At 41.8% G+C, this 103,486-nt stretch overlaps 2 protein-coding genes across 2 annotated transcripts; both read right to left on the minus strand.

Moving 5' to 3' along the window:
• Nucleotides 1–49,769: 49,769 nt before the first annotated feature.
• Nucleotides 49,770–55,843, minus strand: LOC140482760 (endonuclease domain-containing 1 protein-like). The gene is made up of 2 exons (XM_072580349.1): nucleotides 52,724–55,843; nucleotides 49,770–51,622 (listed from the first exon to the last, which is right to left on the minus strand). Exons 1-2 carry the CDS (start codon nucleotides 53,024–53,026, stop codon nucleotides 51,170–51,172), a joined length of 756 nt encoding a protein of 251 aa, XP_072436450.1. The 5' UTR covers nucleotides 53,027–55,843; the 3' UTR covers nucleotides 49,770–51,169.
• A 2,711-nt stretch (nucleotides 55,844–58,554) lies between these two features.
• ppm1g (protein phosphatase, Mg2+/Mn2+ dependent, 1G) lies at nucleotides 58,555–102,899 on the minus strand. The gene is made up of 10 exons (XM_072580350.1): nucleotides 102,385–102,899; nucleotides 88,270–88,339; nucleotides 86,909–86,994; nucleotides 80,935–81,061; nucleotides 76,856–77,364; nucleotides 67,872–68,009; nucleotides 66,779–67,013; nucleotides 65,724–65,853; nucleotides 61,705–61,807; nucleotides 58,555–59,632 (listed from the first exon to the last, which is right to left on the minus strand). Exons 1-10 carry the CDS (start codon nucleotides 102,493–102,495, stop codon nucleotides 59,450–59,452), a joined length of 1,692 nt encoding a protein of 563 aa, XP_072436451.1. The 5' UTR covers nucleotides 102,496–102,899; the 3' UTR covers nucleotides 58,555–59,449.
• Between the last annotated feature and the right edge of the window lie 587 nt (nucleotides 102,900–103,486).

Below are 103,486 nucleotides of genomic sequence, written 5' to 3' on the forward strand. Positions count from 1 at the left end.
CTTTTTTCATTGTAATTACTTGCAGTGACTGAATTCCTGCCAGATATTACATGTGTGTGGTGATGAAGGCTGTTCGGTGGATGTTGTGTATATGGATTGTCAGAAGTCATTCTGTCAGAAGCCATGTCACAACTCATTACAATTGTACATAGCACTGGTGAGACTACACCTGAGATGCTTTGTGCAGTTTTGTCCTCCATATTTAAGAAGAGATGCACTTACATACTGTGGTCCTGCAAAGGTCCACTAGAATGGTCTCAGAGATGAGGGGGTTGAGCTATGGTTGATTTTCCCCGGACTTTAGAAGATTGAGAGGTGATCTCATTGAAATGTACAAGATTCTGAAGGTGCTTGACAGGATAACCAGTGAGAGATTGTTTCTGCTGGTCGAGGGTTCGATTAAACAGGGGCACAGTCTCAGGGGGAGGAGTCCATCGTTTGGGACCACGATGGTGAGTAACCTGACCACACAGATGATTCTGGTGTCTGCATCATTTGATGCATTTAAAGCTGAGGCAGAAAGAGTTTTGGCTTCTCATGTAATCAGGAGATGTTGAAAGCAGACAGGAACATAGAGTGGAGGCCCTAGCTCAGTCGAGATGATATCGAATGATGGGACAGACCTGATGGGCCAAATGGTCCACTTCAGCTCCAACTTCCTGCTTTAATGAATTGCTGTGTAAATGTTTGATTACAGCAATACCTACGCCTCAACAGACATAACTCAAACAAAATAATTTGTTCATTTGTGATAAGGAACACATTACACCAGCTCGCGTTTAATGGGTTATTTCCTTGCCTTAAATAAGTAACTTCAAATTATCCTGAATCAAACTGCCTTCAGTTTAGCAAAACCGACTTTGCCATAGTTCAGTGGGAAGGTTCTGGTTTTATATCCCAGCCCAGATCTTGAGCCCAAAATTCCAGATTGATGTTCCAATAGTAGTACAGAGGGGCTGCTGCATTGCTGGAGGTGGTGCCTTACAGAAAGGATTTTAAACAAGACACTGTTTACCTGGTTGGATAGATATAAAAGATTTCGTCGCATTTTTTATTGGGGAAATAAGGAGCAGAGGTACCCGTTGTTCTGGCCAGTGCTTATCAGCATCACAAAAGAAAAGGTGATCTGGTCAAGTGTACCCGAGAACTCTGTGGGAAGCTAGAGAAGTGATTGCTGGGCCCCTTACAGAGATATTTGTCTCATTGATAGTCACAGATGAGGTGCCAGAAGACTGGAGGTTGGCAAACGTGGTGCCACTATTTAAGAAAGGTAGTAAGGAAAAGCCAGGGAACTATTGACTGGTGAGCCTGACATCAGTGTTGAGCAATTTGTTGGAGGGAATCCTGAGGGACAGGATTTACAAGTATTTCGAAAGGCAAAGACTGATTAGGGATAGTCAACATGCCTTTGTGCGTGGGAAATCATGTCTCAGGAACTTGTTTGAGTTTTATAAAGGTTTAGGGTGAGACGGGAAAGATATAAAAGGGACCTGGGGGTGGTGGGTGTATGAAATGAGTTGCCAGAGGAAATGGTGGAGGCTAGTACAATTGCAACATTTAAAAGGTATCTGGATGGGTATATGCATAGGAAGGGTTTAGAGGGATATGGGCCAAATGCTGGCAAATGGGACTAGATTAGGTTAGGATGAGTTGGACACGAAGGGTTTCCGTGCTGTACATCTCTATGACTCTAAGACACTATGACATTGGTGTTTGTGAGATTCACAATTGTCCCTTATGTTTCCAACATGACAACGGTAACTCGACTTCAGAGTCAAAAATCAATGACACTGGATCATAGTCCAACAGGTCTGCTATGTATGCATTAATCTTCAGCCTTACTGTAGTACTGTCTGCTAGTGCCTCTCCCTCGGTTTTTCTTACCATGTTTGGTTCGATCTAAAGGGATGAGAAATTTAGCAGCTTAAGACAGGCTCAATAATTCCACGAATACGTTCATGGGGTATTCTCCTTTCACTTGGGTGCATATCCTAACTCCAAAGTCACACAAGTGAACCTTGCTTTAGAACATTTTGAACAAATTATTTAGGGGGAGAAATGGTGAAAAAAGAGAAATAATCTGAATGTTGCTGACATTGAAAGGAATTAGCAGTATGAGTAAAAAGCTGATTAAAGGATTGAAAACTGAGGCATTGTATTTCATTTTGAAATAGTCTGATATTCCCAGTGTCTGGCCTATTATAAGTGAATAAAATCACCATAATCCCAGGTGAGAGAGGGAGGGCGTTAGTGGTTTAGCCTGAGGGTTACCACACCACGCACATGGTTACCTGCAACTCACCTCAGCCAGTGCAGGAAATGAATCCACACTGGCAGTATCCACTCTGCATTGGAAACCAGACATTTAGTCAACTGAACTAAGCAATCTTGTTTGCTGCATTTGACACAAAAATAAAAATGCTGTCAAGGAGGCTAATGAGTTGACAGATGGATATTAAATTAAACTTAATGCAGATAAATGTGAGGTGTTACCTTAGAGAGAGAGCGAAATAACTAGTCAAAGTTTAAAAGGAATGCAGTAGTGAATGGCCTTCATTCCAACAGATCTGCAAATTGGTAGCTGTGGCAACCTTCCATCTCGTAAGACAATGACTTGCAAGATGATGGCCAATTCTGTGTTAAACCTCACCTGGTGTGGATCAGGAGCCACGTTCTGTTCTGGCAGTCTCTGTCACTTTAGCTGCGGAGGAAGACTGGGCTTGCTCAGTCTCTGTCTTCTCCTGGCCCTTCTCTTGGCCTTTTCGTTGCAGCTTTTCCAGTGCCTTTACAAACAGTCGCCCCGCACCGCCCCCCCCCCCCCCCCCTCTCCCAGGGATCACACCCATCAGTAACTGTCTCTAGGATCACTGTCAACGTCCGCAGTTTTCACGCCTCTCTTGGAGTCATCCTTGTGGTGAAGGCGTGTGACCACTTGGATTTTGTGACCTAGAGGCCAGTCCACCACAGAGAGTTTCTCCAACCAAATTGCATCCAATGAACGATGCTAAGCCAGTTCATTAAAAATTGTAAACAACAAAAACACCCAATATTTACATAGCACGTTTAGCAGAATAGAACATCCCAGGGCACTTCACAAGAGCAAAATAAAACAAATAGGACACCAATAGGTGCTATTATGATAGATGACCAAATACTTCAAGCAGGCCAGTTTTGTTGAATCTCTTAAAGATGAAGAGCCTGATAGACAGAGAAGGTTCAATAGAAAGGCTATTCCATAACATCAGGTCAATTAGCGAAGGTTTGATTATGATGTTGGAATAATTAAGATTGGGACGCTCAGGAGAGCAGAGTTAGAGAAGCACAGACATGGTGGCATGTAATGATGGAAGAGATTACAGAGTTAGGGAATTTCAAAACATATTTATAACGAAATTGCTAAGACAAAGGGATTCTCAGTGTTATAACTGGGAACACAGAAAGCACAAAGCAAAGTATTGATGGCCCAGTGATATTATCACTCGACTATTAACCCAGAGACTCATGTAATGTTCTGAGACCCTGGCAGATGTGGAATTTGAAATCAAGTTCTTAATATTGAATAAAACTGTAGAACTATGAGTTTAATGATGACAATGAAACCATTATCGATTGTCAGGAGAAACCCATTTGGTTTACTGATGCTCTTGAGAAAAGGAAATCTGCCATCCTTACCTGGTCTGGCCAACATATGACTCCAAGCCCACAGCAATGTCATTGACTCTTTATTAGGAATGGGCAATAAATGCTGGTTGAGCCAGCAATGGCCACATCCTGTGAATGTTTTTTTTTAAAAGTCCACCAAACAGCTTTGGTGCCATGCATCCAGAAGCATGTTAGACTTCTGAAGAGGGTAACAGAGAGGCTGGAGATGAGCAGCTGCTATTATATAGAATGTTAAGGGAAACTGGAGTTTTTATTAGGATAAAGTGGGGCAACAGAGCATCTGAGAGATAAAATAAAGGAATAGTTTTCTATATACAGGAGCCTGTTCGTCAAGCAGTTCTCATCAGAGTCAATGGTTGAAGCAGAATCCAAAATATCTCTTGAAAGAAAGTAATCATAAAAATAAAGGGTACTGGGGAAAGACATGAAATGGGACTAAGTGGATAGACCTTTTTACCAAAAGGTGTCACAAGTGCATTGTCCTCAATGTCCTCCTTCTGTGTCAAAACACTCTATGATCCCACAAATAATGAGACTAAGACAGGTTTACCTCAAGAACGTTTTAATTTTCAATGATTCTTAATTGGTGGACAAATAGACTGAAGATGTTGTGGAGGAATTGATAGCAATTAAGGCAAGTCTTTAAGTGAAAGTACAGATATTAGAATGATGTAGGATCTTTGTTAAACATTCAAGTGTTCCAGAAAAGATAGACAGTTGCCTAACAGCTAATATAGAGGGAAAATATTATCGTAATAAAAGCAAATTACTGCAAGTTCTTAAAATCTGAAATAAAATGGAAAATTATGGAGAAACTCAACATTTCTGGCAGCATCTGTGGAGAGAGTACCAAGAGTTAATGTTTTGAGTATGATGTGATTATTCTTTGGAGCAATATTTATTGTGCTTGGTGTAAAGAGAGTCAACGGAACTTTATGAATAAGTTGTACATCTCGAATAAAGTTTTAATTCTGAAATGATTGTTAAATTTGTGGCAATTGTATTGACAACTCTATCCTCCTGATATATTGCAGATGTAGTTAAATAAACAGGTTCTTAATAGTACAAAATGTGTTGTGTTAAGTCCTTGATGTTTGAACAGACTGAATGACAACTGTCACCACACAGTGATATCTGTTGACTGTGATTATTTTGCAGCACGTTGGGTCATTTGTATCTCAAACATTCATCATGGGAGACAGAACCTTGAAACCAATATTTGCTGTTGCATGTTAAAAGTAAGCCAAAGCCTCTCTACATTTCCTTTTTACTAAAGCTAACCTCAGTAATTGTACCTTCAGTTCACTGGCCAGTTGATGGAGGGATGGTGGATGTTCTAGCTGTCTACATCTTCTTCATGGTCTTGGCCATGTCAAAGTGTCACTGGAGAGGATTCAAGATAAGCCAAATGATTCACTCAAGGCCTTCTGCAAGTAATGAACACTACTGGACTGGAACGTTTAGCAGGAATTGCACTATGATTTGGTCTTGTTCAGCAAAATTCAAGAATGAAAAATACAGTAACCTCCCCCTCTTACCTCCTGCTTGGCTTTTTCGAGATGAAAGCTGTGATTTATCTAATGTGAGTGTGAGAAATCTCTGATCTGTAGTTATCATCTTTTGGGACTATGAAACTGAGCTCCAGGAACTTACAAATGCTGCAACAGTCACAATCACTGCTGCAAAGCACAATACCCAGTTTTAATAACCTGAGACAGAACACAACAGAACTTTACTGAGGCAGGAAATTCAATGACAGTTTAAGACTTGTTAGTCATTGTGTTCAATTCTGTTTTCTCAGCCAGTAATGCCAAAGGTGATTGACAAAGTAGTCCATGATTTGGAGGTGCTGGTGTTGGACTGGGGTGCACAAAGTTAAAAACCACACAACACCAGGTTATAGTCCAACAGGTTTAGTAACTATAGGCCAGTGAGTCTAGTAACTATAGGCCAGTGAGTCTCACTTCTGTTGTGGGCAAAGTCTTAGAGAGAATTTATGCACATCTGGATAAGAATAATGTGATCAAGGATAGTCAGCATGGTTTTGTGAAGGGCAGGTCATGCCTCACAAACCTTATTGAATTCTTTGAGAAGGTGACTAAGGAGGTAGATGAGGGGAAAGCAGTAGATGTGGTGCATATGGATTTTAGTAAGGTGTTTGATAAGGTCCCCCATGGTAGGCTACTGCAGAAAATACAGAGATATGGCATTGAGGGTGAGTTGGAGGTTTGGATTAGGAATTGGCTGGCTGGAAGAAGACAGAGGGTAGTAGTTGATGGCAAAGGTTCATCTTGGAGTGCCGTCACTAGCGGTGTTCCGCAAGGATCTGTTTTGGGACCATTGCTGTTTGTCATTTTTATAAATGACCTGGAGGAAGGGTTAGAAGGTTGGGTGAGCAAGTTTGCGGATGATACGAAAGTCGGAGGAGTTGTAGACAGTGAGGAAGGATGTGGCAGGTTACAGCGGGATATAGAGAAGCTGCAGAGCTGGGCAGAAAGGTGGCAAATGGAGTTCAATGTAGCTAAGTGTGAGGTGATTCACTTTGGTAAGAGTAACAAAAAGATGGGGTACTGGGCTAATGGTTGGATACTTGGTAGTGTGGAAGAGCAGAGGGATCTTGGTGTCCATGTACACAGATCTCTGAAAGTTGCCACCCAGGTAAATAGTGCAGTGAAGAAGGCATATGGCGTACTGGCTTTTATTGGTAGAGGAATTGAGTTCCGGAGTCCTGAGGTCATGCTGCAGTTGTATAAGACTCTGGTGCGGCCGCATCTGGAATATTATGTGCAGTTTTGGTCGCCATACTATAGGAAGGATGTGGAGGCACTGGAACGGGTGCAGAGGAAGTTTACCAGGATGTTGCCTGGTATGGTAGGAAGATCCTATGAGGAAAGGCTGAGGCACTTGGGGTTGATTTCATTGGAGAAAAGAAGGTTTAGGGGTGACTTGATAGAGGTGTACAAGATGATTAGGGGGTTAGATAGGGTTGACAGTGAGAACCTTTTTCCACGTATGGAGTCAGCTATTACAAGGGGGCATAGCTTTAAATTAAGGGTGGGTAGATATAGGACTGATGTTAGGGGTAGGTTCTTCACTCAGCGAGTCGTAGGTTCATGGAATGCCCTGCCAGTAGCAGTGGTGGACTCTCCCTCTTTATGGGTATTTAAGCGGGCATTGGATAGGTATATGGAGGATAGTGGGTTAGTGTAGGTTAGGTGGGCTTTGATCGGCGCAACATCGAGGGCCGAAGGGCCTGTACTGCGCTGTATTCTTCTATGTTCTATGTTCTATGTTCTAGGTTTATTTGGAAGCACTAGGTTTCAGAGTGCTGCTCCTTCATTCGGTGGTTGTGGAGTTGTGGAGTACTGCACAACCACCTGATGAAGAAGCAGCGCTCCAAAAGCTGGTGCTTCCAAACAAACCTGTTGGACTATAACCTGGGGTTGTGTGATATTTAACATTGACAAAGTAAACATCGAAAGGATATTTCCTCATGTGGCATAATCTAGAATGAGAGGTCATAGTTTAAAGATAAAAGGTCACAGATTTGAAACAGAGATGAGGAGAAAATACTTCTTTCATGAATCTGTGGAGTCAATTACTCCAGAGTGTGTTGGATGCCAGGACAGTGAATTAATTTAAGGAGGATATAAACAGATTTTTAATTAGTAATGGGTTGCAGGTTTTTGGAGAATGGGCAAAAACTGGAGTAAAGGCTGAGATGAGATCAGTCATGATTGTATTGAATGGGGGAGCAGGCTGGAGGGGCTGAATTTCCTGCTCCTGCTCCAGCTCTTATGTTCCAATGTGAAAGAAGAATAATCATTTGGTAGAATTACTGATAATGTTGAAGCTCTTCATCTTTGCATGCAACAGGACAATTCATAAGAATCTCAAAGTAAAGAGAAAACAACATTTTTACTGTATGGTTGACAAGTATATGTGGTTAAAAATTGACACTTGCAGGACGTAGGATGCCAAGGATTACCCAAACTTTGTGGTTGAGAATGTGAATGACTTAAAGATGGTGTGGTGAGTTTATTTTGAAGCAAGGTTTCAAATGGTGTATAATCTTTACAGGTAGAGAGGACATAGAAACCGAAACAGGTGAAAATGGTTAACGAGAACCAAAGCCATATTTTTGTGGGGAGATGGTGGTACAACGCTAATGTCATAGGACTCATAATCCAGAGTCCCAGAATAAAACCGTGAAATATATGGCAGCACCTAAATTCAACATTTGAAGCATAATGCAAGTCCCAGTGATTGGTAACCATGAAATTATCATTGTTTGTTATAAAAACCCACCTGGTTCACAAATGTCCTTTAGGGAAGCAAATTGATATCCTTATCTGGCCTGGCCTACACGTGACTCCAGACCCACAGCGGTATCATTAACCTTTAGCTGCCCTCTGAAATGGCTAAGCCAGCCATTGAGTTCCAGGGGCAGGCAACAAATGCTGGCCTGACCAACCCCTGCTGTAAGAATAAATTTTAGAGAAATGGATGGGGATCTCCAAAGCTGACAGTGGCAGTGTCCTCTGAATGGATTATTGATCCGAGGCAAGATAAATCCATTAGGGGAAAGCGAGGACTACAGATGCTGGAGATTAGAGTCGAGGAGTGTGGTGCTGGAAAAGCACAGCAGGTCAGGCAGCATCCAAGGAGCAGGAAAATCAACGGTTCGGGCAGGGCCAATCTCCACGGCAAAAGTGACAGCTCCTCATGTTTCCTTCAGTCTTGTTGAGTAACCAAAGGTGTTGGGTCGGATGGAACATAGATCCACTTCAAGAATCTCTGTTCCTTCCAAAGTGTTGCTTTCTTTCTCTCTCTCTCTCTTGTCGATTTATTTGCCTTATTTCTGGGCAGCTTTGCGAATCACTTATTCAATTGCCCACTAACAAAAGACATATTCCAAGTAATCTCTCCTATTTCTGTTGAAAGCTTATGTAATTATCTTATGGCCCATTGCTTGCTCCCACATTCTGTTCAACCTTTAGACAGCTGCTTCACATATGACTCATGGTATAAACTTCTCGCACTTCCCTCCCCCCACAATAAAATGAGCAGTGTCCTGTTTCAGTCTGTTTGTGCTCGAGACCTGTCTTTGACCTTCACTGTTTGTCTGCCCAGGGCTTCACTTTCGATGGCTGAAAAAAGAACCTAGTTTTATAATACTCAATACATTTCTTGGTAATTTATAAAGTTACATGATTTAAAGAACCCTGGTAAGCTCTACGATCAGGGGGATCTTGGTGTACATGGGACAAGTCGATAAATTGATTAAGAAAGTATATAGGATACTTGCCTTTATCAGCTGAGACATGACATTTAAGAGCAGGGAGGTTATATTGGTACACAAGGTTGGTCAGGTCACAGCTAGAGTAGTGTGTATAATTCTGGAATCCACATTATAGGAGGAATATGATAGCACTGGAGAGGGTCCAGAGGAGCTTTAGCAAGATGTTGGCTGGCCTGGAGGGTTTCAGTCATGAAATGAGATTGGACAGACTAGGGTTGTTTCCTTGGGGACAAAGCAGACTAAGGGGGACCATGATTGGGAGGTATAAAATTGTGAGCGGTGTAGACATGATAGCTTGGTGGAGCGATCAGTGAAAAAGGGCGTACATTCAAGGCAAGAGACGGGAGGTTTCAAGGGTATGTGAGGAAAATCTATTTCACCTAGGGAGTGGTGGGAATCTGGAACTCACTGCCTGTAAGGGTGGGAGAAACAGAAACCCTCAGAAATGTTTAAGATGCATTTAGATATCCACTTATGGTGCCAAGGCTATAGGCTGGAAAATGTGATTAGAATAGTTAGGTGGTTGCTCTTGACCAACATAGACTAGATGGGCTAAAGGGACTTTTCCTGTGAGTTAGACCTTTATGATTCTATTGCTCAGTAACCTCGTTATTTCCAAATTACAAGCTGGGTTCCTCAGTTTTTTGATGACATATTGCAGGTAAAGCTGCTGGAATTATCAGCATTATCTATACAAGTGGCAAGAATAATTGTAAAAACCTTTCCAGTAAAATGTGATCATTTATCCTCTCCATCTAAAGATCATCCCACAAAATTCTACATTACTGGCATGTTGTCAACACATATAGTTCAAAGAAAAGCTTATGCATGGGCTTTAATGCATCAACTTACAGTATGCAAACTCTATATCTCTCTTTACTCTTATTGCATCCGATATTTCAGTTTATCTATGGAGTTGGCATCCGTGCCTTGATGATCTTAAAATGTGGTCTCATTCTAGTGGCCAAATTAATCAGTTTCCTTCAAACTGTCCTTTAAATATTTGCGCTGTCTGAGACCTGCTTTTCTGCGCATTAAACAATGCGTTTCTATATGTTCATGTGACACAGCTCACATATACAAACTTATATTGGTGGCTCAACAACATACCATACGTTCTTGAATTCTTTTTTCTTCTTGTTCACCATCGTTATTACTACTGTCAATTAGTTCTGAAGAAGTGTCACTGGACGTGAAACATTACCTCTGCTTTGTCTCTATGGATGTTGCCAGACCTGCTGAGTTTCTCCAGAAATTCCTGATTGTGTTTCAGATTTCCAGTAGCCACAGTTCTTTGTTTCATTATCAAGTTTCATTTGTTTTGATCTTCATTTCAGGTGACACGTTATTTTCTCAAAATTAGCCTCATAATTTGTGGCTGACCTTTTATAAAATTGTCTCCAAAACATTGAAAGTTCAACTTGAATGCTAATGAGTCAATTCTGTTTGTTAATGTTTTTATTCCATTTTCTTTTTGAGAATTAAAATCTGTTTACCCCTTTTTCTTTGAATGCTTGAGATTGCAACACATCCATTTTTATATAAATTCCAATACTGCAAACAGTATTGTGGGTGGCACGGTGGCACAGTAGTTAGCACTGCTGCCTCACAGCGCCGGAGACCCGGGTTCAATTCCCGACTCAGGCGACTGACTACGTGGAGTTTGCACATTCTCCCCGTGTCTGCATGGGTTTCCTCCGGGTGCTCCGGTTTCCTCCCACAGTCCAAAGATGTGCAGGGTCAGGTGAATTGGCCATTGCTAAATTGCCCGTAGTGTTAGGTAAGGGGTAGATGTAGATGTAGATGTAGATGTAGGTGTAGGTGTATGGGTGGGTTACGCTTCGGCGGGGCGGTGTGGACTTGTTGGGCCGAAGGGCCTGTTTCCACACTGTAAGCAATCTAATCTCATCTAAGTAATCTAATAATGACAAGTGTTCATGGTTTAAATTGTGCTTTCATATTAGAAACAGAAGTGACAGCAATCAGGTGAAAGATGACTTCTATATCTCATGTTCTGAAGCACTTTGCTGCAGAATATAACAAATGACCTGCTCTATTCCAGAAGAAGGGCTTTTGCCTGAAACATTGATTTTCCTGCTCCTTGGATACTGCCTGACCTGCTGTGCTTTTCCAGCACAATCTATATGGACTTCAGTAAGGCGTTCGACAAGGTTCCCCATGGGAGACTGATTAGCAAGGTTAAATCTCATGGAATACAGGAAGAACTAGGCATTTGGATACAGAACTGGCACAAACGTAAAAGACGTTTGTGGTGGTGCAGGATTGTTTTTCAGACTGGAGGCCTGTGACCAGTGGAGTACCATAAGGATCGGTGCTGGGCCCTCTACTTTTTGTCATTTACATAAATGATTTGAATGCGAGCATAAGAGGTACAGTTAGTAAGTTTGCAGATGACACCAAAATTGGAGGTGTAGTGGACAGCGAAGAGGGTTACCTCAGATTACAACAGGATCTGGACTAGATGGGCCAATGGGCTGAGAAGTGGCAGATGGAGTTTAATCCAGATAAATGCGAGGTGCTTCATTTTGGGAAAGCAAATCTTAGCAGGACTTATACACTTAATGGTAAGGTCCTAGGGAGTGTTACTAAACAAAGAGACCTTGGAGTGCAGGTTCATAGCTCCTTGAAAGTGGAGTCGCAGGTAGATAGGATAGTGAAGAAGGTGTTTGGTATGCTTTCCTAATTGGTCAGAGTATTGAGAACAGGAGTTGGGAAGTCATGTTGCGGCTGTTGGTTAGACCACTGTTAGAATATTGCATGCAATTCTGGTCTCCTTTCTATCAGAAAGATGTTGTGAAACTTGAAAGGGTTCAGAAAAGATTTACAAGGATGTTGCCAGGGTTGGAGGATCTGAGCTACAGGGAGAGGCTGAACAGGCTGGGGCTGTTTTCCCTGGAGCGTCGGAGGCTGAGTGGTGACCTTATAGAGGTTTGCAAAATTATGAGGGGCATGGATAGGATAAATAGACAAAGTCTTTTCCCTGGGGTCGGGGAGTCCAGAACTAGAGGGAATAGGTTTCGGGTGAGAGGGGAAAGATATAAAAGAGACCAAAGGGGCAACCTTTTCACGCAGAGTGTGGTACGTGTATGGAATGAGCTGCCAGAGGATGTGGTGGAGGCTGGTACAATTGCAACATTTAAGAGGCATTTGGATGGGTATATGAATAGGAGGGGTTTGGAGGGATATGGGCCGGGTGCTGGCAGGTGGGACTAGATTGGGTTGGGATATCTGGTCGGCATGGACAGGTTGGACCGAAGGTTGGACCATGCTGTACATCTCTATGACTCTATGACTCTATGACTCTCGACTCTGATCTCCAGCATCTGCAATCTTCACTTTCTTCTGATATTGTGAGGTTAACATATCCCAATATAGATGTAACTTTGATAACTTAACAATTTAATAGTGCCCTGAATACTTTAATGTTATGAATACGGTTGTGATTTTATAAAACAATCAAACTGTCGGAAGAAAGGGTTAACACTGCTGCTTGTTTGCAGGGAATGGAAAATGTTGCACATGCAACAGCATCATGTTTCTGTTATAAATTTTTAAATTAACATTCCTATGTAATCATATTTATTCTTTCTTACTCCCTCAAATCAATTTTCAACTTTTAAAGTTTGCTACTTAAAAGAAACAGTCAGGGGAGTATTCTTTAACATGAGTTTTAGCTGCTTTTTTTTAAACCCTTGTACTAATGTTTTGGAAAACTCACATTGGATTTCTGCCAATCTTGAAGACACCAGGCTTCCCTTATTATTAGGGAAACAAATTCATTTCAATCCTACGTGTGAGAAAGTGTATAAGTTATGAGCAGTTAGGGAAAGAGTTAAGTTTTGGGTTGCGTGATAAAGGCTGAGTTCACACGACTTTGACAAGATAAGAACTTAAAGTAAACAATGAAGTGCTGGAGGCAGGGCAGTGAGTTAACTAGGTAAAGAACATCCATTGTATAATGCCAGTTAATGAGCTGAGGAACATTCACTGTGAAATGCCTGATGGCCTAATCTTTACTGAAAATGTGTTGCTGGAAAAGCGCAGCAGGTCAGGCAGCATCCAAGGAGCAGGAGAATCGACGTTTCGGGCATAAGCCCTTCTTCAGGAATGAGGAAAGTGTGTCCAGCAGGCTAAGATAAAAGGTAGGGAGGAGGGACTTGGGGGAGGGGCGTTGGAAATGCGATAGGTGGAAGGAGGTCAAGGTGAGGGGGATAGGCCGGAGTGGGGTGGGGGCGGAGAGGTCAGGAAGAAGATTGCAGGTTAGGAAGGCAGTGCTGAGTTCGAGGGATTTGACTGAGACAAGGTGGGGGGAGGGGAAATGAGGAAACTGGAGAAATCTGAGTTCATCCCTTGTGGTTGGAGGGTTCCTAGGCGGAAGATGAGGCACTCTTCCTCCAACCGTCGTGTTGCTATGATCTGGCGATGGAGGAGTCCAAGGACCTGCATGTCCTTGGTGGAGTGGGAGGGGGAGTTGAAGTGTTGAGCCACGGGGTGGTTGGGTTGGTTGGTCCGGGTGTCCCAGAGGTGTTCTCTGAAACGTTCCGCAAGTAGGCGGCCTGTCTCCCCAATATCGAGGAGGCCACATATAGAGGATGCAGTAAATGATGTGTGTGGAGGTGCAGGTGAATTTCTGACGGATATGGAAATATCCCTTGGGGCCTTGGAGGGAAGTAAGGAGGGAGGTGTGAGCACAAGTTTTGCATTTCTTGCGGTTGCAGGGGAAGGTGCCGGGAATGGAGGTTGGGTTAGTGGGGGGTGTGGACCTGACAAGGGAGTCACGGAGGGAGTGGTCTTTTTGGAATGCTGATAGGGGAGGGAAGGGAAATATGCCCCTGGTGGTGGGATCCGTTTGGAGGTGGCGGAAATGATGGTGGATGATACACTGTATATGGAGGTTGGTGGGGTGGTAGGTGAGGACCAGTGGGGTTCTGTGCTGGTGGTGATTGGAGGGGCGGGGCTCAAGGGCGGAGGAGCGGGAAGTGGAAGAGGTGTGGTGGAGGGCATCGTCGATCACATCTGGGGGGAAATTGCGGTCCTTGAAGAAGGAGGCCATCTGGGTTGTACGGTTTTGGAACTGGTCCTCCTGGGAGCAGATGCGGTGGAGACGAAGGAATTGGGAATATAGGATGGCGTTTTTACAGGGGGCAGGGTGGGAGGAGGTGTAGTCTAGGTAGCTGTGGGAGTCGGTTGGTTTATAGTAAATGTCTGTGTTGTTTCGGTTGCCAGAGATAGAAATGGAAAGGTCTAGGAAGGGGAGGGAGGAGTCTGAGACAGTCCAGGTGAATTTGAGGTCGGGGTGGAAGGTGTTGGTAAAGTGGATGAACTGTTCAACCTCCTCGAGGGAGAACGAGGCAGCGCCAATACAGTCATCGATGTAGCGGAGGAAAAGGTGGGGATGGTGCCAGTGTAACTGCGGAAGATGGACTATTCCACATATCTGGCTAAGAGGCAGGCATAGCTGGGGCCCATGCGGGTGCCCATGGCTACTCCTTTGGTTTGGAGGAAGTGGGAGGATTGGAAAGAGAAGTTGTTCAGAGTGAGGACCAGTTCAGTCACTCAAAGGAGGGTGTCAGTGGAAGGGTACTTCTTGGTACAGCGGGAAAGGAAGAAGTGGAGGGCTTTGAGTCCTTCGTGATGGGGGATGGAGGTGTACAGGGACTGGATGTCCATGGTGAAGATGAGGCGTTGGGGACTGGGGAAGCGAAAATCATGGAGGAGGTGGAGGGCGTGGGTGGTGTCCCGAACGTAGGTGGGGAGTTCTTGGACTAAGGGGGATAGGACCGTGTCTTTACTGTTGATACTCACTGATTCTAACAGTCACCCAATCTATATACTTGTTGCTTTATTTGGATGCTGCTCCCTATGAGTGACAATATAACTCCCTAAGAATCTGCTGTTCAAGAGAAGACCAAGAACTCATGTCTTTAGTGTTCATGGACAATCGCTCTCTTTCTAGGGCTCAGAATAAAGGTAATGAAGGTAGAGCCATACTGTGTCTCTGAGTGTTTGCTTCGACTGAAACAGGGATAGGGAAACTGAGACGAGTATATGGCGAGCCAGGTAGGAGTTCAAATGAATAGTTATGATTGGATGGTGTCAGCGATCACCTGGAATACTGGTACCTCAAGACGGATGGGCCCACAAAATAGGATTTTAAACCTTGGTGCCTCTAGATATTTCTGTGTATCGAAACGGTCCCCTCGTTCAAGTACTTTCTATTCTCTGAACCCTTTGAACGGTAATTAGTTCAGTCGAGAGACACAGTTTTGTGAACGTGCTGGCAAACAGGGGCTCAAGTCCCCTGGGCTTAATTAGGGTTTTAATTGAAGTTCAAGCCCCCTGGGTCTTAACTGGGAAGAAGGTGGAGCCGGTCTGCTCGGATCCTGACAGTGAAATACATTGACTGCCGGGGCCAGCTTTATCTGGGGTTTTGTTGTGGGAGTCTCGGTTTCTGGGCAGTGGACTCCACTGGCAAGTCTTTCTTCTGGAGGAAGAATGGCTTGGACTGCGGCGCCTTGTGTTTCACTGCAAGGGTTTTATCTTTTGATAAGTGTAATTTCGTCGAGAGGATGCAAAAAAAAGCAAGAAACGCTGAAATTAAAGTTGTACTAATACTTGGGCCGAGAAAGGAAGTTTCAATGTAAATTGTGCCATGCTGAGGCTGTTTGATATTTAAATATGTTGGCTTGTTAAAATACTGGTTCAGAAAATCCTTTTCAGTAACTGTTTTGCCTTATTTGAATCAGGATCTCAACTCAGTCTGGTTTGTGGGCAATGTAATAGGGCGGGTTTTGCTTTTACATTAATATTGAACATTAGGTCCTTTTTAAAATTATCAAACATGTAACCATGAAACAAATTGATTGAGGGCCTTGAACTCCTGATTTCTTTGAAATTCTACGATGCCTGTTTCAAAAAACAATTGAGTCAGTGGTCATGCTTTAGCCAGATGAGTGTATTGTATTTTAATATTTTTGCTGCTGCTGTGTGTTTTTAATGCAGAGTGTTCACAAAGAGTGCATTTTAAGTTTGATATTTTGTTAAGATTTTAGAGAATATTAGAACTTGAGGCTGAGCTGTTTGAGATCTTTCAGTTGTTGTTAAGACTTCATTGGCCCTTCATATTGCAAATTCAAAGCATGTTGATCTCTACCAAAGTTGCCACTGTAATTCCAACTGTTTTATTTTGGAAGTTTCATTTGGAGAACATACTTTAATATATTCTGCATTTGTTTCCCATATTTAAATCTGAACTGAAACTGCATCTTAAATGGCTTAAGAACAGGAAACATTTTGTTGTTTTCTTGCTGTTCCAGATTTTAAAAATACTTTTCCTGACAGTTTTCACATTAGCCAAATATCAATTTGTTAAAAGAAAACATTTTTGAATAACCTGAATGGGGTACCTGAGGGTTTGATTTTAGGACCACTGATTGTTGTTTGTAATTGACTGAACTGTTTAGGCAGTACAATTTAGAAGTTTATGGATTGTATAAAACTTAATAATGTCATAAATAGTGAACAGACTTCAAGACGACTGAGAATGTTGAAATAGGCAGACACAATTTAGTGTCGTGAAATGTGTGACTGTCTTCATACTGATACCCATCTTGGCAAGGAAGGAATGAGAGAGGAAATGCAAAGATACTTTCAGCAGCTAACATCTTCTCTAGAGTTTCTCCATTCACAGGTAAAGCACACCTTCGGACCACTGCCCACCCCTCCACAACCTGATCCAATCATCTCTCCAGTCAGAGCATGAAAAGTGAAGAAGCTAACAACGGTGAAGAGAACATGCTTTTTGTCAGTGGGCTTCCTATGGATATTAAACCATGTGAGCTTTACCCTGTCTTTTGACCATTTAAGAGATATGATAATTCACTGATCAAGCTAACATCAAAACAGCCAGCTGACTTTGTTAAATTTGACGCAGAGAGGGAGCAGAAGTAGCAAAGAATGCTGCGTTCACTGCGCCTGCTGCTGCCGCTGCTGCACTGCACACTCAGATGCGCTGGTATCCTCCATCTGAAGCATCTCCACAACGATGGAAGTCTCATCAGTTTTATTAAGTATTTAACTGTCCTTATCCAAGAATTCAGATTTCTCCATGGAGTGGTGCAGAAAGACTGACTGGATTTTGTTTTCAGGTTGGATTTTACTGAAGGAGATTTTGGATAACTGGTTCATTTCCATTTGATTTGGAGGGGGTGGAGTGGTCACTAAGGACTGTGTATTTAAGAACTTACTGGTGAACTTTTTTCCACATGGGAGGATCCTGGGGATTCTGTCTCCTGCATGAATTAGTAATGTTGATGTTATAATTATTGTATGCTATGTGTCAATAACTTGCTTAAATACTGGCTGTCACAGTCTTATGAAAGCTGTAGTGCCTCCCAGTGGTTATCATGAAATGATAAAAGGAGGGAATGAGAAGGTATAAGTAGATAGGGAAAGAATTAAGTTTAGGGTTGCTTGACAAAGGCTCAGCTAGCATGACTTTGACCAGATAAGAACTTGCAGTAAACAATCAGGTGCTGGAAGGCAAGGGTTAATGAAGAAAAAAACATCCATTGTGTAATGCCAGTTAATGAGGTGAGGAGCATCCATCGTGTAATACCAGTTAATGAGGTGAGGAGCATCCATTGTGAAATGCCAGATGGCTTAATCTTTACTGTTGATGCTCGCTACTGTAACAGTCACCCAATCAAGATAGACATTGCCTTATTTGGATGCTGCTCCCTGTAAGTCCTTAAGACTCTGCTGTTTGAGAGAAGATCGAGAACTCATGTCTTTGCGTGCATGGGCAATCGCTCTCTCTCCATGGCCCGGAATAAAGGTAGAGCCACACTGTGTCTCTTGAGTGTTTGCTTTGACTGATACAAGGATAAGGAAATGGGACAACACCTGCACTCAGTGAGTCTAACATTTATTATTTGCTCAGCTCAGAAGGTCACAGAAGTTTAGATGAACTGCCAATTGTTTTTTAAAGTTTTTGGGTTTCTCATTGAGTGATCTTTTGAACATTTAATGTTCATGAATAGGTACCAACAATATAGGTAGAAAGGGACTCTGCTGAGAAAATGGGGGCTAAATTAAAAGGCAGACCTGGTATTGCATTTTGGTAAAACAAACAAGGACAGGACTTATACCGTTAATAGTAGGGCCCTGAGTAGTGTTGTCAAACAGAGAGACTTAGGGGCGCAGGTAGTTAATTCTTTGAAAGTTGTGTTACAGGTAGACAGAGTGATTAAGAAGGCATTTAGTGTTCTTGCCTTCATTGCTCAGACCATTGAGTATAGGAGTTGGGATGCCATGTTGCAATTGTACAGGACATTGGTGAGGCCTCTTCTAAAATATTGTGTACAATTCTGGTTGCCCTGCTATAGGAAAGATATTATTAAATTACAAGGCGTTCAGAAAAGATTTACAAGGATGTTGGGTCTGGAGGGTTTGAATTAAAACAATGGGCTGGATAGGCTGGGACTATTTTCACTGGAGCATAGCAGATTGAGGGCTGACCTTATAGAGATTTATAAAATCATGAGGGGCATGGACAAGGTGAATAGCAAAGGTCTTCTCTCCAGGGTAGGGGAATTCAAAGCTAGAGGCATATTTTTTAAGGTGAGAGGAGAAAGATTTATAAGGGACCTGAGGGGCAACCTTTTCACACAGGGGGTGGTTTGTATGTGGAATGAGCTGCTAGAGGAAGTGGTAGATGCAGATATAGTTACAACGTTTTAAAGGCATTTGGACAGGTACATGAAGAGGAAAGGTTTGGAGGGATATGAGCCAAACTCAGGCAAGTGGGACTAGTTGGGAAACTTGGTTGGTATGGATGACTTGGACCAAAGTGTATGTTTCCAAGCTGTATTACTGTATGACTTTAAGATTCTGTATCCAGAGTACTGCCTGAGGCATGAACTGATTTGTGGAGGGTTTTTCTTTATTCATTGATGGGAATGAGTGCATCGCTGGCTGGGTTAGCTTTTATTGCCCATCCCTAGTTGACCCTTGAGAAAGTGGTGGTGAGCTGCCTTCTTGAACTGCTGCAGTCCACCTGCTGAGGGTTGCCCCCAATGCCCTTAGGGAGGGAATTCCAGGATTTTGACCCAGTGACAGTGAAGGAATGATGATATATTTCCAAGTCAGGATGGTGAGTGGCTTGGAAGGGGACTTGCAAGTGGTAGTGTTCCCATATATCTGCTGCTCTTGTCCTTCTAGATGGAAGTGGATGTGAGTTTGGAAGGAGCTGCCTGAGGAGTTTTGATGAATTTCTACTATGTATCTTGCAGATAGTGCACATTGCTGACACTGAGCATCAGTCAGATGAGAAAGCTGCTAGCCATACACATCTGCTAAGGAGATGCTGGAAAGCGTTTGACCCCAGGAGAGGGGCCCATTTGTTCAGAAGAGTTAAGGACATCCGTTCTTAGTGTCAATGAATTGACGTAAATAAGGTGATAACATTTGTTCACTTGTGGAATGTGTGGCAGTACTTCCTTCTCACCCCAGGGGTTGGAGGCTCACGTATTTCACAGTGGAATGTTGGATAACTATATTTCAGGTTTATATTGAAGACTCTTCACAAAACTCATACTCAATAGGAAAAGAACTTGTAATTTAATAAACTGATTGGAATATGCACGTAATAGAACAATTCTGATACATTTTCATGTATACCATCCTGAGCAGATTTTAATTTATAAGGCTCAGCTCCCTCATCTTGACTGTTCTGGAAGGTGAATGTCTCATTACCCTACAGGTGAGGAAAACACAAAGGCTAAAGCTGACATATAAAGAACAAAGAACATAGAAAATTTACAGCCCAGGAACAGGCCCTTCAGCCCTCCAAGCCTGAGCCGATCCAAATGTACTGACTAAATCTGTCGGTCAATTCCTAAGCATCTGTGTCCCTCTACTCCCCACCGACTCATGCATTTATCCAGATGCATCTTAAATGAATCTACCATGGCTGCCTCAACCACCTCTGCTGGCAAAACGTGTTCCAAACGCCCACCACCCTCTGTGTGAAGTACTTGCCGCGTGTATTCCCCTTAAACTTTCCACCTCTCACCTTGAAAGCATGACTCCTCGTTATTGAATCCTTCACCCTGGGGAAAAAAACTTGTCCCTATCCACCCTGTCTATATCCTTCATGATTTGATAAACCACAATCAGGTCCCCCCTCAATCTTCTTTTTTCTAATGGAAATAAATCTAACCTACTCAACCTTTCTTCATTGCTAGCTAGACATTGTAAGAAAGTTGGAAGATGTTCTTGTGTGTGAGAGAGAGAGAGAGAGAGAGAAAACCTTCTTCTGTAAATTACATTCACGGACCTAAGGGTTCAAGGGACACTGAGAGACAGTAAGGGTGAGAGAGAGAGAGAAAGAGAAAGAGAGAGAGAAGACAGAAGCTGGTGGGAAAGGTTTACTCTTTGTGGTCTGATTTGAACGCACACTTGTTGATCATGGATTGAATGTTTGTGTGTTGCACCCTCGAGCTCGAGATCTGGGAATGTCATGAATTTAATTTGCATTTTGGGAATCCAAGATCATTTTAAAAGAAAAAGGCCTTTTGTAGGATAATGATACTCTGCATGTTAGCTGAGTGACGTTACCTCATGACCTTTTCTGCATAGTTTAGATTAGTCCCTCATTATGATGTACTGTTAAAAGGGAAGGTTATCTAGCCAATGAAATTTGCCATTTGGCCTGGCTTGATCAAGGTTCCCACTTTGATGTGTATGTAACTTAATTAGTCAAGAGTACTCAGACCTGTCAATGAGTTTCTCTTCCTCTCCAAACTTTTGCCATTTTATTGCTGCTTATCTGATTAAGGACATGTGGTGTTTTTGTAATTTTAATACCAATTTCTGTATAAAGACAGCTGGTTTGCAGCAATAAGGAGAGTAGCCTGAGGTAGCTCTTGTGGGTAAGAGCTGGTGTTGCTACTCTGCTAATGGCTTTAGAACCTTAGCTCAAGCCTGGCTTATCAGTATCTATGTTACAGTGTAACATTAATGCCTTCGGTAAATAAAGATAATAATTTAAACTAAACTGTCTGCAAGAGTTTTATATTCCAGACTACCACAGAGTATGATCTCCGGGACAAACCAAGAGAGGCTTACAGGTCGAGTCCATTAGGGTTTCCCTAATAGGTACTTTAACAATTTGGCACAGTGAGCAGCGGTCCAACAAGGGGTATGTGTGAGTGAAACTGGAAAAGAGGAGCTTCATCTAAAGGTCAGACTCAAGACCAACAGGCCGACAAGGTAAGGTTATACCTCGGTTGCTCTCTGTCTACATATTTGTGTGCCTTTTCCCCCATTTGATTCTCATGTACCCTGACGGAACCCCGAATGAGATTGTTTAAGTAGGCAATAAAAATAGACACCTTGCGAAGGCAATAGACAATGGTAAGAATTTTATAAAGGTATACAATAAATCGGATATCTGTGGGTGCGGCGCTAGATAAGATAGAGGGCAAAAGTCCCTTAATAGAGATAGTGAGTATGTATCCTAATTATGAGAAACAAATAAGGGGAATACCATGTGCAGCTACCCAACAGAATAAGGTCTAGTCTCTGGGAGGCACACATGATCTAAATCTACTTATGAAAGTTGAACAAGAGATATAGAAAAAAGGTTGTGGGGGCAAAGAGAAAGGAGCCATATCAGTGTGGAAAAATGTAGCTAAAGGAAAATGGGAAAAAAGCCATGCAGTCATCATGGAGACAAACCTGTACTAAAAATGGTATCAGTCCATTAACCGAGGAAGGATTTGAATTAGATTGAACAGAACTAAAATGTAAATGTGAAGCACATGATTTAGAAACAGAATTGGATTTGGTTAGAGGAAAAAATAGTAAAAAATAAAGAAGGCAGAGAACCACAACCGAATCTGAAATTTCAGGAGTCCCAAAGACATGGTAAACAAAAATCAGCCTGCAGCTGCAGCCGCGCAGGACCAGACCACAAGGATAACTCCATACACCCCTCCTATCCCAAAGACCCATTATTGGAGGACAATGATTCTCCTGCAAGTGAGGAATTTGAATCAGATTCAGAGGAGAGATCTTTTATTAGGCCCCCCCACCTCCTGCTAACCGACCCGTTCCATTTCCCGAACAGGGACTTCCTTGAAACCCACCTGTAGTATGATCAAAGCGAACACGTGCTATGAACTCCCCCCCCCCCCTTCCTATTGTGACGACGAATGTGCAAAGGCCAATGCCCTTTTCTCCTTATTTGCCTCTCCTGTCCAGCATAATGAGAATTCGGATGATCGAGGTTACCATAACCCTATTGCCACCTGCATTAGGAATCAACTAAGAGCAAGACATGAAGGGAACCAGCTGAGAGGGCACCTTTGAGTGCCACTGCCCCACCACAAATGAGTCCTGAAGACATTGATGAATCACAATCAAAGTTTAGGGACCTTAATGTTAGTCCTCGCACTCACCCTGATATGAAATGGCCAAGGGGAAATTTCCTGAATAGAAGAGTCCCTAACCCACTTGCCCGGAATCAGGGACAAAATCCATTTGTTAATCTTTAGGAACCTTGGAAGCCTCATGAACTTTCTCGCACCATCATACAGCTCCAGACTATGGAAAGAATCCCAAAGGATCCGTTAATTATATTAATAAGACTAGGACAATTCGGCTTCCCAAGTCTTACTTAACCTCCTAGAATGCGCTCTTTCCCCTGTAAAATGGACTAAGTTCTCGGAATTTTTACAATGTAATAATCATGCCCAACTCGTGCCTATGCCTCCAGGTGAACCTAATAGGTCAGATTGGATTATCACTTCCGTCAAGCAGTGTGCCGAGCAATCGATATGAGTAAGGTCCTCACATGTAAACCTCACTCAGGAGAAGGAGCTGAGGATTTCCTTGTCCACTTTAAAGTCTGTAATGGTGCTTATTCTGGTGATGCTCAGTACCTACAAGGACAATCACCCCCATTTAATGCCTTCTTTATGACCGTCCTTCCTGACCAGGTACAGAAAGCTATTAAAACCTATAATATGCACTGGCAAGATGCCGACGTTGAACAATTCAGCCAAAAAGTATGTTACTTCTGGGAACTAAAGGACCTCAACAGTAAGACCTCAACAGTTAAGGTCAAGACCGAATTTGCCCAAACTGCAGGAGCTAGCCCTAAAACCAGAACTCCAAATAGACCTTCCTGTCTGCAAGGCTGGCTAGGCTATCGAATGGAACCCTCATACTGTCATCCAGTATAGCAAGACAATAGGACTGGTACTGTATATCAACAACATCCCTCCTATGTACCCTCCCCAACAGTCCATGATGCCCCTTACTCCCTATACATTCTCTTGCTATTTATCTCTGGCTCTCCCAACCCCCTAGAGCCCCAAACGACCAGACATTTGCTTCAACTGTAATCAACCAGGACATTGGTCCAAGAATTTTCTTTTCCCAATGCAGCGCCCCTGTTGATTATTGGAATGGAAAAAGCCAACCACCTGCTGATCCCTCTCCCCACAGACCCCAGCAGGTTGCCCCTTTTAATGCACAAAACCCTTTCCGAACCTGACTCCCTGTTGCAGGTCATCATCCTCCCTTGAACTTCCTGGGGTTACAGATAGCCCTGAGGATGAACCTATGCTGATCCTTAACGTTAATGGTCATGATATTGAATTCATGGTCAACAAAGTAGCCACTGTGTTATCGTTTCCCACTAATCTTGTAAATGCCTTTAACTTTCAAATCTCAGACAATGTTGAAGCCCTACAAGGTTTTGATGGTTCCTCTAATTGTTACGCATACACTGTCCCTCTCACAGTGGTGTGGAAAAATTGTATCTGGCTTTCTTTTCACTTTGTTGTTACTGATAGGTTACATATCCATCTACTGTCTAGAGATCTCCTCTTTCCTCTGCATATTATTATTGAGTGCCATGGTGAAGATATCCTAATTCAGGATCCACTACATTTTGTTCAATGCTTAAAAATGTGTTGCTGGAAAAGCGCATCAGGTCAGGCAGCATCAAAGGAGAAGGAGAATCGACATTTCGGGCATAAGCCCTTCTTCAGGAATGAGGAGGGTGTGCCAAGCAGGCTAAGATAAAAGGTAGGGAGGAGGGATTTGGGGGAGGGGCATAGGGAATGCGATAGGTGGAAGGAGGTTAAGGTGAGGGTGATAGGCCAGAGAGGGGGTGGGGGCGGAGAGGGCAGGAAGAAAATTGCAGGTCAAGAAGGCGGTGCTGACTCTGAGGGTTGGGACTGAGACAAGGTGGGGGGAGGGGAAATGAGGAAGCTGGAGAAATCTGAGTTCCTCCCTTGTGGTTGGAGGGTTCCTAGGCAGAAGATGAGTCGCTCTTCCTCCAGGCGTTGTGTTGCCATGGTCTGGCGATGGAGGAGGCCAAGGACCTGCATGTCCTTGGCGGAGTGGGAGGGGGAGTTAAAGTGTTCAGCCACGGGGCGGTTGGTTGGTGCGGGTGTCCCAGAGGTATTCTCTGAAATGTTCACCCGATGTGGCCTCCTATACATTGGGGAGACAGGCTGCCTACTTGTGGAACGTTTCACCTATCGTATTCCCAACGCCCCTCCCCCAAGTCCCTCCTCCCTAACGTTTATCTTAGCCTGCTTGGCACACCCTCCTCATTCCTGAAGAAGGGCTTATGCCTGAAACATCGATTCTCCTTCTCCTTTGATGCTGCCTGACCTGCTGCGCTTTTCCAGCAACACATTTTTAAGCTCTGATCCCCAGCATCTGCAGTCCTCACTTTCTCCATTTTGTTCAATGCGTCAACACCAAATCAAAGCCCCCCTCAATGGTGGTCTCTTGATTTGGATCCTCACTCTTTTAATCCCACTTTACATAATGTCCCTCACCCCACGTTATTTTGGCTTATGACCCCTCTGGGACTGACCACAGCCACGAACAATACTTTGATCCCTTGCTGGGCACCACCCAATGTGCTTGGGTGATTGGTGAGATGATTTCACCTGCTGGCGTTGCCCTCCTTGTGTCAGTTCCTCCTCAGAGTTAGAAAGCTGGCCCTCTCATTTTCCCTCATGGCATTACTCATGTGAATCCAGAACACCAGGCCAAAGAACTAGGCTTTGTCACTAAGATTCTTTTGGAACAGGCTGATCAAACCTCCCATAATATTCAGATGCTTGCTCAGGGTTCGATCTTACTTTATGCTCAGCCTTATTCAATTCACGGCAACCTTCATCATCATCACGCCCACTGCCACCCGTAGGACATAGTATACCCTGAAGCCTCTAAAACTGAGTGGGCCTTGCTAGAATCCCATCCATCTCTATTCCTGTTAAACCTAATTCCACTCTCCCCTCTATACCCCAATACCCCGTGAAGCCAGAAGCTGAAGCTGGAATTCAACCTGTTATTGACTCTTTCTTACAGCAGGGCATCCTAGTCCTATGCCATTCTCCCATCAATACACCCATTTTTCCAATTCCTAAACCTGGACATCCTGAATGGCGATTTGTTCAAGATCTTCATGAAGTAAATAAAATCGTTGAGCCCCTTCACCATCTCGTTGCCAATCCTGCTACTAACCTCAGCCAAGTCCCAGCTAATGCTAAGACTTTTACTATTGTTGACCATCAAAATGCATTTTTTTGCATTCAGATCGCCAGTATCTTTTTCCCTTCACTTTTAAGGGCTATCAATATACCTGCCTACCTCAAGGGTTTGTTCACTCACCCACACCTTTTTCAGAGACGCTTCACACCCAACCTGAATCACTTACATTTTCTGGAGGCTCTACTCTAGTTCAAGACATCGATGACTTCCTCGTTAGCCTTGATGAATCACACTGACTCCACTCCCTTACTGAACCATCTCCATCAATGTGGCTATGTTGTACCCTCCAGTAAGGTTAAGACAAATCAGAAATAACTCAAATTCCTTGGTATTCTCATCTCTGAATCTGATCGACGTTTGACACCTGAACTTATTGATACTATTCTTTGTATTGCTCCTCCAACCACTTCTAAACACATTAAGTCTTGTCATTTCTAAGTCTTGTCAATTACTGCCGACAATGGATTCCCAATTGTGCCCATCGAACTCGGAAATTATCTCCCTTGTCCTCATCTAATGCCCCTCAACAGTCTGACCTCACTCCTGAACAAATACAAGCCTTTACGGAACTTAAAACTACCCTCTCTTCAGCTCCTGTGTCAGTACGACCTTTGTGCGATCACCACTTCTGTCTCTATGTTGCCATCCTTGAAAACTGTGCTACAGCTGTTCTCGCCCAGCAACGTGGCTCCTCATGGAATAACAAGTTCCAGTTGTCTATTTTTCCAGTAAACCTGACCCGATTGCTGAAGGTATGCCTTTATGCACCCACATTCTCCCAGCCATCCATACCATGGTATTGGCAGCCTCCAACATAACTTTACATCAAACCGTGGAAGTCTGTACCTCCCATTCTGCAGTGTCTTTGCTTACTTCTAAAAGTACTCAACACCTCTGTGTGGCCTGTCTTAGTCACTATGTGACCTAATTGCTTCAGAATCTGCTTCTCTCTTTTAAATACTATTCTAATGTTAACCCTGCCTCATTCTTGTAGGAGGACCCTATTGAATTACCCAATCCTCCCCTTGACTGTGTTGTTTTAATTGACCTTGTTAGTAAGCCATGTCCTGAACTTGCAGATCAGGCTCTTGTTAACCCAGATTTTATGCTTTTTGTTGATGGCTCTTCTTCTATCTCTCCAGAGGGCAAACGCATGTCAGGATATATGATTGTCACTTTGTCTCAAATGATCAAAGCTTATTTTATTGATCCACCCTGTTCTGCCCAACAAGCTGAGCTCCTTGCTCTCACCTGTGCCTGCAACTTGCTGAAGGGAAGTCAGCTAATATCTACACTGACTCTCGCTATGCCTTTGGATGTGCCCATGATCTTGGTCAACTCTGGAAACAGCGCAGCTTTCTTACCTCATCAGGAACCCCTATCCCCAATGCTGCCTATGTTGCTAACCTCCTCCACGCTAATCAACTTCCCTCTCAATTGGCAATCATCAAATGCTTCATTCATTCCTCCGATGCTTCTGATGCCACTGACATAGCTGCTAAAAAAGCAGCTTTTGAACAAAGAGATACAGTCACTCAGTTGTTTACAATATACATTAATGATATAGATGAAGGTATTAAAAGTAATATTAGCAAATTTGCTGATGACACAAAGCAGGGTGGCAGGGTGAAATGTGAGGAGGATGTTAGGAGATTACAAGGTGACTTGGACAGGTTAGGTGAGTGGACGGATGCATGGCAGATGCAATTTAATGTGGATAAATGTGTGGTTATCCACTTTGGTGGCAAGAACAGGAAGGCAGATTACTATCTAAATGGAGTCAAGTTAGGTAAAGGGGCAGTACAACGAGATCTAGGTGTTCTTGTACATCAGTCATTGAAAGCAGGCATGCGGGCAGTGAAGAAAGCTAATGGCATGCTGCCCTTCATAACAAGAGGAATTGAGGATAGAAGCAAAGAGGTCCTTCTGCAGCTGCACAGGGCCCTGGTGAGACCGCACCTAGAATATTGTATGCAGTTTTGGTCTCCAAATTTGAGGAAGGACATTCTGGCTATTGAGGGAGTGCGGCATAGGTTCACGAGGTCAATTCCCAGAATGGCGGGACTATCTTATGCTGAAAGATTGAAGCGACTGGGCTTGTATACACTTGAGTTAAGAAGGATGTCAGGGGATCGGATTGAGACGTATAAGATTATTAAAGGATTGGACACTCTGGAGGCAGGAAGCATGTTTCCGCTGATGGGTGAGTCCAGACCAGAGGACACTCTTTAAAAATAAGGGGTAGGCCATTTAGAACAGAGTTGAGGAGAAACTTCTTCACCCAGAGAGGTTGGTGGATGTGTGGAATGCTCTGCCCCAGAAGGCAGTGGAGGTCAAGTCTCTGGATACTTTCAAGAAAGAGATGGAGAGAGCTCTTAAAGATAGTGAAATCAAGGGTTATGGGGATAAGGCAGGAACAGAATACTGATTGTGGATGATCAGCCATGATCATAATGAATGGTGGTGTTGGCTTGAAGGGCTAAATGACCTACTCCTGCACCAATTGTCTATTGTCTTCTGTCTGAATGACTAACAGGAAACCAAAGGAAGACCCTCCTTTTTCCTCTTCTGAAACCCCAACCATGCCTGACCTAGCGCAAATACGGACCCATCAGGGGGATGCCTCCGATGAGGAAAAACAAAGATGGTTGAACCATGGTTGTTATGTAACTAGTTATATTGAACTTTGGTTACGCCAGTAGGACAGACATGTCAGCCTGAGTCACTTTTGCCTATATTAGTTGATTATGTTCATACGTGTACACGTGTAGGTAAGGAGGGACAGAATTCTCCAGACTTGGTGGAATCCCCACCTGCAAGAAAAAGCTAAACAAGCAGCTGCAAATTGCTTAATTTGTCAAAAGCATAACCCAGGAAAGAAGTAAAGTGTCCACCAGGTGAAACTCCTTTGCCAAGTGCACCTTTTGATACTATCCCGTTAGATTTTATAGAGTTATCTAAATGCCATTGTTATAAGTATTGCTTAGTGAAAATCAATGTATTTAGTAGATGGATTGAAGCGTATTCCTGTATCGACTGCACAGCAACAACTACTTGTAAAATTCCACTAAGGGAAATCATACCCAGATTTGGAATACCAGTAACATTCTCTTCCAATAATGGCCCCCACTTCTGTGTGGAACTAAACAAGTAGCTATGTAAGAGTCTGAATATGAATCAGAGATTCCATTGTGCCAACCATCCCCAAGCAGCAGGAATTGTAGGAAGAGTCAATGGTACTTTAAAAGGCCAACTGAGCAAGTTGATCGAGGAAAAGGGCCTAAATTGGCTGCAAGTGCTCCCAATTGCCCTTTTTAATATGAGAACTATGACCCAGAAAAAGACAGGATTCTCAGCAATTGAACTAGTCCCTGAGCACTCCCTGGTTTGCACCATTGATGGCCCAACATTCTGTTGGTGTGCATGTCTTGGCAGAAGAGATGCACAGGTACCTGATTAAGCTAACCAAAGCATTGCAGTCTTATCATCAACAGGTCAAAGAAGGCTATCGGGTACCCGGGAAGGAAGAAGAAAAAGCTCCAAGGTTTAAAGACATCAACTCCAGTGACTACGTACTATTGAAAGACTTTAGCGAGTTTTGAGACGATTTGTAGCTAAAAAAAAACAGCAGCTAATGAATTTGAAGGCCCCAATACAGACAACGAGCAAAATTAATGTCATTTACAAAATACCGTGCAAGGACTGTAACAAACACTGCATTGGACAAACAGGCAGAAAACTAGCCACCAGGATACATAAATGCCAACCAGCCACAAAAAGACATGAGCGTCTCTCACTAGTATCATTACATACAAATAAGGAAGGACACCACTTTGACTGGGACAATACACCCATCCTAGGACAAGCCAAACAAAGACAAGCACAAAAATTCTTAGAAGCATGGCATTCCAACCGGAACTCTATCAACAAACACATCGAGTAAGATCCCATCTACCACCCCCTGAGAAAAGGAACAGGAAGTGATTTCATCACAGGAAATAACATCGCCAATCCAAAAAAACCCAAATATATAAATGGAAAGCAGGAATTTTCAGCATTGCTTCGCCTGAGGCCCACTGAAGATGTTACTTAGTAGGGTAACAAAATGTCTGGAAATGAACCTTCCAGCTCAACGAGCAAACCTACATCCATTAAAAGACTTTAATCAGGAAAAATTGGGTCCTCACTAGAAAGGTCCTTATCAAGTTCTTCTGACAATTGAAAATGCAGTAAAAGTAGAAGGATGTTCGACATGGGTCTACGAAGGAAATTGTAAGTTTATATCACCGTCACAATCCTAGTATTAGTATGACTGCAATCATCTGATGAAATCCCAACCTAAGTACCTGCTCCTGGATGTAATCTGCCCATCTGTAATATCTCCGACTGGCTAAACCTCCACTGTGACTGAATGATTGCAATTTGTGTCAATACTAATGAATCAAATAGAGAAGAGACTAAGGTGGTATGTATATTTGTTGGTATGAACAACGTCACAGGAATTAATTTTATCAATCTAAACAATCCTTCTGAGAGTACCACAGACCAAAACAATGAGACTGTTAGATGCCCATTGGTGACTCTTCCCCCTTCACCGACGACCATATCATTACCTCCCACCATCACTATCACTGATGTTGTTACTACCATTCATAAGACAATCCTGATGACCATGAAACAGCAGAATTAACAACACTCACTCCGCTAGCCACTACCCATTTTGCTACCCCATTGCGATTCTGAACACTACCCTTGATACTGTGAGAATGCTAACGTGTCCCACTTGTCACTCCAATGCAACTTGCAGAAACAAAACCAACAATTTAGGTGGAGAATGCCAATGTAATCACAGCTACACTGGCAATGGTACTGGTGCTTCGGGATGCCCCGATGACAATGAATGTATTATTTTCCCCGCTACTCCCCCGAAGATAGAATTTGTCAGCTCCATAAAACTTGTACCAATACTGTTGGCAGCTGTGAATGCAGCTACCCAGCTGAAACTCATTTAAGCTATTCACACTGCACCTCCGAACATCACTTTTGACATTATTGTCACCCTCACAACAGATCTATGCCAGTTGTCATGAGAAGGCATGATTCCATAACTTCATCCATTCCATCAGCCGAAAACTGTTACTCTGAAATGTTTGTCTGTTCCCCTCCCAAAAGGAACCATTGCAGTATTGAACAGATAGGACTGAAATCACAGAACCCTAAGGCATCTATTACTCTGAGACTGTCAATCTATATCTTCTCGATGGAACCTTCTCCTATCTGACCTACCGCTACTGACAGAAACACCTTTATACAGCTTCTGCAATCAGTAGTTACTGTAGTTAACAAGGCAAGCTGGAAAGGTGAAGAAAGAAAAAAATTACTCTACACTCCTAAGCCCCCTTCTGTTGCCAATGGTTTCTTTATTCAAGCTAAATGCCTCAATCCAAGGGTTGTCTGCTCACTCTTCAATCATTCTGATGTACAACGTATGAATAAGACTCATCCACTGATGCAATCCCTCACCTGCGATGACAAAACTCATTCGGTAGAAGAAGTGTGTTGCTGTGTGAAGTGCACTAACAAACCTAAAGGATTCAACGTTAACGTTGTTCCACTGTTAGAATGGTGCATTGAAAGAACTTCCTGCACCCATGACATGGGACGAGTGAAACAAGTACTGTGCAAAAATGTTATAAAAGACACTGGTTGTACTTCTATGCTCCATCCGCTAATACACTTGGATAACCAAACTTTTGATAACATCCACTGTTTACAAGGTTCAGCCCTTGCTCTGAGCAGACTCGTCATTCACTCACAGAAGTGCACCCTTGCAACTCTGTTTTAGACTTCATTGGCTATATGAAAACAAGGCCTACCCATATTTACCCAATGACTGGTATGGATGTTGTGCTTTAGTGCACACCTTATCACTTTTTACCCTCCACCATAACATACCTAAGGTAGACAATGAACAGAAAGCCCACCAATATGTGAATCGCTAAGGGACAAAAATTAGAGGAAAAAATCAAAAGAGACTTGCATGATTTCCTTCATCAACAACCTGGTGGCCTAGGTTGATGGGAAGCCTTATTCCTGGCCCTAGGTCTGATAGGTGACCTTGCGTACAACGTTGAAAAACTTGCCAACTCAACTGCCCATGTGTTGAAACTAATGAACAAAGAACAACAGGAGACCCGGATGATGACGCTTCAGGATCAATTAGTGCTAGATTTCCTCCTTGCTAAAGGAGACACTTTATTCTGTCATTGGCCCACAAAGTTGCACCTACATAGACGACTTCTCTAAAGACATTGTAAATGACACCGATGTCATCAACAAAATAGGTCAAGATGCAGGGAAGATACCTGCACGACTATCTTCCGACTCATGTGGATGGAGTCCTACCTGCAGGCTATGGTTACTGTGTGGATGGTTCATGTGGGACTGATCCTAGGAATATACATTGTCTTCAGCTTATGCATGAAGTAGACCGTTCATTGCTCTTCACCTAAGCCAAAGAAGAATCCTGTTAATCGACATTTGTTCACTTCTGTGTCTCCATTTCCAAACTTTTATGCCAAAATCGCATATCTTTCTGACTCTGCTTCTCCAGACAATGACTCACCAGAGGAGGTGCTTGACTTGTTGAAAATACAAATGGACTTAATAGACTAATTGTACTTGTATACACTGTATTGTTATCATGAAATGATAAGAGAAAGGAATGAGAAAGCTGGTAGCCTCACACATCTTCTAAGGAGATGCAGGAAAGTGCTTGACCATGGGAGGGTGGGGGGGGGGGCACATTTGTTCAGAAGAATTAAGGACATCTGTTCTTAGTGTCAATGGATCAGTGTAAATAAGGTGATAACATTTGTTTACTTGTGGAATGTGTGGCAGTACCTCCTTCTCACCCCGGGGGTTGGAGGCTCACATATTTCACAGTGGAATGTTGAATAACTACATTTCTGGTTTATATTGAAGACTCTTAACAAAACCCATACTCAATATGAAAAGAACTTGTAATTTAATAAGCTGAGTGGAATATGCATGTAACAGAACAATCCTGACACATTTTCATGTATACCACACTGAGCAGATTTTAATTTATAAGGCTCAGCTCCCTAATCTTAACTGTTCTGGAAGATGAATGTTTCATTACCCTTACAGGCTAGGAAAATACAAAGGCTGAAACTGACATTGTAAGAAAATTGGATGTCCATTTGTGAGAGAGAGAGAGAGAGAGAGAAAACTTTCTTCTGTAAATTACATTCACAGACCTAAGGTTCAAGGGACACTGAGAGGAAGAGAGAGAGAGAGGACAGAAGCTGGTGGAAAGGTTAAATCTTTGTGGTCTAATTTGAATGTACACTTGTTTTTCATGGATTGAATGTTTGTGTGTTGTTCCATGGAGCTCGCAATCTGGGAATGTCATGAATTTAATTTGCATTTTGGGAATCTAAGATCAGATTAGATTTGATTCCCTGCAATATGGAAACAGGCCCTTCGGCCCAACAAGTCCACACCGACCCGCCGAAGCGCAAGCCACCCAGTCCCATTCCACTATATTTACCCCCTCACCTAACACTACGGGCAATTTCGCACAGCCAATTCACCTAACCTGCACATCATTGGACTGTGGGTGGAAACCAGAGCACCCAGAGGGAACGCACACAGACACGGGGAGACTGCGCAAACTTCACACAGAGAGTTGCCCGAGGCGGGAATTGAACCTGGAACCCTAATGCTGTGAGGCAGCAGTGCTAACCACTGAGCCACCAATGATTTTAAATGAAAATGCCCTTTTGTAGGACAATGATACTCTGCATGTTAGGTGAGCAAGGTTATTTCATGACCTTTTCCACACAGTTTATACTAGTCTCTCATTATGATGTACAGAGGAACCTCGATTATCCAAACGAGATGGGTGTGCACTATTTTGTTTGGATGATTGATTATTTGGTTAATTGATTCAATGCCTTTCCTCTGGGTCTCGGAATTTTCTGTTAAGTCCACTGCCCATTCAGGAGACTAGGCAGCAACATGCCATGTACAAGCCCCTCTTCTTGAGCATTGCTGGAGCTGTACCCATCAAGGCAAATAGGTCAAAATTAAAGACGTAAATTTAGGATGTGTATGTAGCTTAATTAGTCAAGCGTACTCAGACCTGTCAATGAGTTTCTCTTTCTCTGCAAACTTTTGCCATTTTATTGCTGCTTATCTGATTAAGGACATGAGGTGTTTTTGTAATTTTAATACCAATTTCTGTATAAAGACAGCTGGTTTGCAACAATAAGGAGAGTAGCCTGAGGTAGCTCTTAGGGTTAAGAGCCGGCGCTGCTACTCTGCTAATGGTTTTAGAACCTTAGCTCAAGTCTAGCTTGTCAGTATCTATGTTAGAGTGTAACATTGATGCCTTTGGTAAATAAAGATAATAATTTAAAGTAAACTGTCTGGAAGAGTTTTATATTCCAGACTACCACAGAGTATGATCTCTGGGACGAACCAAGAGAGGCTTACAGGTCAAGTCCATTAAAGGTCCTGCGCTGTCTTGAATAGGTACTTTAATATGTAGATGATTGTGGATGTTGTGCCAATCAAGCAGGTTATTTTGTCCTGGACTCTGCCAGGATCTTCTAGAGCATTGCTGGAGCTGCACCCATCAAGACAAATAGATCAAGATTAAAGACGTAAATTTAGGATGCAAAGATTGGTGTGAGAGAAATAGTTTCCAATTCATGGGACATTGGGACCAGCATTAGGGTAGGAGGGAGCTGTACCAATGGTATGGGCTCCACTTGAAACATGCTGAGACCAGAGTCCTAGTGAATTGCATAACTAGCGCTATAGATAGGGCTTGATGGGCTAAAGGGCCTTTTTCTGCTCTGACAGACTCTATGACCTATATGTGACTCCAGGCCCTCAGCAATGTGATTGATTCTTAACTGCTCTCTGAAAGACATGGAAAACCACTTGATAGTATTCAATCAGGCAATTTACCTCCTGCACCTTCTCAAAGGCAGTAACTGCTGGTCTCAGTTAGACCCAAATCCAAAGAAAGATCTTTTTAAAAAGAGTGCAGTCAAGACAGAGAGTTTGAGAGGGGGCAGGGCATTCATTTCCTGGAAACTGAACAAGTGAAACAAAGACAGGAGCCAAATCCTTTCCCCTAAATGATGTCTTGAGTAAAATTGAAACTGAAGCTAGCCTTTCTGCAGATTTCTTTTACAAAATGAAACTGATAGTGTTTACTGCTGGTTCATGAATTATAACTGCTTATTCCAGCCACTGAAATGTGTAGGAAGTATAAGAGAGAATCCTGGTTAGGACGCGGTCAGTCAGTTTTGGGACCAGATCTCAATGTGTTGGCCTGAAGTTTTGCTGTAACCTATATAAAATGGAGAAAATGAGAGACAATTTTCAACTGAACAAATTAAATGCACACTTTCCATAAGGTCTTACAAACACTGTCACCCTCCATCCTTCCTGTTGTTAACTTTCCTCTATACTTGCTCAGAAGTTGTCAACCTCTCACATCTTCTAGTTCCAACAAAAGGTCATCGATCCAAAATATTAAGTGTTTAACCATTTTGCACCAACACCACCCCGTCTCCTGAACTGTTTACCCAGAGGAAGGATGTGAGGGTGGAAGGGTTAGCCATCTGCTAGGTTATTGGTAGCCCAAATCAGGTGAGTCAATGGACTGTTAAAGCCAATTGTCAAAGGCTGTTTTTCCAGTCCGTATATGAGTGTTCCCTCCAGCTCTTGAGGCATCAGGAATGCGGCTAGCTGCCTGGAAGTATCCTCCTTGGATGCAGACCAAGGAGCCAGCGCTCCAGTGGGAATCAGAGGCATCCGCCTTCTCACTTAAACTGCACGCTCCCACTTCTTTGTTCTGGAGGTCACCCTATTCTCCCCCCAGCTTGAAGGGTCTATCCACTATCCTGGATGCCCAATCCCCCTCTGCCACTCTTTGTCCTATTCAAGGAAAATCAGTGCAATAAGGCGCTAAGAAATAGGAACAGGAATAGGCTATTTGACCCCTCAAGCCTTATCCTAGAATCCCTACAGTGGGTGGCACAGTGGCTCAGTGGTTAGCATTGCTGTCTCATAGTGCCAGGGACCTGGGTTCGATTCCAGCCTCAGGGTAACTGTTTGGAGTTTGGGTGTTCTCCCTGTGTCTGTGTGGGTTTCCTCCGGGTGCTCTGGTTTCCTCACACAGTCCAAAGACGTGCAGGTTAGGAGAATTGACCATGCTAAATTTCCCAGAGTGTTCAGGGATGTGTAAGCTAGGTGCATTAGTCAGGCGAAATGCAAAATGGGAGGGGAATGGATCTGGGTGGGATACTCTTCGGGAGGACTTGTTAGGCCAAATGGCCTGTCCCCACACTGTGGGGATTCTATGTGTGGAAACAGGTGGCTTGTACCTAGGTCTCAGTTCAGGGGTAGGAACTCAACCTCTGAGCCACAAGAAGCTTCCATCAAAGCTTTTAATGTGAGGAGATCATTAATTGCAAGATTACGTTCATTATTGTATGGGGCAATTTTGTGAGGGGTCAGTTGATGTCCTTCTGCTCATGCTATGCCGTCAACAGAAAAATCAGAAACAATCCAGCCAGATTAATTAAGCTTGGTAACCAGGTTACCCACATAGCAGTGAACAGGTTTAAAACACATTGTTATTTAGCAAGTTTATTTTCAGGGCTGGCACTGGCTGCACCAGGACCCAGTGGAACTTGGCAGCACCCTCCACCCATTACAAAAACAGGTAAAAATAGACTCATGTTACAGAGGGCTTTCAATGGACAAGCAGTAAATAGAATGCAAGGTGATGACCAAAAGCATAAGAAATTTCTAAGTGGTAATCCGGGATTGCTTCTTAACACCTAGGGTAAATAAACCATTAAGTTTTGTGTTTGGCCACACAGCACATTGAGCAGTAAAAGCATTTTTGGGAAATGTGACAGTATTTGTGTGTTGCCCATGAGATTTGAGGCTAAGAATAAAATAACAAAGTGACAGTGCAAGAGCTGAGTTGGCCCTGCTTTCTAACTGTCAGTGAGATTAAAATTGAAAGTCTATGAGAATCAAAGCTCCAGAGCAAATGTTTTGGGAAATAGAGGAGATGAAATTTGGACCAGATCATATGAGGAGACCAATGCAGGACCATCTTAAAGGATTCAAGTAAGCACATACATAGACTCAAAGGACAGCTCATTTGACCCCTTAAACTAGTTCCGCCATTCAACAAGACCATAACTAATCTGTAACTCAACCAAATTTGAATTTATCTCTTGTTATGCTTATCTAACAAATTGATAATAATGTATTTTCTCTGCAACCATCACCATTCCTTCTGCCTCTGATTTTGTGATCTTTAACCTCACTTACCTAGAAGCAGCGCCTAGTGGGGAACACAGTAGAGCAACAATGGCAAGAGTTTCTGGATGTAATTGAAGTACAGAGGTTCATTCCAAAGATTTTGGGGGGGGGGGGGGGGGGGGGGGGGGGGGGCGGTGGCGGTGGCGAAGGGCGGATTTAGACAGACAGCCATGGCTGACAAAGAAAGTCAGGAAATGTTTCATAGAAAAAAAGAGAGTCTATAAAGTGGATAAGAGCACTGGGAAATCAGAAGATTGTGAAGACTACAAAAACAAACAGAGAATAACAAAGAGAGAAAAAAGGATAGAGAGGATCAAATATGAAAGTTAGTTCACCAGTAATATTAGAAATGATAGTAAAAGATTCTTTCAATACACAAGAAACAAACAAGAGTCAAAAGTAGAAATTGGGCCACTCCAAATTGATGCAGGAAGGCTAGTGATGAGAGATAAAGAAATAGCTGAAGAACTTAATAAATACTTTGTGTCAGTCTTCACAGTGGAAGACATGAGTAATATCCCAACAATTAAGGAGAGTCAGGGGGCAGAGTTGAGTATGGTTGCCATTACAAAAGAGAAAGAGCTATAAAAGCTAAAAGGTCTAAAAGTTGATAAATCTCCTGGCCTGGATGGGCTACATCCTAGAGTTCTGAGGGAGGTGGCTGAGGAAATAGCAGAAGCGTTGGTTGTAATCTTTCAAAACTCACTGGAGTCGGGGAAAGTCCCAGATGATTGGAAAATTGCTGTTGTAATTCCGTTGTTCAAGAAAGGATCAAGACAAAAGTTGGAAAATTATAGGCCAATCAGCCTGACCTCAGTTGTAGGTAAGATTCTACAGTCCATTGTTAAGGATGAGATTGCTAAATTCTTTGAAGTGCAAGCTCAGATTTGAATAAATCAGCATGGCTTTAGTAAAGGGAGGTCATGTCTGACAAACCTGTTAAAATTCATTGAAGAGGTAACAATTGGTTAGACCAGGGAAACCCTGTGGATGTTATCTATCTAGACTTCCAAAAGGTCTTTGATAAGGTGCCTCACGGGAGGCTGCTGAGTAAAGTGAGGGCCCATGGTGTTCGAGGTGAGCTACTGGCATGGTTTGGGAATTGGCTGTCTGACAGAAGGCAGAGAGTTGGGATAAAATGTTCTTTTTCGGAACGGCAGCTAGTGACAAGTGGTGTCCCGCAGGGTTCAGTGTTGGGGCCACAGCTGTTCACTTTATATATAAATGATATGGATGAAGGGACTGGGGGCAGTCTGGCGAAGTTCACCGATGATATGAAGTTAGACAGTTTTGGAGAGTGGTCCAAGAAATGGTTGATGAAATTAAATGTGAGCAAATGCAAGGTCTTGCACTTTGGGAAAAAGAACACAGGCATGGACTATTTTCTAAAGGTTTGAAAATTCATTAAGCCAAAGTACAAAGGGATCTGGGGGTGCTGGTCCAGTATTCTCTAAAGATTAACTTGCAGATTGAGTCCGTGGTTAAGAAAGTAAACGTAATTATGTCATTTATCTCAAGAGGGTTGGAATATAAAAGCAGCGATGTGCTACTGAGACTTTATAAAGCTCTGGTTAGGCCACATTTAAAATATTGTGTCCAATTTTGGGCCCCACACCTCAGGAAGGACATATTGGCACTGGAGTGTGTCCAGCAAAAATTCACACGGATGATCCCTGGAATGGTAGGTCTAACATATGGTGAACAGCTGAGGATCTTGGGATCGTATTCACTAGAGTTTAGAAGGTTGAAGGGAGATCTAATAGAAACTTACAAGATAATGCATGGCTTAGAAAGGGTGGACGCTGGGAATTTGTTTCCATCAGGCGGAGTTACTAGGACCTGTGAGCACAGCCTTAGAATTAGAGGGGGTCAATTTAAAACAGAAATGAGGAGACATTTCGTCAGCCAAAGAGTGGTGGGCTGATAGAATTCATTGCTGTGGAGTGCAGTGGAGGCCAGGACATTAAATGTCTTCGAGGCAGAGATTGACAAATTCTTAATCTCGCAAGGAATTAAGGGATATGGGGAGAGTGCGGGTAAGTGGCGTTGAAATGCCCATCAGCTATGATTGAATGCCAGAGTGGACTCGATGGGCTGAATGGCCTTACTTCCACTCCTATGTTTTATGGTCTTACCATCTAACCTTCCTTGATTTTCCACTTGCTCTTCCACACCCTTTTCTACAGCATAAGACCCATCACTTTTTCACCTCACCAGTTCCAAAGATGAGTCAGATTGGGCTCAAAACATTAACCTTTGATTTTCTCTCTCCCCAGATACTGTTAGACCTGCTGGATTCCTACAACATTCTTCATGTCTACTTTCATTTCCTCTCCCCATAACCCTTGATTCCCCTGCTGATCAAGAATCTATCTCAGCCTTAATTATACACAGGAACACTTTACATTACCCATTGAGCTCAATTTCAACACTTTCCCACAGCTTATCGTCAATGTAATTCAGTTGGTAGCACTTGTGCCTCCTTTGTGTTCCACTGCAGAGGTTTGAGAACAAAATCTAGGGCAGCAGAGAGTGTATACAATGTCAGAGCTTCTGCCTTTTTGATTGAGACTTTAGTCCAAGGCTCCCTCAGGTTGGATGTTCAAGACAATTTTGAAGAAAAGAAGGGCAGTTCTCCTAATGTCCTGGCCAATATCTACACTATTACTATCATCAGATGACACAGGGGCTAGCCTCTGGAAGCATGTGCATTCCAAAAAACCTGTTGTGGACTAAACCTGCTGTGTTTGTGACTTCTGACTCGGAATATAGAGTATAATGAACACTGTTGGTTAGGGATAAGGGATAAGGGTGTGTAAATGTGTAACCCTTTTATTGGAATTGTTATTAGTAAAATTAATATTGTGGTGGAGCAAATCGGAAAGGACTGCCCTATCTTTGATGGGTGCATCTCCCATGCATGCATGAATGAACGCTTATATAAAGACACCCAAGTCTCATTTGGTCTTTGAGGGATTGAAGGGCTAATATTTTTTCCTTTTCAAATGGCAGCACAAGTAGTCAGTGGGTATAAAAGTATAGATGTCTCCATACCATATTTGATTAAAAAGTGAAACATGCCAATGACGAATATCTAAAATGAAACAGAATATTTTGACAGTGACGCCTGATATTGGCGACATCTTCAACAAAGGCATCATATTTTGGAATTCTCATCCTTGTGTTTAAATCGCTCTATTTCATCGTCTCCACCTCTGGGCCTGAAGCTCTCTAAAATCTCTACATTCCTCCAATTCTGATGCCTTATGTATCCCTGATTTTTATCACTGTGTCACTGGTGACCATGCGTTCTGTCTGACCCTAGGCTTTGAACTTGCCTCCTTAAACCTCTCTGCCCTGCTGTCCTCCTCACACCCCAAAACCATCTCTAAACACCTTTTCTAACCTCTGAGTTGGTAGCAAATTTGGTTTAATTAGGTTCCTGTGAAGCCCCATGAAGATATTTTAACACTTTAAAGGCACTCTAAGTTGTTGTAATGTCAAGCTATGATAATGAATTGTCAGCCTGTGACATATTTCCATTTTTATTTCAAGTAAATGCATAGCAGGCTACTGACTCATTGTCACCTGTTTTCCACTCTTACCCAAAGTCTGCAATCATTGTCTGGACCATAATTGCACACCATTGGCAGGGCAATTAATATGTCAGGAATATAAAGTGCTGAATGAGTGGAATTCTTAAAATAGACATGCCTGTGTTCTAAATCAACGAGGTAAAAACAATGACTGCAGATGCTGGAAACCAGATTCTGGATTAGTGGTGCTGGAAGAGCACAGCAGTTCAGGCAGCATCCAAGGAGCTTCGAAATTGACGTTTTGGGCAAAAGCCCTTCATCAGGAATAAAGGCAGTGAGCCCGAAGCATGGAGAGATAAGCTAGAGGAGGGTGGGGGTGGGGAGAAAGTAGCATAGAGTACAATGGGTGAGTGCAGGAGGGGATGAAGGTGATAGGTCAAGGAGGAGAGGGTGGAGTGGATAGGTGGAAAAGAAGATAGGCAGGTAGGACAAGTCCGGACAAGTTTTGGGGACAGTTACAGAGCTGGAAGGTTAGAACTAGGGTGAGGTGGGGGAAGGGGAAATGAAGAAACTGTTGAAGTTCACATTGATGCCCTGGGGTTGAAGTGTTCCGAGGCGGAAGATGAGGCGTTCTTCCTCCAGGCGTCTGGTGGTGAGGGAGCGGCGGTGAAGGAGGCCCAGGACCTCCATATCCTCGGCAGAGTGGGAGGGGGAGTTGAAATGTTGGGCCACGGGGTGGTGTGGTTGATTGGTGCAGGTGTCCCGGAGATGTTCCCTAAAGCGCTCTGCTAGGAGGCGCCCAGTCTCCCCAATGTAGAGGAGACCGCATCGGGAGCAACGGATACAATAAATGATATTGGTAGATGTGCAAATAAAACTTTGATGGTTGTGGAAGGCTCCTTTAGGGCCTTGGATAGAGGTGAGGGAGGAGGTGTGGGCGCAGGTTTTACAGTTCCTGCGGTGGCAGGGGAAAGTGCCAGGATTGGAGGGTGGGTTGCTTGGGGGCGTGGACCTGACCAGGTAGTCGCGGAGGGAACGGTCTTTGCGGAAGGCAGAAAGGGGTGAGGAGGGAAATATATCCCTGGTAGTGGGGTCTGTTTGGAGGTGGCGGAAATGTCGGCGGATGATTTGGTTTATGCGAAGGTTGGTAGGGTGGAAGGTGAGCACCAGGGGCGTTCTGTCCTTGTTACGGTTGGAGGGGTGTGGTCTGAGGGCGGAGGTGCGGGATGTAGACGAGATGCGTTGGAGGGCATCTTTAATCACGTTGGACGGGAAATTGCGGTCTCTAAAGAAGGAGGCCATCTGGTGTGTTCTGTGGTGGAACTGGTGCTCCTGGGAGCAGATCCAGCGGAGGCAGAGGAATTGGGAATATGGGATGGCATTTTTGCGAGAGGTAGGGTGGGAGTCGGTGGGTTTGTAAAAAATGTCAGTGTCAAGTTGGTCGTCATTAATGGAGATGGAGAGGTCCAGAAAGGGGAGGGAGGTGTCAGAGATGGTCCAGGTAAATTTAAGGTCAGGGTGGAATGTGTTGGTGAAGTTGATGAATTGCTCAACCTCCTCGCGGGAGCACGAGGTGGCACCAATGCAATCATCAATGTAGCGGAGGAAGAGGTGGGGAGTGGTGCCGGTGTAATTACGGAAGACCAACTGCTCTACGTAGCCAACAAAAAGACAGGCATAGCTGGGGCCCATACGTATGCCCATGGCTACCCCTTTGGTCTGGAGGAAGTGGGAGGATTCAAAGGGGATTCAAAGGAGAAATTGTTAAGGGTGAGGACCAGTTCGGCCAAATGAATGAGAGTGTCGGTGGAAGAGTACTGTTGGGGACGTCTGGAGAGGAGAAATCGGAGGGCTTGGAGGCCCTGGTCATGGCGGATGGAGGTGTAGATGGTGAAGATGAGGTGTATCCATGGTGAAGATGAGGTGTTGGGGGCCAGGGAAACGGAAGTCTTGGAGGAGTTGCAGGGTGTGAGTGGTGTCTCGAACGTATGTGGGGAGTTCCTGGACTAGGGGGGATAGGACAGTGTCGAGGTAGGTAGAGATGAGTTCAGTGGGTCAGGAGCATGCTGAGACAATGGGTCGGCCCGGGTGGTCAGGCTTGTGGATCTTGGGAAGGAGGTAGAACCGGGCAGTGCGGGGTTCCCGGACTATGAGGTTGGAAGCTGTGGGTGGGAGATCTCCTGAGGTGATGAGGTTCTGTATGGTCTGGGAGATGATGGTTTGGTGATGGGGGATTGGGGTCATGGTCGAGGGGGCAGTAGGAAGAGGTGTCCTCGAGTTGACGTTTGGCTTCAGCGGTGTAGAGGTCAGTGCGCCAAACTACCACTGCGCCCCCTTTATCCGCTGGCTTGATGGTGAGGTTGGGATTGGAGCAGAGGGATTGGAGGGCTGCGCGTTGTGAGGGTGAGAGGTTGGAGTGGGGGAGGGAGGTAGACAGGTTGAGGCGGTTAATGTCCCGGCGGCAGTTGGAAATGAAGAGGTCGAGGGAAGGTAATAGGCCAGCGCGGGGTGTCCAGGTGGATGCAGTGTGTTGGAGGTGGGCGAAGGGGTCCTCGGAAGGTGGGCGGGAGTCCTGATTGTGAAAGTAAGCTCGGAGGCGGAGGCGACGGAAGAATTGTTCGGTGTCACGGCGTGTATTAAATTCATTGATGCGTGGACGGAGGGGAATGAAGGTGAGTCCTTTGCTGAGGACTGATCGTTTGTCCTCAGTGAGGGGGAGGTCTGGGGGGATGGTGAAAACTCAGCAGGGCTGGGAGCTGGGATCTGGTGTGGGTGACCTGTGTTCTAGGGTCCAGAATGCTAATCACATCAGGAACAGCAGAGAAAAACAGGTGCAGGACCTTAATTCACACCAGGCTAAGTGACATCGCATTTTTCTTGGTGTATTTATAGCTGTGCAACTAAAAGGAGCTTAAAGTCAAACCACAGAGCTACAAATAGCAGGGAGATGGTGGCATAATAGGAATGCTGCTGTAATAGTAATTCAGAAGTGCAAGCTTCTGAGGAACAAGAGCTTAACATCCCATCACAGCAGTTCCGTTGATAAATAAAACAATAAGAAATAGGAACAGGAGGAGGCTGTTCAGCCTCTTAAGGTTACTCTGCCATTCAAATAGGATCACACTGATCTGACATCCCTCACGTCCACTATCCTGCCCTTTCCACATAACCCTTGATTCTCTGACTGCTCAAGAATCTTTCTATCTCAGACTTAAATATACAGAAGGACTCCTGCAGCAGGGACTTTCAAAGACTTACAACCCCTTGAGAGAAAGAAAATTCCTTCTCATCTCAGTCTTAATTGGCGCCCCTAATTCTGGAATTGAAAGCTAGGCTTGATAATGTTGACCATGAAGGCTGTCACCAACATTTGTTGTCAAAACCCACTTGGTTCGCCAATATCCTTTAGGGAAGAAAATCTGCCATCCTTACCTGGTCTGGCCTACACATGATTCCAGTCCCACAACAATTGGGTTGACTTTAACTGCCCTTGGTTTGAGGCCATTCAGGGCTTGGCAGCAAATGCTACTTTTGCTGGTGATGTTGTCATCCCATAACAATGGAAATAAAAAATATGTATGACGTCAAGATTTGTCCCAAAAATATGGAATTTGGGGCAGCCTCTCAAATAACTGCTTCCAGAATTCACTGAGAATGCACTTGCTGGAGCCAGGGAAGTTAGGTTTGTCTAAATGAGATGTTTAAAATATTGAAAGGATTTGATAGGACATATAGGTAAAACAGGTAGAAAAACAGAGGCCAGTGAATCATGCAGTTTCTCAACAAACCTTCTCTGCAGCAAAAGTGACACAGAGACTGCCACAACGTGAGGCACATCAGGTGAAGAACTCACCTCTTCATATACATGGACTATGTCATATACATGGACTTTAGTAAAGCATTTGATAAGGTTCCCCATTGTTCGACTAATGGAGAAAGTGAAGTCATATGGTGTGCAGGTCTTCTAGCTAGGTGGATAAAGAACTGGTTAAGCAACAGGAAACAGAGAGTAGTAGTTGAAGGGAGTTTCTCAAAATGAAGAAAGGTAATCAGTGGTGTTCCACAGGGGTCAGTATTGGGGCCACTGTTGTTTGTAATATACTGAAATTATCTAAAAGAGGGCACTGTTGGTATGATCAGCAAGTTTGCAGATGATACAAAGATTGGTGGAGTGGCAGAAAGCATAAGGGACTGTCAGAGAATACTGGAGAGTTGGGCGGAAAAGTGGCAGATGGAGTTCAATACAGACAAATGTAAGGTGTTGCATTTAGGCAAGTCTAATTCTAGAGCGAATTATACAATGAATGGAAGAACCTTGGGAAAAGTTGATGGGCAGAGAGATGTGGGAGTGCATTACGACCAAGTTCATCACTTATTGAGTGATGGGAAATATCCATGAGAGGATGGCAGTGAACTGCTTTCTCGTACTGCTGCAGTCCACATAGGGGTAAGGACTGAGTGCTATAGAGAATGAGTTCCAGGATTTGGACCCAGTGACAGCCAAGTATAGTTCCAAGTCAGGATGAGATCCAACCTGGAGGGGATCTTGCAGGTAGTGGTATTCCCACAGACATATAACCATCTCCAGTGCTATGTCTCTGAGATCTCTGTGTTCCTCCAATTCTGGCCTCTTGCACATTCCCTATTCCAATTGCTCCAGGGCTTTAAGCTCAGATTCTTTCCCTGTCATCTCAGTCTCTGTTCCTACCTATGAAGGCACATGTTAAAATCTACCCCCTTGTCTAAGCCTTTGGTCATTTAACCTAATGTCTTTTGATGTGGATTTACAACAATTTGTTTGATAGTACTCATATGCAGCACTTTAGAATGAGAAAAGTACAATATAAATACAAGCTCTTGGTGGATGCAGGTTTGCTCTCTGAGCTGGAAGGTTCTTTTCAGATGTTTCATCACCATACCAGGTAACATCATCAGCGAGCCTCCAGATGAAGCACTGGTGGCATGGCCCACTTTCTATTTATGTGTTTAGGATTCCTTGGGTTGGTGATGTCATTTCCTGTTCTTTTTCTCAGGGGGTGTTAAATGGGATCCAAGTCAATGGTTTTTTGATAGAGTTCCCGTTGGAATGCCATGCTTCTAGGAGTTCTCATCTATGTCTCCATTTGGCTTGTCCTAGGAAGAATGTGTTTCCCAGTCTAAGTGATATTCTTCCTCATCTGTTTGTAAGGATACTAGTGAGAGTGGGTCATATTGTTTTGAGGCTAGTTGGTGTTCATGTATCCTGGTGGCTAGTTTTCTGCCTGTTTGTCCAATGTAGTATTTGTCACAGTTCTTGCAAGGTACTTTGTAAATGACGTTAGTTTTGTTTGTTGTCTGTATAGGGTCTTTCAAGTTCATTAGTTGCTGTTTTAGTGTTTTGGTGGGTTTGTGGGCTACCATGATGCTAAGAGGTCCGAGTAGTCTGGCAGTCATTTCTGAGATGTCTTTGATGTCGAGGAGAGTGGCTAGGGTTTCTGGACGTGTTTTGTCTGCTTGTTGAGGTTTGTTGCTGAGAAATTTATTCCTGATGAAGGGCTTTTGCCCGAAACGTCGATTTCGAAGCTACTTGGATGCTGCCTGAACTGCTGTGCTCTTCCAGCACCACTAATCCAGAATCTGGTTTCCAGCATCTGCAGTCATTGTTTTTACCTCTGTGTTCATTGGGTACCCATTCTTTTTGAATACACTGTATAGGTGATTTTCCTCTGCTCTGTGTAGTTCCTCTGTGCTGCAGTGTGTGGTGGCTCATTGAAAAACATTCTAATGCAGCTTCGTTTGTGGGTGACCTCAACTTGAGCTACAAATCTTCTCAAAATGCACTAACAAGCTCTTGGTGTTACTTTATGCATCAAGTTTCCAAGAATATTTGCATTATTTGATAAAATAAAATGAGCTTCTTAAAAAAAAGTAGAATATTGTACCACATATGGCTCCAAAGATTAAATCTTTATTAAAACAAGCTTTGCCTTCTATGTAAATACATTCAATACATGCAGATCCAGCTTAGATGTTTCAATGCTACATCTAACCAAGCAGGGCAGCTTGAATCAAACAGTTGCTTCTGGTCCATGCATGGTACATCTTAAAGTTTATTACAGAAACTGTAGTTGTCAAAAAGCTATACATTGCACAACTAATATAAGGACAAATCTTTCAGTTCAATCTCAGCCCTCAAAGCACTGCAATACTTTAATTTATCACAACAGAGACAAGAAAAGAGACAAAGTCAGTTCAGCTGGTAAACTCGAGGGAGGAGAGTTTTTCCAACGTCATACTGGTCCAAATGGCAGACTTTACACTGTTGCTTTTGGTACTAATTTGGTATTATGATTCAGACAAGTGACTTGCCTCAAGTTTCTCATCTGTGAGTTGTGACAGTACGTGTCAGTAGGATATTCAAACATTGGGGCACCTCAGGGTACCTCAGCCTGTTCTCACCCAAATGCTCACACTTTCAACAACTACAGAAAGGATGACACTCAGAAGGAGTGACCCAGTTTTAGTTTTCCCTTTGACTAGCCCTGTGATTCCAAAATCCACAATGTAATGCTTTTGCTATCATGAGAGCTGCAATCAGTGAAGATCAATGGTAAAGGAAGGATGTTTTTATTCCTCAAGCATCTGATTCACAGCAACTTCTTGCTTCAAATGGGAAGAAAAAAGTGCAAAGCAACTACAGAAGTGGGCAAACTCACATATAATTCATTATACATTGTAATTCCACACATTGAATTATAATCAACTTAATTTTCATTATCAAAGCTGTTTGAGTTATGTTTTCATACTGATGGTCTATCTGAATCCTTTAGACTGAAGCTTAATAATTCATGGCAGATGGCTATTTCTTCACACTAATTAATATGATTTAAAAAAAAAACTTTTATGTTAGCAACTGACCTGAGCTTATAAGTATACTCAGTTCATATGTTCACATGCTTTTTTTTCCACTTTGACAAATCATGGAAACGTGTCGATAAGATTAGTAGGCTTAGCATGTTGAGCTGTGCGTTGAACAATCCTTCTATGGCCAAAAAGTCCTGGAGTTGGAGCGGTCTTGGAACCCAAAAGCTCAGTGATTACCTCCTGAACCTTCCATACACATATATGTCAGAACTGAACCTACCTTTCCCCTTCATTGATACTGGAGTGAGCTTTCAACATTTTGTTGGTTTTTGCTTCCTCAACACTGACAGGATATAAATTCTGATCTCTCAATAGCAATCACTATTCCAAAAATCTCTGTCTACTTGAGGGAAATTTAGATATTTTATTGAAGTAATTAATGCATTTTTGATGTTTCTTATGATAGTCTAATATGGTCAATTGGGTGGTTTAGAGGTGACAGGGTGATTTAGACTTCAAAGGTACTTTAATTGGCTGTAAAGCATTTTTTCATGAACTGAGGTGATGAAAGGTACCATATGAATATAAGGAGAGGTGGTGGTGTAGTAATAATATCACTGGATTAGTAATCCAAAAACCAGACACCTGCACTGAGGACACCCATTCCAATGTCACAATGGCAGCTACTGAATTCAATCAATAAATTTAGAATTGAAGGCTAGGCTAATGGTGATCATGAAGCCAATGTTATCGAATCACAGAATCATTATACGCATAGCATCGAAACAGATCCTTCGGTCCAATTTGACAATGTCAACCAGATATTCTATATTAATCTTGTTCCATTTGCCAGCATTTGGCCCATATCTATCTACACCCTTCTTATTCATATAACCATTTATATGCCTTTTAATTGTTGCAGTTGCACCAGCCTCCACCATCTCCTCTGGTAGCTCTTTCCACACATGCATTATCCTCTGCATGAAAATATTGCTCCTTAGGTCTCTTTTAAACCTTTTCTCTCTCACTTTAAACCTAAGCCCTCTATCTTTGGGCTCCCCTACCCCAGGGGAAAAGACCTTGGCTATTCATCTTATCCATGCCCTTCGTGATTTTATAAACTTCTATAAGGTCATCCCTCATCCTCCGATTCTCCAGGGAAAGTAACCCCAGCCTATTCAGTCCCTCTCTTTAGCTCAAATGCTCCAACCCTGGCAAAATCCTTCTGAATCTTTTCTGAACTCTTTCAAGTTTAACAGTATTTCCTACAGCAGGGAGACCAGAACTGAACACAATATTCCAAAAGTGGCCTCAATAATGTCCTGTTCAGCCACAACATGACCTCCCAACTCCTACACTCATTGCATTGTTAATTGCTATTAAAAGTTCCCTGTTTCTATAAAGCCCTTTATAGGAGGAAATCTGTTTGTCCAACTTACATGTGACTCCAGGCCCACTGAAATAGTCCAACAAGCCACTCAGTTCAAGGACAATTAGTGATGGTCAACAAATGGTGGTCTTGTCAGTGACCATGAAAAATGTAAATAAAACAAACAATGCAAGTTCTTTCATTTCCCACAATGCAAGGCATGTGCACAGCATGATTGTGAATCCCAGTTTCTCATACATACTTATAAAAGACAACACAAAATGGTAAAGGACAAGTTGCCATTTAAACACCAACTTACTACTTGCATTTGTATAACACCCTTAGAGATGCAAGGCATGCATGGGTTCTGCAGCAGACAGTCCTACTCTACATAAGGATCAGAGGCACAGTGGGCTCATTGGATCCCTTCTGCACCATAACCTCTAGTATATTTTGAGAAATAAAGTAAAGGAAAAAGAATATATAGGACATCTAATGTCTTTCAGAACCTCAGACTTCCAGAGTACTTAACAGCCAACTAACATCCTGAAGTATAGTCACCACTATCATGTCAGATATCTATGAAACTCATGAAAACTCTGTAATTTAGACTTGTATAATTAAATGTTACATTATTGGACTAATTATCTTAGTCCCTCTGTGGATTAATTATATCCCTTACCACTACAGAAATGATCATGAGAATTCCTGTGAAAAAGGTTACTTGAATTAAGTTTGTTACAATATTTTTAAGGGAATCACAGTTCAGTATAATTAAGATGAAAATAATAATCAATAAACTAATCCTGATCAATGACCTATTCACATTAGCTTCTCTGATATCTGTGGCAGTGTTTAAGAAGGCTGTTCTTAAGAGGGTTATGGGAGTCCTGGCATTGGAAAGAGTGGGAGTGACATGCAGACTGCAAAATTCCTCAGCAAATCTGAAATAGTCATTGAGAATGGTCTGTGAGGTATGAGCTGAAAATGTGTTGCTGGAAAAGCGCAGCAGGTCAGGCAGCACCCAAAGGACAGGAAAATCGACGTTTCGAGCATAAGCCCTTATGCCCGAAACGTCGATTCTCCTGTTCCTTGGATGCTGCCCGACCTGCTGCGCTTTTCCAGCAACACATTTTCAGCTCTGCTCCCCAGCACCTGCAGTCCTCACTTTCTCCGTGAGATATTAAACCAGATAGGAACTTGACTGGAGACACTGAGATTTGAAAACCCGGTAGAGCTTGAGGGAGTTTGTTTGCATTGGTTGGGGTTATTTGTACTAAACCTGTTACGAAGAAAATAGTTCAAAATTGAGAAAATTCCCAATAAAATTATTATTATCCCAAAAAAAGTGAGAGTAGAATATACGAGTGGAATAGTTTTGTACTTTCCAAAGCTGGTGAGCAGGTAGAAACAATGTGTGGGGTTAAGAAGGCTAAAGATCCAGGTTATGCTTGTAATACATAAATGGACTATGTTGCAAATTTTCTGTAGCCCCAAGGCTATGGAGAATATAAGTCCCATAACAACAGTTGATATTGTCCCATAGGTCCCCAAGATAATCGTAATTACTAGTGAGGTCAAACACCCCAAGACCGTCACAGCAACTGTCCAACCTCCTAGAAGCAGGCTAGGGAGAAATAACACACCAGACAGGAGGACTTTCCAGAACACAGGAATTCTGGTGATGGCTGGCCAATACTTGGATACCAGATTCCAGAGACTAGAAAGGGCATGGAAAAGCCATCTGAATTTGTTGCTGTGAGAAGGATGGTTATTGTCTGCAGTCCTAATGTGCTCAATGATTTTGGGGGGTATGTTTGGGAGCTGGTTTGTACAAAGAGTAGTCAGAAGAATGGCTCCAGAAAGCAAACCAACTAAGGAGATGAGGAAGGTGAGCAATGAGATGAAGACAACCAGCACAAAGCTTGACAAATTCAGGAGACTAAAACTCGCCCAGGAAAGCAATACGAATAGGTGACTGAGTGCATTAATGATGTGAGTGGGGATGCTGGCGATGGACATCAGAAGGAACTCAACTACACTGGTGATGAGGCTCAGAAGACTATTGGCAATGAACAGGAACCCCTTGATCATCAGGAATGCGATTTGTGAGCAAATGTTACCAATCAATCCGAGGATTGCCAATAGAACCCCAATGGCAACAGCCAGCAATAGATTGACAAGAGCCACAACCACACTTATGATTCTCAAAACAACATTCCCCAGACCACACATGACTCCAAAGACCCCATAAATAACCAAAGCCACACAATGACAGACACCCGTTATAATAAAGCTCACAGCATGAAACAAGGTCATTGAGATGTTACTGAGCTCCAGGCTGTATAGTCTTTCATACCATTTTGGATTTAGAAACTCTTCAAGCTCTTCCAAAAAAATTGATTCACTTTCGGAAACTGCAGCTTCAGACCATTTCGGGTTGACTTCAATGGATTCATCAAACAGTTTTTACAATTCATTCAGAGTAATCGGGGTCATTGCTGTCTCTTGTAGAATGTAACCACCAGATTTGAGTGATATCTTTTTAGGCTTATTTCTGCGATCAGAATCATTTGAGCAGCAGCTGAAATAGCTGTAAACTCCTCTGGGTATGTTAACCCGCTCGCTGAGGAATTTGTCTGATGGGATGGCTCCAGTGATCACAAACAATGTTGTAAGAGGTGGACACATCACATTTTTTATTGTTTTCTCAGCAAAATGATACCATTTGGAGTTCCACTGCCGTGTCATAGGCACGACATTGGTGAGGGTGCATGAGGCCTTACCACTGCCAAAATTAAATGAGTATGGAAACAAGTGACCCCGTTCATATGACGTATTTTTGTAATCACCGTTGAGGGCTTGGTTGTTCTCAACTCCTTGCTCCATGCTCATCTCATCTGAACCATCAGGTTGATCCAACTGAAGAGGACAACAAAAATAGTCAGTTCCAATCCTGACTTTCTTCATTAATTCAATCCTCATTTGTTACAAAAAAAAACTCACAGACACAATCAGAATCTTAATCCCTGTTAATTCCCACTTCATACCCTTCATCAACCCCCATTTATTGGCTGTGCTTCAACTAAGTAATCCTAGAGATGTGCAGTAATACAGCAATCCAGATGAGACCATCCTCATTAATTGGGGCATAGAGTTTCAAGAGCATTGATGTTGAATGTAAAGAAGCCAATTGTTAGACTTTAGCTGGGGTATTGTGTACAATTATGCTGGGGTACAATTCTGGGCGTCACATTATAGGTAGATGGAAACACATTGGAGAGAGTGCAGAAATGATTTACCAGAATGATTTCAAGGATGAGAAACTTCAGTTTTGAGAACAGACTAAAGAAGTTGGAACAGCAAAAAGCTAAGAGGAGATCCAGAACCTTGACACTGTAGGTAGGGAGAAACCTGTTTCCACTTGTAAGCCAGAGGGCATGGATTTAAAATCAAACATGAAGTGAGAAACACCTTTTTCACACAGTGAGTAGTTAAAGTATGGAATACATTGCCTGGAAATGTAGTGGAGGCAGTTTCAATTGAGGCATTCAAGAGAGACATTGGATGGTTATTTGGATAAAATAAAGTGTGCAAGGGGATGGAGAAAAGGCAGGAAATTGGCACCAGCTAATGATACCCATTTGAGGAGCTAGTGCAGGCAAGATGGGCTGACTGGCCTCCTTCTGTACCATAACATATCTAACAGACCCCACCAAACCAATTTAAGAATTTAAACCAAGCCCCCTTTTTCCCCATCAAAAAAAATTCCCAAATTGCTTCTTGGAGAAGTAGCTGTGAAAATCCCACTCTGGCAATGTTGGGAAGTTTACAAGGAGCAGTTTGAATTCCCAAAGAGCCTTGGTGGGATTTGGACCCTAGCCCAAAATCATCTTTGCAAATCCTTACCGACGGTCATACTGAGAGGATCCATTCCTCATTCCCAAGGCTCTTTGGGAATTCAAACTGCTCCTTGTAGCGACCGGGTTTATGGAAGAAACATTCAGTGACAGTACATCTTACCTGCGGTTCAACGAAAAAAAACGTCGGCCTTTTATCCCTCTCACTGCTTATTCTTTCAGCCCTATAAGCCGAATATAGTGGAATGCGCATGTCTGTGCTGTACGCTGTGGCAAAGTGGAACTGGGAACGATAATACTGGCAGATTCTTTTGGGCTTAATGATTTTAAATAGGAAGGGCTCCTCGCCGTTACAGAAGAACTGGCTGCATTCGTGAAAGGAGTTTACGACTTTCCCCTCCGTTGCCCACGGGATGATGAGAGTCGAGAGCAAAACCAAACTGCACCATCTCATAATCCAATACATGTTCGGCCACTTACTGCCTCTGCGATAATGAAAAGCTCAGGTTGCAGACCAGTTTTCAGTTTCGATCTTCCTTGCATTTCTGGAAAAACCAATCGGAGGAGTTCGACGTCACGTATTATCCAACGCCGAATGTTTCTTAAGTTTGTGAGCTGCCTTCTTGCAGTTTTAAAGAATTTGGTAATCCCCGCAAGTGCTATCCAGAAAGGAGATTTCCTATCAGTGATATTGAAGGATCTGGGAAGTTGACCCATTTATCATAATGGTCTACCCGAGGAGTAATCTCTGGATATGAAACAAGGCAACTTGCAGGAGATCCAGAGTCTCTTGGTGTCGCTGCCTCTAAGGATCCACTGGGACCTGTGAGGGATCTCACAATGTATCAACGCTGTCACTGGATCACACTGCTTCGTCTTGTTTTTCTCCCTGACTAGGAGAGTGCTGCTTCTTGAGCAATAAGCTTTGTCAACACACTTCTCCCCCTGTGTAGGATGATGTAGCTTATATACACATCATGCTGAGAGCCATAATATGATGCAATTTCTTTCATACACAGAAAAAGATTCCATTCCATCAAAGTACTAATCATTTGTAACATTTAGCATTACATCTTAGAAATGTGCACTACTTACCTTGGGAAGATATTATTCTGAAGTTGTGACGTATACTGGGATTTATCATTTTATTTGCGGAGAACTTGGGATTCTGATTTTGAGTTAGTAACTGGTAGGACAAACCCATCAGAGGGAGTCTCATGGCTTCAGGTTAAACATGGGCAAGGAAACCTCCTAATGATTGCCACACACTGTCCTCTATTGGTTGATGCATCAGTAATCCATCACATTGAAAATACTTTGAGGGTGACAAAGGTGTAAAATGTACTCTGGGTGGGAGATCTCAGTATCCACCACCAAGGGTAGCTCAGCAACAGACCTACTGATGGAGCTGGTCAGGTCCCAAAGGACATAACAACTAGACTTGATTTGTAGCACGGGTTGAGGGAATGAACAAGAGGGAAAGACATACTCAACCTCACCTTTACCAATCTGATAGCTGCAGGTGCGCCTGTCCATGTCAGTATTGGCAAGAGCGATCACAGCACAGTCCTTATGGAGACCAAGTCCTGGTTTACATTGAGAATCTCATCATGTTGTGTTGCACTATCACTGTGCCAACTGGGGCAGACTTCAAACAGATCTAGCAACTCAAGACTGGGCATTCATGAGGAGCTGGAGACCATCAAATGCAACAGAATTGTGTTCAGGCACAATCTGCAACCTCATTGCCTGGCATACCCCCAACCATTACCATCAAGCTAAGGGATCAACCCCAGTTCAGTGCAGAAGGGCATGCCAGGACCAGTTCTGTGAATATCTAAAAATGAGGTGTCAACCTGATTAAGCTACCAAACAGGACCTCTTATATACCAAACAGCATAAGCAGCAAGTGGTAGAGCTATTTTTTTATATATATATACATTTGAGGGGTGTGGGCATTGCTGGATTGTTAGCATTTATTGCCTATGCCTAGTTGCTCTGAAGGTGGATGGTGAGCTTAGGAAGGAAATTCCAGGATTTTGACCTAGCAACAGTGAAGGAGTTACAATATATTTCCAACACACAATGGTGAATGGCTTGGAGAACAACCTAGTTCTAAATGCCAGCAAAAGCAAGAAACTCATTATTGACTTTTGGCAGGATGCTACTCATGCCCCTCTACAAATTAACAGCACAGAGGTGGAACGACTGGAGAATGTCAAGCTCCAGGGAGTGGTCATCCACAACAAGCTTTCTTGGACTCTTCATGGGGAGGTACTGGTTACTAAGGCCCAATGTCTCTTCTTCCTCAGGCAACTGAAAAAAATTGGCACGACAGCAAATACCCTTACCAACTAGTCCTAGGACCAGCCATCTTCAGCTGCTTCATCAATGACCTGCCCTTCCATCACAAGGTCAGAAGTTCACTGACATTTGCACAATATTCAACACCATTAGTGACTCCTCAGATAAGGAGGTTCTGGGCAGCATGGTGGCACAGTGGTTAGCACTGCTGCCTCACAGCACCAGAGACCCGGGTTCAATTCCCACCTCAGGCACTTTGCGTGTAGTTTGCACATTCTCCCCGTGTCTGAGTGGGTTTCCTCCGGGTGCTCTGGTTTCCTCCCACAGTCCAAAAATGTGCAGGTTAGGTGAATTGGCCATGCTAAATTGCCCGTAGTGTTAGGTGTAGGGGAATGGGTCTGGTTGGGTTGCTCTTCGGAGGGTCGGTGTGGACTTGTTGGGCCGAAGGGCCTGTTTCCACACTGGAAGTTATCTAAAAAAAAAACCCCATGTTCAAATGCAACAAGATCTAGACAACATCCAGGCTTGGGCTGACAAGTGGCAAGTAACATTCATGCTGCACAAAATGTTTGGGTAATGGTTATGTCCTGGCAAGACAATGTAACTGCCACCCCTTGACATCCCATTGTGTTACCACCTATGAATGCCCTGCTAACATGTGGGAGAGTTTACCATTAACCAGAAGCTCAATTGGACTTACCATATGAACACAGAGGCTACAAAAGCAGGCCAGAGACTGGGAATACTGTGGCAGGTCACATCCTAACTTCCCATAATCTGTCCAATATCTACAAAGCACAAGTTAGAAGTATGATGGAATACTCCCAGCTTGCCTGGATGGAGTGTAGTTCCAACACTCAAAGACAAAGTCTGTTTTATGGGCACCATATCCACAAGCATCCACTCCGTCCACCACCAACACTCAGTAACAGCAGTGTATAACATCTACAAGTTGTACTGCAGATATTTGGCAAACACTAAAAATCACACAACACCAGGTTATAGTCCAACAGGTTTATTTGGAAGCACTAGCTTTTGGAGCGCTGCTCCTTCATCAGGTGGTTGTTGTAGCCACCTGAAGGAGCAGTGCTCCAAAAGCTAGTGCTTTCAAATAAACCTGTTGGACTATTACCTGGTGTTGTGAGATTTTTAACTTTGTCCACCCCAGTCCAACACCTGCACCTCCAAGTCTTGGCAAAGAATCTGGGACAATGGCAGCAGAAAATTGGGAACACTACTAGTTCCCCTCCAGGTCACTCACCATTCTACCTTGAAAATATATTCTTGTTCCTTGTGGTCACTGGGTCAAAATCCTGAAATTATCTTAGGGACATTTTAGGTCTAACTACAGGAAATGAGAATGTAGTGATGAACTGCTAAATTCCAAGGGCAATTAGGAATGAGTAATAAATGCCAGCCAGTCAGCAACACGTAATGAATGAACAAATAAATAAATGACATCATTTAAGTTGAACCTCACTGTATTTAGGACTCTGACTTTTAGCTTCCAGTTTCCTAGACACATATTTAAATAGTGTAATGTTACCAATTTGAACTTGAATTTATAATGTCACTAGGTTAAAGTCCGAACAAGCCTCATGAATGTACATGCCCACATCATATGGAAGGCAGTGGCTCAACGAGGCAGCTCACCAGCATCTTAGAGGGCAATTATGGATGGGTCATAAATTGCCTTGTCAGTGATATCTGCATTCCACAAAAAGTAACCAAAAAAATCTAATTATGATATTGTTGAAGTTTCTTAGAATAGTGAGCTAGGTCCAAGTATCTGAAGTAGTTTCAATGACTTTCTGTCCATTGTAAGGCTGTTCACTAATAATTGCACAATGTTCAGAATTATCCCAAATCTTCAAACTCTAGACAGTCCATGTCCTAGCCTTTCTGCATGTGGTTATTATTCAAACTTATATTAAGTTACAAGTAACATTCATGACCAAATACTATTGGGGGATGGGGGGTGTTGTGGCACAATTAACCAGAAACTGAGTTGGATTGAGCCAAGACCAATTCAGACCTGGGAAATCTGCAATAACCTGCCTCCTGTCTCACCAAAGCCTATGCATCACTTACAAGATGCTTCAAGAGCATGACACTGACTCAAACACTACTGAAGACCTGAACACCATCAATGTTAAGGCATCCCATTTGATTGTTCCACCTTAAAACATTCACCCATCACTAAAGAACCAGTGAATTCATTGAGAATGCATCTAAAAAATGCACTGCAGCAACTCACCAAGCCTCCAAACTCATGACCAAGGGTCCACTTTCAGAGCATTAGCACCTTCATGTTGCACGCAAAGCCTCAAACCATGCTGACTTTGAACCTTATTGCCATTCCTTAACTGCCACTGGGCCAAACCCTTTGTAATAGCACTGAGCGTACATATATATCACATAGACGGCAGTGGTTCAAGGACAGAGGTCACAAACACCCTCTCAAGGCCATTAGGGATAGGATACAAATTCTAGCCTTGTTGTCAAACTCATTTTGTACAAACAAAAAACTCACCCAAAAATGTAATGATGTTATTTGTAACTAAAAACTAGGAAGGTCTTAAATCTGAGAAAAAAGAATTTCCAGGTTCCTTAAACAACCTTGACATATCCAGCATTGGTTTAGATTGGAAAATGCACTTTTACTGAAATTGGACTGAATTTAAGTCACATCACAAGTGTTCATTCTCACGATCGTTCAATTTCTCTGCTTCTTACAAACCTCAGGCCATGACAAACTGCTTCAATAAAGTTATTCACTATTAGAATGTAGGCCAACTGAGGTCAGTTATGCACAAACTGTGATGAGATAAACAAAGTATCAAAGATGTTAGCAGTGATTTAGATATTGGTCAAGACCAAAGAAAATATTTGTTCATTTGTAAATAGTGCAATGGATCTTTCAAGCAAAAACAGATCGGTCTTTGGCTAAATCAAATTCTTGTCAAGAGGGATTACTGAAGTAATGTAGTACTTAACACATTAGAATATCACATTCTGGATCTTGCATCTAACTGAGCAGAACTGTCTGTGCAAAGATCATTCATAAAGCAAAATTATAGTCAATTTATGAATCACAAAGCTTTACTTGGATAAAAATATTTTCCATGAAAATGATGTTACCAATAGACTGCTTAAATTACAAATAATTTATGGGAATGCTAGATTTCTCTTTATCCAAAGGGTGCGTCAACATTAATTAAACAAGTCAAGTCAAAGGGTGGGTCCCTACCGTGAATGTGTCACAGACAGAACTACTCCGCAAAAATAGCCATGGTAGTTGAAATTGGGATCAGTTCATGCTTCAACTCAACTTCAGTGGCTAGCCAACATGATCAAGATGAAGCAAGTTTGCACATCCATGACCTTTTAAGAGAGGGAGAAATGATTCCCATGACCTTTTAAAAAGGGAAATGATGTCCCATCTGAATTTTCACATTGTCTTTAAGGCGTGAAATACGTATGAGCAAATAATATTTCAAAACACATTCTACACAAACCCAATGAATTGAAAGAGACCCATGCTAACAAGGCAGGTATTATTTACATATGTGAAATGCAGTCGACAAAATCAAATGGTGAAACACCAAAAGGATGGCATGATTCTCAAAGAAGGTCACTTTGTTTACATGATATGTCCAGTGCAACAAAAAAAAACAGGCTGTAAAAAAATTAAAAATTATTTTCTTTTAATATATAAAAGTGGTTCAAAGTTCCTCTCTGATGTAGCATTCACAGGGCAGTGCAGCTTCTCGACTTCATCGTTTTGATATCTATGGCGATACTGAGTCATTTCGAGTGACAAAGGAATTGAAAAGGAAACCGAAATCCCTTTGAAGTCCAACATTGCCGTAATGTTTACAAATACATATCGCTCAAAAATGTTAATGTTCTCTTGATTTTTGCTTTTAAAAATTGAAACATCGAAGAAAATTCCAAAGCCCCAAATATTTTTCCACCTCATCTCAACACAAAAGGATTGCTGGAACAAAAATGATATTTTCCATCTTCAAGCAGATACAAATGGCATTCAATGTAACAGCTCACTTTTGAAGTAAACCTCAGTGTTGCTGCATATTTAATCACCCCAAACTCCTTTCTTTTAAAAAAAACCTATTTTTGAAAAATGTCCTCATTTCTGATTCCTGCAAAATTTAAGAATTATTTAATTTGGTTTCTTTGTGGAGTGAAACAAAGTACTTCCTGTATCAAAAACCCCCATGAGAAAAAAGGAATGGATCTTTCCAGACATCAAAATCCCCTTACAACAACAAACTCAATAGATAGCCACTTCTTTTAGTCTCCAAGTGCCGGTGTGCTACAATGTAGGTTTCCTGGATTGACTGCTGCTAAAGGACGTGTGTGCTTCACACACACGGTAACCTAGGGTGTAAACTAAGGCTACATTGTACAATACTTCAGATTTATTTTTATATAATTTCCAGCAATTGTTTGCTGTATTTTTTTTTAAAAAAAAGATCTCAAGGTTCATTAATTACACAATAATGTCAGGCCTCAGTTGATTCCAAACAACCCCTTCCCCAACCATTTCCTTGGGTGTGCCATGTTATTCATTTCTCGCCTTCTTCCCATTTTCTTTTTCCTCATCTGTTGAGTCAGGACGTTTTCGCTTGCTGCAATCAGCCTGGATTTTCACGGGCCGTGGTTTAAAAGAGATGATAATACAAGTCATATTGTCACATCCAGTACCATCTCCTGATGTGTCAGGTGCCAAACACTGATCTAAGAGCTATAAACAAAAAAAAAGGTAAAGAATGGCTACAGTACACGAAGACGGTATATAGAAAACCAAAATTAAAGATCTCCTACAGAAAACAAAACTGTAATTACCCTACTACATCACTATCTTCATCTTTAATCATGAATTCTTTTTAACTTTCAATGCATTTTAATGCTCATTTGAACAAGCGTAGATTGCACTGAAATACAGAAAAATTCTTAGAGGACGAGGAGGGTCTAGATAGATTACAAGCTTGTGATATCTGTGATTGGAAAGTCTAGAACTAAAAGGTCACAGTCTTAGCATAGGGGAGCTGCCTTTAGGAATGGATTAAGAAGTTACTTTAAGGATTGAGAATTTTTGGCAATCTCAACCCAAGGCAGTCAATGTTCAACTTTTGAGTAGATTCAAGATTCATAGCAATAGAATTTGGGAAACTTAGTAAAAACGTGGATCTAAAGTCAAAGATCAAGCCTAATTTAATTGAAGGCAGAGTATGCTTCTCTCTTCCTATCATGTCCTAAGCTCAAAGCAGCTAAAGAGATCAGCAATTAGAAGGAAATTTAATCAAAATGTTGAACATTCTACATAATATGCCACATTCTGTGTAAGGATATTTCTATTGAATTTCTTGTTGGATCTATGACTAGTGAAGCTATATTTATGGCTCCGAGTTTTGAATATATATCCTACCATCAACCCATGCTATTTAAAAAACAAAGGATTTTTGGCTCTTCATATTGGTTTGGTGCAAGAACAACCTGCATTTAAATTGTGTCTCAAGCATAGGGGTAATTTACCCCAGGAACAAGTTAAAACAAAATTTGACTTCAAATGACAAAGGGAACATTACGATAAAGTCAAAAGATTTGGTTAAAGCAGCAGAGTTTAAGGAGCATCAAAGTTTGGGAGAAGATTAAGGAGCATCTCAAAAGGAGGAAAACAGTGTCACAAAGCTTGTTCCTTTTTTCAAGGTTCCTATGTCCTTGGTTTTCTTTCAGAGGGATAATAAACCACTCTCAGTTCCGATTAGTCTGGTTTGGTACAGAGATTAAAGGGTATGGAGAGGCCTTTTTGTTTATATGTAAAGCAGATGAGACTTCAGGCTAAAGTGGTCATGTTTCAGAAGTGACCTGTATAAACAAAGGGGAGTGGTCAGCTCTCTAACTGAACTGAGCAGTTTAGTTCAGTCCAGAACTGTTTGGGAGTTCAACAGTGAGCTGTGTGGAAACAAACACTCTCTTCTGCCCTTCTAACTTCAACTTGGAAGCATCTAACCCTTTATACTGGTTTCTAAGTGGGTTTGCTTATTGGGACTGTTGCGTATATTCGGAACAGCATACTTAAGTCTAGTTTGGATAGACTGAGATCTGTAGGGGTTCTTTATTATGTTTTTCATATTTCAAATGTGTAATTGTGTGAATAATTCTTTTTTGTTTGTTTTAAACCTAGTAGTCAACCTCACTAACTTAATCTGGGTAATTTTCACTGTACACTTACCAAAACAAATTGCAAAGTTTTAGTCTGGGCTGCCTGCTTAAGAATGTTTTGAGTGGTCTGGCCAAGTCCATAACAACACAAGTTTAGAGACAGAGGATCAAGCAGAAAACAAATTCCTTGGAAAACTGTGGACTCAAAAATACTCAATGTCCTACGTTCTATCCTCAGCTGCTGCCTTCCAGACACACTTCAAGGACAGCAATTCAGAAACCATACTTCATGGAATAATTGCTCATTTTTAATTATTTAACTAACCTTAAATTGTATGATCAAATATGTGTTCAGCTTTTCTACAAAAGAAGTTAATTAGTCTCCTGTTGAGAGTCTGGTTCACACGCACACTTCTCTACAAGAAGAGCAATTTTTTTGAATTTCAAGTTCCTTTATTAAATGCATACGTTAAGCTCAACTTTGCCAGGACTTACTGTTTCCTTGTGACAAATAATAGATCATTTTAAACAGCTCAGGGTAAAAGGATTCTGGGGGTGCAGAGAGTGAGCAAGAGCAAGAGTGAACGATATTCCTCCTGGCAAGATTTGTTGAATGCCCTTTTCCTTCACAATCATGACAGCTGTACCTACCTCTTCAGATATGGAAGACAGCAACCTCAACTCTCCATTCTCATCTGTTTTGTTGATGCGTTCACTGATGAAATCTACTACTTCCTGGCTGCTCATTACATTCCTGAAAAGAAAGACGAATGACTGAAGACGCAAGACCCATTTCTAAGCGTTCTCTAGAATCCCTCCAAATCAGGTAACCATTGTTTGGAAAGCAAAACACTGTACAATAATTCTGAGTGGCTGAAAGTTAAATAGAAGATAGATTAAGACAGTTAGTCTTGCTTTCTTTTGAGAAATACTGATTCAAGATGAGTCATTAGAAAAGTGTTCCAAGCCAACCAGGTTTCCTAAAAGTAAGGATTAGAGAATGGGTTTGTTTGACCCTTCTGTTTGTGTAAATTATTTTGAGATTTCAAGAGTATGCTTGCTCTGCTTCAAAGAATGTTGGAAGCCAGCAAATGGGAAGACGGGAAGAAAATATAGTACTGCATGCTGAAGCTGTAGAAAAGTCTGACTTGGGTGATTTGCCTCAGCTCCACTTTAGATTTTAAAAATTCAAACAAAACCTTGTGCAGACCAGTATCTGCTGGTAAATTTGGTAGTGAGAATCACACAACATTTCTTTATTCTAAAGTCAAAATAGCTATCTTGTTTCACAGTTGAATGTGTTATTTGGTACTCAAATACTAATATCAGCGGCACGGTTAGCACTGCTGCCTCACAGTACCAGGGTCCCAGGATCAATTCCAGTCTCTGGCAACTGTCTGTGTGGAGTTTGCTCATAGTGTTAGGTGCATTAGGCAGAGCGAAATGGGTCTGGGTGGGTTACTCTTCGGAGAGTCAGTGTGGACTTGTTAGGCCGAAGGGCCTGCTTCCACACTGTAAAGAATCTAATCTCTAATCTAATCTTTCACTTTGACAGCCTGGTGTTTGGTGCACTTCCATATAATGAGCAGCATTCAAAGTAGCTTTGCAAACTTTTCTCTCAGTACCTGGAAATATCTCAATACCAAACTGGGGTTCAAAACTTGGTGAGAAAATATTAATAAATAAGCAGAAATCTGATCAATTGAACATTGCTATTTTTTAAAAGTGAACTTAATTTTCTAATCAACCTGTTCAGATGATGTTATACATTTCTGGAGCAAGTGGGACTTGAACTCAGGTCTCTGGTCAAGAGGTGGGTACAGTACCACTATATCACAAGAGGGCCCAACATTGCTGGTTGAAATTATTAGAGCACATTGCTTTCAGTTGTTCATCCAAGAGTTAAAACATTACTAAGCTACTGATGTAAAATTAGTCAATGTAGAAGCCCCAAATGAAAAAGTCAGACTTGCTCGTCAAGTAAAACAGTAAAGGCCTGTTTTCGCTGACTCAGTAAATACAAACTTTTGGGTTTCAAGTAAAAACCTGCTCTGGATCACCTGGTATGTCTTCTTAGTCACAGTAAACTACTTGTAAGACTTTTTTTAGGCTGACAAAAAATTCTCAAAAATTGATAAGACTCTAACATAAGCTCATATGCAACATAATTTTTATAAAGATTGGTCCTCGGATCCAAGAGGACCAGAAGCTATCAGAATTTAGCTGCGCGTGTAGACTCTCATTGATTATTTCTTTAGGTGCATTATTTTGGCTGTGGCATACAGAATTTAGCAAATGGAAGCTCAGAGTGTTGATAGCAGGAATTGAGTTTGACAGGATACCAGAATTACTTTTCCTTCTGTTTAGCAAAAAAGATGTAGAAGAACTTGAAAGTCCAACTTAACAAGCAGTTGAGATCGAAACTCTCACTTGACGACTGGCACTAATGTTAACATGGCACAGGCAGTCCATGGGTTATGAACTCTGTTCCCAAGTATATTCGCAAATCAATCTGTATGCATGTCAGTACACAGTGCAGCATAGTATAAAATATCAGTTTCTAAGTACGATCAAATGTTCGCGTGCCGGAACCCTAAAATAGTAGCATATCTCATTCACAAGTATGAGTTTTCATAAGTTGGATATTTGTAAGTCACGGACCATCTTTCCATGCCATATTGTACAGGAGTGTCAGCCAAGATTTGTGCTTAATTTTAAAGGGTCTAACTTCCACAAATAATTTTCTGACTTAGGAGTGTTACCAATTAAGCAAAGCGGAAATCCGATCATGAACAGGGTCAAAGCAAATAATAGGTTCATTCAATTTTCAGTTTGCAGCAGGGCCATTGGACAGCAGCCAAGAATCTTAAAACTTTTGCTCTTTTCCATAGGTCAATGGTATTGAGTTAATTGTGACACAAATGTAAATCAATTAATTCTGTATGGACTTTGGTTGAACCAAAGGAGATTAAGATCAATATGACTCTATCCACTGGTTGATCAGAACTAATTTATGATTAAGTCCATTTATATGCTACTAATAGCTATTGCGATTACCTGTTGGATCACAGCCTTGCTCCTAATAACAATTAGTAATGACATAGTTATTACTGCAAGTTTAGAAAAAGCAAAGTATTGAAATACAATAAATATTGTTATCCAGCACATTCACTACTTAATGGAAGCAATATTGACTTGGATAGTTGAGTGCTGTCAGTAATTAATTGGATAACTACCAAAGTAAATTTCAAACAAAAAACATACGGTTGAATTAAGAACCACTGAAAAAAGATCACAGATATTTTCTAATCATCCCATGCAAAGTTGTTGTCTTACACACTGCTGCATCATGTAGAACTTGAACAGACTTGCCAGATCATAGTAAGGATCACTACCACTGCACCAGAAGATCCAATCTTGTTTACTGTTATAGATTTTTCTAATTCGACCTGTTCAGGCATGTTATTACACAGCTCTGGAGCAAGCAGGACTTGAATGTGGGCCTTCTGGTTCAGATGTACGGATACTACTATCACCCCACAACAGCTCAAGAAGTGAGCATAGATCAAAAGCATTAGCTGCCTTCAGGTGTGATGGCCCTAAGCTAGTCATTGGCCAGCTAAATCTCATCGATAGCCATGACAGTATTCAAACAACATTGAACTTTGATACAGCCACAGGCTGGAAGCACTTATTCATCAGAGGTGTGGGATGCCTGAAGGGGTTGGTGGAACATTCTAATATATAATGCACTGAATAAAGCTAACTTTATTTATCATGCAGACAGAAGAATTAGGTAAATTTTTGTTTCTGCCAGCAAGGGACGCAGCAATTCAATAATCTAGAGGTAGGCATAGCCTCATTGCACATAACAGAATTGTGATCTGTAGTAGTACATTACATTTAAATTAAAGGCAAAACACTGTAGATGCTGGAAATTTTAAACAGAATACTGGAGAAACTCAGGAGGTCTGGCAGCATTTGGGAAGAGAAAGACAATGTACTAGACTTGAAACATTAACTATTTCTCTTTCCACAGATGCTGCCACACCTGCTGAGTTTCTCCAGCATTTTCTGCTTGTATCTTCTTTCAGTTGTTCATTCAAAACTTAAAACAAACAACTATGGAGAGGTGAAGAGGTCAAGAGAAGCGTATACCAACAACTAAGAGATCTGACTGAAGGCTCTACTGCCAATAAAAATAAATAAATTTGAACAAGGTCATAGAGCTGATAGTGTAGAATGACCTAGGTGGTCATGGAGGAATTTAGTCCAAGATGAATATTTTAAACTTAAATATGAAGAAAGAGATCTAGTGAAGGCTTGTGAAGACAGAAGATGAGCTTTTGTAAAGATTTGAGTGGCAAAAGTGTATAAAGGATTACAGGCGCTAAGTTTGCACAGGAGTGAAGTTGGGCAATGCCACATCAGTAGAAGGAAGTAATTTGGTGATGAGAATATGCTGAGTAAATCTCAGCAAAATGCAATTATAAAGCATCTTTACTATAGCAGAATGCCCCAAGACATTCAAAGCTTTTGAGACAGAACATATACTAAGAGTGACCAAAAGCTTTGTCAAAGTCTGCTTTAGAGGATTTTACACTTCAGCTCCTCTCATTAGTTCCAACAAATGAGAGAACTTCATAAACTCAAATCTAATAATTACTTACCATATACCGTCACATGCAATTACCATGAAATCATGATCTTCATTTAATGTCAACACTTTGAGGTCAGGTAGGGCCGAGATCATCTGTTCCTCTGGAGGAAGGTTCTTATTCCTCTTGTAGAAATGATCACCTGTAACAACAGTCACAAAGCAACACTTCAGTAAACAACACTTGTTAATTTTGGAGATAGGATTTCAGGCCCAGCATACATTAAAATTACTTGATGTTCCTATTAGGAGGAGACACTTTCTCACAAGCATCAGTGTCACTAATTACAAACCATCTAACAGGCCTTGAATTAGAAAGATCTTAACATGCTGGAAATACAGGTCTCTAATGCACAAGGTTCCAGAAATAAAGATTGACAGCTGAAGAGGGAAATTCTCCATGCTGATTAGAAAACAAAGTCAGTGTTTCTTTAATGAACAAGCTCAAAGGCCATGCATCAATTTAGTTGATCACAGTCATTTCAGCACCTAGTTTATTAAATAGGGCACGCAATTTTAAAAATACCATAAGCAAGAGAATAATTTTCAACTCCATTTTAGACTGGCAGCGTGGGGGGGGAATAATGCAAAATAATTAGAAAATGAACAGGAAATTTCAAGTTACATTGAGTTTTGTTGTGCTTTTTAATGTTTGAGATTTTGATAAGGTTCTTCCCTCTTTGTGATGCATTTGCCCAGCCCCAATATTTGGGGATCTCAACCACAACTACTCATATGCATGAAAGGTCAGCCATGATTCAACAGACTGAGACAATTTTTATCTTTGATGGGATGGCCTGCCTTTCAAGTCAAAACTTTAAAAGTGGGTTAAAAATTATAATGGTAAACTTCTTAACAGGCAGCAAGTAAAATCCTTATTTCCAAATCTGTAACCTGGCACAGAAAAATTAATTTCCATTCCAAGGAGATATACAGAAACAAGAAAGAGAAATTTAAAGTTTGTACGTTTAACCTAAGACGCTTTTAAGATATTATATTGTAAGTCAACGTTTGAGTCAATATAAAGCTTGGAACAACAAATCTGTCAGGAGAAACAAAGTTGATTACCTATTGCTCGAGAAAGGTTCAACCCTCCATTAACTCTCCCATCCAAAGTAACCTTTCCACCAGCATTCTTGATTCTGGCCAATTCTACTTCATCTTCTGGTTTGTGGTCATAGGACATGTCAATTGCCTTGCCATTCTCCGAAACAACACACCGGGAGTCTCCAGCATTCGCCACTATCAGTTGCTTCCCACGGATCAGAGCCACAACTGCCGTCGTGCCGCTGTCAGAGCCAGGCTAGGAATCAAAAGTGATTCAATAAACAAGATTTTCAACTACCTTTGCACGGTAAATTAAGTGGCACTATGTTCTGGGCAGACCTGTTTCGGTGTATACTGGCCCTTAACGTGTAATCTGATGGAAGATGTAGTATTTCGAACAATTAAGTTAGCAGCTTTACATGTATAAAGAGTACTTAACAAAGGTCCTTTACTCTCCAACCAAATTAGTTATGTCATGCTACAATGTCACATACTACTGCACTAACATGACAAGGGCATGATGAGAAAATAATCTCAAACGAAAATGCACTATGACTCTATGACTGGCCCTGAACTTGATGTTACTTAGGAATGGTCCACTTAAATGTATTACGAAACAGTTTCCAACAGTTCTTTGTCTTTTGGCATAACAGCATTTCATGACAGGAAAACATTTCATGTTTGTACAGCATCATAAGTTAATTAAATAATTTAATACATTTTAATACATTTCATATGATTTGCTTGAAGTGCAAGTGCACAACATGTAGCTAGGTTAGCATTAGGTTTGGTACAGTAGTGAGGCCCTCAATGCAAATTACCTCCCTGGTGCTAAAATCATTTGTTTAAACTTAGTTCCAAATAAAGCAAAAAAATACTTATTGGCCAAAGGCACTGAAGGCAGCAGTGTCAGTAGTACTGTGTCATGCTCAGCAAGGCCAATGACTTCTAAAGCAGCAAGATGTATGACAAGTGACAGGGAAAACAAATTTCCTACTTTGTCACCATACAATACCACAACATAAAACAATTTATTAATACATATTTAAATGCTAGAAAGTCAGCCTACTGAAGTTCAGACGGGCACATTAAGCATCTTTAAGACCATGCCTACCTCCTCTTTACCATCCATTCCTGGCAACATAATATCATCTTCTTCTTCTGCTTCATCACTGTCATCTTGCTCTTCCTCTTCCTCATCCTCCTCCTCCTCCTCATCATCACTGCTGTATTCTTCCTCTTCACTGCAATCCTGCCATTGAAAATTTTAACAAAGTACAAGATACATGGTAAGTTGAAGTGCGTCCTCAGTTGTAAAGGAATTATTCATCAATAATCCAGCTGTGTATGTTTAAATAAAAATTAAAAGATATACATACTAAAAAAGAAAATACTTTGATATAACTTGAACCTTTAATGATCAGCAGGCATCACAAAACACTTTAACAGCCTACAAAGTAATCTTCAATCGCAATAATATAGGAAATGTGGCAGCTAATTTGCACACAGCAAGATTATACAAACAGCAACTTAATACCTTCCAGATAATCAACATTTGTACTTTTGATTGAGGCTATTGATGCACTAGGACGCTGAGCTAACTACTCTATTCTTCTTCAAATTAGTACTCAGGGATCTTTTAAAGCCCACTGAGAGCAGATTGGGCTCGGGGGTTTGGTCTAATAGTCAAGTCATCCCTTGGTAGTGCACTGGAGTTTTGGCATGGATTTCTGTGCTCAATTGCAAGAGAGGAGCTTGAAACTGATTTATTTGGTTTAGTTGAATTCAAAACGTGTGACAGGTTAAACTGTATTTATGAATTCATGCTGTTATTCCAACAGCAACAAACATTTGTTTGTAACATTACTAAAAAAGGAAAAAAAGCTCTCAATGTCCATAAGACAAAGGAGCATAAAATTAGGCCATATAGTCCATCAAGTCTGCTCTGCCCTTCAAATATGGCTGATAAATTTCTCAACCCAATTCCTCTGCTTTCTCCCCGTAAGTAGTCAGTAGTCAGACATCATTGTAGTATACACATTTTCAATTATTTCAGAAAGATTTGAGGTTTGCAATTGCTAAGCAATATAAAATAAACAACAGCAGTAACAATATCCAGTTGAGGGGAGGGTGTGGGTGCGTTGGTGATGTACTCAAAAACCTACAATATTCTAACAGGATTACACATAGTAAATGCAGAAACAATGTTCCCAATAATATGGGAGTCCACAACCAGGAGTCACATACCAAGATTATGGAGTAGGCCATTGATGCCAAAACATGGAAAACTTTCAAAAAAAAAAGAGTGTTAGATGTAGCGCTTAGGGCTAAAGGGTACAAGAGGTATAGGAAGAAAGCTGGGACAAGATGATCAGCCATGATCATACTGAATGGCAGAGCAGTCTCAAAGGGCCAAATGGCCCACTCTTATCTCTTATATTTCTAAGTCTTAATAAACAGCATATATGGTGTTCCACAGGGATCGGTTCTGGGTCCTGTTTTGTTTGTCATTTATGTAAATGATCTGGATGAGAACATAGAAGACATGGTTAATAAGTTTGCAGATGACACCAAAATTGGTGGCATCGTAGACAATGAAGAAGGTTTTCTAAGATGACAAAGGGATCATGATCAATTGGATCAATGGGTTGAAAAATGGCCGATGGGAGTTCAATCTGGATAAATGAGGTACTGCGTTTTGGTACAACAAACAAGAGTTGGGCTTAGGGAAAAGTGAGGACTGCAGATGCTGAGAGTGTGGTGCTGGAAAAACACAGCAGGTCAGGCAGCATCCGAGGAACAGGAGAATCGACATTTTGGGCATAAGCCCTTCATCAGGAATAGTTGGGCTTATACAATTAATGGTAGAGCCTTGGGTTGTATTGTAGAACAGAGGGATCTAGGAGCACAGATAGATAAGTCCTTGAAGTTAAAAAGGCATTTGGCATGCTTGCTTTCATTGCTTAGTCCTTCGATTATAGAAGATGGGAAGTCATGTTGAGCCTGTACAGGACATTGGTGAAGCCTCTTCTGGAATACTATGTCCAATTCTGATTTACCAGTTATAGGAAGGATATTATTAAGCTGGAGAGGGTTCAGAAGAGATTAAGCAAGATGTTGCCAGGTATGGAAGGTTAGAGTTATAAAGAAAGGCTGGGAAGTGTTTTACTGGAGCGTAGGAAGTTGAGAGGCGACTTTATAAAGCAATGTGGGTTATAGTTAATGGTAGTTTTTTTCCCCTAGGATGGGGAATTACAAGACTGGGGGCACACTAAGGTGAGAGAAGAGAGAGATTTAAAACAGAAATGAGGGGCAAATTTGTTTTACACAGAGGATAGTTCACATGTGGAGTGAACTTTTTGATGTGAGCATAATTACAATTTTTAAAAGACATTTGGATAAAAACATGAATAGGAAAGGTTTGGAGGGATATGGACCAGGAGCAGGCAGGTGGGACTAGTTTAGTTTGGGATTATGTTTGGCATGGACTAGTTGGACTGAAGAGTCTGTTTCCATGCTGTGTGAACATGTCGTAAATTCTTTCTAATCTCAATTTCCTGCTTATAATTTATCTTACCTAATAAGTAACTACAATCTCTTTAAAAAGCGACAGAAACTGATTCAATAGTTATGACATAGGAGCAGAATAAGGCCATTTGGCCCATCAAGTCTGCTTCTCAACCCCATTCTCCTGCTTTTCCTCCAACCACCTGTGACCCTTAATTCCCTTACCAATCAACAACTTATCTGTCGTAAATACACTTAATGACTGTCCTCCAGACTTCTGCAGTAATGAGTTCCAGACTACCCACTCCGGCTGAAGGAATTCCCCTTCACCTCAGTTCCGAAGGGTCACTCCTTCACTCAGAGCCTGTGTCCTCAGATCGTAGTCTCTCCTATTAGCGAAAATATTTTCTCTAAGTACACTTTATCCAGGCTTCTCGGTTTCAATCAGGTCCACCCCCATCCTTCTAAAGTCCATCAACTACAGACCCAAGAATTCTTCAGGTGACAAACCCTTCATCCTCTGGATCATTCTTGTAAACCCGCTCTAGATCCTCTCAAATGGCAGCACATTCTTCCTTTCATATGGGGCCCAAAACTGATCAGTATTTCAAATTCAACTGGTTATGGTTAACGATTCCACAAACCTAAGAACATTAAAGCTGTATACTACCAACTAACATCATTAAATGAATTACTTACCTTACCATAATTCAAAACCTTTACCAAGTCACCTTCAGTCACATCTTAAATGAAAAAAGAACTAGCTTCTCAAGTCACTCCGCATAAATTTCACACCCTTAATAACATCAAGTTTTTGACTGGTTTATACTGTATATACTCAGGTATATAATCAAATTTTTAAAGACTACTTTTTGAAGTTAATTTATGGGGTCAACTATTACATGGATACTACTTTTGAGGAGCTGAAATTCATACCATATCTTTAGCAGAAGTCCAGTTAATCTCTAAACAAAGAAAAAAAAGCAAATTACGGTAGTAATTACCAGATAAAGACAATAGAAACAAAATGTATTACCAGTTGTAAGCTTTTATCTATACATACAAATGAAGTAGAAATATAGTACAGCTTTAAATCACAATTCCTGGTACAGGTTACATCCTCAATTAAAGATGTCAAATACAGGTGGTACTAAAATACTGCAAAAATCACACTGTTCAATATCTTCAGCACTGAATAAAAATTTCATAACTATCAGGATGAATGATGTCTTCATCATCTGTAGTTAGTGGTAGAACATCATCCGTTTCTTCTTCATCATGTCATCCCGTAGATGATCTTCCTCTGTACCACCCAATCCATTTGAAATTCCACATTTCTTGATTGATTTGGAAATAGCGCCAGCTTTCATTTCCTTCCATAAATCAACAATCCATTCTCAGATCAGTGGCAACGATGGAGCCCGCATACTGCCTCCTTTCGCATATATTTTTTTCTCTTTCACACATCCAGTTACTTCGTTCTCATGACCTTAAATGACATATCGATACCAACATCTATTGGTTGCAATACACTTGTAAATTCACGGAGGATGTCAGTATTATGTGATTGGATGTTATCAACAACATTCTTCACTTAGTGGGACTAAACTGGTCCCAGACGACTAAACTGTTTTCCTTATGTAGTCCAACAGGGTCATAAATTCCAAATTTCCTTCATCCATCTGGATGCATATGGATGACAAATGTTTTTGGAAATTTCCCCTTTGGTAAAGTTTCACTCTTAAAAAACAGGCATCGGTTTTAACTTAGTGCGATCAGCCATATAAAGAACTAAAAGTAAACCTACTTTTCTCATGGCCAGTGTTCTCAACAATACGATTTTTTCTCTTTTTTGGTTCACAGTTCGATTCCCCGACATGTCGAGGGTCAGAGGAGTTTCGTCCAAATTTCCAATGTACAATAACTTGCAGCCTTTCTTCTGCCAATTTCGTAATACAAACTAACATGTCTTTTACGATTTGGAGGTGTCAGTGTTGGATGGGGGTGGACAAAGTTAAAGTGTGATTTTTAATCTTAACTTTTTAGTTCAGCTTTTATGCAATCTTAGTTCTCTAAAGTGCTAGGTTATGTCTTCTCATGACCCTTGTGCACCATCCAGTACTGGTCTCAAAATTAGAAATTCCACCTTCTTTGATTGTTTCGTGCATGGATTTGGATGGCTTCATGACTAACACATCTTCTATTTTGATGATTTTCAAGTACCTACACAGCAATGCTTCTTTCCAATCGTGGCCACTTGCTTGGTTTACTTCAGTTGGCACACTTTCATTTCAGCATTGTCTGAAGTTGGTTCGCTATCTTTCTCCAGTCACTCAAGTTTCTCTGAAACACAATTCTCTTGCTGCTCCAGCTGTTTTCTCTGCAACTCCAATAACTTTCAGTTTAAACGCTGCTGTATTTTTTTTTGTTTTCTCCACAGGACATTTTTACAAAAAAATAAAGAAATTTCAGAACTTCAACTAGTTATCCATGATGTGGAGGAGCTGATGTTGGAGTGGGATAGACATAGTTAAAAATCACAACACCAGGTTCTAATCCAAAAGGTTTATTTGGAAGCACTAGCTTTTGGAATGCTGCTCCTTCATCAGGGAGTTGTGGAGAATAAGACACAACTCTTATAACAAAAGATTACAGTGTCATAGAGATGTCCAACCTGTCCATGCCGACCAGATATCCCAACCCAATCTAGTCCCACCTGCCAGCACCCGGCCCATATCCTTCCAAACCCTTCCTTTCATATACCCATCCAAATGCCTCTTAAATGTTGCAATTGTATCCGCCTCCACCAAATTCTCTGGCAGCTCATTCCATACCCATACCACCCTCTGCGTGAAAAGGTTGCCCCCTTAGGTCTCTTTTATATCTTGCCCCTCTCACCCTAAACCTATGCCCTCTAGTTCTGGACTCCCCAACCCCAAGGAAAAGACTGTCTACTTATCCTATCCATGCCCCTCATAATTTTGTAAACCTCTATAAAGGTCACCCCTCAACCTCCGACACTCCAGGGAAAACAGCCCCAGCCTGTTCAGCCCCTCCCTGTAGCTCAAATCCTCCAACCCTGGCAACATCCTTGTAAATCTTTTCTGAACTCTTTCAAGTTTCACAACATCTTTCTGATAGGAGATCAGAATTGCATGCAATATTCCAACAGTGGCCTAACCAATGTCCTGTACAGCCGCAACATGACCCCCAACTCCTGTACTCAATACTCTGACCAATAAAGGAAAGCATACCAAATGCTGCCTTCACTGTTCTAGCTACCTGCGACTCCACTTTCAAGGAGCTATGAACCTGCACTCCAAGGTCTCTTTGTTCAGCCACACTCCCTAGGACCTTACCATTAAGTGTATAAGTCCTGCTAAGATTTGCTTTCCCAAAATGCAGCACCTCGCATTTATCTGAATTAAACTCCATCTGCCACTTCTCAGCCCATTGGCCCATCTGGTCCAAATCCTGTTGTGATCTGAGGTAACCCTCTTCGCTGTCCACTATATCACCAATTTTCGTGTCATCTGCAAACTTACTAACTGAATGATATATTGAAGAAACCTGGATTGTTGTTAAGTCTTTCAACTTTTAGAATGCTTCGGTTCATTAATATGTAAATCCCAGAATTTCACTTAAGTCACCTTCGCGATAACTTAAAAGTTTTATAACAAAAGGTGACATTATCCACATTTCCTTCGAACAACAGCTGGTGCCAAAGAAGCAACTGTCTGGGATATGACACAATGCATATCCTTGTTGGATAGCTCAATAACTCAGACAGGTTTCCTTCAGTTCACAAACCATAGCGTTCCTCATAGCTTTAGTGTGATGATCTCTGCACTCAACTTCAAAAGGCATGCAGTTTCTTAAGAACAAATGGATGGTTGCAATGAATTGAATATGGTATTTTCAACCAAATGGGCAAATAAAATATCAAATTAAGCAAAGGTATCAGTCAACTGTACACCAATTTGTTCATATATAAGAAAGCATTGAACGCAGGACTCAAGACCATTTGGCCCTTCAATAAAGATCACCGGTGCTCAAGCTGTGGCCTGAATTTTCCATTTTCCTGTCTGCCTCTCCATAACCCTTCATCAAAGGCATCCAATAATCATTCAAGATAAGCAACAGGATTAGGCTATTTGGCCACTGAACCTGCTCCTCATTTAGTAACACCACAGCTGATCTGATTGTAGTTTTCACATCACTTCCTTGCTTGTTCCCATAAATGTCAATTCCCTTGCAAAACAAAAATCTGCACAACTCAACCTTTACTATATTGAAATTCTACAGAATGCGGTTATAGAATTCTAAAGACTAATAACCCACCAAGACAACTTCTTTCCTATCTTCTTCTCAAAAAGAGACCCATAACTTTTATGGTGTGCAAACAAGGAACCATGTAACCTTCCATACATGTGCAGTTTATATGTGCAGAATTTCCCCTCGGATTATGTAGCACAAAACAAACATCAGTAGAACTATAACCTGGCAAAGGTTAGTGTTTTCAATTATATTTGGGGTAGGGAAGAAAACAAAAGAGGATGCTCAAGTCACAACACTGATTACAATGTTTTAATAGTGCACCATTTGACTTACAACATCTGGAGTTAATATTTTCATCAGGTTGTCTGACCTCAGCATAGAAAACTGAGTAGTTACTACCCTGTAATAAGTTGTTCAGACAGTGACTTTTTTCTAAACTTAACAAAAATGAATTGCAATCAGAAAGAGCTGTTTAAAATAAAACAGAGATTTACCATGATGGCTGGATAATTTCACAGTAAAGAATTTGATAGCTATAAAGAACTCTTTGTGTAACTCTGGGCTCCTGCGATATGCAGATGATCAGGAGCCCAGGGGCTGTTGACAAGTGATGCTGATTATTTCTGAGCAAACTGAGCAGGTTGAAACTGGAAATAAGTTACAGAAACAGAGACATAGAGTGAGAGACAAAAAGTCAGAAGTGTGTGCAGTTGTTCTCTCCTGCATAAGGTGCCAGTTCTCCGCCGTTAAAAAAAACTCTACTTAACCTTACAGAAAACTGGTTACTTTTTCTGTAGCAGTTATTCCGAGCTGTGACTTTTCATTTGATAAATCAGACATTGTACAAATGAACCATGCATTGTGTGTCTCTTACAAACGATTCAAAGCAATCAGAAAAGTCAACTAAACACCACAACTTGACTAGCTAAAGTACCATTTCAACACAGGAATCAGGAATGAAAGACCACTGAACTGATTTTCCAGCTTTTCTACCTCGACCAATAATCAATTTTCTGTATTTATTTTCCTGAGTGCATGCTTGTATAAGAAGGAGGTTATAAAAGGGAATAAGACTTTTAGTTTTTAAAAGAGTTATACACCAATGGTTTGTCAGTTTACCTGCAGCTATAGTCTAATTACTTGTAATCAATAATTTGTGGCTAGTACAGAAATCTGACCAGTTTTTTTTTTTATCAGCTCAATCTGAAAGTCAGGTAAAATGAGATACTGCATTTATCACAATTATTATCGCCTCCTTTGGCACGTTTTGGCTGATCGCACATGCACTGGTTCTATTACCTAGTGTCAATCACCTGCCTTTTCCCACATCCCTGCTCACCATTTCTAATCAAATAATCATTCACTGTCCTCTTGAATGCCCTTAACTGAAAGCATCCACCAATTTCCAGGCAGTACGAATTATAACCTACCTACACAAGCAGTGTGAAAAAGGTTTTATCTTACATCACTAATACTTTGTTTTCACATCACTTTAAATCTATACCTTTTTTTCCCTTTAACAAGCAGGAACAGCTTCATCCTATTTACTCTGAACAGCCTACTCATGATTATGAAAACCTCAATCAGATTTTCTATCAGCCTTCTTCTCACCAAGTAGGACAGTTGCAACTTCTGCAATCCATCTTCGTAACTTCTCATTCCTGAAGCCATTCTTGTATATTGCTCAGCAGTCTCTGCAATGCACTGATATCTTTCTCACAATTTGTGGCATCCACAACTGTGTAAAATGCTCTCAAGTCCAAAAAATTACCTTATTTAAGTTCATCATCACCTCCCTGCACTTGCACAATGCCCCTATTCATAAAGCTGTATGTTTTATGAGCTGCTCTCTTGACCTGTCCTGCCAACTTCAGTGACCTGTGAACATATACATCCAGTTTCTACCACTCTGGCACCCTATTTAGAACTGTACCCTTATTTTATATTCTGACCAAAGTGCATCACCTCAAACGTCTGTGCATTGAACCTCAATTGACACCTATTCATCCATAACACCAACTTAGTAATGTTCAGGAAAACTGCTGTTTTGAAAGATCAATTATGAGCACTCCAGCAACTTGGAAAAGCAGCTGTAGCATATCAGCATAACCTTAAACCAAAAAACAAGTGGGCAACATTGAACAAACCTGCTAGTATCTCAGGGATTAAATACTCTTGACATGAGCAGACTGGCAGTCAAGACAGCTTCAACCCCTAACTCAAGCTCACACCTTCCTCACTTGCACTTATTCCTGAGGTCCAAAGAATGACAGCTTCGTCAAAATAAACTGTAAAAGGTAATGAAATAGCTACCTCTTCACTGTCTTCCTCTTCTGCTTCTTCAGATTCATCCTCGCTGTCCTCAAAGAAGACAGATTTAGCTGCTCGCTGTGATTTGGCAGATGATGAGCAGGATGGCCCAGCATCAACTGTGGATGATGACACAACAGCCTCTTCAGAGGTGCCCTTGCTGGCTTTGGCAGGTTCTTTGTCTGAACCAGATCCAGTAATACTATCTCCACTTGCCAGTTCAGCTTCCTCACTTCCATAATCAGAACTTGAGGAGATTCCGACAGTCTCCCCCAATTTTCCATTTTTGCTCTTTTTCTCACCCATGCCTGCTTCACTGCTCTCCAACTCTCCATTTATCTCTTTTTCAGTTTTATTTGTCTCATCATCTTTAGGCAGAGGTTTTTTAACAGTGGGGGTAGTTTTGCTCTTTGCATGTTTGGCACTGTTCTGGTGTTGTCCATATCGAGTGAGTAACTCTTCAATTGTCATTGTAGCCTCTTCGTGTAAAAGTGCAGCCTCCTCATGGTCAACTGGAGAAAAATATAAAAAAAAATTGTTGATCTATTATGGGGTGGATGTATCTTACCAACTAAATAGCTTTAGGGAGTTATCACTAGCATATTGGAAAGGGAAAGAATGCTTTTACCAGACCTGTACACTCATAACCTGATCCACATATGAAATATCTCCTAACTAAAGGATCAAACCTAAAAGCTTTTTCAACAATTCATACGCGAAGTTATTTAGTAAACCTCTCATGCCTGATGGAATCCATGAATAAAATTTTCCCTGTTCTTTTCCATTTTGAGTTCATACCTATTTCAAAACCTCTTTTAGCTTCTCCTGTGTTGTGGATTTGTAGGATATCTTTCACTATCAAATTTAGTTGTGACAAATAGGTCTTTTCAGAAGTAATAAACAACCTGCATAAAAAAGGTAATTTGTCCATGTGGATTTCCAGAAGACAGCTGAAAAGATGCCACAAAGATACTACACAAAATGAGGACTCAGAGTGCAGGAGTAACTTTGCCACAGATAGAGAATTGGTTTGTTAACAGTAAAGAGATGGAATAAAATGGATCAAGTTGGCAACACAGTTAAAAGTCAAATGCCAGAGATCAGGGATAGTTATTTACACAGTCTATATTAATGTGAGGAAAATACATATGTAACCTAATCCTCACCAATCTGCCTGCCACAGATGTATCTATGACAATACTGGTAAGAGTGATTGTCAGATTTCTTATGGAGATTAAATCTGGCTTCACACTGATAATAACTTACATTTGTTGTGGGCATGTTCGCTGAGCTGGGAATTTAGTTAGCAATGTTTTTATTGATTGGACTCCATCAATCAACACATTGACCGAGACCCAACTTGACCACTGCTACAAACAACTGAAACTGGCAACTGGAAACAGCAGGAACAAAATCAAATAAATTCCAACTGACCAGTAAAGTGGTGCTTCACAGGAGGCTCCACAGCTCTGAGGATGTCACTGAGAAAGGAGACAACACACTTGCAAACCAAATTCCCAGCTTGGCGAACATACCCGCAACAACTGCAAATGGCAAGTGACCGACAATTCTTTGAGTATCTTACACCATGTTCTGTGACACTACCATAGGGCTAAATGGGACAGACATTGTACAGATTTAGCAACTCAAATCTGAGTAATCATGAGGTGCTGTGGACCATCAGTACAGTATCATACCCCAACATCTAAATCGTCATGGCCTGGCAACAAGCCAGGGATCAATCTAGTTCAAAGAAGACTGCAGAAAGGTATGCCAGAAGGAGACATATATAAAAATGAATGGACAATCTGGAGAAATTACAAAATAGGACGACTCCGAGCATAAGCAGCAACTGATAGACAGCATTAAACAATTTCACAACCAACTCTGCACTCCTGCCACGTCCAGTCAATTTACTGGAGGAGGCGACTCCACAAATATCCCCATCAGAGCAAAAGATAAGGCTGAACATAATCGCAACAATCTTCAGATGAAAGTACAGTGGATGATCAATCTTGCCTCCTCCAAAGGCCCACATCATCACAGATGACTATTTAGTTAACTTGATTCACTCCACGTGTTATTAGGAAATGGTTGGAGACACTAGATACTGCAAAGCTACGAGTCCCGACAATACTCCAGCAACAGTACTGAAGAGCTATGCCCCAGAACAGCTGCAGCAGTGGACAAGCTGTTCCAGTACAGCTAAAACACTGGCAGCTTCTCAACAATGTATGCAATATCCCAGGTATGTCCTGTATTCAGCTAAAACACTGGCAGCTTCTCAACAATGTATGCAATAGCCCAGGTATGGACAAATTACTGCCCCAGTTTACTTAGGATCATCAGTAAAGTGATGGAACATGTCATTATCAGGACCAACAAGCAGCACTTGCATACAGACGTCCAGTTTGGGTTCTGCCACGGCCATTTAGCTTCTGACCTCATGACAGCCTTGATTCAAACACAAAAAACCTGAATTCCAGAAGGGAGGTGAGTAACAGCTCCTGACATCAAGTGGGGCATCGACCAAGTAGGGCATCAAGGAGCTGTAGGAAAACCAGAATCAATCTGAATCGGGGGGGGCAAACTCCCTATTGGTTGGAGTCATACTTGGCATATAGGAAGACAGATACGTTTGGAGACCAGTCATCACAGCTTCAGGAGATTTCTGCAGGAATTCTTCAGGTGGCATCCTAGGACTTTCCTCCATCATAAAGTCAGAAGTGGGAATGTTGATGATTGCACAATGTTCAGCACCATATGCAATCCCTCAGAAACTGAAACATTCCATGTCTAAATGCAAAAAGAATTGGAACAATATCCAGGCTTTGGCTGAAATGGGGGAATTATCATACCACACAAATGCCAGACAATGATCATCTCAAATAAGAGACAATCTAACCACAGTGGCTGCAAGAACAGATCAAAGTCTATTAATACTGCAGTTAAGTAATTCACCTCCTGACTCCTTAAAGCCTGTCCACCATCAACAAGGCACAAGTCAGGAATGTGACAGAATACTCAACATGCCTGGATGTGGTTTAGCTCCAACAACACTGAAGAAGCTTGTCACTACCTGGGACGAAGCAACCAGATTGATTCGCAACACATCAACAAACATTAAGTCACTGGTCAATCGCAGCAAGGTATACTGTGTATAAGATGCACTGTGGAAAATCAAAGATCCCAAGACAGCACCTTTCAAATCCATTACCACGTCCATCTAGAAGGACAAGGGCAGCAGGTACATGGGAACACCACAAACGGCAGGTTCACCTCCAAGGCACTCACCAACCTGACTGGATATATATCATCATCCCTTCATGTCAATGGGTCACAAGATCCTGGAATTTCCTCCCGAATGGCATTATGGGTTTACCAGCTCTCCATCAGGCAATCACGCATAGTCAATAAATGCTGGCACAGCCAATAATGCCCACATCCCACAAATGAAGTAAAAACAAAATGACTGAGACTAGGATACCATATAAATTTGCTGACGACAAACTTGGATAAATATAGTAAGTTATGAATAGGATATAAAGATGACTGCACAGGGACATACAAGATGCATAGTAGTGAGGGAGGATTAATGACATGGTAGAAAACAAGAATAAAAATACAATTATGATCAGTTGTTCATTTCTAGGGAACAACTGGTTTGCTTTAAATCAAATAACAAGGCACCCAATCAAAACTGAATTCTTTACATTGTTCATGCATTCTGGACCCTGACCAACCAGTAAACAGAACTCAATTCAATCCACTTATCTGTTTTATGGGATGTGGGCACTGATCAACATTTATTGTTGATTCCAATTTGCATGAGATGGTGTTGGTGAGCAGCCTTCACTAACTATTGTAGTCTATGTGGTAATGGTGGCACTCAGATGGCTGTTAACGGAGGGAGTTCCAGGATTTCTTACAATGAAGAAATGGTGACGCATATCCAAGTCAGGACAGCGGATGGCTAGCAAGAGATCCTGCAGATGACTGCAATAGGGTATCACTTTTTGTGGAATTTAAATTGTGTGTAATCAGGTCCCATTCCACTTAAAATCAGATTACTTTCAGCTTACCATCATCTTCGTCAGCAACTTTCTCGCCATCATCCTCCTGAGGTCGGCCTGCAATCTGGGCAAGTTCCTTGATTACCATCTCCTCTGTGAGCTTGCTATCTATGGACAGAAAGGCATCCTCCAGTGCCTTGAATTCAAAAAGGTAAAAAAAATTAGATTAGATTAGATTCTCTACAGTGTGGAAACTGGCTCTTCGGCCCACTAAGTCCACACTGACTCGCCGAAGAGTAACCCACCCAGACCCGTTTCCCTCTGACTAATGCACCTAACACCATGGGCCATTTAGCATGGCCAATTCATCTGACCTGCACATCTTCGGACTGTGGGAGGAAACTGGAGCAGACACTAGGAGAATGTGCAAACTCCACAGACAGTCGCCAGAGGCTGGAACTGAACCTGGGACCCTGATGCTGTGAGACAGCAGTGCTAACCACTGTGCTGCTCCATCTTAATGTTGTTAGGGGTTTTGAATACTAATCACAAGAAAAAGAATAGTGAATATAATTGGACATGGGGTTGCACTGGAAGAGGAAAATCACAAAACCTGTACTCAAACCATAACTGCTTCTCATGGAACCTCTTTGGAGTATTACACTTAAAAAGAACAACCCAAAATTCAACACAAACTACTCCTGTTCACTATTAACAGTTAACTCAGGGGATAGTAGTGAGCAAGTAGCATCAACTTGATTTAATTGCCACTGTGTTAGAAGGCTGATGTTCAAGATCAACTCTAGATTTCACAGCGAAATAAAAGCTTACACTTGCAGTTCGCCTCATACGATCCCTCAAAGTGGACAGTAACGACCTTTCATTTTGAAAACAAAGAAGTCCCCTCATATCTGGGCCAACTCCAACCCTCAGACCAATAGCAGTCAAACAATAAATTGGTTATTCATCTGTTTGGCTGTTTGTGTGCCCACAGATGATGTTATAGATCATGAAATAACAGTCATCACTGTTTTGTCAATAATAATGATCAGCTATTATGTAAAAGGCATCACATAAATCCAAGATCTTTCAATGCTGTGTTGACTTCTTAACTAGAAGAATGCAGTTTTTCAAAAAATTCACTTGTAACAAAAAATGGAGCAATGCTTTCAAAGGTATTTTTTCCCCCACAAATGACAGAAGCCTTAAATAATTCCAAGCTGGGAGTAGATAATATTACAGCTGCAATCTGACTTCCAAATAATTAGAAACAAAAACCTTGTAAACAATGTGCCCGTTCTTTGGAAACTGCCATGACAGCAACTATACAACTATAAGTGCATTTACGTGACAAACTATCCCAATACATTTCACAGCAGCATTATAAAGCAAGACATGAAATGGTGTCACGTTCCTACAGCACTACCGAGTTATGCTTGGACAAAAAGTTACAAAAGAAAAAACACTGGTCTTGGGATTGAAACACACAGTGCTTCACTCAGAGTAAGGGGGAAAACGTGTAAATTATTCAGTTTTCTTAAATTGACAACGATATTGAGGCCACCCTCAATGAGTTTACATAGCTCTTCAGCATCACCTGGTGGAACAAATAAGAAGCTGCCAGAACTGAAAAATGTTGGACAAATGACTTTACAGGCTTAAAAAACCATGCTCCTTCACATTTGCTCAAAAGTATCAGTTCCTCCCTTTTAGATTGTCTGACTACATACTACTCCCACCTGCACCAGTTTGGTTTCTTGCCCCTCCTTTGTGTCATAAGAGTTGACTGCTCAGGTAATCCATTCCTTTATCACCTACACTGCATTCAAGACAAGGTCTCGCAACATCAGGGAATGCAAGGGTTTTCCACTTTGACGCTGGGTCCAAACATTTAGACAGTTAAAACTTGCCAAAAGTCAAACCCAAATCCCTAAAGCTAGTAAACCCAGCCACCTTCTTAACATTCAGCATAATCAAAGTTGAGACAAATACCCGAAGTGCATCCTCAAAAAACTAGGAGGGAAGCAAAACTATCGTCAACAAACTAAAAGGAGATTACTACAATCAGGTCCTGATATTTGTCATGAACTGAGAGTTTAAGAAATTTGTTCAAGTCAATTCCCAATCCTTAAATAACTCCACTTCTTCCCACCCCTTTGCACAAAAAGTGTCATAATGCACATGCAACACAATTGGATACTTCCTGCATAATGCTTTCATCTGGGGAGTGTTACTGAACAAAAAGACATGGGTGCACAAGTGCACAGTTCTTTGAAAGTGGAGTTGCAGGTTGGCAGGGTGGTGAAGGTGGCACTTGGCACACTGGCCTTCATTGGTCAACGCACTTAGTATAGGAATTGGGACGTGTTAAGACGCTGGTAAGGCCATTTTTAGAATACTGCCTTCAATTCCGGTCTCCCTGCTACAGGGAAGATGTTGTTAAACTTGAATGGATTCAGAAGATGATTTTGGGTAATCCAAGATGGAAGACGGGGAAAAACCTGTGGCTGTAAGAGCTGCTGCTTTTTTCTGAGGTATTTTCAATGTTGGAGGTGATTTCCTTGAATTCTGGGAGCAACATATACTGTTTTATATGATGTCGCATTGCTTTGAAACTTTGGGGTAAAAAGATCAAAACAACAACATGTTTAAAAGGAGGAAGCAGGAAAATAGGCAGCGACCACATGGTCAGTGAGGGAGAGAGAAACACAAAGAAACCGACACTGCCGCACTCCTAACTGACACAGCAGTGAATCTGCACAGTTATTGCCTTTGCTGTTTGAATCCATGTATCTCTGGACAACGGAGGGCATATAGGAAAAATTAACAAACAGCGAAATTCACAGTTGACCTTGGAGGAACCTGTGTGGAAGAGCTCACAGCACAGGAACAGATAAGTGCATAGATTTTAAGTGTAACCCTGCTACAGTAGTGAGTACAGTCGGTTCTTTCTTGACTATGTTTTATTTTACTATGGAGAAGGACATGGAAGACAGAGAATGTGGGGAAATAGTTGGTGACATTTTGAAACATGTCCATATTATAAAGATGGTGGTACTGGATGAATTGAAATGCATAAAAGCGGATGAATCCCCAGGACCTGATAAGGTGTACCCTAGAATTCTGAGAAGCCAGGGAAGTGATTGCTGGGCTCCTTGCTGAGATATTTGTCTCATCGATAGTCACAGGTGAGGTGCCGGAAGACTGGAGGTTGGCTAACGTGGTGCCACTGTTTAAGAAAGATGGTAAGGACAAGCCAGGGAACTATAGACTGGTGAGCCTGACATCAGTAGTGGGCAAGTTGTTAGAAGGAATCCTGAAGGACAGAATTTATATATATTTGGAAAGGCAAGGACTGATTAGGAATAGTCAATATGGCTTTGTGCGTGGGAAATCATGTCTCATTTTTGAAGGACTAACAAAGACGATTGATGAGGGCAGAGCGATGGACGTGATCTTTACGGACTTCAATAAGGCATTCGACAAGGTTCCTCATGGCCAACTGTTTAGCGAGGTTAGATCTCAAGGAATGCAGGGAGAAGGAGCCATTTGGATACTGAATTGGCTCAGAGTAGAAGACAGAGGGTGGCTTTTCAGACTGGAAGCCTGTCACCAGTGGTGTGCCACAAGGATTGGTGCTGGGTCGACTACTTTTTGTCATATATATAAATGGTTTGGATGTGAGCATAAGAGGTATAGTTAGTAAGTTTGCAGGTGACACCAAAATTGGAGGTGTTACGGACAGTGAACATTACTGCAGAATATAACGGAATCTTGATCAGATGGGCCAAAGGGCTGAGGAGTGGCAGATGCAGTTTAATTTAGATAAATGTGAGGTGCTGCATTTTGGAAAAGCAAATCAGAGCAGGACTTATACACTTAATGGTAAAGTCCTAGGGAGTGTTGCTAAACAAAGAGACCTTGGAGTACAGGTTCATAGTTCCTCAAATGTGGAGTTGCAGGTAGATAGCATAGTGAAGGCAGCGTTTGGTATGCTTTCCTATATTGATCAGAGCATTGAGTATAGGAGTTGGGAGGCTATATTGTGGTTGCACAGGACATTGGTTAGGCCACTTTTGGAATATTGTGTGCAATTCTCATCTCCTTCCTATTGGAAGAATGTTGTGAAACTTGAAAGTGTTCAGAAAAGATTTACAAGCATGTTCCCAGGATTGGAGGATTTGAGCTATTAGGAGAGACGGACACTCTTTTCCCTGGAGCATTGGAGGCTGACGGCTGACCTTATAGAGATTTATAAAATTATGAGGGGCATGGATAAGATAAATAGACATGGTATTTTCCTTGTGGTAGAAGAGCCCTGAACTAGAGGGGGCACAGGTTTAGGGAGAGTGGAAAGATTTAAAAGAGACCCAAGGGGCAACTTTTTCATGCAGGGGATGGTGCATGCATCAAATGAGCTGCCAGAGGAAGTGGTGAAGGTTGGTACAAATGCAGCACTTAAAGTTATCTGGATGGGTATATGAAGAGGAAGGGTTTAGAGGGATATGGGCAGAATGCTTGCAAATGGGACTAGATTAGGTTAGGATATCTGGTTGGCATGGACTAGTTTGACCAAAAGGTCTGTTTCCGTGCTGCACATCTCTATGACTCTAAAATAGTTGGGTGCCATAGAGTGCGTTTTGTAGTGGGTCTTGGGGACTGAGATTAAGGTGGATCTGGTGTCCCTCCTTTTGGGCTTGCTAAATCTCCCTTCTTTGGACATGCATGGGAAGCAACTGTTTAATATTCTTTCATTCTGTGCAAGGAAGGACATTATAGTGATATGGGTGTCAGAGAATCCCCTGGGACTTTTGGGGAGGTGTAGATTATTTATGGAGCACATCCCCCTGGATTTCCTTAAGAGTATGGTGCACCAGAAAACGGAACTGTTTGACAGAACATGGCAACTTTTTCTGAATTATTTAGACACAGAACGTCAGCTATATTGGTCAGTGCCTTTGTGTGGCCATGAGGGCTATGTTTAGTGGTGCAGGGTCCCCGGCAGGAAGAATCCCGAACAAATACGGTTTGCCTACTGATGTTCCTGGTGGCGGGGAGCTTTGGTTGGATTGCACTGAGTGTGCTAACTTAACTGAATGTAATTTAATTTACTTTGGTTTAACTTTGTTTAATTTAGATTTTTATTAGTTATTTATTTAGTTGTAGTTTTTGTAGATTTTTTCCTCTCTCTCCTCAGTGGTTTGTGGAGTAAAGTAGTAGTTTGTTTACTGTTATTGTCGTTATAAGGTGGTTATACTGCTTTGTAGTGATTTTGTAAAGAATTTAAAACCCCTTTTTCTCAAAAAAATTATTTACAAAAATAAAAAAGAATGCTGCCTGGATCTGAGAGTTTGAGGTGTAGAGAAGGACTGAATAGCATGGGGCTTTTTCCCTTGAGTTTCGGAGGCTAAACAGTGATCTTGTAGATGTTCATAAATCATAAGAGGCATGGATAATGTGAAGAGCCAAGGTGTTTTTTTCCCCCAGGATAGGGGAGTCTAAAATTGGAGGGCATAGGGGAAAGATTTAAAAAAGGACCCGAGAGACAAATTTTTCACAAAGGTTGGTGTGTGTATGAACAAAGTGCCAGAGGAAGCAGTGGAGGCTGGTACAATTACAATAGTTAAAAGACATCTGGATAGGTAGATGAATAGGAAGGGTTTAGAGGGGTATGGACCAAGTGCTGGCAAATGGAAGTACATTAATTTAGCATATATGGTTGGCATGGATGTGTTGGACTGAAGGGTCTGTTTCCACACTGTATGATTCTAGGAGGGTATCTGTGCATGTTCCAGAAATGTATCAAATCCAGCTTCATTTTCCCAGAATCTGCACCACAAGTTATTCTCTCTCAGCATTTTTTTTACTGAGAGTCAGGGAAAAACCTGTGTTTTTAGAATTTGGCATCAAAATCAAGTTAAATTGAGAGAAACCAACTTTCCAGAAATCAAGCATCCCAGATGGTTTATCTTATATCTGACCTAGTCTATTGATGAATACTTTGCTCTGTCAACCATATAATTTCCAAGTCCAAAAGTCATACCTTCTGCAATTTTCCATTCCTATAGGCCTGTTGGTTCTTAATAACATCAGGCAGGTACTTTGCACAATACAGTGCCACTTCTTCACCTGGAAGAAGCAAATTCAGGACATGAATTCAGACCAACTTATAATTTATTCCTTGAAAACATGAATTCAACAGTGACTGAGGAAATACACAGTAGATGAGAGTTGGAAGAAGACAACGTGACATAACCTGGTGTTGTGTGATTTTTAACTTTGTACACCCCAGTCAAACACCGGCATGTCTCAAACCGGTGCTCCTCAAACAACTGAATTTTTGAATTCCATGTTTACAGCTACAAAATATTAAAAATTAGCTAACAGTCAATTTTTAGAACGATAGATGAACAATTTCACAGAAATTAACAGCAATACGAGTATGCATGGGCTTAGCAACAGATCAAAACCACCAGGTTTCAGCATTTAAGTTCTGAACATTTTATTTGTACAGATGACCTGAAATTTCTATGTTATAAACTGAACCATTACATTTTCCACTTCCAACAACACTGAATTAACGAGCCCAGGATATTAACCTATGTTATATAAAGCTGTTTTGAAAGTTACTTGAAACTATAAAGATTCCAGTCAATCAGGAGACAAAGTATCAAGCACAAAATCACTTCACTTAAACTACCTATAAAATGAGTAACTTTTTAAATTTATTTGCAAACACTGACATTCAATAAAGCAAACAGTAAATCATTACGACTGCTTAAAGTAGTCGATTGGCTTGTCAGCAAAAGGTTGTTACATAACAACTTGAAATGATGGTGTCTTGCAATGTGCAAGACACCCACTTATGTATCACAGAAAATTCTTGTGCATTGGTGGTTTAGCCCAATTCATAAGATGGATAAAGGTAGAAGAATCAATCCCAAGACATGCACTGTGTTTAACCACGTACAGTACTGATTGAAGAGCTGCAAGCAAGTGACAAAAGAAAAAAATAATACAGACAAACTTAGGCATATTTCAATTACTTGGGCTAGGCAGAAAGGAATTTTCCAAATTATACTTTTCTCGTGTCTCCCCGAGAGATTACAACAGCAGAAGAATGGCTTAGCAAGTGTCTTGTCATGATGCTTCAAGTACAGTAACAACTCATTTTCAAGTTTGTATCAACCAATGCAGACTATAACAAATCAACTTAGTGTGATCTTGCAGATAGGGAATCAAGACGAACTGCAATTTTCAGGTGAAACTGGAGAGCAGGGCTGCAAACGTTCATTATAACCCATTTTGAGTGAAAAGAAATACTAATACCCATGCTCACATAAGCACACTCTTAAATAAACGAATGTGTAAGCGAAATGACTTCCAGCACTCATGTTCTCCTACCTCCATGTCCATCATAAACTGCAAACATTGCAGTCTCTTCATCCAATTCCGGGATACAGTTGTGTGCATCCTGAAAAACAAATTCATAATAAATTTTAATTTGTACAATTACCTGAGCAATGACCTTCCACGTTCCATTAAGCGTCATTTATTCAGAAACTTGCTACCTTCAACAGATTACTGCCAAGTGTGCTGCTGGGAAAGCATAGCATCCGAGGTGCAAGAGGATCGACGTTTCGGGCATATGCTCTTCATCAGGAATGAGGCTTGTGGGCAGGGGCTGAGAGATAAATTGAGGTGGGGGGGGGGGGGGGGGGGGGGGGGGGTTAACTGAGAAAGCAATAGGTGGATGAAAGTGATAGGTCGGGGGGGGGGGGAAATGAGGCAACTGTTGAAATCTATATTTATCCTGTGTGGCTGCAGGGTCCCAAGGTGGAACATAAGGCATTCTTCCTCCAGGCATAAGGTGGTAACGATTTGGCGGTGGAGGTGACCCAGGACCTTCATGTCCTTGATGGAGTGGGAGGGGAAGTTGAAGCATTCAGCCACGGGACGTTGGGTTTGTCGGTGCCGGTGTCCCAGAGATGTTCTCTGGGACGATCTGCAAGAAGGCGTCCTGTCTCCCCGATGTAGAGACAACCACACCAAGTGCAACGGATGCAGTAGATGTCATTGGTAGAGGTTCAGGTAAATTTCTGAAGAATGTGGAAGGATCCCTTGGAGCCTTGAACAGAGGTGAGGGGAGTGGTAAGGGCGCAGGTTTTGCACTTTCTGCGGTGGCAGGGAAAGGTGCCAGGAGTAGTGTGTGGACTGGTGGGGGACATGGACCAGACAAGGGAGTCGTGGAGGGAATGGTCTCTCCGGAACACTGATAGGTTTAGGGAGGGAAAGATATCTTTGGTGGTGGAAGATAATGCGACATCTGCAGAGGTTGGTGGGTGGCAGGTGAGAACTGGGAGGGTTCTGTCCTTGTTGCGTTAGGAGGGGCGGGGTTCAAGGGCTCTGGAGCGTGAAGTTGGAGGCAATGTGCTGTAGGGCATCGTCAACCACGTGGGAAGGGAAGGGAAGTTGCGATCATGGAAGAAATACGCTATCTGGGATTCTATGGTGGAATGGGTCATCCTGGGAACATAGGCGGCAGAGGCAGAGAAATTGGCAATAAGGGATGGCATTTGTACAGGAGGTAGGGCGGGAGGTGGTGTAGTCTAGGTAGCTGTGGGCTTGTAGTAGATGTCTGTGGTTAGTCGGTCACTGGAGATGGTGCTGGAGAGTTCCAGGAAGGGGAGGGAGGTACCCGAAATCGTCTAGGTGAATTTAAGGTCGGAGTGGAAGGCATTGGTAAAGTTGATGAACTGTTCAACCTCCTCGTGGGAGCACAAGGCAGCGCCAATACAATCATCAGTGCAGCAAAGGAACAGATGGGGGGGGCTGGTGCCAGTGTAATTGCGGAAGATGGACTGTTCCACATATCTGACGAACAGGCAGACATATCTGGGTCCCATGTGGGTGCCCATGGCTACCCCTTTGGTTTGGAGGAAGTGGGAGGATTTGAAGGAGAAGTTGGTGAGGGTGACGACCAGTTCAGCAGGCGGATGAGGGTGGAAGGGTACTAGTTGGGACAGCATGAGACGACGAAATGGAGGTCTTGGAGAGAACCGTCATGGTGGATCGATGTATACACGGACTGGATGTCCATGGTGAAGATGAGACGTTGGGGGCCAGGGAAACAAAAATCCTGGAGGAAGAGAAGGGCTTGGGTGGTGTCATAAATGTAGGTGGGGAGTTCCTGGACTAAGGGGGACAGGACGGTGTCGAGGTAGGAAGAGACGAGTTCAGTGAGACAGGCACAGGCTGAGACATGGGGTCGACTGGGGCAGTCAGATTTGTGAATCTTAGGAAGGAAGTAGAATCAGGCAGTGCGAGGTTGACTGACAATGAAGTTGGAGCCTGTGGGTGGGCGATCCCCAGAGGTGATGAGGTTGTGGATGGTCTGGGAGATGATGGTTTGGTGATGGGAGGTGAGGGCGTGATCAAGGGGGCAGTAGGAGGTGGTTCTGCAAGTTGGTCTCTGTGGTGTAGAGGTTAGTGAGCCAGACTACAACTGCACCACCCTGGTTTGCGGGTTTGGGGTGAGGGTGGTGTTGCAGCAGAGGGAGTGGAGGGCTGTGCTTTGTGAGGGTGAGAGTTTGGAGTGGGTGGAAGGTTGAGCTGGTCGATGTCACGGCGACAGTTTGAAATTAAGAGGTCAAGGAGTGGTAACAGGCCAGCACAGGGTGTCCAGGTGGATAGGGTGTGTTGGAGGCAGGAGAAGGAGTTCTCAGTGGCTGGGCAGGCGGGTGTCCTGGTTGAAAAAGTCAGCCTGGATGCAGAGGAAGAAATGTTCAAGATCGCAGTGTGTGTCAAACTTATTTATCTGGGAGCATAGAGGAATAAAGGTGAGGCCTTTGCTGAGGACTAAATGTTTGTCCTCAGTGAGGGGGAGGTCTGGGGAAATGGTGAACACTTCAACAGATTACCTCCTTGCAAAACAAAAATCAAGAGCAATGGCCCACTGTTACTCCCATATTCTGAGTTATAATGAATTACTTATCATGAAATTCCCAGCCTTTGGACGGGTTTTATTGCCATTTTGTCAACTACCTCAGTTGTCCTAATTACGACAAACAGTTTTAGTCCTCACAGCATAAATATCTTCAAATTATCTTTTGAATGACATGCAAATACATACAATAATGAAATGAACTATAGATGACAAACTTGTTTGCTCAGTCCATTAAGGACTTTTCTTTCAAAATGCAAATGAAGCAGAGAAACTGATTCTGCAAATTTGTACAGGTCCTCAGGATTTGACCTTTTTCCAAATAACTTGATCCTCCTTAGCCTTCAGGTAATTCATGGATTTTGCTTTCATATAAAGAGAAGTACAAATACGACTCCAACAACTTTCAAACTCAACACATCCATGGTAAAGAAATCCATTTGAGTGGTACTCTACTGTTAGGTCTGAAGATTGATAAGTCCCTGGGGCCTGACAGTCTACATCCCAGGGTACTGAAGGAGGTGGCTCGAGAAATCGTGGATGCGTTGGTGATTATTTTCCAAAGTTCGATAGATTCGGGATCAGTTCCTGCGGATTGGAGGGTGGCTAATGTTGTACCACTTTTTAAGAAAGGTGGGAGAGAGAAAGCAGGAAATTATAGACCAGTTAGTCTGACCTCAGTGGTAGGAAAGATGCTGGAGTCTATTATAAAAGATGAAATTACAACACATCTGGATAGCAGTAACAGGATAGGTCAGAGTCAGCATGGATTTATGAAGGGGAAATCATGCTTAACTAATCTTCTGGAATTTTTTGAGGATGTAACTCTGAAGATGGACGAGGGAGATCCAGTAGATGTAGTGTACCTGGACTTTCAGAAAGCTTTTGATAAAGCCCCATATAGGAGGTTAGTGAGCAAAATTAGGGTGCATGGTACTGGGGGCAAAGTACTAACTTGGATTGAAAGTTGGTTGGCTGACAGGAAACAAAGAAGTGATAAACGGCTCCATTTCGAAATGGCAGGCAGTGACCACTGGAGTACCGCAGGGATCAGTGCTGGGACCGCAGCTTTTTACAATACATAATGATATAGAAGATGGCATTAGTAATAACATTAGCAAATTTGCTGATGATACTAAGCTGGGTGGCAGGATGGAATGTGAGGACGATGTTAGGAGATTACAGGGTAAACTGGACAAGTTAGGTGAGTGGTCAGATGCATGGCAGATGCAGTTTAATGTGGATAAATGTATGGTTATCCACTTTGGCGGCAAGAACAGGACGGCAGATCACTACCTAAATGGAATCAATTTAGGTAAAGGGGCAGTACAGAGAGATCTGGGTGTTCTTGTACACCAGTCAATGAAGGTAAGCATACAGGTACAGCAGGTAGTGAAGAAGGCTAATAGCATGCTGGTCTTCATAACAAGAAGGATTGAGTATAGAAGCAAAGAGGTTCTTCTGCAGCTGTACAGGGCCCTGGTGAGACCACACCTGGAGTATTGTGTGCAGTTCTGATCTCCAAATTTGAGGAAAGATATTCTGGCTATTGAGGGAGTGCAGCGTAGGTTCACGAGGTCAATTCCTGGAATGGTGGGACTACCTTACGCTGAAAGACTGGAGCGACAGGACTTGTGTACCCTTGAGTTTAGAAGACTGAGAGGGGATCTGATTGAGACATATAAGATTATTAAAGGATTGGACACTCTGGAGGCAGGAAACATGTTTCCGCTGATGGGTGAGTGCCGAACTTGAGGACACAGCTTAAAAATACGGGGTAGACCATTTAGGACAGAGTTGAGGAGAAACTTCTTCACCAGAGAGTGGTGGCTGTGTGGAATGTTCTGCCCCAGAGGGCAGTGAAGGCCCAGTCTCTGGACTCATTTAAGAAAGAGTTGGATAGAGGTCTCAAGGATAGTGGAATCAAGGGTTATGCAGATAAGGCAGGAACAGGATACTGATTAAGGATGATCAGCCATGATTATATTAAATGGTGGTGCAGGCTTGAAGGGCAGAATGGCCTACTCCTGCACCTATTGTCTATTAAACATTCCCTCTCTTGACCACTGACACAGGATCAGCGCTATGAACCATACATAGGGTGTGCTGCAGCAACACAAAGCCTCTTTCCGTAATGTCAAACAAAACCACAGCTTCTGTCACCCAGTAGGACAAGAGAAACGAGCACATGGGAACACCACCATGAACTCCTACAAAACGCATACCTTCTAACTCGGACTGAAATGAGGAGAGATTTTTTTCACCCTGTGAAGAGCCTGTGGGATTCTCTGATTGAGGTCAAAATATTGAAGGTTCTCAAAAAGGATACAGTTCTTTCAGGTTAAAGGGATCAAAACATATAATGAGAAAGTGGGAGTAGGGTATCGAGTTTGATGATCAGCTGTGATCATTCTGAATGTTGTACCACTTGTCCAGGTTACCCTGTTCAAATGATTTACTCCAGTGCCTATTTTGTGTTTCTATGAATTGCTCACCATAGAAATTCCCAGTCTTTGAACTGCTTTTGTGGCCACTGTCACATTCAGTTTCAGGCCAAAGTTAACCCACAGAATGTTGATTGCAGAGACTTCAGTGATTATGCCAGTGAATGCTGAAAGATCATTAGATCCTCTTGTTGGAGATGGCCATACCCTTCTACTAAAACGGCAAGTAACATTTGTCCCACATTTCATCCCAGGCCTGAATGCTACTCAGATTTGTTTGCATGTGGGCAGACTGAGAAGCCCTAAACAGCAGGATGAAAGAACCATGACATTTAATGAACGGTGCAACCAACAGCAAATATTAGCAGGTTTTGAGAAGATTTGTAGCTCAGGTTGAGGTTTTGGGTGTAGGTTTGGGTCCGCTACATGGATGACACCTTTGTCACCATTAAACGAAACAAATTCGAGGAAACCTTCGAGACCACCAACAATATCCTTACTGGCATAAAATTCACTAAAGAGGAGGAAAACAACAACAAACCGCCATTCCTAGGTGTCACAGTAGAGTGAACAGAATGGGGAACTTCAAACCAGCGTCTACAGGAAAACAACACATACGGACCAAACAGTGAACTACAGAAGCAATCATCCCAACACCCACAAATGAAGCTGCATCAGAACATTATTTCAATGAGCCAACACATACTGCAGCATAGAGGAACTATGCAGAGCAGAGGAATACCGTGTATTCAAAAAGAATGGGTACCCAATGAACACAGTCCGCCGATTTCTCAGCAACAAACCCAAACAAGCTGACAAACACGTCCAGAAACCCTAGTCACTCTCCCCCCTACATCAAAGGCACCTCGGAAATGACTGTCAGACTACTCAGACGCTTTGGCATCATGGTAGCCCACAAAGCCACCAACACACTAAAAACTGCAGCTAATGAACTAGAAAGACCCTATGCAAACAACAATCAAAATTATTGTCATTTACAAAATATTGTGCAAGGACTGTAACAAACACTGCATTGGACAAACAGGCAGAAAACTAGCCACCAGGATACATGAACACCAACTAGCCACAAAAAGACATGATCCTCTCTCACTAGTATCCTTACATATGGATGAGGAAGGATAACGCTTCAACTGGGACAATACATCCATCCTAGGACAGGCCAAACAAAGACACGCACAAGAATTCCTAGAAGCATGGCATGCCAAAAACAAACTCTATCAACAAACACATCGAGTTAGACCCCCAACTACCATCCCCTGAGAAAGGGAATAGGAAATAACATCAGCACAGGAAATTATATCACCAACCCAAAAGAAACCCAAACATATAAATGGAAAGCAGGAACTATCAGCAGTGCTTCGCCTGAGGCCCACTGAAGATGTAACCTAGTAGGGTGATGAAACGTCTGGAAATGAACCTTCCAGCTCAGTGAGCAAACCTAATTCCACAACAGCAAATATCCCCATTTCTGACGTTTTGACAGACATTGAAAAAGCAACTGCAGAGGGGCCCACATCTCACAGAAGAAATCTAGCAGTTAATTGTCTGTGAAGTTCTTGTTTCAACGCCTTTTCCTCAATTCAAGTAAACATCATTTTAATTCATGAGATGCTTTGAACTGCCCAATACAATTATTTTTGCAATTTTTCATCCTTCTAATAATAATGTGTTAAGGCAGGTTTAGATAATTCCCACACAGCGAATCTGAAATTTTACTGTACTTGCATTTGGTCACTCCCATGTATCCCTCCATTTACATTCGTGTGGATACTTGGAGAATACATCAATATACTAATTTTTAAAAATTCAGATAAGGATAGCCAAGATGTCAAGGATTATAATTGTCAGAAGTTACACAGAAATGCAAATGACATCTAGACTGCACAATACAACGCGATGTAGTTTTTATTACAGTCTTTCATTATCGTTTGGGACACTCCTTATTTTTTATTTGGAAGGTGAAGTCCAAAGAATCAGGACAAAAAAGGAGACAGCAGAAAGATACACTGAGACAAAGCACAAGTAAAATGAACTAGAACCAACTTAAAAGAGAATAGGAAATTAGCCAAGTAGAAAGATCCTAGACAAATAGAAACAATCACAGTAGAGAGATGTTGGGGAAATGACATGATCAAGAATTTAGATTTTGAAGAGGTTTTTCAACACAAGCAGAGATAAGACTAAAAGGATAATTCTAGTATTTAATGAGGAAGAATGAATGTTAATCATTCCCCGATGGATTATCAGGAAAGTAATTTATATCTGTAGTTATGTTTCACAGTAACACTTTATTCATTGCAGATCTGAAACACAGAATCTCCAGTATGTTTCTTTCGTTAAAAGCACACACATTTCATAGAGCAATCGTCCCAGTTTTCTGGACAATATATAACATTTACTCAATATGGTTAAATTTCCTGTCCATAACTTCATTATTGTTTTGGGACACTGATGTGCACAAATTAACAATTTAAAAACAAAGCACCTCACAGCCCACACAGAGATTTGGAAACCACTAACAGAGTCACTGTTAAATGTATGGATTAAGTCAGTGTGTCTAAAGATGGTGTGGATCAACTGAATAACAACTTGTTTTAATATTAAAAAAAGGAAGTTCAGGCCCTCATGTGGTGCAATGGCAGTATCGCTACCCCCTGTCCAGGAGGCCCAGGTTCAAGTTCCACCAGAGGAGTGTAATAATATCTCTGAATAGGTTGATTAGAAAAATAGGTTACATTTTTAACTAGTTCAGGCCCTCTTGTGCAGTGGTAACATCCCTGCCCAGAACAGGGGAAACCTGAGTTCAAGTCTTACCTGTTCCAGAAGTGTGTAATAACATCTCTGAACAGGTTAATTAAATATAAATCAAATTATAATAACAAAAAGGGTCTGGTTGGATGCTCTTCGGAGAGCAGGTGTGGACTTGATGGACTGAATGGCCTGCCTCGATACTGTAGGGATTGTATTAAAGTCCAGGCCCTCTTGTGGTGCAGTGACAACGCGGTTACCCCTGGATCAAGAGGCCTGGGTTCAAGTCCCAATTGCTTCACAGGGTTGTAATAACATATCTGAACAGGTTCATTAGGAAAAACTGGTTAAGTAGAAAAATAATTGTTTCTGGATATCCTTGGAGTGGGAGCGAATGTTGTCCAGGCACTTTGAGGCTTCCCACAACTGGTAGGTATCATTGGGGCAGGAATGTGTTATATCCACCAAAACCACATTTATCTGTATAGTGCCCTTTACGGGGTGTTACATTTTAATTTGGCTTAATTTGATTGAATTAAATGGTTCTCAGGAGTATAAATATGGTATTTCTTTTTTAATTTGGTTTTTCAAAAGCATATATTAACAATTTTATGGCATAAGCGCAGTGTCCTTACCTCTAGGTCAGAAAGTCTGGGTTCAAGTCTGACTTGCCCGTGAGGTATCATAGTAGGTCCAAACATGTTGTTTAAAATAAATAAGGCATTGGTAATTTGCGTTGTATAATGAGGAGCTATACATTTATAATGTATACGGAGGATAAATCCTGGCTGCTGTTCTACTCCTAGCTGTAATGTGTTTAAAAAGTTGCAACAGTTTATTTGCAACTCCAACTACAATTGCCTTTTAATAAACCCTGGGATTCCAGTTCCCTTCTTCATACCCTCAATTGTGCATATTTTTATGAAATCATATTACACATTCCTTATATATAATTTTGCCCACTTCTGACCAGCATGCTTTGCTGCTTTATCTGATTAGTTTCAGTTTGGTGGTCAGCTTGTCTCAGATGCAGTTTCTAGCTGTTTATGGATTCATGGGTGACAGAATATAAATCAAACCTTACAATGACAGAGAGACATCCGATGACTTATCAATGCGTGGCAATTGAATGTTTTCATCAGTTTGGAAGAAATGAGGATACTAGAGCTAGTGCTATTACATCTGATTTTCTGGTTTTATAATTCTGAAACAAATAGGAGATGTTGATAACCAAACGCATGAAACCACAATGAGCAGTGTCTGAAGTGTTGCTTTGATGGGTTTAATTACAAAAAAAATGTTGAGAAAATACCACCTGACAACTGTGTACTGAAAACTAAAGTTGTCAAAGTAGAATCAAAAAGCTTTTAAGCATCAAATGAATTCCTGTGCTACTCAAAGTGAAAGACAACCTTGTTTTGCAAATGTGTTGCAATGAAAAAGCAGATATTGGCAAACATCCTGATATGCGTGAACTGAGTAACTGTTATTGGGTTTGGGTGCAAAAAGCAACCATCTAACTGAATTTACAGTTTTAATGAGATCAGATTTTTCTGTTGTATCTGGATTGATCAAACAAATGTAAACATGTGAGCAGTGTCAAAATGACAAACAAATGTACTAAAATTGTGGTGTATTAACCAAATAGATTTAACCAAGGTGAAGTTTCTCATGATCTAGAGAAAAAAAAATTAAGCTTTGTTGCTTTAAGATTGTAAACTATGGAAGTAATGCTAATACTTACATGATACAAACAAAACTATAGTTTTTCAACATTTGGGTGAACAAGTGACAAGGCCACATGCTATGACATCATCACCAAGTCCCTGAATTCTGGGGATCATTCCTGGTGTAAGACACCACAATAACTTGAAGGAAGTCCTGCAGAATTTAATGTCAGTTTTGGCTGCAAAACACTTGCCTTCTGGTGCAATGAATTTATATCCAGTGCACTTTGGCATGCACTTACTCCAAGATGCATGTCGAATAAATTTAGATTTTGCAGTCTGATTCCAGCTCAGAAAATAATAATCCATTCAAGGATCAGTAGAGGTGGTTAATCAAGTGATTCATGGTGGGTTACGTGAAGTAGAAATACATTGTCCAATGGAGGAAATTCAGAAGTAGACAATTAATTAGAACTAGATAATTTAGAAATAAAATTGAGAAATATTTCTCACACCATTGCAGAAATGTGACTCATTTTCCCAAGAAAGGTTATGGATACTGGAATAATTGAAGCTTTCAAGACTGATATTGATGGATATTTCTTGGGTAAACAGAACTGACATACAGATCATCCTTACTTGTCCTGTGAACTTGTCTAATTTTTTTTCATTTTATTCTGCATTCATCCTGGTCAGAACGTGTCTTACAAAAACGTTAAACAAATAAAAGTTGTTACATACAGATTTCTGTTCCTCCTCAATTGACAGAAATGCTCTTTCATTGGAATTTGAATGTTGCTCATAATTGGTTGTAAATAAATAGGTTCCAATGCAAGTTTGTTCTTGCTATGAAACTAGTTATTTCGTTGCATCCTAGGAATGGGATCAAATACCAGTCATGAGCAGGGATCTAGTCCACACTGGTTTAAGAAGGTATAAAATTACTATTAAACATACATGTTTTTCAGTGATGTACCATTTATCTAAGATTATTTTTAAGCAGAGACATATCCAGAGGACAAATTTCCTCCAAAGACAGCAAACATTTTTAGTGTATAAATCGCTGCAGTATTTTATTTAAGCTTTTCTGAATTCTGCCCTTTAGTGAAGCACACTACCTGGGGTTGCCTGATTTGAGTATCTGAGGTTTGTCAATACAAACTGAAAACGTGCAAACAATTTCCCCCCTCTCAACCCTGAAAAACACTTACTCAAGTATGACTTATTTCAAATGATTAGTTAATGCCAACTGAATGTTGATGGTGACTTATTTTGTTTGACCCCCTGGCAGCCCCCTGGTTAGGATTCTAGAGTTCCACTGCCATGTCCCAGAATTGTTTTCTTAAAGGTTAGTGGGGGTGGGTGGCAATGTCATGTTAGAGGTACAATCACATTAGTCATGACTTTATTGAACGCAGCTCATGCTCGATGGGGCAAATGGTTTGCTCCTAATTTCTATGTTCAGGTGATTCATTCAATATAATTGAAGCAGGCCAGATAGCTAATACACCAGGATCACTGAACCCATCTTGCTGAAAATGCCAAAGGAACTTGCTAAAGAATTTAGAAGGGATCCTTTTTGTGCACAATGTGACAGCCACTTATCAAACAATTTATAATTGAGCACAGACCCATCAGGGGTGGCAGGAAATATTCCCCAGAAAGCACCGACAACTGCAAGCATGTTAAAATTCCAGAAATGTTAATTCATTATACGCAATAAGATCGCCTTTTTTTGTAAAGCTGTATGTTCCTTTCAAAAACAAAAATGCTTAAACAGGAAGGGACAAGAAAACTAAGCAGTAGCTCATCATGATTTACAGCAACATATCAGGGAAAGAGGAAACAGTTAGTGATTGGAAATCCAAAAGAATCCAATACTTTGTTTCCTAAGGACTTGAGCAAAAAATAGTGGATAAACTAGTGCTCTTTTCAGTAACTGCTAGATCACTAACTGAAGCATAGCACTAACAAGCAGAAACATTATCTTCCAAGCTGGAAAATGTGTGGCTTACACAAAGTGACAGCAAATAAAAGCAAAATCCATTGCCAACTGCTTTCAACACTATAAATGTACACCACCAGTAGTGAAGCAGTTATATTTTACAGAGCCAACGATCACTAACGCTGAAGAAAGAAACCTCGACCAGCCTGTTGAGACATCCAGCAGACAGGTGCTGACCTTAATGTTGGCAGTGACAAAGAACTCCTAACATAAGCAAAGTGGAAATTGGTCTTGTTGTTCTTGGTGGGTGCAATTGTGAAGAAGAGACCTTAAACAAATGATGCAGACTGTCAATGGAGGTAGGAGTAATTTCACAGTTCTAATATCCAGTTCTTTGAGGAAATGGATGGTGATAACCAAATCATGTTACCAACACAATTTCCCCTGCATTAAGCTCTGGTGAGCTATTAACATTTATAGGGCTCTACAAAATGACAAAAAAAATTGAAACTTTCAACGAAGTGTGGTACATTAGTTGCTTTGATATTTTCTGTGTTAACTATTAGTGTTTTGATATCCTGTCTCAATAGTTGAAACTACTAGATAATTTGAAATGACAGTTGAAACTGAACAATGAGTTAAAATGAAGAGGAGATCACAATTCCGGCTATTCCCAGTTGATTCAAGTCACCGAACGAGATGAACAAAAATAAAAACTAACTGTTTCTGTCAGAACACTGCAATCTACAGAGATAATTTATCAGGTGGAGTTGCAAAGCTTTATACACATTTCCTGAGTACTTGAGCATTTTTCACAAATTCTACTGACACAGTTATTTGATAAACTTCATCTGGTCAGTCAGTGCCCAAACTGAAAACTTACCAGATTGTAAAGAAGCAAAACATTTTTAAAAATTTCAATACTTATGATTGTCACGGCAAGGTATTTGTTGCCAAAAACTAAGTGGTTAACTCGGCTACTTTAGAGAGCAGTTAAGAGCTAACCATATGTGCAGCTCTGCAGTCAACTGCAGATCAGACCGGTTAAAGACAGTAGGTTTCCTTCGCCAAAAGACATTCGTGAACTCGTTGGATTTTTATAACAGTTGATGACCAGCACTGAGGCTAGCTTTCAATTCCATAACAGTATTTAAGCTACACCAGCTACTGTGGTGGGATTTGAACCAATGTCCTAACACCCTTAACCCCGGTTTCTGGTTTGCTAGATTACCATTACCATTGTATCTGCACCTTCCCCTTACTTGAATCACACTGTCAATGAATGCTGTACTCAAATTAGTTTTTGTTAACAAAACAATTATTTATAGTCACCACATATTGCTGTCCAGAACAGGCAAGTCAGTAGGAATTCCCTCTTGTAGAACATCACCTTTACATTTCATGGTGTAGCCACATAAACTAAGTTATTTCCAAAGTTGGTCACTAAACTGAACTGCAAACAACAGCCAGACATGATTGGAATAGAATTAAAAACTTCACAGCCCTTTCAGGTATGAAGTATACACTATAAGTCAAGCTTTGTGACCAGATTTTTATCTTTCAAATCATAATTGTATTGATCTAGTGTGGAGGTCATTTATTTCTTATTTTACACTCGACTACTTGTCAGATGCATTATTTAACCTTACTTATTGACATAAATCTGTAGCAATCATTCTACTGAAAAAACATCCATCATCAGGCTCAGTATATTTATTATTTTTGATTTCATTTTTTCCTCTTTGCATTTTTAAAGATTCTATGTTTTCACAAAGGAATTAGATATAGCTGTTAGGGTAAGGGGAGAAAGCAGGAACAGAGAATGGAGTTACATCATATTAAATGGTACAGTCTTCTTGAAGGGCCAAATAGCCTACTCCTATTTTTTTCTATGTTTCTATCATAGCACACTTACCCAAAAGGAAAATACTGCAGATGCTGAAAATATGAAACAAGAACACAGTTGGAAAAACTCAGGTGGTTAGGCAGGTATGAGAAGTGAAATAGAAGTAATCTTCCATGAGAAGCCCAAAAGTAAGAATCATGACAACCATCTTTGATTATGGTTGTTATAATCTTTGCCCTCTCCAGTAGGATTTAGTGTGGCAGGTTATGAGATATCAATGAAGTGCTCACCTGTGAACTGTGGGCAGTTTGATCATGCTTGAGTGATTGACAATGAAGAGTTTCACTACACAGATCACAAAGTGCAATCTGAAAACAGCAGAGAATGCTAGAAAGTATGCTATGGATTAATATCTGGCATAAAGATGCCGATATCAATTTTTGAAAGTTGTGCATTCCTAAATACTTCGAACATTAGATCCTGCCTTCATTCACTCAAATCGAACGTACGTGGGAGACACGAAACAACTTTTTCAACACAATCTGAACGCTTTGAGTACAGCAAGCCACGTACTTTTTGATCAAACACTTGCTTAAACCGAACACATGCCTCTTGCAAACCGAAGTGTTGCCTCTTGCGTTTCCTCCACGAGGTATCACTGGACTTGCTCTTCGGAGCGATTTACATTGATTCAGAGTCGAACACACGCAGGGGGATCATTCATTCACAACCGAGTGCAAACCAACACAAACGAACAATCGCCTCGATCGCGAGAAGGGTTTCACAAAGGTATTTGAGCAAAAAACACGCAGGCACACGAGAAATCCGCGCAGGAACGGGCGAAGCCCACAGTACAAGGCCCTTTGCTGATAACGCGTGTTGTGCGTGTGGATTCATTCACTCACCTCCATGGAGACCCGCCAACCTTGCATGGCGGAAACGCCAAAGTTGTATCTGTCGGTGCATTGCTCGCAGGAGTTCTTCACTGTATTGGGTTGCGACAGGTAAGCACCCATACTGCTGCTTCCCCCCCTCCTTCCTCCTCCTCTTTCTTCTTCTTCCTCCAAGCAGCAGTACCTCCTCCGCCACTACTACTACCTGCTCCAGAAGGTGGTGGTAAAGAGAGGCGGGATTGGAGAAGGGGGGGGGGGGGGTGGTGGAGGATGCGGATGGGGTTCGATCCGCCTTTTGTTTTTCCGCTGGAGAGGAAGAGGAAGAGAAGGGCCGGAGAGACAAGCGAAACGATGCTTGGTGGAGCACTCTGACAGGGAAGAGAGAGAGAGAGAGAGTGTGTATTGGGTGGGAGGTTCAAGGGGAGGGGGATGGTGGGGAGACGCGGCTCAGGCGCATGCGTGATGGGGGTGTGGGCGGGGCGGGAAGGGGAGTCGGCGCGCGCCAACCGCTGGTCACCAGGGTAACCGCGGCCTAGCGGGCTCGGGCCCAGCGTCTGCCCAGCAGAAAGGGAACGAAAACAAAACCTTGCACTAACCACCTTCTCCCCCACCCCCACCTTTTCTGAAGAGAAGTTAACTCTCTTGGTTTCCTCCTCCCCCGGCACAAAAAAAAACGAGCAAGAGACGAAAGCTCGGATTTCTTCCTCTCACACAATCCCTTAGGATTGTATAATGTTTGTAAATGGATCTTAATCCCCGGCAGTGCCGAGAACTTTGACTAACTTCGAACCAATTTTAATCCTTATTTGAGAAAAGGTAATGGGTGGGGGGGCTGGAGGGACAAAACGACGGGGAGTGGAAAGGCCAAAGGCAACCGCGGGCCACGTGACATTCAAACGCCATGGCGGCCTCCTATGTCACTTCCTGGAACTGGTGTCGGCGGAGCGCGGGATTTCGCCCTCACCGGAAGCTTCCTTGAGAGACCTCTACATGGCGTAGCTCTCTGCGTTTAGAGCTGTTTGTAGCTTAATATGATTTGTCGGGTCAGTCCGGCTGACAGTAATGAGGGAAATGTGCGGTTAAGCATGTGACTGCATTTGCGAGGATGCAGAGG

Source organism: Chiloscyllium punctatum, chromosome 11 (assembly GCF_047496795.1).
Source record: "Chiloscyllium punctatum isolate Juve2018m chromosome 11, sChiPun1.3, whole genome shotgun sequence".
In the NCBI taxonomy this organism is placed as follows: Eukaryota; Metazoa; Chordata; class Chondrichthyes; order Orectolobiformes; family Hemiscylliidae; genus Chiloscyllium; species Chiloscyllium punctatum.

What these genes read in the sequence shown, in the direction of transcription:
- LOC140482760 (XM_072580349.1), bottom strand. Translation starts at nt 53,026, where the DNA reads ATGTATTGGATTATGAGATGGTGCAGTTTGGTTTTGCTCTCGACTCTC. An exon ending in TTTTTTTCGTTGAACCGCAG is followed by an intron (nt 51,623 to 52,723) that starts GTAAGATGTACT and finishes TGTCCTCTTCAG; the next exon opens with TTGGATCAACCTGATGGTTC.
- ppm1g (XM_072580350.1), bottom strand. Translation starts at nt 102,495, where the DNA reads ATGGGTGCTTACCTGTCGCAACCCAATACAGTGAAGAACTCCTGCGAG. An exon ending in AGTTTATGATGGACATGGAG is followed by an intron (nt 86,995 to 88,269) that starts GTAGGAGAACAT and finishes TGCTTCTTCCAG; the next exon opens with GTGAAGAAGTGGCACTGTAT. An exon ending in GGAATGGAAAATTGCAGAAG is followed by an intron (nt 81,062 to 86,908) that starts GTATGACTTTTG and finishes TTTGAATTCAAG; the next exon opens with GCACTGGAGGATGCCTTTCT.